The 127,188-nt window shown below is 38.4% G+C and overlaps 5 protein-coding genes and 1 long non-coding RNA gene across 12 annotated transcripts; 4 read left to right on the top strand and 2 right to left on the bottom strand.

Annotated features, from left to right (window-relative positions):
• Positions 1 to 11,714: 11,714 nt before the first annotated feature.
• ube2kb (ubiquitin-conjugating enzyme E2Kb (UBC1 homolog, yeast)) lies at positions 11,715 to 24,552 on the top strand. 2 transcript variants are annotated; one of them, XM_034301015.2, is made up of 7 exons: positions 11,715 to 12,179; positions 12,933 to 13,026; positions 13,101 to 13,159; positions 14,793 to 14,875; positions 20,164 to 20,263; positions 20,522 to 20,650; positions 21,624 to 22,618. In XM_034301015.2, the coding sequence occupies exons 1-7, from the start codon at positions 12,117 to 12,119 to the stop codon at positions 21,711 to 21,713; spliced, it is 618 nt and encodes a 205-aa protein (XP_034156906.1). In that variant the 5' UTR covers positions 11,715 to 12,116; the 3' UTR covers positions 21,714 to 22,618. The 2 variants fall into 2 exon arrangements, with proteins under 2 accessions (XP_034156906.1, XP_026799056.1); XM_026943255.3 differs by lacking the exon at positions 21,624 to 22,618 and adding an exon at positions 22,627 to 24,552 and having other exon boundaries at positions 11,730 to 12,179.
• LOC113544427 (uncharacterized) lies at positions 19,130 to 20,236 on the bottom strand. The gene is made up of 3 exons (XR_003404505.3): positions 20,147 to 20,236; positions 19,764 to 19,810; positions 19,130 to 19,526 (listed from the first exon to the last, which is right to left on the bottom strand). It is a non-coding gene; the product is annotated as an uncharacterized LOC113544427 (long non-coding RNA).
• On the bottom strand, positions 24,044 to 58,027 carry pds5a (PDS5 cohesin associated factor A). 5 transcript variants are annotated; one of them, XM_034301013.2, is made up of 34 exons: positions 57,890 to 58,027; positions 56,876 to 57,037; positions 43,785 to 43,988; positions 43,304 to 43,390; positions 43,088 to 43,185; positions 41,814 to 41,940; positions 41,413 to 41,493; positions 41,165 to 41,305; positions 40,242 to 40,357; positions 40,069 to 40,163; positions 39,805 to 39,950; positions 38,782 to 38,933; positions 38,482 to 38,595; positions 38,264 to 38,345; positions 38,087 to 38,135; positions 37,722 to 37,861; positions 37,096 to 37,211; positions 36,162 to 36,267; positions 35,569 to 35,729; positions 35,263 to 35,386; positions 34,614 to 34,772; positions 34,464 to 34,532; positions 34,242 to 34,378; positions 33,682 to 33,805; positions 33,343 to 33,547; positions 29,413 to 29,527; positions 29,100 to 29,232; positions 28,856 to 28,975; positions 28,359 to 28,427; positions 27,892 to 28,046; positions 27,656 to 27,740; positions 26,288 to 26,634; positions 25,873 to 26,113; positions 24,044 to 25,652 (listed from the first exon to the last, which is right to left on the bottom strand). In XM_034301013.2, exons 2-34 carry the CDS (start codon positions 56,987 to 56,989, stop codon positions 25,524 to 25,526), a joined length of 4,341 nt encoding a protein of 1,446 aa, XP_034156904.1. In that variant the 5' UTR covers positions 56,990 to 57,037; positions 57,890 to 58,027; the 3' UTR covers positions 24,044 to 25,523. The 5 variants fall into 5 exon arrangements, with proteins under 5 accessions (XP_034156904.1, XP_034156905.1, XP_026799051.2 ...); XM_034301014.2 differs by having other exon boundaries at positions 57,895 to 58,010; XM_026943250.3 differs by lacking the exon at positions 57,890 to 58,027 and adding an exon at positions 57,672 to 57,826.
• A 3,859-nt stretch (positions 58,028 to 61,886) lies between these two features.
• On the top strand, positions 61,887 to 86,583 carry n4bp2 (NEDD4 binding protein 2). 2 transcript variants are annotated; one of them, XM_026943068.3, is made up of 16 exons: positions 61,887 to 62,670; positions 64,541 to 65,486; positions 68,781 to 68,905; positions 71,574 to 71,662; positions 72,772 to 72,848; positions 73,966 to 74,112; positions 75,734 to 78,045; positions 81,047 to 81,132; positions 81,327 to 81,372; positions 81,484 to 81,701; positions 81,832 to 81,956; positions 83,818 to 83,944; positions 84,267 to 84,437; positions 84,789 to 84,957; positions 85,175 to 85,298; positions 85,399 to 86,583. In XM_026943068.3, exons 1-16 carry the CDS (start codon positions 62,430 to 62,432, stop codon positions 85,454 to 85,456), a joined length of 5,061 nt encoding a protein of 1,686 aa, XP_026798869.3. In that variant the 5' UTR covers positions 61,887 to 62,429; the 3' UTR covers positions 85,457 to 86,583. The 2 variants fall into 2 exon arrangements, with proteins under 2 accessions (XP_026798869.3, XP_026798866.3); XM_026943065.3 differs by having other exon boundaries at positions 61,888 to 62,670; positions 84,264 to 84,437.
• A 3,013-nt stretch (positions 86,584 to 89,596) lies between these two features.
• On the top strand, positions 89,597 to 93,782 carry rhoh (ras homolog family member H). The gene is made up of 2 exons (XM_026943276.3): positions 89,597 to 89,831; positions 91,106 to 93,782. Exon 2 carries the CDS (start codon positions 91,503 to 91,505, stop codon positions 92,091 to 92,093), a length of 591 nt encoding a protein of 196 aa, XP_026799077.1. The 5' UTR covers positions 89,597 to 89,831; positions 91,106 to 91,502; the 3' UTR covers positions 92,094 to 93,782.
• Positions 93,783 to 100,053: 6,271 nt separating this feature from the next.
• chrna9a (cholinergic receptor, nicotinic, alpha 9a) lies at positions 100,054 to 115,907 on the top strand. Its single transcript, XM_034301329.2, has 6 exons — positions 100,054 to 100,306; positions 102,583 to 102,728; positions 108,855 to 109,009; positions 111,042 to 111,225; positions 111,995 to 112,349; positions 114,530 to 115,907. Exons 1-6 carry the CDS (start codon positions 100,261 to 100,263, stop codon positions 115,357 to 115,359), a joined length of 1,716 nt encoding a protein of 571 aa, XP_034157220.1. The 5' UTR covers positions 100,054 to 100,260; the 3' UTR covers positions 115,360 to 115,907.
• Positions 115,908 to 127,188: the final 11,281 nt, after the last annotated feature.

The raw sequence follows: 127,188 nt of genomic DNA, 5'->3' as shown, positions 1-127,188 counted from the left end.
TGGATGGTAAGATATCCAAATGCCACCTTGTTAGTAGGAGGGGATTTTAACATTATCATAAATAATATATATTATTTATGATAATGGATAAATGGCTGCCAGGTCAACGTAGTGTTAAAAACAGTAAGCTCAAAACTTTTATGGCTAAATTTAGTCCTACAGACATTTGGAGAACCAAATTCCCATTTCAAAAACTTTTACTTGGAGCAACACAACAGGCTTTAACCTGTTTAATCTAGAATTGATTTTTGGTTATTGTCAGAGAATTTTAACAAAGACAATGTAGAAGTGGATATTGTATCTACTCCACTTACAGATCACAAGGCTATAAGTATTAATATTAAGCTGTCTAATACAAGTTGTAATATTAATAGAACATATTGGAAACCTAATTAATTATTGCTATATAATGACATGAAAAAAGAAATCATAGGGTTGATAACCAGTTTTTGAGATAAAGCCAAGAAGAACATTAAATACGGTATAAATTGGGAGCTCTTTAAATTTGAGGTTGCAAAATACTTGGAAATTGGACAGCCAACTGGCCAAATCTAGAAAAGCTGAAGAAACAAACATCGTTAGAGGAATAGCCAACTTATCAGTAAAAAGTCCAGGCAATTTACTGGAAGAAGAAATAGTTCTATTAGCTGATCTACAAATTAAACTGGATGAGATATATAGAAGAAGAGCCAAAGGTGCAGTTGTTCGATCAAGGAGGAAATGGCTCGAAGAGGGTGAACAGAATTCATAGTATTTTTTTTAACTTAGAGAGATGCTATCGTAATAATAACTAAAAGTTAATGGGGTGGTAACACATGATGATAAATTAATATCCAGCCACTGTTGTGAATGCTATAAGAAGTTATATACCTCGAATTATTCTCAAGCTGCATCTGATGCCTTTATGAATTCATTAGAAATTAAATCTATTGATGAGAATGATTAAAAAAAGTTTGTGAAATGCCTAAGGGATACCTGCAATTAGTCAACTCAAAAATAATAAATCGCCAGGCACTGACGGATTGATGGGAGAATTCTATAAAAAAAAATTTTAAGGAACTTGGCCCTTTTCTGTTTGAGGTTTTCTGTTTTCTGTTGAGGTCAATGTCTTCTGCCCACCTTGGATTAATCATGTTAATTCCAAAACCAAAAAAGATACACTGCTTCTTGATAACTGGCATCCAATTAACTTACTGAATAATGATTACAAGGTATTTGCCCTGATATTAGCTAATTAGATTCAATTAGATTGTATTGTATTAGATTCAATTATTGAAGAAACACAATGGGATTTATGAGAAATAGGCATATAACAAATAACATAAGACTTGTTTTATATATTTTGGATTATCTAGAATTCATTAAAGACAAAGGATTTATCCTTTTTGTAGGTTTCTGTAAGGCTTTTGATTCTGTGGCACATCAGTTTATTTTTGAATCATGCAAAAATTAAATTTTTGGAAATTTATTTTCTAATGCAGTTAAAACTCTTTATAATAACTACAGCTCAGTTAAATTATCAGGAGGTATTTCTTCTAGATTTCATCCGTCTAGAGGAATTAGACAGGGTTGCCCTGTCTCCTCATATCTCTTCCTAAATATAAGTCAACTTCTTGCTAACCATGTTAAAGCTAGTGAAATTAAAGGTCTCTTATTGGTAGAGAATTAGTTATAACCCAGTTGGCAGATGATACCACACTCTTTCTTCAAAATGATAAGCAGATCCCTACTGCAATTTAAACTTGAATAAATGTGAACTCTTGGCTCTCAGAGACTGCTTATTACAATATTCCTGTAAAATCAGAAGTGTATTACTTGGGAATTATGATATAGGATATAAGGATCAACAAAACATATGTTTTCTAAACTTTAATGCTATTATCTGAAAGATGTTAAAAAATATAATTGATAGCTCTTAATTAAGGGGAAGAGTTTTACTCACAAAAGCAGAGGGAATCTCTCAATTAACGTATGCAGCTTTGGCTCTTCATCTGGATGATAAATTATCTAAAGAGATTGATAAAATGCTCTTTAATGTTGTTTGGAGGCATAAGATGCATTATATTAAGAAAACAGTTATAATGAGCTGATACGAAAATGGTGGCTTCAACTTTTTAGACTTTGCTACATTAACTAATAAATTCAAAATTAACTGGATTAGACAACTTGTTAGATATCCTAACTCCATTTGGAATGTTATCCCCCTCCATATCTTATCTAACTTGGGTGGCATTTTTTTCTTGTTTGTAACTCTGACATCAACAAAATACCTATAAAACGGTCAATTTTCACCGTCAATCTTTTTTTTTTTTTTTTGGTATAGAGGCTAATCTACAAACACAATTTTCACCTCACAAATATTTCATATGGAACAATAAGGACATTTTATATAAACAAAAGACTCTTTTCTTTGAAATAATATTGTACTGGTTGACCAGTTGTTTAACACAGATGGTTTTCTCTTTATGTATGATGAGTTTTAGAAGTGTTATAACATCCCTGTACCACCAGGGGAATTTGCAAAGGTCTTTGGTACAATCCCTGTGGGAGTACGCATGCTGTTTAAACAGCAATAGAGATTGGCTTGTCAGCAACTCACCCCTTACAACCACACACTCTGGTGTAGATGAAATATGTTTTTGTTCTCACTGCTGCAAAAATAACCAATCAATAAGGGCTCTGTCCCAAAAAGACATTGTTACATGACCGAATGTAATTCCATACTGGAGTCAACTGGATGATGTCAACTGGAAAAAAGTTTGGCTTTTGCCTAATTGTAATTTTATAAGAAACAAGATTAAAGAAGTATCATTTAGACTTATTAATAGAATATACCCTGCTAAACATCTTGTTAAATTTAAAAAATGTTTGTTGAATTATGTTGAATTAATCTTGCCCTCAAAAAAATTTACTTTTACATTTACATTTACTTTTTTTCATGTCTGGTTTCATGCATGGTCGAGCGCCGGTTGGTGAATGGAGGTTGGAGCCAGGAAGAATGAGTGGTAAGGACCTACACCTGTGGGGGATTTTGCCAAAGAGTGTTCTGTGTTTCAGTAAAAAAAGAGGGAGAGTCAAGAGCCATGAGAGAGAGAGCTGAGCAGCACAGAACAGTGTATGTGTACATGTGTGTCTAGTGAGATAAAATCACTGAAAAGTGAAGGAAAAGAAAAATAAAGTGCCCCTTTTGAGTTGTCCCAAGCCTGCCTCCCATCTCCTCATTTCCGGTGAAACCTTTAAGAGTGTAACACAGATGTTGAAACCTGGGAGATTGAGGAAGATCTTCCGTCATGGAGTCACTCAAGGAGATCATCCTCAAGACCCTCACCGGCATCCACCAGATGCAACATCAGACCCTCCTCAAGCTGCGCACAGAGCAGGAGCAGAGATTCCAGGCCCTTCTCCAATCCCAGACAGAGGATCGGCAAGTGCTACGGAGGTCCAGTCAGCGAGTGCTGCTCCAGTCGGCGAGTGCTCCAGCAGTAGCTGGAGTAACTATTTTACAATGGGTTGGCCACACCCCTGAACAGCACCATCAATGCTTCCACTCACTGATGGTCAGTGAGGCTACCCGTTCCCATTCACCCAACAGCTCTGAGACACCTGTTAAAGGTGGATGCTGGCAGAGAGGTGTGGCGCTGAAGACGTAGTTGACCTAGTGGTGCTGCTGGAGCAGTTTGTCACCCAGCTACTGGAAGGGACAGTGGAATGTGTCCAGTGCCACCGTCTGGAGTCACTAGAAGGGGCAGTCCAACTGGTGGAAGACCACTTGACAGTGTATCTGGGGGGAGACGAGCCCCCCTTCTCTCTCTCTCTCTCTCTCTCTCATTCCTCCCTGTTTTCTCCTTGCCCCGCCACCACAGAAATGGGGGCCATTTCCCCCAAAAACAGTTTCCTGAACCTGGGTTTTCCTTTCCCCTCCCTCTCCTCCTGTTTCTGTCTCTTCAGGATGGTGACTCTGGGGCCACAGATATGGGAGTAAGGCGTGGGCCAGTGTGCTGGCATTGCAGGGAATCCGGGCATTTCCAGGACTAACGCCACGTGATGGAGGTGGGGGCATTGGTCTGGGTCCCTGATGTGCCACAGGCCTCCCCCGATCAACCTGGGACATACAGTATACCAGTGAGTATTCAATGGGGTACATACCATGCATTGGTGGTTTTGGGCTGTAACCAAACTTCAATTCACAATAGTCTGGTTTGGTGAGGCATTGGGTACAGCACTCTGGGTGAAGGTGAGGTGTGTGCATGGGGGTGTGCATGAATATCCCCTAGTGGCCATCACTAACCAATTCCAGGGAAAAAAAACCATAAAATAGAGGCAATAGTTGGTCCTCGCCACACCCATCCACTGATTTTGGGAGCAAATTGGCCAGCATTTTAGATGCTGTTAAGGGGAATGTGAGTGGATGGACCCCGCTACAGTATAGCACAGTGTGGGATGTGCACAGAATTGGCTGGGGAGGCATTGCCTGGGCAGTCAACGTCAGCTCCATGTCAGGAAGACATGGAAGGTGGGCAAATTCCCCTCGGGGGTTTCCTCTTGGAGCAGACACGAGACAAATCTCTCAAGCGCACCTTTGATCAAGTGAAAGTAATTGATGGTCAGCGGGTTCATCGCAATGTTGCACTCTCTTTCCCCTATTTTATGGTTATTTATGATTATGTTATATAACATAATTATATGTTATATAACATAATCTTAAATAATAGTTAATACCGAGTGACGCAGGACACTCAGACAAAAGAAGAAATGACCCAGTTAACCATTGGGAAATGTTATTCCAGGCTGCTCATCATAATCCTATGGTGGAGCAGTTAGGTCAGGACAAAACACTGAACCATCTCATGGCTGTGCCTCTTCACAACATCTCAGCATGCAGTGTTGTGGAAGCACTCTTCAAAATTACCTCCCTGGTTGAGATACCGAAAGAGATCCTGACTGATCAGGGCACCACTTTTATATCATGCACCCTTCACAAGCTATACAAACTCTTAGGGATTAAATCGTCAGAGAAAATTGGGAGGATGGACCTTCGGAGAGCAAGACCAAGAGTGAAATCCAGTATGTTCATGACCTGAGAGCAAAACTCCACACACTGGGGCAATTAACATAGGAGAATTTGCTACAGGTGCAAGAATGTCAATCCCGGCTGTATAATAGGGGCACTCAGCTACGTGAGTTTTCACAGGGAGATAAAGTGCTCATATTATTACCCACATCAAGTGTAAAATTGCTTGCCAGGTGGTGAGGGCCCTTCAAGGTTACATGGCAAGTTGGTGACATCATCTATGAGGTAAAGCGAACAGAAAGAGGTGGGGTGCGGCAGATATACCAACTCAATCTCCTTAAACCATGGAGACAGGTGGCCCCCATGGCTTTGGCGACAGTCGTTCAGGAGAGGGAGGAGCTAGGACCAGAGGTGAATCTAAAAGGGGTGGCTTAATCCACCCTGGTCCCTTGTGGAGACCACCTCTCACTGTCCCAAATCACTGAGGTTGCCAAGTTGCAAATGGAATTTTCAGATGTGTTTTTGCCTCTACTTGGTCGCACTAATCTCATAGAACACCACACTGAATCGCCCCGAGGGGTGGTGGTACACAGCCGCCTCTCTCATTTGGCCAAACACAAAAAACAAGTGGTGGGGGAGGAGCTCATGGTCATGCTTGATATGGGGGTAATTGAGGAGTCCCACAGTGACTAGTCCAGTCCGGTGGTCTTGTTTACCAAGATAGATGGTTTGGTCTGGTTCTGTGTGAACTGGAGAAAAGTCAATGCGGTGTCTAAATATGACGCATATCCAATGCCCCGACCACAAACTGCTCAATCAGGACTCAGTTAGGTGCGGCTCGCTTTTATTCGACACTGGATTTGATAAAGGTATATTGGCAGATCCCCTTAACTCCCATATCTCGTCATAAAATGGCCTTTTCCAGTCGGTTTGGTTACAACAATTCGTGACCCTTTCTTTTGGGTTGTTTGAAGCCCCAGTGACGTTCCAGCAACTCATGGACAGAATCCTCCATCTGCACACTCCCTATGCCGCTCCCTATCTGGAAGATATTATTATTTGTAGTAATGACTGGCAGTGACACATTCAGCCTCTGAGAGCTGTCCTGAGATTGTTGAGATGGGAGGGACTCACAGCAACTCCAAAAAAGTGTGCAGTTAAATGGGTGCAAGTGGGCCATGAGCAAGTGCGTCCCCAAATTGATAAGACACGTTGGTATCTGGCATTTCTGCCATTTAAGTTCAAGATGGTCCACAGGCCAGGGGCGCAGATGGCTGTGGTGGATTTCCCTGGCATGAGGAGGGGCAGGGTTTTTTTTTAGTTGGCGGCAGGCTGGATGGCTTCCCGGCCTGAGTCGGATGGTGGGGGTATGTGGAGGCAGGTGGGGGTGGTCGAGCGCCTGTTTGTGAGTGGAGGGTAGACCCAGGAAGAGTGAGTGGTAAGGACCTACACCTGTGGGAGATTTTGCTTACGAGTATTCTGTGTTTCAGTAAGTAGCGGAAAGGATAAAACGAGGAGTAACAAGAGCCATGGGAGAGAGAGCTGAGCAGCACAGAACCATGTGTGCGTGTGCATGTATGTCGAGTAAGATAATATCGCTGAAAAGTGAAGGAAAAGAAAAGGAAAGTATTTAGCCCCTTTTGAGTTGTCCCAAGCCTGTCTCCTGTCTCCTCATTTCCGGTGAAACCTATAAGATTGTCACAGTCACCATCATGAATATAAGGGGTAAAGGTCACAAGAAACATATATATAAACATACATATATATATATATATATATATATATATATATATATATATATATATACAGAGAGAGAGAGAGAGAGAGTACTGTGCAAAAGTTTTAGGTACCCTATTTTTTAGTACAAGCTTTCGAGTCAGTCAAATCGAGTCAGTGCAAAGATATTTTAGATTTCCAAACATTAGTTTTCCAGCACAAAATTAAATGTTACAGAAAAATGCTTGTATGTCAGTAAAGAAAGCATATTATGTAAGAGAACATTTCTCAGACAAAAATACATAATGAAGGGTGCTGAGATTTGCATGCAAAAATAAGAAACAAGTGTGACAGTCAAAATCTCCGGAAGAACTGTGGCAGATTCTGCAAGATGCTCAGTAAAACTAATTTCCCTATAAAACAATTTTTTAATATATATTTTTGCACAAATTCTACCTGAGACTACAATTTTTTTTTTTAAACCAAAGGGTCATCACACCAAAGACCGGCTTCATTTATTACTGTTTACTGCTCTTCATAGTATTTTTTAATGAAGAAACATTTAATTAAATAATTTTTGAAGGCATCTTTGCCCTTCAGCATTTCTTTGCATGTGCCTAAGACTTTTGCACAGTGTATATAGTATATATATACTATATACACAGACGAGTCCATAAGTATTTGGACAGTGAAACAATTTCTGTAATTTTGCCTCTGTACACCACCACAATGGATTTGAAATGAAACAATCAAGATGTGACTGAAGTGTAGACTTTCAGCTTCAAGGAGTTTAACAAAAATACTGCATTAACCATTTAGGAATTACAGCCATTTTTTACAGAGTCCCTCCATTTTCACCGGCTCAAACTTGATAAGCAGTTTGGATAAGCTGATAAGCTGATAGCTAATTGGACTGATAAGCAGTTTCATGGCCAGGTGTGTGTTCATGGCCTGTTTCCTCGTTATTTCATTACAAAGTAATTAGATAAAAGATCTGGAATTGATTCCAGTGTTGAATTTGCATTTGGTGGCTGTTTATGGAAACTATATGCAGTCCAAAGAGGTGTCGATGCAAGTGAAGGAGGCCTTCATTAGGCTAAAAAAACCAAAACAGACTTATCAGAGAGATAGCAGAAACATTATGAGTGGCCAAAACAACAATTTGATATATTCTTAAAAAGAAGGAATGCACTGGCGAGCTCAGCAACACCAAAAGGCCTGGAAGACCATGGAAGACAACGAAAGTAGATGATTGCAGAATTCCCTCCTTGGTGAAGAAAAACCCCTTCACAACATCTAGCCAAGTCAAGAACACTCATGAGGAAGTAGGCGTATCATTGTCAAAGTCTACAATCAAGAGACGCCTTCATGAATATAAATACATACGGTTTGCCTCAAGATGCAAACCACTGGTAACACTCAAGAACAGAAAGGCCAGAAAAAAAAAACCTGCCCAGTTCTGGAACAAGATTCTTTGGTCAGATGAAACCAAGTTTAACTTGTACCAGAATGATGGGAAGAGTATGGAGAAGGAAAGGAAGGGATCATGATCCGTAGCATACCACATCATCTGTCAAACATGGTGGAGGCAGTGTTATGGCATAGGTATATGGGTCACTGGTGTTTATCGATGATGTGACTGCTGATAGAAGTAGCAGGATGAATTCTGAAGTGTATAGAGCTATACATTCTGCTCAGATTCAGTCAAATGCTACAAAACTAATAGGACGGTGCTTCATAGTACAGATATATACTGACCCAAAACATACCGCGAAAGCAACCCAAGGGCTTCTTAAGGCAAAGAAATGGAATGTTTTTGAATGGCTGAGTCAGTCACTGACCTCAACCCAATAGAGCATGCTTTTCACTGATTGAAGACAAAACTGAAGGCAGAAAGACCCACAAACGAATAGCAACTGAAGGCAGCTGTAGTAAAGGCCTGGCAAATCATCTCAAGAGAGAAAACTCAGCATTTGGTGATGCCCGTGGGTTCCAGACTTCAGGCAGTCATTGACTGCAAATGATTTGCACCCAGATATTAAAAATAATCTTTATATTTATAATTATGTTAGTGTCCAATTACTTTTGATCCTGTGAAAATGGAGGGACTATTTAAAAAATGGCTGTAATTCCTAAATGGTTAATGCAATATTTTTGTTAAACTCATTGAATTAAAGCTGAAACTCTACACTTCAATCACATATTGATTGCTTCATTTCAAATCCATTGAACAAGAACTAGAATCAGAGGCTATCATGGGCACAGACTCACCGAAGCCAGACAGTTGAAGACTGGAAAAAGACCAGGTTTTTTTCTAATCTTCAGTTGTCCAGTTTGGGTGAGCCTGTGCCCATGATAGCCCATGATAGCCTCAAATTCCTGTTCTTGGCTGACAGGAGTGGAACCCGATGTGGTCTTCTGATGTTGTAGCCCATCCACAAACAAGGTCTGATGTTTTGTACCTGCTGAGTACAAAATGTTTTGTACCATGCTTTTCTGCTCACCATGGTTGTAAAGAGTTACTATATACTTCCTGGAAGCTCAAACCAAACTGGCCATTTTCCTCTGACCTCTCTTATCAACAAGGCATTTCCACCCACAGAATTGTTGCTCACTCAGTGTTCTTTGTTTTTCACACCATTCTGTGTAAACTCTAGAAACTGTTGTGTGTGAAAATCCCAGGAGATCAGCAGTTTGTGAAATACTCAAACCAGTCCACCTGGTACCAACTGCCACAATCAAAGTCACAGAAATCACACTTTTTTTCATTCTGATGTTTGATGTGAACGTTACCTGAAGCTCTTGACCTGTATCTGAATGATTTTTGCATTGCACTGCTGCCACATGACTGGCTGATTAGATAACAGCATGAATGTGCAGGTGTACAGGTGTTCCTAATAAAGTGGACAGTGAGTGTATGCATAGAACATTGTTAGCTAGCTAACTGTTGCCATCTAAACATGGCAGCATAATTTTCAGGCTGTTAAAATGGTGCGGTCAAATTCACACACACTCCACCCTACTGAAAAATCCAGCTTAGTCTGACCAGCTACCAGCTGCCAAAACACAGGCCAAGTTGGCCAAAGTGGTAAAACGTCTTTGCCAGCTGGTAAATTATTTTCCAGCTTAATTTATAACTTGATCATTAGTAGCGATAATTCATAAAAGGTTTTCATTTACCTGTACTGACAATGATTCTCTACCATTATCTGAAGACACTTATGACACCCAGCTCTGCACCATGATCCCTTTAAGCCTTTAGCACAGCTTGACTGGACCAGCTATACATCAAGATACACTACATGGCAACCTGACCATCACATCCATATGTGGTTCTTCCCCAAACTATTGCCACAAAGTTGAAAGCACACAACTGCTGATAATACTTCCAACAGAAGAAAACATATTGATCGTTACAGTAAGTATGCTCTGACACTATTTAACACATAAGTGTTAAATAAACATGCACTGATCAGCCATAACATTAAAACCACCTGCCTAATATTGTGTAGGTCCCCCTTATGCCGGTAAAACAGCTTTGACCCGTTGAGGCATGGACTCCACAAGACCTCTGAAGGTGTGCTGTGGTATCTGTCCTGTAAGTTGCGAGTTGGGCCTCCATGGATTGGACTTGTTTGTCCAGCACATCCCACAGATGCTTGATCCGATTGAGATCTGGGGAATTTGGTGGCCAAGTCAACACCTTTGTACTCTTTGTCATGTTCCTCAAACCATGCCTGAACAATTTTTGCAGTGTGGCAGAGAGCATTATCCTGCTGAAAGAGACCTCTGCCATTAGGGAATACCGTTGCCATGAAGGGGTGTACTTGGTGTGCAACAATGTTTAGGTAGGTGGTACGTGTCAAAGTAACATCCACATGAATGCCAGAACCCGAGGTTTCCCAGCAGAACATTGCCCATAGTATCACACTGCCTCCGCCAGCTTGCCTTCTTCCCATAGTGCATCCTGGTGCCATCTCTTCCCCAGGTAAGCGATGCACACACACCATGATTCATCAGACCAGGCCACCTTCTTCCATTGCTCCATGGTCCAGTTCTGATGCCCATTGTAAGTGCTTTCGGCAGTGGACATGGGTCAGCATGGGCACTTTGACCAGTCTGCACCTACGCAGCCTCATACGCAGGAACTTTATCAGCAATTTGTGCTACAGTAGCTCATCTGTGGGATCGAACCAGACAGGCTAGCCTTCACTCCCCATGTGCATCAATAAGCCTTGAGCGCCCATGACCCTGTTGCCGGTTCAACGGTTGTCCTTCCTTGGACCACTTTTGGTAGGTACTAACCACTGCATACCAGGAACACCACACAAGACTTGCCTTTTTGGAGATGCTCTGACCCAGTCATCTAACCATTACAATTTGGACCTTGTCAAAGTCGGTCAAATCCTTACGCTTTGCCCAATTTTTCCTGCTTCCAACACATCAACTTCGAGAACTGACTGTTTACTTGCTGCCTAATGCCTTATGACAGGTGCCACTCTAACGAGACAACCGATGTTATTCCCTTCACCTGTCAGTGGTTTTAATGTTATGGCTGATCGGTGTATACTTACAGAATATTTTGCCATATCAATGCTTATACGTTTTTCTTTACTAGGCTCAGTTTATGTAGATTGTCCACCATACAAATATACACTATATCACCAAATGTTTTGTGGACACCTGACCATCACATGCATATGTGCTTGTTGAACATCCCGTTCCAGACTTGTCATGCCGGAACAGGGTTGGGCCTCTTAGTTCTAGTGAAGGGAAACTGTAATGCTACAGCACACAAAGACATTCTATACAAAGGTTTGGGGAAATCCCACATATGGGTTTTCATGAACTGTTACTATAGAAACGAAGGAGAGCATTAATACAACCGTGTGATTTGCCTTGCAGCCGGAACTACTCTCAGAGCTGCTCTTATAGAAAATTAACCACATAAACACCTTCTGACCAATCACAACTGAGAATTCAGCAGCTGTATAAATACTATATTTTTTACACTTCAGTTATAAGCAGTTCAACCACACTAGGCTGCTAGTGAGACTAAGTAATCCGCTGTAGCCCTGGATAACTGTAGATCACACCACATGATATAACTGTGGCGTTATTAGAAGCGTGTACATGTGGGAGAGGGAAAGCGTGTTCATATCGCCACCTGAAAACGCAAATATTCTCCACTCTGCGCTCGTTTTCCAGACTCTCACTGTGCATTGTGTGGGCCTCGCTGTTTGTTTGGAAACAAGCGGTATTGCAGCTTTTAGTGAAAAGGGAAAAGAAGTGAAGAGAGTGAGAGAAAGAGAGAGTGTTAGTGCAGGCTTTGCGGACTGCAGGCCCGAGTGAACACTGCTGCGAAACCCGGCGCTGCAAACACACAGACATGGCCAACATCGCCGTGCAGAGAATCAAACGGGAGTTTAAAGAAGTTCTCAAAAGCGAAGAGGTTTGACATCCGCATTTATTCTTTAATTATCGTGGAAAAATACACTGGGACACAGCTAACGGTCAGCTGCTCTGGCTAACTCGGCTTACTCCTGAAACCTCAGCAAAAAGCTAGTTAGCTAGTTAGCGTTCCAAATGTCAGGAACGTGTTAAGCAAATTCCATAGCTGTGTATGCCAAATAATTGGTGTTTTTACAAACATATTGCCATAATGTTGAATAAATTGACAAAAACTTAAATTACTTTATGTAGCTCTGAGTATCAGCTAGCTATGACAGACCTGCTAATTTGACAAGGGCGCGCGCATCCATTAGCCAGTTAGCCGTCTGTCAAAACATTAGCAACCGTGCTATCACCTGCCCCAGGAGGACCGACATTCTTATCTGTTTCACTTTAACATAATTTAAATACAGAACATTTAAAACAGTAAGAGAGAACTAGATAACTGCTCTAACTTGTCAGCTAGCTAGCTTGTTAGGTTAGCTGCTGTTTAAGTACAGGAGACATCTGTGCACAGACAGGCCAGAGTCTTTGTCCTGGTTCTGTTACACAGCTACCTGTAAATATGGCCTTTAAAGAGTCATAAGTATATCATTAAAATGAGTAAGTATATCATTAAAAATGATGATTTACTATTCTGATGATCAGCCTAAGAATCATATCAGTTTAAATAACTTCTCAACAGAAGGGACACTGATTGTCTTCATTTAGTTTCACTTCTGCCTTATTCAGTGCTCTCCCTTCTTCTTAACAGACGAGTAAAAATCAGATTAAGGTGGACCTGGTGGATGAAAATTTCACAGAGTTAAAAGGGGAGATTGCAGGACCTCCGGACACGCCATATGAAGGTGAGGACTATTTTCTATTTTCCTGAATACCTTGCATGAGTATATAAACACCTCACAGTGAATTTGTGTTTTAGGTGGCAGGTATCAGCTTGAAATCAAGATCCCAGAGACGTATCCGTTCAATCCGCCGAAGGTAACAGTCATGTTAACAGCCTTACTGCTCACAGTCATTGTACACCTCAAGAAAGAAAGGTTCCTGGTCCTAGCTTTCTAAAGGGGTTGTTTATCAAAGGGTACTACATAGAACATTTAAAGGAAACCGCCATCATGAAACACGTTAAATACGTTTGTATAGAAATATTTGTGATGTGTTGGTTGGTGCTGTATTTTTTTTTCCATGAGAAGTCAGCGATTGTCTGCCACGCTGTTGTCACAGGAGGATTTAATAGGAGAAGAAATTTCAGTGATCTGAGATCCAACGATGTGGTCCATTGATTTGATTGGTCATGTGACGTTCCAAGAGCGCTGATTTTTAGTATAACGGCCCTGAGACATTTCTTTGTTTGTATCACTCCACTTGTCTGTGTCCGTTACATAAAATTCCAGTTCTAGCAACAGTTCGTTACGCTGAAACGGTTACCACACTTACTGCGGGCTGTTGGTCAGACTGCGTTTTATGGCAACATGCAACGCTCTATCCAGCTGTGGCTTCTTTGGGAACTATTTCCGTTGACAGAGCAAAAATAAACAAAATATTTGGTAATATTGTGTATAAAATGTCAGTTATGTGATACTAAATTCTTGTTTATAGAACTGTTGTATGAAAAGCAGTATCACACTCACAATTGTGCTGTTGTATTGAATTTCAGCACGGCATTCAGTATGACCACACTCTTGCTTGTGCGATATCGCTTAAATATGACGCAGTTGTGTCGAATTATGGCAGAGGCTCGGCTCGGCTAGTTAGGTGTCTATGAGATGCCGAGCATGATGGTGTTGTTGGTGGTATTAGCATAAAAGTTGCAGTTTTGGAAGCTGATCTGTTTGAGCAGTGTGTACAGATGAGGACGTGAGAGAGCTGGACAGGCTAAAGGACTAAAGCTCCGCTGCATCGCTCTCTAGGTAGCGGTGAAGCGAGGGCTAAATCCCACTGGTGCCACATTCAGTAGATAGTAGAACAGCATTGTCTGTTATGTAGGAAACTGTTAACTAAAGTGAAAGTAGACCAACATGTCAAGAGGTTTAAAAGTCACCTCAGAATTTTATTGATTATAATTAACGTGATCTTCAACACAGTGCAAAGATTAGTATGCAAGTCATTCAGGGTGGATTTTTCCTTTAAGGGCTTCCATAGACAAACCAAATAACCATTTTGTGGAAGAGTGTACCAGTTTCATTAAATAAGATAATAAGGAAATAAATTTACCGGTCATGCGATTGGTAGATCAGTATATCAGCCTTAGTAATTGCAACACATTAAACACATCCCTTATATATATATATATGGTAAGATTTTTAAACCCAGGAAGCCAGCATTGTAATAAACACACACATCAGGCAAATATCAGAGAAACTGGTTTCTCTACATTGTTCTCATAAAGTACTGAAGGCTAAGAGTAATCCTTTTAACAAGTTTGTTTTAAAATATTTTGATATTTGCAGTCTGTAGGCCATCTCACACCTTCTGTAGAAATGCACCATAGAAAGCAGTCTCTTTAAATTGTGTTATTGGATTGCATGGTCATAAGTTTTTCCCTTATTGCTAGATATTGTTATGGAATTTGCTGCATCAGAGTAACAATTCATTCTTGTCATTTTACTTTCAGGTGCGGTTTATTACAAAGATTTGGCATCCCAATATAAGCTCGGTTACTGGGGCAATATGTTTGGACATTCTGAAAGACCAGTGGTGAGTTGTAGCTGATCATATGTGCTTGTATGCACCTTGTATGCACGGTCACAATAATATCACAGTATCACAGTTTTAATGGAACCTTTAAAAACACACTTGAGAGGAAAAAGTCTCTTTGCACATCGTCGTTTATTTAAAAAAAAGAAAAAATAATAATGGAGACAAAAAGATCAAATCCTCTAATTGTTCTTTCTGTAATGCTGCCGGTAGGATGTCTGTAGTTTGATTGATTGATTTGCATGAGAGATAAACAACCTCTGTACCATAAACACAGATGGGAGTGTCATCACGATGTATGCATGAATCAGGTTATTCTGGTTAAATTTGACTATCAGAATGACTTCCTGCAGTCTAGCTACACAAAAATGAGCAGATAATCAACGTTAGCTATGAGACAAGTGAAGCGGTCTGGGTGAGAGGTCTGGGAGTTGCGTGTGTTGAATGATCTAGGGTAGGGGTGAGCCATCTGTCAAAAATACACCACCATGATTTTTTTTTTTTTCAAGCTGGTTCACGATCCACGCTATCATCACAATTATTTTTCAAGGGGGTTTATTAAGACTCTGTTCACACCTGGTATTAATATCTAGCTCAAGTGATCAACCACAAGTGGACAGCCGAAACGCAGAGCTGTTCACACCTGGCATTATGACCACGTGTGATCACATTTCATCTGATTTCCGCTGGAGGCAGAGTGTTGCACATATTTACTATCAGTCTTCCGCTGCATTTGTTTTCAGTTAGAAATGCTCTGTAAATCCTATGTCACGTACCTGTGTGGGCAAACGTTTTGTTTGCGTGGTCTAATAACATATTTATAAATCGATGGGAAATGAAATGACAAATGAAGCTACAAAAAGCTGTTATAGCATCGCCTTTATCCATTAGCCTAGCGGTGGAGAACAAAATGTAAAGGATTACAGGAAAACAGGCATGGGTAGTACTTTTTTTTTTGTTTTTTAAAGAAACATATCACCTCGATAAGTCGTAATGAGGATGAAGTCACTTAAAACCCTCATTTTTGATTTAATGGGTATTATATCCCTGGCCAGGTGAACTGTCACGGCATCAGTGATGTCTTCCCAGCCCTTACTGCTTTTCTCATAAACAAATGGATTTGTTTGCTGTAGCTGTTTCTGGCTGTGCTTCCGTTCACGTGTGCTTCCGTTCACGTGTGCTTCCGTGTTATGTTGATTTTGTGACACTTTTTGGAGTGTGTTCTTGGTGATTGAGCAAACTCATTTCCTCGACTTGCCTCGACTAGTCTTGCCTTTGCATATTTTGCAAAGAACCATTATCTGTTGTGTAAAATCTACAATTTTGTCCTTCACTTGAATCGACACCTCTTTGGACCACATGTCGAGAGTTCCTATGAACAGACAACTCCAGACCTTTTATCTCTTTAATCTGTCATGAGATAAGGAGGAAACCAGCCACAACTCGCCATGAAACTGCTTATCAGTCAATTGTCCGATTACTTTTGAGCCTGTGAGAATGGAGGGACTAAAAAAAATGGCTGTAATTCCTAAATGGTTAATGCAATATTTTTGTTAAACCCCTTGAATTAAAGCTGAAAGTCTACACTTCAATCACATCTTGACTGCTTCATTTCAAACCCTTTGTGGTGGTGAACAGAGGCAAAATTACGAATATTGTGTCACTGTCTGAATACTTATGGACCTGACTGTATACAGTTTCATATAAGCACTGTTGAATTTGTTATCCTCCTCAATCCTCCTCAATCCTCCATGTTGTCAGACATGATGCCAAAAAGAAAACAAGGTTATTATTGGTTTGTTTGTTAGGGAGAGCACGAGCTGGACTGGCGAAGAGAGTCTGGTGCATAAAACAACTTGTGATATCGGAGCATTTACAGCCCAAATTACAGAAGGTGTTTAGTATCTACATGTAATCCAGCTACACAATATTCTTTGCTTACGAAGGCCCGGATAAACAAACAGTGACAGCAGCTTTTAATGTGTAACTACTAATGAGTTTATGGCTATAAACCTGGCGAAGTTTGAAGTTATCCATTTTGGCTAGTGCCACAGACTCTGAACAGATGAGATGTCTGTTTTGAATTTAAAGTGGAGAATAAACGCCTACTTCTCTATTCAATTGTTGTTCAACATTCTGTTTTAATTGTACAGAAGCTGCAACGGTTCATGTTCAGAGTCAATAAACTATGATCCCCTTATGTATGCTGTGCTATCTTTGAATATGGCCAAAATAAGCTTCATATAAGACACATTCTTATGATACAACTGCCTGCTGAGTGGCACATGGGTGTAGCGTTTATGGTAACAAAGTCACAGGTTATTGCATAGCCACACCTGATTGTGTGTAACTGGGAGACATAAGAGTGTGTGAAGACTGCACAATACAACGTGGCACACATATCTGCCCCTTGATAGCCTGTTTTCATAAGCTACCTTGTGCTCAGTTGTGCTCTTTGTAATCCCAAAACAGTAGAAACGCGATCAGAAGGAACTAGTGTATAGTGTACGATACATTATCTCTGTGGCTTTTTCGGTTTCTGATCCTCTTTTAATTCCTTTTTTTTCCCCCTCCCCATTACCGATATTCTACTAACTATGCCACATTAACAGTACATTTCACTTTTTCTTTGCACTTTGGCCAAAGCCATGGAGTCTTTAATGGTGAGGAAAAACTAAAAAAGGAATATATTTAGAAATATTACAAACAAGAATTACCACTGTGTGAAAGCAGGCGTGAGACAGGACAGAGTAAGGTGTGTTGGATATGCTCTGTCAATTTGTACCAAATCTATCAGAAGCCATTCATTTCCAGCATCACTAGCTACTCAGTTTAGTTCCTGTTCAACTCAGTGGAGTCTGTTACCTCTGAAAACCAGGGTAAAGTTTTATTTCAAAAAATATCCTGCGGTTGTAACTGTAACAAACTCTTTGTTTGCCTGTAAAACTAATTAGTGAATTAACATGCACATAACGACTCTGACCATAAGAAACTGAAGTCCTGTGCTGGTGATTGTTATCTGGTATTTGTTGAATTTTGTGAAATCATTTAAAATTAGTAAATTATTTATTTGACTTAAATCTGTTTGATTGGTTCAACCACTCGCTTTACTTGGTTTTGATGAGGTAAAGTTGCAGCTAGACTGCTATAAATAATATTAGTGTCTTTCTCTTGTGCTACCGATTGTGCTTACCGATGATGTATACAAGAGGATAAAGCTAAAAAGCAAATAAAGGAAAATGTCGAAAAACATATTTCAAAGTGAAACGCAAAGTGTTTGATTTTATGTGTAATGTCTTCATATTTTTCAACACAATAAGGCCCTATGTGTATTTTTTTTTCTCTTCACCGTTAAAGACGTCAGTTTGACTAAATACATAGAGTTTAAACCAACTGCAGCAGCTTATGGTTGTTTCTCCTCGCTTAAAGAAGAAATCCACCCTGAATGACTTGCATATTTATGCAGGCTTGGGGAGTAACGGAATACACGTAACGACGTAACGTAATCAAGATACAAAAAACTGGTAACTGTAATCCATCAAAAAACAAAGTAATCCAATTACAGGTACATTTTGTAAAAAATGAGAATACTATCAGGATTACAATCTTTCTATCTTCATTTAAAACCAAAGAAATGAATCTTTTGACATAACGAAATATGGACAGCTGCTTGATTATAGTTCTGCTTCTCTCTTGCCAGTCATGACTCACGTGAGCCACCTCCTGGTGCATGTGCGAGTAACATCTGTCTGTAATCATTCTGCTATAGAGGCACATTGAAACAGCTGTTTATCATGATGATGCCCGCTGGGAAAAATTCATTACTGTCATAAAAATTTTGAAATTATTTTGTCTATAATGGAGAAAATGGAAACAACACCACCACAGTACAGCACAAACTATGCCTTCCAGCTGTGAAGACGCTGTCTTTATGGAATGACTCGACATCTAATTTAAAGAAGCATTTAAGCACGGAAATCATGATAGCTAGGTTAGCTAAAATTATGTAGTGTTAGTTAATGCTTTGAAATTCCCAGCCTTACGCAAATGAAATCGGGTAAGGTTGCCAGCTGGGCTGAATTAGCTGGGAGCGTCCTGTATTTTGGTAGAAATGAACACGATTCCCCCCACGATCACCCCATTCCATCCATTCCCGGCACACAGGATGCCTACTGTCAAAGCCAGTAAGCTGAACTCCCCCAACCCCTCAATCTCGATCAGTGAAATGAAGAAAAATCACATCTTTAATCAGTATGTGTTTTAGACTTTTTTAATGTTGTGTGTGATGGTAATGACATTTTTTCCTTGTACTTGTTAACATTAGTTAATGAAACTTGAATGTATAAGAACAAAATGTACAAAGAATGTACAAGAACTGGATTTTTTGCTGACTCAAACCTTTAACAAATAATAAAGTGTTTAGTAAGGACATACTGTATAACAAAGCTTCTAAGATCATGTTGCAAAATTATGAAAATGAATCATATTTTCGGGCTTCAGATTTCCGATTGGTCACTTCCCTTGCAGATATGCGCTCCACTGTCACTTCTCATTTCCATCATAACTTCAGTTGAAACTCTAAAGTTGAAACGAAATGCTTCTGTGATGTTGCTGATGTTGTTCGTGTCGCTTTTCTCTTGACTTTATTTACCTTGAAGTAATCCAAAAGTAATCAGATTTACATTACTTTCATATTGCGATACTAGGATTGCGCTACTGATTACATTTTTTGTGAAGTAATTTGTAACTGTAAGGGAATACATTTTTAAAGTAACCCTCCTAACCCTGTTAATCTTCAGCGGTGTCCAAAATTTCTTTCTTCGACATGTTGGTCTATTTTCACTTTAGTTAACAGTTTCCTACATTACACACAATGCTGTTCTTCTACCTGCTGATAGTGGTGTCAGTGGGATTTGGCCCTCGCTTCATCTCGACCTGAAGAGAGCAATGCAGCAGCACTTTAGATCAACATTACCTCAACATTAATGCTAACACTGCTGCCAACACCATTGTGCTAAAGTCTTTGTAGCCAAGCTGAGTCTCTGCCATAACATAACACAACTGTGTTATATAGCTACACTGGATTCTGTATCTTTGAGTCCAGCATTTGCTGTCTCCAATACTTCTGTTCTTCCAAATTAGCATTAGAATTGCTAAGCACATCACAAATATTTCAATATAAACATGTTTAATGTGTTCCAGGGTGGAGTTTTGCTTTACTCTTTGAGTGATTCCTAAACCAAAAAAAGTGATGAACTGAAAGATACATACCTCTTCACTCTCTGCAGGGCTGCAGCGATGACTCTGCGCACAGTTTTGCTCTCACTACAGGCTTTACTAGCTGCAGCCGAGCCCGATGACCCTCAGGACGCTGTAGTAGCCAATCAGGTAGGTGTGTGTGAGGGATAATTTGATAATGTACTGGGTGGATCTGTTAGCCAGTTAAGCATCTTTGTGGTGGAGTGAAAATGAGTCTTACAATAAGCTTATGTGTAGACGTTGTTTAGTCTCAGGTGTCTGTCAGTCCTGGCTATTAATTTACACTGTGTGCTAATAAGAAACAAGAGAAAAAAAAATCTATGCACAATTATTTGCTGTGATAAACTCTGTGGTGTTTACATTACATTCTGTACTTTGGTTTTTCAGTATAAACAGAATCCTGAGATGTTCAAACAGACCGCTCGGCTGTGGTCTCATGTTTACGCTGGCGCTCCCGTCTCTAGTCCTGAATACACACGCAAAATAGACAAACTCTGTGCCATGGGCTTTGACAAAGTAAGTACTCCAACTAACTACAAAACTGTTCATGATGGGATTTTACAGTGATCAGTTATGTGAAAAATTAGCAAGTCACCCCATGTTTTTCATTATGATTTCTTTGAGGGGATTGATTAGAGTGTGCAAAATATACTGAATTTTAAAATAATCACTGTAGCGGTTTTGCAGTTTTTTTTTTTATTATTATTTAAGAAATGCAAATATGTGAATATCTAATTGAGAAATCTGTTAAAATGTTAGATTTTGATGGACCAGGATGACATTAATAACGACATAGCCTCTCGACTTTAATTTTGCTTGAGGCTATCACACTTGATTTCTGCTATTAGGCTATTATGTAGTGAATTTTTAGAGCAATAGGCTAATAGAGTAATAGACAGTTGAGAATTGACAACATAGTCATCAGCACACAGTCTAGCAGCTTGTTTTGAGTGGTTTTAGACAAACCTTTGTTCAGCTATGTTTGATACAGTAGGTGTTTCCCATCACCAGTGAGGCACACCCAGATGATGTAATATTGTTAACCAGGGTTGCCAGGTTTCAGCAAAATTTCCAGCCCAACTACATCTCAAAAACCACAAAAAACCAAAAAGACCTGAAAATAGCCCAAAGCCCAAAATTCAGGTGTTGGAAAAGGGAGACTTTTTCTCAGCCTTTGCATGTGAAGCAAGGTCACTGTGGTGCATATGCATTTCTGATGTAGGGACATTATCCACTCCATAATCCCCCTTTACCTTTCACAATCTTTGCAATAAATCTTATTAGAGAAATGGCTCTGTGCACCATAGATGCACTTGTCTGTGCTTACACTACACACTTAGATCTAATTCTGATTATTTGCTGTAAATAAGATCTTGGTGACCACAGTGTATTTCTAAACTAGCCCAGTTTGGTGTAATATAGAGACCCTGGCAACCCTGTAATAAAAAACCTGTCCTTTCTGCTTTACACCATTCTGTGTAAACTTTAGAGACTGCTGGGTGTGAAAATCCCAGGAGAGCAGCGGTTTCTGAAATACTCCAACCAGCCCATCGGGCGTCAGCAACAATGCCACGGTTAAAGTCACAGAGATCACACTTTTTCCCCATTCTAATGTTTGATGTGTACATTAAGTGTATCTGCGTGATGTTATGCATTGTGCTGCTGCCACATGATTGGCTGATTTGATAAATGCATAAATGAGCAGGCATAAGGTGTTCCTATTAAAGTGGAAGGTGATTGTATATAATATAGAATGGAATTATATATCAGTGTTATCGGAACTAGACAGGTATAAACTATTATGGTATGGTGTCCATAATAGTTTTCTGTGAGGAGAAGTTTTAGATTTATGGAAGGAGTCTCCAGTGTCAGAGCTTTGTAACAGTCCAAGGTAAAGCTGTGCCTTAGTTTTTCACTAGGATGTTTCTCTTAACATGCTGCTTTTGTGTGCTTAAGTTCAAGAGAAGCTAAGGGAATTACTGTTCATAGCTGCTATAATGCAAGTGATAACAGGAACTATCAGAATTCCACCACATTAAATTATTATTAAGTAACTATAAATGGATAACAGCATGTCGTCATATTTGTAATTTTAAAAAAAAATCAAATTGCTGTGGTATAAGAGGAATAAAACACTGTGGGACATGCTGTTGCTTTTTTAAAATTAACTTAGGGGTAGTAACAGGTTGCATCACACCACCCTATTATTGATACAGTATATTTCCTATAACTGCATACCACTAAGTGTTTTATTCCTTATATCTTGTCTAGCCCTGTTAAAATATCCATAGGAAGAATTATATTGAGAAAAAAAAAACAGAATATAGAACAAGAATTTAAGTCTGTACAGAAAACTTAACACCTCCCCCTGACCAATCATAATTGAGGATTGTGGTATGAAGACAACAAATACACTGCAGTTTGTTTCAGCAATGCCTGAGGTACATGAAGATTATATAATTTTTAATCTCTCTCTCTCTCTTTAATTGCAGAACGCAGTAATAGTAGCTTTGTCTTCGAAGTCATGGGATGTGGAGACGGCAACAGAACTTTTGCTTAGCAACTAAAACTTCACTCATCATCTTTAGGCCACAATTTCACAATCCACTTTTTTTTCCCCATCCAAGCATGTATTGAGATCAGCTCACTGTAACAGAATAAGATTGGCCTGGTTTTATCCAGGTTTTAAAATCTACTCCAAAAACAATGTGTCTGTCATGGGGGATCACAGTAACGGAAGTGTTACGTTCCCAGTGCTAATGCAAATCATTCAAATTACTCACTAGCTTGAGCCAAATTAAGTGATGAAGCATGAAACTGCCTCATCATGAACTGATTTTGACCCTGCTGCCGTATGACTGTGCAGTTATTGCTGTTTAAATGGTCTTTTTAAAAGCCATACAATGGCCTCCTCCACCTTTCTTCTCACCTTTCTTCTCACCTTTCTCTCACGCTTGTGGTCCATTTCCAAAAAGAACCAAATGAAGGGAAGCCTGTTTGACTGCCACTTTAGACGCTCCACAAGAAAGACAGCTGCTTGCATGGGTGAAACAAAGATTGATGGTGTAAATAGGTATATTAAAGGTTTGTGTACATTCAGGATAAAGAAGAGTGGGAAAGAAATGTTAGTTTTTCTGACTGCACATTGTAAAAACGTATGTTTCATGGAGTTGCTAGGGAGGAAGAATCAGGTCAAGACCCTTCAAGATTAAACAGCCTTCACTGTTTTCATAAAACTAAAACATTTACACATAAGCATAAAAAGATTGGCCAGATGACATGGTGTGATGTTACTGCTTAATATCTAACATCTGATTTCTGAATTTTTAGTAGTTGGTTGAACAATATTCAAGTCCTGGAAGTGGGGGAATGAAAGGATGGGGTATGATTGGTTTTTAATTTATTTAGCCATATATAATTAACTTTCTCTCAATGTTCTTCACCTTTTGGGTGAGTCTACACTAATGTTGCCTTTTCTGATTTTCCCTTTTTGGTTGTAGCTCTAAATTATCTTGGAGCCGTTGAAACGCATTTCCCTTATGAAATTAATCATCTTTTCTTTTGCACCAATGTCAAAATTTCTAGCATCAGCATCTGTTTAACCAGTAATGCCAAGAAATGCAGGTGAGGTATCAGTGAGGGACTTTCTCTGACTGGAACCCATTCATGTTGCTGAATGGTTCTGAAGCCAGATTACTGTCTCATTTCAGTAAATTTTGTTTACAGATAACTTTTTTTTGGAGGCTGTATCAATTACTTCCAAGTATCCAAGACCCATAATTATCTAATGTTATGTAATCAGACACAGACTGGTCTAGGGAATAAACATTGCTCACATTTGATTTTTGGGTTAGAAATATCAGCACTCTGTGGGCTTAGACTGACTGTCAGTACATATATTAAATACCATTGTTACCATTATCAGATTTTTTTTTTTTTGCCTTTTAGTCTTCGAAGAAAAGATTAGCTACACACTGAATGTGCTGGAGCGGAATGTTGAATTCTCAACCCATCTTTGAATCCTTAAATTAGCAGCATCCACCCACCTTCCCATGCTTGGAAAAAACAAACAAACAAAAAAAACCAGCTGAACCATTCTCACTCTTGCACACACACACGCACAAAACTTCCCTTCACTTGTACATAATGCCAAGTCCCTTTCTTTAAGTATTGGCCATCCTCTCAGTGCACCATTGATGGCTTGGTTTCTGTTTTGTACGAAAACAAACAAAAACAAAAAAAGTCTGTCTTCCTGTAGTAATGACCATGTTCAATATTGCACGAAGAAACAGCTAAAGGGGGGCATCTCTTCTCTGTTAGGAAGTGGAAAAAAGTCAAAATTTAAGCAATCTGTACAAGCATGGTTATTTATTGTGAAACTATCATTTCTTTGAATAAAAAATGCTTGAAAAATGAAAGGTGTGTGTTTGTAATTCATTGTTTTTAACGGACAAAGAATTTAAGTAAAACTAAGGATAAAACAGACCCATCCTAAAATAATGAAAAACAGTAAAAAAGAAAACAAAACAAACCATTAACAATTTCAAATCATTAGTTTTTTTTGAATGCAGTACAATAGCTGCTGCATCTGAACATTTCTCAGTTCAAAATTAACTGTATAAAAATTCTACAGCATCACTCACTCCTCTAAACTGAGAAGAGAGAGTACGAGAAGCCCAATTCTTGCATTTTTATGCTTTGTACAAAACAGGATAAAAAAGGCAAATATTTTCTCTGCCAGGTTTGATTAAATCAAGGTACTTAACTACAAGTTCTGAACTTGCATACAATGCAGTCGAAGAAACATTAAAGACTTGTCTACTGCTTTGAACCTAAAACCACGTACACAAGTATAGAAATGCCACATCTGCAACAAGAGAGCAGGATTTCATAGATTCAACTTCATATACAGATTTGGGATTTCAAAAGACAATGGGACATCTGCTGATCTCAGACCAGGTCTGTTTCTTTCCCGGTGGTAATATAGGGGATGCAGATCTAAAAACGTGTTATTACAGTAACCATTACACATGTTCCCCATCACTGAACACATCTGTGTTGCACAGACAGGACTTATTCTGACAGGCCGGACAGACTGGAAAAGTCCAGCAGAGCAGGAGAGAATGCACAGGAAGCAACAAATCTTTCCAGGCATTTAATAAGCAATGGTATAGTAGATTAAAACTGTCTTTTACTTCCAAATACTCATTTTTAAAAATGGCTCCAGACAGTGTTAAAGAAGAAATTAAACATAAGAGGGAACAGTGTTGTGTCTATGTATTGTAACGCTCAACAGAATCGAAACATCTCAATCCTCATTTGTCTAAAGTTGAGGGTTGCAGAACAGTTCAGGTGGTGTGTGAATGTGTGTACTCACACACTTCTGTTTTCAAGTATGTGTGTGTAGAATTGTGTGTGTGCAGTTCACATCAGAAGCAAAAGAGCGTTTGAGTGTGTAACGGGGCATCTGTTGGGCAGTAAGGCTATACAGCCGGACCTTTGTAGACCGTCGCTTTACCTATGGAGGGAGGGAGGGAGAGAGAGAGAGAGAGAGAGAGAGAGATGTTCATGAGCATCTTCACATACACAACACATTTTACTCTCATGACAGAAGCAATGCTAATGCATCAACAGTAATGCTAATTAAAGACTTTACTGAATGCTAATTGTTAAGCAACTTTGGGTGACTGACTGTTCATCATTTTGCTTCTGTATCTTGTAACCTGTCTGAAACTCACTGCCAGCTGCCCCTGTCCTGCTCCATGGACGGTTTCTCCTTGTCTGTGGCTTGGGTGTTCAGAGCTGCTGGGTTTACCCTGATCCTCTACTAACTGAGTGAGAGAAAGAAAGCAGTCTGGGCTCGATTCCAGATCTCTCTCCGTTTCTCCTTCACTTCCATATGCTAGCTGATGCTGGGGTTTGTGCCTGAACACACTTTCATCTGGTTTAGCTAGCCTTGCTGCTTTTGGGAAAAGGTACCTGCAGCCACAGTCACAGTTAGTCATATTTACTTTCAAAGGCCAACTTAAAATGTCATCAAGGACTGGTTTAAAAATTAATTTAAATGAACAGTAAAACTAAACCTAATCAATAAGTAAACCTGAAACTGCCCTAGAAATATAATCAAAATGGCTATGAAGCTAATGTTTTTACCTTTGCAGGTCAATCTGCCTCTGTTGTCCTGCCCGCTTGGAATCTGTTTCTTTCTGTTGTTTTGGTATCTTGCCACTGACTGGCTCAGCTGAGGCTGTTGAGGTGGGATCCTGAGAGGGTGTTGCCCTCTTTCTGCCCCGCCCGGCTCCACTCCCAGGTGTAGTCGCGACCTCTTTCTCTTTATTGGCTGCTGCTGCTGGGTTTTTTGGGGGTCTGCCTCGGCGAGGTTTGTTAGGGGGAGGCTGTGATGCCGCAACAGGGTTCGAGGCCACGCTGTTCTCTGTTCCATCAGACGCTGGAGCATTCCGCTTTCTCCCGCTTGCCTGAGCCGGTGTTGTTGCTTCCTCCTGAGAGATCGAGAGAGAGAGAAAAATATAAAAACAGAAGACATCAATAAATCAGCTGAATCAGCGTGAAACACACATATACACACACCCTGATTAATGAGTACAAACAGGGATATGAGGGAAATGTAGTGTTTCAGTCGATATTCAGCGAAGAAGATTCCACATCAATTAGCTTTACTGACTCAAATGCTTTATACAGCTGTATTACAGGGCGTCCGCACATATCAAATTAAGCTGAAAATGTTCACTCGACTCAACACCTTCCCCTGACAGCAAGCACAGTGAGCGAGCAGCGATGACGAGTGCGGCACCATTTCTGATGGATGCACTGCTTCTATTTCGCGTGTATACTGTCGCTCCTTAAAAATAGAAGGACTCCTCCAGAGAAAAGCAGAAGAGCTATATAACTGTTAGTGATCCCATATACAAAATCTAAATTTAGATGGATCATGGAACTGATGTCACATGTAGTACTTACAAGATAAGTATGAAAATATGCAGGGTACAACTAGCATGTATTTTTCATACAAAAATTACTCTAGTTCATTAACCGTGTGGTAAGGAGCACAGCGTTGTTAAATTCTCAAATCTGATTGGTCAGGTGCTGTTGATTAATCTTCTAGAACAAGCGCTGATAGTACTGCCAGCAAGCACTTGCATGGCAGACACACTATATAATTTCAGATGTTAGCCAGATGTTTTATAGGGGTGAAAAGCTTCAGCTAAACCACTGGATATTGTGGATATTGATTACATTATTTTTTCAAAGGGCAAACACACCTCTGTCAAAGGCAGTTTTTTTTTTTTTTAAACTATTATCTCAATCTCTCAAGCCCTGAAAATGTCACATGCACATCCTTTTATCAACAATTTAACTAAATTTAATGTGGAAAAAAGGGGTCAAAACATTTCATAGTATTCGCACTGTCAGCCTATTTCAAGGATAGAAGAGAGAAAATATTCCAAATAATGTATGCATTTCGTGACTCCTTGTCCTTCTGCACTTTCTGAATAAGCTCACCTTCTTTCCACTGTCCGCTTTGACAATCTGCGGATTCTCTTCATTCTCTCTTGCTCCTGCTTCTGATGCATTAGAACTCACGTCCCTTAATCAGGAAGAAATACACAGATTTTTTTTTTTTCATGCAAATGGCTCAATGAAATTACACAGCTCAACATGTTAATCGCTAAAATGTGTTAAACATATGTTAGCATGTTATGCTTCAATATAGCTGAAAATAAATTACAGTCCCATACTTGTTCTTAGGAGTTGCTGGAGAAATGGGCTGGGAGTTGGTGCTGGTATTGCTTCCGGTGTTGGAAACCGTGGTTTTAGTATATGGTCTGCGTACTGTTGTAACCACTAAAGGCTTGTTCACTGCTCCCAACACGCCTGTCTGCTTTGGCTGTTGCTGTAGATCACATAAATCAGTACATTCATTAGTAAAATCAATAAATAATAGCAAGCCAACATAGATTCTACTTTTTTGACGTAATCACTTATGTCTTATTTTATAGAACACATAATAATGTGAAACTGCAAAATAATACAAATAAAAGTGAAAAACGATCAGAAACTTTGTTTTGGTGTAAAACTTCACATATATTCAGTAGCATGTAAATAACATATCTACCAAAAACGTCAGCTAGAACCTTATAATTATAAGCTTATAAAGGTCTCAACGTGTTGTACAGGACAGGACTGTTCCACCTCTGGAGCTCACCTGAATTTTTCCAGTGAGCAGGACATTTCTGGCCTCCGCAGAGAGATAGTCCTTATCATTGATGAAGTCCTATAGGGAGAAGGGCAAAAAGTGTTATTGTGCTTTTACCCCAATTTGGTCATATACAGTGCACTGAACTACTTCTCATGCTGCATCACAGGGCAGCTGAACACAACCAGATCTAGCTGCCCTCTTCCTCACAAACTCACTGATGTCCACAATTGGCTAGTGCTGCTCTGAGAGTATGCCATCGTTCCCACCCAGAAAGAATGGCCAATTTTTCTCTCTTGGACTCCCAGTCACAGATGACTATGGCATTGTCAGAATTTGAATTTGTGATCTCCCTGTGATGTCTCAATGCAATACATTTTTGCTGTGTGTATATATATATATATATATATATATATATATATATATATATATATATATATATATATATAAAAACTTACTTCAAGGGTTTGAAATGCATTGCTGTTGAATTACGAAGAAACCAATACCTTATCAGGTGGAGTGAAGAACTTAATGGGCAGCACAGGGTCTTTGGGTGAGTCCAAGTGACAGGAAGTACTCTTATTTGTGATGACGAACAGTGCCACATCACAAACGATGTACAGTTTCTATTGACGATAAGAGAAACAAAATTAAACAATTTCAAACAACTCCCAGCAACAATTTCAAAACAAAATTGAGGTGAACATTTTAACATGAAATATTTAGGTGTATAAAAGAAAGCTCACTGACCTCATTGGCCTTTGGATCATCAGGTGCTTGAGCATCTTTTGTCTGTTTGATGTTCTCCACCATCTTCCTTAGGAACGAATGACTGTTATTCTCATTCTTCGTCATCAGCACCTCCAACATGAACCACAGACACCTGGTAAAAGTCAGATAGAGTCAGAAAGAGTCAGAAAGCGAGAGAGAATAAGGTTAAAACAACACACCAGACCTCTGCAACTAAGAAGGGGCAGAATGAGTTAGACCACAAAATCTACCCAACATAGCAAATACACATCTCTGTAATCTCTGTACATGGAAGCGTGTGGGAAACACTCACTCTTTGATGTCTCTGAGCTGTTCAAAGTCCTGTGGTTTTGTGAAGTCTGGGTCATGTGCCAGCAAGTGGATCATATACGGCACCACATACTCCGGCAAAAGGGACAGAAGCTTCTCTGGAGAAGAAGAGGGAGAATGAGAGGTATGTTTACTTTTTCCCCAGTGTATTCAAAAGAAGTTGTAATATATAATTTATTGGTATATACTAGTGAAAATATATGCAACAATGGCCTGCAACAATGGCCCCATTTACAACTAGCATAAATATGCATCCTGGGTGATCTGATCCTAAGTGGACAGCGCTTTTTGACCCCACTGTGATCCGATCACTCTGCAAACCACATTTGGAGGTAGTCTGGGACACATATAGCCACAACACATTTGTAGAGTGAACGCAAATGCATCTTGAGTCCCGGACGGTAACAAAGGACCACCTGAACGACCTAAAACACATGATCATTGTGATACTATTTGGAAATCGCACTCTGCTGCTGGGTCACGGATAAAGGCAATGCTATAACAGCAGAGGTGAAAGCAGCTGCTTTTAAAAGCTTTGTTTGTCTTCTCATCTCTCATTCATTTGTAAGTTTTGTTTGCTGACCATATGATTAAAATGTTTGAAACAGTCCATGTTATAGGAATTGCAGGACATTTCTGCCTGAAAATAAGCGCAGTCGAAGACTGACAATAATTGTGTGCGACAGCCTTTCTCCAGCGGAAACGATGTATGAAATCTGATCACAAGTGGTCACTGGAGAAGCACTAATAATGCCAGGTGTGAACGGCTGTGCGTCTCAGCTGTCCGCGTGTGATCCGATCACCCAGGATGCATGTCAGTGTGAATGGGGCCAATAAGATGCTCTAAGACACTGAACTCTTTTGCAGTCCACAAGAGGACAACTGAACACTATTGTTGGTCAGGAAAAAGGGCGTACATAATCTTTCCATAACAAAATCACTATTTGGATAATTATAGAGAGTAGTTATGAATGTGTCCATAAGAGCATGCACCATAGATGTTCACAAGTAATAAAATGCAAGTCCAAGTCAAGTCTCGAGTCTTTAAGTCAAGTCTTAAGTCAACAGAATCTACATAAGGAGTATATTGGAACTTCAACTGTATGGCAACAATAAAGAACAGTAAAGAACATAAAATTTCATAGTAAAAGAGAGAAACCACAATGGATCAACAGTTGTGTGCAAGTTGCAACTATAGTTTTAGAAATATTTTTAATAACACTTCTTTTCATAGAAGAAAAGGCTGAAAATATTTTTAAAATGCCACTCGAGACATTAACAAGTCCTTTGCTTTGATACTACACGTTTCTACACACAAAGAAACATTAAGGCCCAACATGACGATCCCTATTTGGCCTTGACATCTTTTAAAACTTTTTTGTCCTCAAACAAAAAAATAACAATGAACAATAAAACAATGAAACTCAGAAGACCACATTGGATTCCACTCCTGTCAATCAAAAACAGGTATCTGAAGCTACAGATGTGACGTTGCAGGGGAGGCTGTAGCCCAAAATAAATAAACAAAATAAAGCAACTACACATGCGCAAATAAAAATACTTTTTCTGTAACTTTCAGACACACCGTGTCCGGGTAGTCATGAAAAGACTTATTGTTCACAAGTTACTACTGCCAAGTCCAAGTCAAGTTGAGAATCATAAAGGATGACTTGCAAGTCAAGTCTGCAGTCTATTTTTATGCGACTTGAATGCGAAACTTGAGTCACAAACTCGCGTGCCCATCTCTGGTGTGTACAGAGCAGGATTCTGTTTAATGATAGAGCATGCATGTGTGATATTTTTTTTCTCCTGGGACTCACCATGTTATGCTAAAGCTCATAACTCTAAAAGAAATATTCCCTTATATTTATCACAAATCTGAGTTAGGGAAATATTTTTCCGTCGAACAACGCCTGCACCAACACACCTTCTCAAAGCTGTACAGAGATAATCTTCCCTTGCTACTGGAAACAATAAATATAACATCAGCCTTACTTAATTCACAATGCATGTCACGACTCGTTACCAATTTATCACCAACATGCACAAATCTCCCATTTCCACTTACTGCCAAGCCACAGAAATTAATAAATAAATCTAAGCAGCAGAATTTAATACTTAAATCAGAGCCGTGTCTTTAGTATAGTTAGCAGCACTAGTGTTATTAATTTCCTTTGTCAAGTGTTTTCAAGCAGCATACTGCTTTAACTTGCTTTTAAAAAACACATATCAGGCCTTTCTGCAAAAGCATATTTTATGACCTCCACATTCTTTATATACTTGTATCCTTTTATACCAGTTATAGTTGAATACAGTCATAGGAAAAAGAAAGTACACTCTCCTTGAAGTCTTCTATTTATCAGGGCCTAAATAACAATTGTGTGGTCCTCATAGACTTCTTTAAACAAACAAATAACCTCGGGTGACAACAAAAAAAGCACAAAAGATTCCAATAGGTAGTAATTTTTTCCCAAAAAGTAAACCAACATTTATAAACCAGGTGGGGAAAAAAATGAGTACACCCTTCCTACTTTTACAATGATTAGGAGTGTAATTAGCAGCCAAGTTTTACTAATGATATGCACAAGTTAATCATTAAGAAGCGTGACTGCCTCTATTAAAGCAGAACGTTTGGTGGTTTGGGGTTCTGGAGCACTCAGGTGAATGTCTGCATCATGCCAAGAAGAAAGCAATTGTTGCTGCTCATCAATCTGGGAAGGGATATAAGGTCATCTCCAAGCAATTTGAAATTCACCATTCTACAGTGAGAAGGGTTGTTTACGAATGGAGAGCGTTCAGAACAGGAGAAGGCTTCCCAGGAGTGGGCATCACAGCAAATTCAGTCCAAGACTGTTTCATGCTCAGTGATATAAAGAAAAACCTAAGAGCTACATCTTGTGACCTACAGCCCTCCGTAAGCACTTTAAATATTTATGTTCATGATAGCACAATCAGAAAAAACTGAACAAGTATGGCTTTCATGAATTGGTTAAAATTAGAAAAAAGCCCCTTCGTTCCAAAAAGAATATAGCAGCATGACGTAGGTTTGCAAAATTGCATCTGAACAAACCACAAAAGTTCTGGAACAATATACTTTGGACTGACGAGATGTTTGGGCATCATGCACAATGCCATTTTTGGAAAGCCAAACACAGCGCATCACCATAAATATCTCATACAAATTCCACTTTATACCAGAATATTCTTGAGACAAATGTGAGGCCATCTACCCAGCAGTTTCAGCTGGGCCAAAATTGGGTCATGCAATAGGACAATGATCCAAAGCACACCTGCAAATCAACATCTCGATAGCCCAACAGCTAAAGAAGGAAAAAAAACAGAAGTCAAAAGTCCAGACTTCAACCCCATTAAGATGCTGTGATGGGATTTTGAGAGAGTTGTGTATAAACAAATGCCCTCAAACATCAATGAACTGGAGCAATGTTGTAAAGAAGAGTGGGCCAAAATTACTCCAGAACGAAGTGAGAGAAACTACTACTGAATACGTTTACGTCAAGTAATTGGTGCTAACAGTGATTCTACATGTTACTGAATTATAAGGTGTAATTATTTTTTCCCACTTGGTTTGTGAATGTTGGCTTACTTTTTGGGGGAAAATGTCCACGTATTAAAATCTGTTGCCTTTTTTTTGTCTCCTGAGATTTTTTGTTTGTTTAAAGAAGCTGATGACCACACAACTGAAGGAGGGTGTACTTTCTTTTTCCCATGACTGTACTTGTTCAATCTTAGCTTGCACTTATGCATTTATTTTAACTGAATAAATGCATTGTGCTGCTCCCACATGATTGACTGACTGGATAACTGCATAAAAGTGCATAAAAGTGCATAAATGAGCTGGTCACTTTCATGTTCCTATTAAAGTGAGCGGGTAGTGTATTATATGTATGCTTACCCTGTGCCATGGGATTCTGTTTGATGTATTCCCTACGGACACTGATGTTTTTCAGTAGGCACTGTCTGGCGTGGGCACGTCTCTCTTTAACCGGGTCTTTAGCGCACAGAGCAAACACGGCCATATACTCCAGGGGCAACAGCAACTTCACCAATGCCATGTGTAGCTTCTGAGCAAATATCTGACGAACTTGGTAACACTCATCCTGTGAGAAAAGAGATTTTACCATTTTAAAGTGTGGACATACATATGCACTGCACATGTGTGTGTGTGTGTGTGTGTGTGTGTGTGTGTGTGTGTGTGTGTGTGTGTGTGTGTAGGCTCATGTGTAAAACTCACATTAATGACAAGTCCACAGAGCTGGAACTGTTCTGGTGTGATGATGTCATGGTAGCAGGGTTCCTGTGCCAGTTTCAAAATGGCGCTGCCTGCTGCCAGCCTTAGCCGAGACATATCTGACTTGCTGCGTAGACAGAGATCCGGGGAATTTTAAACCACAGAGGTCGAGGCAAATTTTATTTTTTTTTTTTACCCCATTTTCTAAACAGATTGGTAATTCACCAATTCCCACCCACCAGCCAGCTCGCCACCATCACACAACGGCTTGCAGAAAGGGAGGGTGAAGGCTAACAAGGGCTTCCGCGAAACATGTGAAGTCAACCAAACACATCCAACAATCTAATATATATCTAATATATAATGATCTAATATACCTGGTTCTGATCAGGTGCAAAAAGCCTTTGAAGCATTTAAATGCAATTTATTTTGAATTGTATTTTATTTTTTGAATCTTTGCCTTCTTTAGTATCACAAAGAATCCGACACTGAAACCATGAACAGAAAATAAGAGTATATTTTGTCAAGCCTGTGCACAGCAGTGACCCCTGAACTTTGCCTACCAGATCTTTTTCTGTTCTGTTAGGTCTCCCTCGCTGACCAGCATGGCAGAGAGCAGTCTGAGAGTGGAGTTAGCTGATTTAGACTGGTTATTCTTCATCCCTAACAACCACCGCACCAACAGCTTAATGGCTTGAACCTGGAACAGACAGTCAGCTTTAGACATGACAAGCATTACAACTGAAAGGTTTTAATGGTTCGCATCCTTTAAATGCTAAACGCACCTTTGCCAACACTTCAGGGGAAACTTCATCATCGGTTGTCCACAGTCTACCGTTCTTACTGCCCACAGACTAAAAGAAAATGAGAGAGAGAAAAATTAAGCACCATTTAGAAACATGGTTAAGGCGAAAATGAAACCCTTAGGCACTCACTCTGTCATTCATCAGCAGATCTTTTACGATGAAGTTGGCTACAATGGACTTCATGGGTGAGGCAAACTGATCTGGAGCAAGCATGGAGATATGACCCAAAGAGACGAGAGGAGTGATCAGCTGCTCCGGGACATCGGCGTTCAGACTACGAGACAGCGGCTACAGAGACATGGTGGAACAGGGAAAGAGAGAGATCGTAACATTAATATGCTGGTGATTAGTACATCAGAAAATACACTCACCACCCACTTTAACAGGAACACCTGTCGTATCTTTCTGTGACTTTAACTGTGGCATGGATGTTGGTGCCAGACTGGTTTGAGTATTTCAGAAACTGCTGATCTCCTGGGAAAGTCACAGAGATCACACTTTCCCTACCATTCTAATGTTTGATGTGAACATTAACTGAAGCTCCTGTATCTTCAGTTAATGTTGACCTGTATGTAAGTCTGCATGATTTTATGCACTGTGCTGCTGCCACATGATTGGCTGATCGGATAACTGCACTAATTAGCAGGTGTACAGATGTTCCTATTAGTGGACGATGAGTGTACATTTCACATTCAAGCCTAGCGGTACAGACATATTCTTCCCATCTATTTTTTAAAGAGGAATTCTAAAGTTTCAAGAGAGACTATTTTAAATCTACCTCAAATATCTGAGCCAGCTGGACTTCTTTGTTGTGGAAGATTGCGTGGATGCAGTGCACCGCCTGTTTGGCTTGGTGTGGGGTCCCTCTCTTGGCTTTCTGGTGAAGTATGGGAATAAGAGTCCTAAAGATAGACAAGGGGGAGTTAATATTAAAAATTCAACACTACAAAAGTGACGGAACAAGACTAATCTTATAAACCTTGTATGATTAATCATATAAAACAATGTTTACTACAAAGGGTAGCAAAAAGTGTAAGTTATGTCTACAAATACATAAGTGCACTCATGCAAAGTGTTTCCATACGATCTGATCTGTGGCAGCTCGCTCTCAATCTTCTGGCCTGTGTTTCTGAAGATTTGAATGGCAGCCTCTGCCACCTTATCATCCTCCATTTTGAGACACTGCAGAAGAGACTCGTATGTCTCCGCGGAGTGGAATGATGTGGGGTGGGTGAAAGACAAAACCTGAGAGCGAGAGACAATTTACATGTACAGAATGTTGTTAAACATGTCTTAATGTATTTAATTTTACAAAATTTTGAGGGCTAAAACACATATTTGTAAAATCTGTACTTCCCACTGCTCTAACTACTTTGAAGCTCAAAATGCCAGAAGTGGTCAGGCATCTCAGATGATAAGTACAATTTAAACCAGCACCAGAAAAAGCAGCTAATTTTACTTTCTGAGTTGCCAAAGCAGTGCCCTGAACAACTTCTTTAATAAAATAATAAAATAAAACAATAAACACAATAATACAAATATTTCTTAATTAAAAAAAAAGCTTTAGAATATTTTTACTAAGCACTCTATAGTCATTTATGTGCCAAATGAGTTGTAAACTGTAACAGGGCTGACTATGCTAAGCAATTAGTTACATGATTAAGTGTGTTTGCTCACCTTGAGTAATTCCAGTCCAGCACGGATGGCAGTGTCAGGAGTAACGCCCTCATCTTCATCATCAGCAGTGCCTTCAATTGACTTATTTAAAAGCTTCACCAGGGCACTACATGCATAAAACAATGCCTGTTACTACAATAGCCAGGAGGAGGTTATACTATTTGTAGTTAGATTTTGTCACCAGTAGGTGTCTCATGGCCAAAAAAAACAACCACTTAGTCCATTAGGGCTCTCAAATTCAGCCTGGAAGCAAACTGCGCTGCACAATCTCAAGTTTACCCGTTCCCAAAACGCCGATCCATTTGAACAGTTAACTGGACCCAACAGTTGGATTGAGTGTGCTGGGAGTATGGAAAAATTTCAGCTATGCAGGACTGTGGGTCCCTGAGAGTTCAGAACTGGTGAATTACAAAACAGCTGAGCACATGCGGCCAATTTATGTGATTCCTATCTTGCTCCTGCACAATGTCTCCTTATTTTCTTTTAACTCTGCTTGCTCAGAAAACCATGCAGACATTCTAATGCTATCATGGGCTATAATGAATGGCATTTGGAACAGCTAGGCTGCTAAACCTCTAAATGTGGTTTGCTTTCCACTTCCAGTCTGCTCTGAAGAGTCTAGCCCTGAATGAATAGTCACTGTGTAAATGGATGTTATTTTATAAAAGAACAAAAAAGAGGTCATTGACCAATGTTTTTTACCCCAGCAACATTCTTCTTCTAATATAAACTAATAAATACAAATATAAATGATACACTGTTTTGGCCATACAGATTACCACTTAACTCACAATTTAAAGCAGAACCATGTATTATATACTACGTATTTGTTTAAAAACATTGTACTTTATCTTGGCATAAAAAGGGGTTAACTAGTTGCGCTCTCCAAAGAGCTAGCAGAGTGTAAAACTGACATCCGACCATGCAGATGTACCTGATGGCCTCGGAGTCAATGTGCACTGGTGCAATTCTCTCCAGCAGAAACTTAACCATCTCCAGGAAGGGGTTTGTGGGTTGCTTGGGATATGTCAGCTTGCGTGTTATTTCTCTCTGTAAAGAAGAAGGAGAAAAAAAAAAACCAAAAAAAAACATGTGTATACAGAAAAAATGTCAGTAAAATTATGCACATAGAAAGACAGAAAGACAGTATTCAAATGTAGTTCAGTTAAATATGCTGATGTACTTAACAATTAAACATGACCTAATTTGCACCTTCTAATAGGCTCATATGGGTTTTCATTAATCTTTAGAGATTTATAGGATTAAATATTAATTTAAATTGCATTAAAGTTTGTGCTACAAATTTCTATAAAAACTCTTAAATGTTAACAGAGGGCCAAATCATCTTTAAATGAAGCATTATTTATTTACAGAGAATGCATTAGAGTATTGCTTGGTACAATAAAAAAAACCTTGCACTTTTTAATATGAGGACACTGAATCAAATGAAATGAAAATCCAGTTCAGCAGTTTTCTATACTTTGTATGAGATGGACATGTGTAGTTGGTCTCTAGGTTGCTGGTTTCTTCTCTGATTGTGGGGACTGGTGTTGTACTCACCACACACTGCTCAGCCTGTTTGCAAGAGCAGGTTGGGCTGATAAGCTGCTCCAGCTGCAGGCGCAGCTTCTCATCTTCACCCAAAACCTGATTAAACTTCTTCATGAAGTCCTGAGCTTTCCCTGGGTCAGGCAGATTCTCTGAGAGGGGGGAGAGAGAGGGAGAGAGAGAGAGAGAGAGCTCAATCATTTCCATTACTTAGTACCAGGGCACTATTCTGAAAATCTACAGGAATTTGCAAGTTTTCAGAGCTTTGCCTCACTACTGCATTAAGCATACAATTATGTCAAGTACTGCATGCAGATTTATTGAAAATCTCTCAAGTTTATTGACTTTGTGGTGCGTGTGCATATCTGTTTACTTACTGGCAATGGTCATGAGCTTTCCAAACATGGCTGTTGTATTCGCTTCAGACTGCAGACACAGAACAAATAAATGTACATGTTTACACTGTCACTAACATGCACAACAATTTAAACGTTTGAAAGTCCTAACAGCATTTCAACAGTCCAGGAAACATATATAGGAAATAACTTTCACACCGTGGGCAGTTTATGCAGGTCCAGAAGTTCCCTCACAAGCCCTCTCAGCATGTTCTGACACTTCCACATCTCATTTAGAGCTCTAAAATACACACAGACAGAATGATTGTAAGTTATGATAAACATTTAACACATAAGCAACAGTTTCCCCAGCAGGGAAACTGCTAATATCAGATGAAAGGAGTAATATGGGTTTGATCGTCTTGTCTCTGACTCACTTGACGGCATTGGCGTCCAGGCAGGCATAAAGGTAATATAAACACTTCATCTTCTCCTCAGTCTCCAAACTGTGAGGAACCATAAACTGTGCAAAGATCTTTTCCACCAGCAACCTCAACACACACACAAACAACATTAAACATTAATATGGCAGTTGATGGATTAGTTAGGCTGGTAAATGTAGATATGTTCACTATTAATGTATCAAAAACAACCGAACCACTGAAAAAAAGAAGCGACTTTAATATATGATTTTATTCTTCACAGAACACGTCTGTGTGCATTCAATAGCAACTTACTTGTCATCAATGCTGTTCTGGTAGTATATATGCAGCAGTTTGTCTTTGATCCAACTTATTTTCTGAGCTGATTCTTTGCCGGCCTCGTGGTGCAGGCAGTACTTCTTATACAGCTGCGCCAAACCCATCATCGCCTCCTTACGAACACGCCACTGCAAACACACAAGCCAATCATCAAATATGTAAAAGATAAAACAACTTACGTCCTTGATATACCAAATTACGTTTCTCCCTCCTGCAGTGGAAGGTAACGGATCTTTATTTAAACCATTGGTTAAGCAGGGGAATACGAGTCCGAGTTTTATTCGTTTATAGTGTTTTGTTACGCTGTTAAAGGCTCTAATTACAAGGATTTGAAAGGAATTTGGGAACAAGATTTAGGCATACAAATTACTAAGAAGAATGACTAGACTTGGTGGTGGCAGAGGCATCCCTGTCAATGCCACTGCCATCAAGTTCTACTTGTTTATACTCTTATTTTGACTGCTTTTTTCCCCAAGTAATTACGGAGCTGCACTCCTTCTTTGTTTGTGACACTGTGTGAGATCCATTGCTATTGTTCTTTAATTCTAAATTAAGTGCAATAAAAAATAAAAAAAATTTAAATCCTATGTTTTATTCTAAAAATAAATAATAAACTAAAAATAATTCTGTCTTCCATTGCTAAAAGAAGTAGAAAAACGCCAACAGAATCAATGGGGATGCTGCCAAGTCTAGTCCTTGTTGTTACTTATTTGTATACCTTCCAGAAATACCCTTAAAATATCCATCAAACAGGAAAGAAGCTACTGAAGAAAGACTATTTCAGACATTCGACCTTGCTGTGAACTTGCTACAAACATTCAACCACTCATTCTTGAGATATCGCTCTAAAAAAAAACCTCAGATGGATACATGGATGGACAAACTGGAAGCACCACTTAGTAGCGGAAACAACCACGTTCCAACCTGGTGATACTAGACAGCATTAACACAACTGCTGACCTGATAATGATCTAACTGTCATGCAGAAATAAGCCTCACCCTCTTGTCCAACATTCTCTCTCGGACAAAGCCCAGCAGCTGGTCGTTAACCAGGTTCAGGTCCTTCTTCCCAGCGTTGATGATAGTCACAATGACATCGTGCCGGATTGCCTCTTCAGGGTCATGTGACCTTACCTTCAAGTACTCTGGTGATGAGAAAAAGTAAAATCATAGTGAGTTCTAGAAAAAAGTGTGGTAAAAAAAAAGCAATATCATGCAATAACACACGAACACACATGCTCATGAGAACACACTGATACACACCTGTAAGGTCCTTAGCCAAGTCTGGATGGTTCATGAGGCAGTGGCTGGCAAACTTCACACACTCCAGTCTCACAGGCACATGGATATCATTAAACCTTAGAGAGAAACATAATCAGTACATGGAAAACTTGCAAACAAAAGTAAAATATAATCAAAATACGTTCTGAGCTTACCTTCCAAGAAAGCATTGCCAGAGTGGGCGATTTTGGGTGGCCAGTTCTGAATCTTTTGCACCAAAGAGCTTAGCCAACAGTTTTACTACAGCTAATCGCTCTTCGCCATCATTGCTCTAGGTAGATACAAATACTTAAATTGGTCTTTTGAGGAAAGATGTAAATAAAACAGTATGTAAACTAGAGGTATAACACAATGCCATTATCTGCAAAGGGCGATTTATCACAATACCCATATATAACAAATTAACACGAGACTGTCTTATAATAACGATGAGAATGATAATTTAAGAATGATGAAAATGTGTAATGAATGTACGCTTTACAATATTAATAAAAGTGTTTAAATGATTATTTTTTGGAGAGCTAGAGAGATATTCTGCCCTGTGCATAGTGAATGGTCTGTGTGATACATGTCTTTTGCGTGTACACAAATATGGTATGTATGTATGTATGTATGTATGTATAAATAAATAAATAAATGGTTTTATTATGGCGCTCGGTAATTCACTGTTTAGGTAAAATCCTGTTTAGGTCAAATTCAGTGTTTAGGTTATCTCCCATTACCATCACCAACTTCTATGTCATTCTATACATTTCATATATATTGCAGATATATATTGCAATTCAGAAATGCGCACAACTCTTAACTTGTTTTCCCCAAAAAGGCTGAAAAAAAGAACAATGTGCCCAACTTTTTCTGTGCCTGGTTTTGGAGCTGTATCTGTGGTGGGAATTTTGTTGAAACACTCTCCTCAGGGTTCCACTAGTTGTTCTTTAAAGCTTGCTCTACAAAGTAAAAACCCTGTGTGCCTTTTGTTTCAACTTTTTAGGTTTCTTCCTCTATGACTTGGGTCTTCTTGATATATGGGATTTTAGTGTGTTCTTGAATGTGTGCACGTGTGTGTGTGTATGTCCCTCACCTTCAACTTAAACTCAAGTTGTGGCATGACAGACACAAGCAACAGTGGGTCGATGGCAAACAGCTCTTGTATGAGGTCAAACACATGCTCCGACAGATCACTCACAGAGGACTTACCCATCACCAACACCTGATTAAAGAACTGATAGATACAACAGCACAGGGTAAACAAACCACATCAGGAAATAAGATGGGTGCTACAAATAAGAAAATGAATGAAACACACACCCACACAGACAAAACACTTACTGAGGCAATGCATGTTTCAATGGTCTGCACAGTCCTCTTTAGCAACATCTTGGCCAAGTCATATGCTTGTTTATTCAGGTTCTACACCAACAGAGAGATTCCATTATAACCCGAATGTCTATACACATTTATTAGCTTAGCAGACATGTGACTGATCATCAGGCCTTTTATTACTCGATCGAAAAACAGCAGGCAAGTGACAGAGCAGAAAAGCATGGTGCATGTCACTCTGACCGTAAAAAAAAAAACGCAAGCAGCACTCACAGAAGCAACAAAATAACGGATGTAGCACTTAATTCTTGCAATATACATAAATTCAGCACATGACTGATGGTGAGCTGTTTAACGTAGTGCTAAAATTGGTTAACTGCTGTGATGTTAGTTGATGAGCAAATCCATACCTTGTGTGCAGGGATGAGGTTAATGAGAATGGTGTCCAGCAGCTCTTGGGTCACTCCATCACCCTCCATTATGATGGAGCTCATCAGGTCAAGCATGTGCATTTGCACCTTCTGATTATGGCTGTTACTGAGGGGAAAAAAAAAACAAACAGAAACAGCACCATCAGAAAATGAGCTCAATATGAAAACATCACTGGAATGTACTTCATTCCTATTTAGTGTTTTACTATTTGATTTTAGTCCCATTACACATTAAAATAATTTTTATTATAATATTCTTCCTTCAGAATTAATACTAAGGAGCATGTTGGTCAAACTGTTTTGCTGCATTTTTTCAATGGAGAAACTGAAAATTGCAGGCCATGGAACTTGCATGAGATTAAAAAAAAAAAAAAAAAAAAAAAAAAAAAAAGATTACAACAGGCCATCTTGAGCCTTCTCGAGTCATTTTGGCTGTATGTTTAGGGTTGTTGCCTTGTTGAAACATCCATCTTCTCCCCAGATTCAGTTTCTTGGCTGAAGAAATTAAATTCTATGAGACCTATGCTATGAAACTTCAGGACGCTCCTTCACCTTCAGCAGGACTGCTACTTGTTGCATAATGGTTCAATCAGCACTAAAACATTTGTTCACAATGTTCAAATATAAATAAATAGTCTTTGCTCATATTCTATTATACCATCACACAGTCTATTGTATGAATGCTGTGTTTTTTAGGTTGCTCCTTTATAAAATTTTCTTCTGAACAGTTGGCCCACGTTGAATACATTACATATCTGTATTACTACTGCATGTAAATTTACACACATGCACTATACTCCTACAGCAAAGATTTTCCTGCCTTCCTGTATAACCTGTATACCAAAAAGGATATTTTCTGTGTATATGCAGAATAAAGGCAGAGCATGAGAACGAGAAGGAGAAGAAAACCAGAGAACTCCATTTCCATTTGCAGCAAGCACCTCTAGGCTGCCTCACAGTGATGCCATAATCATCACACCACTGAACATAACCACTACAGTGAGCATTGTCCCCTGCTAAATCATAACAAATCAGCAAAATATCAACACAGCAGTACTTACCCAGGTTCTGAAACAAATATATCCAACAAAATATAGAACAATATGCAGCGGTGGGCAAAAAGCCCACATGTCAGATTTTGTGTCCTGGCTTAATTAACTCAATTATTCACTTAAAAAAAAAATTTTTTTTTTTAAGAAATTAGCCTCCACTGATATATGAATGCATATTAAAATGGGATAAACTGGACGTACTTGATGACGGAGAAGAGAGTTTTGAAGAGCTGAATGAAGATCTCATTACAGTCCTCCAGCTCAAAGCATATATTATACGACTTCACCCATGCCAGATTCTGCAAACATTTCAAAAATTTCATTAAACATCAGAGATATGTCTGTTGATGAACACGAGTAAAACTGACTTGCAATAAAATAAGACACATGAACGGGTTCAAGCAATAAAATCCTCACCTCCAGTAGGTAGAAATATCTGTTGAACTGGGGACTCTTTGTGTCCTCCAAACCCTTCAGCTGACGTGTGATGAACAAAAAAATTTCCTACACACAGATAAATGGCTATATAAACAACTAACCAAAAGACAGCATGCTTCATTCAGCAAATATGTGTATATCTGCAGTGTAAAGAGTACGCTGTGTTCGGGTATGCGTGTGTCAACATTTAACCTTCAAAAAATAACTAGCACCAAATCCAAATATGAAACCATACAAGACAGTCATTTGTCCTTTGGCTGCACTAAAGGTGACCGTCTCCTTATAAAGGTAAACATGTTGCCCAAAACACTAAACAGGCTGAATGAACATCGGGCCGGTGATTATATTTCATGGCTTCTCCCGTGTGCAATATTGAAATATATTGTATAAATGATATGGTATCACATGACCATGTTTTGAAATACCGAGTGATTTCACTGATACAAGTGTGTATGGGCACCTTGAGTTTATCATGAGAGGTGTATGGGGCTTCAGGGGCATAGATCCTGAAGATATCTGCAAGGCAGCAGGCCACAAGCAGCCGAACATCTTTGTTGGGGTTTCGCAGGAAGAACTCTGAGGCCAGGTGTAGTGCAAGAGCCAGGTACTGCTGCTTCTCCTCCTCAGAGTCCTGATCCATATCCATGTACGTTTTCACCACCAACTGAGAGAGAGAACATGATGAAGGGATTAATACAGGCCCATAGCGAGGAACGTAAAGCCAAAGTATCAAAACCAGTCTCTGCGTAACGTGATGAACGCTTGTTCAAAAGTTACATAATAGTTGGACATTTATTGCACAAATAACAGCTGAGTCAACAATGACTATTTATTACATAGACATATACAGTGTTTTAAATCTATATCAGGGGTACTCAGTAGGAGGACGGTTCAATCCGGACCGAGATCTAAATATGTGTGTTAGTTATCTGACACCTGGCTAAGTGAGTGTGTAAGCATACGTATATAAAAGTTTACACTAGCATGTTAAATGTCTGCAATAGAATTATACGAACAAGCAAAACGATAGCCAGTACTTTAGTACTTTCACTCCCCTTCTGTTCTTAACTGTTGGCATGTGACAATGTCCAATCAGAGCAGCGTAACGGCAACAGTATGACAACACTTTATTTCCACACACACACCTGTTCTAACGTAACGTTTGACGTTTGTCAGGTAGCTAATTTGTTTTGGTGAGTGCCATTAGCAAATAAGTAAATGTCAGAAGAGCTATGAAAATGGCTTGTAAATGGTCAGATCTGAAGGAAAGGAAGGTCGACAGTGAAAACTGTGTGTTATGGCTGGACAGATAAATGGCTCTCCAATACAGTGTTAAAATAAAAAAAAAAAGAAGATATTTCTAGTAAGAAGCCTATTAAAAATCAGTTAACTAGGTTTCAATTTTATAATTTAGATAAAACCTTTGCTGTCATGAATTTTAACAGAAACATTCACTTTATGTTACTGTAATATCGTCCTGGTCCTTCATTTATGAGAACAAAGCTTCTTTCACAATTAGTACAACATTTATACATTTACTGGCCACTTCATTAGGAACACCTGTACAGCTGCTCATTTATGCAATTATCCAATCAGCCAATCATGTGGCAGCAGTGCAATGCATAAAATCATGTAGATACTGGTCAAACACTTCAGTTAATGTTCACATCAAACATCAGCATGGAGAAAAATGTGAATCTTAGCTACTTTGACTGTGGTATGACAGGCTGGTTTGAGTATTTCAGAAATAGTCTCTAGAGTTTATGCAGAACAATGCAAAACAAAATATACAAAAAAATTAAATAAATAAATTTTAAAAATATTAAAAAAAAAAAAATTCCAGTGAGCAGCAGTTCTGCCAGGAGAAATGCCTTGTTGTTGACAGAGGTGAGAAGAGACTTGCCAGACTGGCTGGAGTCTTTACAAACACACTATGACGAGCAGAAAAGCATCTTGGAGCGCATATCAAACCTTGAGGCTGGCGGGCTACAACAGCAGAAGTCCACATCAGGCTCTACTCCCAATCAGCCAAGAACAATAGTTCAGGCTGGTGGTTGTGCTGTAATGGTATGGAGTAGGCTTGGGACTTCTGACGATCGTATGGGGAATTGCTGACAGATTCCATCTACCGCGACGGCTATCAAGTTGGATAATTTATCCAATTATAATTAATCCGTTAGAAAACACGATGATGTCGGCAGCTTTAAGGTCAACTTAAACAAACTGTGCTGTTTCTCCAAAAATGTGTAATCCTTTTCGCCTAGTATGTAGTCCTATATGAACTTTAATAGCCTGCTGTCTGACTTCAGAGCAGAAACAAAACATCTTTCTCTGATGCATCTTAGGGTCCCTTGTCTATGTTCACAAAACATGAATGGGGGTTTAAATAAAGAACATGAAACAACGTGTTGTCTATCGACATTACTTCAGTATATAAGGATTCAGTAAGCATTCTCCGCTGCTTTTAACCACAGAGCACATGAACTCAGTTCATATAATTTTATTTAAATTGTATAATGAGCTTAGATACAACTAATAACTTTTTAGGTCATTAGTTAGGCTCAGCTTCAACTTTGCAAGCACTCCTGACCTTGTTAACAGATAATTAACAATAATGCCATAATGAGTATGCGGTATGTCTGGCCACGCCCCCTTTTTTCCTTCCCCGGGGTTTCTTCAGCCTACACCCTACTGCAAGCCCCAGACAGTACTATCATCAACAGATGATAGTTTAGGGGGCACAATAGTGGCATGTAGTGCACATGAGCTCACAAGTCTACATCACAATGAGTTCAGTGTACATCAGTGGCCTCCTCAGTCACCAGACCTGAATCCAAGACAGCGTCTTTGCGATATGCTAGAATGAGAGATTTGCATGGTGAATGTGCAGCTGACCGATCTGTAGCATGACAACATGGACCAGAAGTGCAAGAGAATATTTCCAACACCTTGTGGAATCCATACACTGACAAACTGAAGTGCTTAATAATTGTTCCTAATAAAGTGGCTTGTGAGTGTATATCCTTCATATTCAAAACCCATCTAGCTTTAGGACCATGGAGTACTGCTGTTTCTCTCTGTGTGTGTGTGTGTGTGTGTGTGTGTGTGTGTGTGTGTGTGTGAGAGAGAGAGAGAGAGACAGTGGTGGGGGATTGTGCAGTCAGTGCTACAGAAGAAATGTGAGAGCCAGAATATTCTCTCTGGCTATGTTCAGACTTGGTATCAATAACGGTCTCAGTGATCGGCTCACAAATGGACAGTGCTGAGTAAGTACAAGTCAGGGTCAAATAATCCACGTCACAAAATTAGTGTGAATGGCAATGAATAATCAAGCTAGTTTTGAACAGTCAAGCCATGTTGGTGATGTACATATTTCTAGATACCTGCATGTTCCTAATTTGGAAAAGACTAGCTGCTATCTGTGCACAATAATTAATCTACCTAGTAAAAATCAGCCACAAAAAGTCAATAACGAGTAGGGTTTTAGTTTCTTTTTTCCATTATGTAATAAGACTTATGATATTAATCCACAGTCAGGTCCATAAGTATTTGAACAGTTACAATTTTCATAATTTTGCCTCAGTATACCACGACAATGGATTTGAAATGAATCAAGAAGTGAAAGAAGATGTGATGGAAGTGTAGACTTCTAGCTTTAATTCAAAGGGTTTAACAAATTCATTGTATTAACCATTTAGGAATTACAGCCATTTTTGTGTCTCTCCATTTTCTCTGACTCAAAAGTAATTAGACAAACCAACAATCATAGATATTAGTATTATTTTTAATACTTGGACACAAATCCTCTGCAGTCAATGACTGCCTGAAATCTGGAAGCCATGGACATCACCAAATGCCGAGTTTCCTCCCTTGAGATGCTTTGCCAGGCCTTTACTGCAGCTGCCTTCAGGTGCTGCTTGTTTGTGGGTCTTTCTGCCTTCAGTTTTGTCTTCAGTAAGTGAAAAGCATGCTCTATTGGGTTGAGATCATCGGACATTTAATTTCTTTGCCTTAAGAAGCCCTTGGGTTGCTTTCACAGTATATTTTCACTCATTATCCATCTGTACTGTGAAGCGCCGTCCTATCAGTTTTGCAGCATTTGACTGAATGCTGAGCAGAAAGTATAGCTCTGTACACTTCAGAATTCATCCTGCTACTTCTGTCAGCAGTCGCATCATCAATAAGCGCCAGTGACCCAGCCATACATGCCCATGCCACAACACTGCCTCCACCATGTTTGACAGATGATATGGTGTGCAAGTTAATTTTGTTCCAGAACTGGGCAGGCTTTTTTAGAGGGTTTTTTTTTTTTTTTTTTTTTTTTTTTAAGCAAATCTAATCTGGCCTTTCTGTTCTTGAGTGTTACCAGTGGTTTGCATCTTGATGTAAACCATCTTTATTTACATTCATGAAAGCGTCTCTTGATTGTAGACTTTGACAATGGTACGCCTACAACCTTGAGAGTGTTGTTGACGTGGCTTCATGTTGTGAAGGGGTTAACCACTCTGTACAATTGTGATAAGCAGAAAACCATCTCAGTATGCACATCCTGTCAAACATTGAGGTGGGTGGGCTACAACAGCAGAGGACCCCGTCAGGTTCCTCTTCTATCAGTCAAGAACAGAAAGCTGAGGCTGCAGTGGGCACAGGCTCACCAAATCTGCACAGCTGAATACTGCAAAAATGTAGCCTGGTCTGATGAATCTCAATTTCTGCTAAAGCACACAGATGGTGGAGTCAGAATTTGGCACCAACAGCACCCAACAGTCAACAGTCCAGGCTGGTGGAGGTAGTGTAATGGTGTGGGGAATGTTTTCTTGGCACATTTTGGGCCTGTTAATACCAATCAATCATCGCTTGAATATCTCAGCCTATTTGAGTATTGTCGCTGACCGTGTGCATCTCTTCATTGCCACAATTTACCCATCTTCTAATGGCCACTTCCTGCATGATAATGCACCACGTCACAAAGGAAAAGTCATCTCAGAGTCATCTCATCTGGTTTCATGAACATGACAATGAGTTCAGTGTTCCTAAGTGGCCTTTCCAGTGACCGAATCTGAATCCAACAGAACACCTTTAGGATGTGGTAGAAGGGGAGATTCGGAGAACGAAAGTACAGCTGAAAAATCTGCAGGAATTGCATGACACAATCACATCAATATGGACCAGAATCTCAAAGGAATGTTTCCAACATCTTGTGGAATCCATGCCACAAAGAATTGAGGCTGTTTTGAGAGCCAGTATTAGTATAGTGTTCCTAATAAAGTGGTCAATGAGAGTCTGCATGATTTATACCATTGCAGGCAAATATTCTGAAAATATAAACATTTATAATATATTATAAAATTGGCACCTACTCCCTCCACATCCCTGTGGGAAAAAATAATAATCAAATATACATCTTTCAAATCTGATCTCTCTAAGATATGATCAAAATCAGTCATAAAAATATGATCAAATATGATCAAAATCAGTCATAGTGATAGAGGACTTTTTTCATAACTTGCTGCTATGGCTGATTTTTTCCCCCGAAAAAAATATTACCTTTTGTAATTTCTTAAAAAAAAAAAAAGGCTGAAATCATGAGTATTCATGGACATTACGCATGGCTGAATGAAAGAATCAACCGAATGATCTCCATAACAGCCAATACTGTTTAAAATACGCCACACTTCCCGGCAAGGTTAAACAGGCTCAACAGTGGCTAAGTTCAGTAGAATTTTTCACTTTCAATTTGACTATTGCAACCTGGTCATGTTCAGTACCCTAGAATGCTACAGTACCAGTCTGCAGCAGTTTTTTTTTTTCCTTTCTAATGCAGCAGTGAGGATATTATGCTCCACTTGAAGGGAAAAAGCTGTTTAACACAAAGCAGTAAAATAAAACCGTACATGATAAATAAACTTTCGGGACAACACACATACACACTAACACACCTCAATAAAATGCTTGCTTGCTTGTTGTGTCATGCTTTCACATTAGCTGCATGTATACTAACTGCACTTTGCAGCACATGGACCATCACGGTTTTTGAAGTGAAACTGTAAATTCTGAAAGAGGAATGAGTGCAGACACAAACTCCAACAATCCTTTTCTGTGCAAACTTTAGAGACTGCTGTGTGTGAAAATCCCAGGAGATCAGCAGTTTCTGAAATATTCAAACCAGCCCATCTGGCACCATCAGCCATGCCACAGTTAAAGTCATAGAGATCACACTTTTCCCCCATTCTGAGGTTTGATGTGAACATTATGCACTGTGCTGCCGCCACATGATTGGCTGACTGGATAACTGCATAAATGAGCAGATGTACAGGTGTTCCTATTAAAGTGGACAGTAAGTGTATATTGTGTATGCTACGAAAATCAAACAATGTAGCATTTATCAGAGCTACTGGGTGGAAAAAAATAGCTTAACTACTAACAAGCTAACCGATTAAGTGAGAAAAAGTTCGTCTCATAAACTAATCATTCATTTGAGATAACGTTCATTTACAACCCACAGAGTCATACAAAAACTATTGACTTTTTGGCCGAAACAGCACAAGATAATGCTTTATGAAAGGGCAGGAGAGACAAATATGACCATAAACGTGTGATACAGCGAGAAAACCAGATAAGCTAACTCACTAAACAGCAGTCAATAAGCATGATTAACTTGTTTCATATCGCAACACCACTGTTTCTCACAATGACTGCAAATGAACGATTACAAATCAAAATATAACTCTCATGAAAACACAAGTTATGTCATGAGGCCAAAAGTGTAACGTAACGTAAAGCATTCCCATACTACAGAGGAGGTCGTTCCTCGTGGTAACGTGCTCCGCCATGTCAAATATGTTTCTGTCTAACTGACATGACGTAACACACAATGAAATTCACTGCCAACTAGCCTATTTTATTAATTAGTTGTTGCAGCTCTAATTTACTCAGATTATATTAAACTGCCAGAACTGCCAAGCTTTACGTGTTTAGTGTAGGAGCTCCACAATTTAACATCGACGTATATAGATACATAACACGTATATAACACGAGATATGTATATAGTTAACAAGAATTAACTATATTTATTAGGGATGCTGCCAGGAAAATCTGCCTGAAAATGGTAAAAACCTTATTTTAGATTTTCAAAGGACAAAAATTCTGACCTAAAAATGTTAAATAGGCTTAGAACAGTGTCAGATCGAACACTTTACATATGATGTTAATGGTTATGATAATTAGAAAGTGATTAAATATGCTTTTCCTTTGTTCTCCTGTGCCCATCAGTGCTCAGATGCATTTAAACACATTGAGCAGATCAACAGTGAAAAATGTTGGCCATGTAGAAATTAGACAGTCGTTTGGTAACAGGATTATACTGAAAATGTACTGTTTTTTTTTTTTTTTTTTTTAAACTGCACTTTACTGCAGAATCATCTAAAAATCCCCCATCCAGCACATCTAGAGGTTTTGTAATTGCTGCTGAAGGCAAGTATCTCCCAACTGCACAGCTGGTAATATTACACCTTATCATCACACCTTCCTCTACTTCCCTTCTACCCGGAATGTTAGAAATGCTCAGTTTCTTGTCTTCTTTTACGCTATCTGAACAATTAAATCATTAATCACAATTAGTTTTGGTAAAATGTGAGCAATATCACCTAGTCATATGCCTGAATTAAACTCTTAGTTAAAATGTCTATCCACCTCACTAGCAAAATCTAATAAATGCTTTTTAATACCTATTTAAGACTCAGGCAAATAGGAAAATAGGAAAAGTAATACTGTGTCAACACTGGAACACACACAAATAAATTCAAATCTGTGCCGGCCTGCAAAAACTCTTCACGTGATCACATGATATTTTCTTCTTTATATATTCCTGAAGATTACAAGATTTCCTGAACTGAAACATGTTTCTCTTTTGCACTTTTCTGAACCAAAAGTTACAGATCATTCCAATTCCACTTAAAAATGCCTACTTCTACATTTATAACCTGACGTACTTATAGAAAAACTGACTGACAAATGTGAAGAATTAGAATGTGAAGAATGAAGTTTACAGCAGGAAATACTGATTATCACTGTGTCTATCTCTTCACGCGAGGTGTCACATGGCATTTGACTGATGGTTATCTCAGCTCCATTTCTTCACTCAACACTTACATTTGTCCCGATTTCTTAATCTAATCAAAAGACACTAATAATAACGTTTTCATCTTTTGTTTGCTATTATCTGTACAGAGTGTGTACAACCCCTAGCAAAAATTATGGAACCACCCAGCTTTTTCACTTCATAGCAAATGAATAAATCATACGACACAAAACAATTTTTCTTTAATAGCTGAACATTCTGGCTTCGTGAAATATACCTCAAACTAATTAAATTAAATTATTTTAATTAACAGCCTTTTTTCCCCCCCAATCAAGTAGAGGAAATAATGAGGGAACTATGTTGAGGAAAAAATTATGGAATCAACTTGTAATTTGCATTTCTAAAACAAACACTGGCACAAGTCTAAAAACCCATATTAGTCTGCAGTTAAAAGAGAGTGCTTACAGACCTTAACAAAGTGTTGCACTTGGCTAATGAAAGGAAAGGAAACATTGCCCCAACAAGAGTTGTCAACTGAAACAATGGAAAGGATTATAAAACTCCTTCAAGAAGGAAATTCAGCATGGAGTGTGGCCAAAGATGTTGGTTGCTCCCAGTCAGCTGTGTCTAAAATTTGGTGCAAGTATAAACAAAATGGGAAGGTTATAAAAGGAAAACATACGGGTAGACCAAGGAAGACGTCAAAGTGTCAGGATAGAAAACTCAAAGCACTATGCCTTGAAAATAGAAAATGCACAACAAAACAAATGAAAAACAAATGGGCGGAAACAGGAGTCAATGTTTGTGTCAGAACTGTGAGAAATCAGCTGAATGAAATGGGATTTACATATAAAAAGCCAAAAGAAAACCAGCACTAACACCGAAAAAGAAGAAAACAGGGTTACAGTGGGCTAAGGAGAAGCAATCATGGAGTGTGGAAGATTGGATGAAAGTGATATTCAGTGATGAATCATGAATCTGTACTGGCCCTGGAGATGATGCTGAGAAATTTAGTCTGATGCCGTTCTAATGAAACATATAAAGATGACTGCTGGAAGAAAACAATCCAATTTCCTCACTCATCTATGATACGGGGTTGTATGTCATGTGAAGGACCGGCGAGATGGCAGTCATTACCTCAGCAGTCAATGCACAGGTGTACACTGAAATTTTGGACACTTTTCTCATCCCAATGATAGAAAATAGGTTTGATGATGAAGTCATTTTTCAGTATGATGATGCATCTCGTCACAGAGCAAAGTGTGTTAAAGCTTTTCTTCAGGAAAGGCGTATCAACTCAATGACATGGCCAGCAAACAGTCCGGAAGTCAAACCGATTGAAAATTGATGGAGATTATTGTTTTTCATTAGTGAAGTCCAGACCTCAAAGAATTCACACCGTCATAAAAGCGCAAGGAGGAACAACAAAGTACTAACTGAGATTTTTTTGGTTGATGATTCCATAATTTTTTCCTCTTCTTTATCAGAAAAAAAAATGCCATTAATTAAAATTATTTAATTTAATTTGAAGTATGTTTCATGAAGCCAGAATGTTTAGCTATTAAACAAAAAATGTTTTGTGTCATATATGTGATGTGTTTATTTGCTATGAAATGAAAAAAGCTGGATGAACATCCTCCATGTGTGGTGATTCCATAAGTTTTGCCAGGGATTATAAGCGTTTCTCTGTTTTGATGACGTGACAGTGAAGGAGCATCGCTGACATTTTGACAGCCAAAACTCAAACTGAATTAATTAGCCATACGTCCGTCTTTACTATGGCAGGTAACTCTCCAAAAACTTTATCAAAGTGTGAAGAAATCCCACATAGCTAATGAGGTTTTAGGAAGACTGACTGACTGACTTTATTGTTAAATACACTCCTTACCTGATGTGATTTTTTCAGATAGGTGTCAAGGCAAAGATTGAAAATACCTTAAATAAAAAATTTCAATGTAGTTTTGATTTATATTCAAATTTATATTCATTTATATTTTCTTCAAGTAGAGATGTCAAAGTATATAACTGTCTGACAAACTCAGTTTTGGTATTAAAAAAAAAAAAAAATAAACCCACATATGACACAGCATTTCTTTTATACATGCTGAACAAGAATATCATGAAAAAGTGCCTTTAAAACATAGGACATTTCTTAATGCTTATCTACTTTGACTGCTAGCATAACTCTGATGCTTCTCAGATCTTGTTCTTCAGAAAGATTGAGCATTTGTGTAGGAACGACGTATAAAAATGGGTTTATGGGTGAATATACCCACGTAACGTTTCCACGAAATTGACTGTGCGTGAATCAGTTTCAGTTTCTGCTCCACCCATTCTTTAAACAGTTTGCAGATTGGTATTTCGGTAACAGACACTGATGAAAAAGGAAATGCAGAAATATGTAGCCAGAAACCCCAAGGTAGACAGCACAGGTATAGCACGGTTACAGTGTGTTCTCCTTTCCAGACTTGCCACCAGCTGGTTACGCAGACAATACTACTAATAGAGGTCTACATGAAGGCGGCATTGGCTCATGAGCCATTCAACATCGTGAGCTAGAAAATCAGCATGGTTACACAGGCTTGCGTGTAGAATGTATCATTTCACAGTTAAAAGCCAAAATCTAATCTGCACTTAGTTACCATATCATCAATCGAGAAGAAAAGAGCTTTAATGCAGTATCATGGCTCCAGTCATGAATGTGTATAGCATGCAAAATAATATATATAGTTATAAATAATATAGTACAATATAGAAATAAAATGTGCCTGCATTTCTTAACTAATTTACAATTAATTTACCCAATTAACAGGTTCTTGTTTACACGCCACACTTCCATGCAGTTTTCTACATGTTGTAGGAAGAACAAGAGAAGCTAATACGAACCAGGTAAGTAATTTTACCTGTTATTTTCAGACTATAAACTAATCACAGCGTGAAAACAAAACACTGTTAGAACTTTGTAAAAATCATGTTAGCAGCAAGCTATCTAACCAGTATAATACAAACCTTACTGGCTAGCCAAGTAAAATTTCCTTCTTGCTTGTATGTCATCCTTTGATTAGACTAAATTAGACACTAGACTACTTTAGTGTTAAATTATCTTAAGCTGCATTACTTTTTGGCTCGTCTATTCAAGTCTGTGTTATGAAACACCACTGTGTTTTCACGTCTGTTTAAAAGTATAGAGGAAAATGATCAACAACAAGGTGGTGTGTTGTGTCCTGTTACAAAGCACAGCCAAATGTTTTCTATTCCTCTTACACCACAGCAATTAGCCAATGATGATCATTTTTATTTATTAAAAAGAAACATCATACTGTAGAGGTAAATTTAAAGCTGTGTAACATCCACGCAAAAAGTTAGTCTCTGTTATAACTTAAAAAAACAATGCAGACAAAAGCAATGTAGCCAAGAAAGGTTAGCGAAGAAACCACGAAGTGTGGTGAGAAAACTTGAAAAGGAACAGCTTTATCTCTGACTGTTAAATATGTTAAATAAGTGTCACAGAAAGCACCATAAATAATTATACTCTATTATATAAGCTAAAAAAATCAACAGCTTCCACTTAATTGATTGGATAAGCGGCGTTCCGAGAGAGCTGATATTTAGTATAACAGCACTGGTACATTTCACTGTTTGTATCACTGCGCTTGTTCCAGCAATAGCTCTTTACACTGAAACCATGACTACACTTACTACGGCTGTCAGTCCGACTGTGCGTTACCATGGCAACCCGCCGTGGCTTCTTTGGGAACTATTTTTGTTGATGGAACAAAGAAACAAAACAAAACTTATACCACAGTGATTTGCCAACGATTACAAATTTTTATTTATTCATGTACGAAACATCGCACATTGTAACGGTTTATAGTTAGATTTAATGTTGTGGTACATCCGAGAAACAAATGTCCTTCCATAAATGTTAAATAAATGTCTCCTAACAAAAAAGGTTATGATTATACATTTTACTTCATTAAACAACACTTTTTTTTTTTTTTAAATTCTGTTTATTAGGTTTAGATTACGTGGACTGTCCGTTGTACAAGCCCCTGTAATTGAGCTGTTACTATAGAAACAATAACGTATGAGAACGAGCGCGTAAATATCAACCTATCATTCACTATCTGAGCCACGCTGCTGTACGAAATAATGCACACTTTCTGACCAATCAGATTCGAACGTTCATCTGCGCTGTGGTATAATCAGTATTAATTTCTTGTTTAAACAGTTGTATAAAAGCAATATCACACTCACAATCGTGCTGCTGTACTGAACATCAGCACGGCTGTGACTACCTGCAGACTCGTGCCTAAAAGCCAAACCACAGCTGAGCGGATACGCAGAACAACTGCACTGTCGCTCGTGAGATTCTGCTTTGCTACATCACTGATGAGTTCTGCTCGGTCAAGATTGGGATGTTGATCATTTTTCTGTACAGTCAGACAATAGCTCCAACTCTAATGGTTTCTATTAAAGCTCCTGTTCTAATAGGTTAACGTTTCTATAGTAACAGTTTACACAGGGATTTCTATAATGGATGCTGCACAAAAGTACTCCACATATTCTAAGACTAATAAATGAATTTCACAAAGATTATTTAACAGGGAAAAACTTAAACATGTGACATTTGTATGGTGAGGTTTTCTGTTGGTAGATGTTTATGGAACATTCATGGAAGGAGTCTCCAGTGCCAGCGCTTTTTAAAAGTCGGTAAATTTTCCGCAAATCTGCAGTAAATCTGCTATAACGTAAGTTACAGGAAAATAATCCACATGGAACTAACTTCTCTCTGTTCCACAACATTAAAAAAAAAGGATGAAGTTTCATTCATTACGAAATACAAATATTGTAATATCATGAAAAGTACTTTGGTATAAGAGGAATAAGCCAATAAACCCAGTTAGGGTGTACTGTTATACTGTTATATAAAAATAATTAACTTTGGGGTAGTGACAGTTCTCCGCTTCACAGCTTGCCGTTGTGGATTATTTTCCTATTATAGTACACCGTGAAGTGTGTTTTATTCTTTATTTGGCACATGCAGTTTGACTTATTTATGTGAATAATTCAACAGTGACAATGTGCTAGCTTTTTTTGAATAAAGATTGTAATGTGTTGAATGTTAGACTTAACACATAGTACTAAAAAAAAGTACTGAACATCTGATGGCTGTTTCCTAAGTGCTGACAGGAGGAGCAAACACACAGCAGTCAGCAGATCTAACTGATCTGGAGCAGTCTTCCTAATGTATAAGACTTTACTGTCAGAGTGGCCAGATGTCTGTTTAAAGCTTAAAGCCATTTGCTTGGACTGGATTCAGCCTCAGCTGCAAATCCCTTCAGATAAACAGGTTCGTGTAAATACGGTCAGTTTGTCAGCTGTATATGAGCAGATGCACAGAGTTGTACTGTACTCTAGTCTAACACATTGAGATAGTACAAGAAGAGGATGATCGTAACGTTTTTACCTTTAACCGTTTGACCACTTCATCGTTGCTGATTTTGTCCGTGATCTCCTTCACTCCGAGCGGGTAGATGATCTTGCCGTCCGCCGGCGGCTTCTGGTGTTGCGGGAACTCCATGCCGCTGGAACCTTAACGCTAATTTTCCACACAGTCCTCTACTGGCCTCTATGGGTGGGAAAACAAAAGTTCAGCGAGCGAACGACCCGTACTTTTGCAAAAACACGTTTTAAACACAGTATACGTTTCCAAAATAAAACATTGACCCTATACCGCTAGAATAAACCATCGACAAACCCCATCTACCTGGAACACATTTAGGGTCGAGTCAAACAGTTCAAAACACAGCCGCGAAGCTAAAGGGCTAGCGCTGAAACTAGCCCGAGAGCTAGCTAGCAGGGTACGTTAAGGCACCGCATTTTATACACTATTTTAATTTGTTCTACTCGTTTAAGACCACTTTTAATAAAAGTTCACACTAAAATCCACAGGTCCACAATACAGCATCTAAACAAATTCCTCAGAAACGTAGCTCGCTAATTCATAACACGCCCGACAAAGCTTTAAGTTCATGCTAACGTTAGCTGCCTAGCTTTCTATAGACACTGTGGCCTAGCTATTACCGCGCTAGGCCTCAAACTATTAGCTTCGGTTTCACACAACACTGACATTCGCAAAGCGCTGAACATGAAAACCTTCCAGTTCTCGTCTAGAAAATGATATCTCCATTCACAATAATAATTCAAAACCGCGGTTCAAAAGTACCTCAACTTTATGAAGCAGAAAACGAACAACTATTTACTTGTTTGCCTTTACAACTCCAACTCGCCTGGCATCCTCGCTTCCTAAATACCGACAACTAAAAAAAAAAAAAAAAAAAAAAGCCGCCGTCCCTCACGAAGCAACTTAGCGACACGGCGAAGATCCGAACATCCCAAACTACCACCCACAACTACCCCCAACTACCCCAACACCACGAGTCCCTGCCCAGCTCAATTAAAACCTCGCGCCGCTATTTACCTCACCAATAAGTTGCTTTTTAATTCATTGGTCAGTTTCGGGTTTTGGGGAGCTTTTAGTTTCGCCACAAAAAAAAGCGGCTTCTCTTTTCACACAACGCTCTTTCAAAAAAAAAAAAAAAAAAAAAAAAAAAAAAAAAGTGGAGCCGCGGCGCCCCCCGTCGGGCTGAACAGAGCTCTCAGAGAGGGCGGGAGAAAGAGCATGCAGCCAACACACACACACACACACACACACACGCACACACACACACTCTCTCTCTCACACACACACACACTCTCTCTCACATACACACACAAACACACATACACACACAAACACACACAGACTCTCTCACACACACATACACACACTCTCACACTCTCACTCTCTCACACACACACACACACACACACACACACTCTCTCTCTCTCTCTCTCTCTCTCTCTCTCTCTCTCACACACACACACTCAGGCCCTCTGCCACAACTTCATACCATTGTGGAGAAATAAACACACACACAACTCAAAATTACTCAGGTTGCCAGGTCCATGTCACAGAAGCATTATACACAAAGCCATCATGAAATTGCAAAATGTATTGTAATATTATAAAGTATACACAAAAATATATATATACACACACATACAGATCAGCCATAACATTAAAACCACCCGCCTAATATTATGTAGGTTCCCCTTCTGCCACCAAAACAGCTCTGACCTGTCGAGGCATGGACTCCACAAGACCTCTGAAGGTGTGCTGTGGTATCTGGCACATAGACATAAGCAGCAGATCCTTTAAGTTCTGTAAGTTGCGTGTTGGGCCTCCATGGATCGAATTTGTTTGTCCAGCACATCCCACAGATGCTCGATCAGATTGATATCTGGGGAATGTGGAGGCCAAGTCAACACCTTGAACCCTCTGTCATGTTCCTCAAACTATTCCTGCACAATTTTTGCAGTGTGGCAGGGAGCATTATCCTGCTGAAAGAGGCCACTGCTGTTAGGGCCATGCCATGCCATGAAGGGCTGTACTTGGTCTGAAACAATGTTTAGGTAGGTGGTACACGTCAAAGTAACATCCACATGAATGCCAGGACTCAAGGTTACCTTCTTCACATGGTGCGTCCTGGTGCCATCTCTTCCCCAGGTAAGTGACACACACATATGATGTAAAAGAAAACATGATTCATTAGACCAGGCCACCTTTTTCCATTGCTCCATGGTCCAGTTCTGATGCTCAAGTGTCCATTATAGGTGCTTTCAGCAGTGGACAGGGGTCAGCATGCAGCCCCAATACGCAGCAGGCTGCGATGCACTGTGTATTCCTTTACCTTTCTATCACAGCCAGCATGAAATTTTTCAGCAATTTGTGCTACAGTAGCTCTTCTATGAGATCAGACCAGACAGGCTAGCCTTCACTCCCCATGTGCATCAATAAGCCTTGGGGGCCCATGACCCTGTCTCAGGTTCACCGGTTGTCCTTCCTTGGACCACTTTTGGTAGGTACTAACCACTGCATACCAGGAACACTCCACAAGACCCGCCTTTATGGAAATGCTCTGACCCAGTCATCTAGCCGTCACAATTTGGCCTTTGTCAGAGTCACTCAGATCCTTACACTTGCCCATTTTTCCTGCTTCCAACACATCAACTTTGAGAACTGACTGTTTACTTGCTGCCTAATATATCCCACCTCTTGACAGGTGCCATTGTAATGAGATAATCAATGTTATTCACTTCACCTCTCAGTGGTTTAAAGTTATGGCTGATCGGTGTGTGTGTGTGTGTGTGTGTGTGTATACAGTATATATATATATATATATAATATTTTTGCACTTTTGAAGCATTCTGTTTCCTTAAAATATTTAAAGTGGAGTTATTGTTGCCACCCTGAATTTCCTATAACAGCACATCTGGTAGTATTTTATTCTTCTTATACCATAGTGATTTGCTAACAATGACTTTTTAAAAATTACAATTTTTTTACTGTTTATAGTTACATTTAATATTACAATATTATTATATTACATTTAGTATTATGATATAAGACTAATAATAAAAAACAGATGAAAAAAATGTGTTGTTTAACAAAATAAAATGTATAATCAGAGAGAGAGAGAGAGAGAGAGAGGGAGAGAGAGAAAGGCTGGGGAGGGAATGACTGTTTATCATGGTTATAGTGAGAACAGGAACTAACTTGTCTCTTGGATGTTCCACAATGTTAAATCTAACTATAAACCATTAAACAGCATGACGCATCCACACTCCACACTGTGCAGTTACATGTAATAATGCACTTCATAGGGGGGTAGTGGCTGTGGTTGTGTATCGTGCTGCATCAACCACCCAAACCAAACCCCGTTACCAAACACCACCACCCACCCCCCCACCCCCCCACCGGTGCATTATTTCCAAACTGCACAGTCTGTTGTGTGTTATTCCTTACTTGTTTTTAGCCTTTGATTACATCCAGTATCCACCCTACAAGTCCCTGTGCATGAGCTGCTACTACAGAAAGAAAGAGAACACTAGAGCTGTGCTGTTATAGAAATGTAATCTACACCTTCAGATTCGAGAAATCAACTGCGCTGTGGTATAATTTTGTATAATAGCAGCTCTGAAAGTAGTCCCAGCTGCAATGCAAATAACAGGTTTATATGAATGTGCTCATTCTAATCTGCCGTTTCTGTAGTCACATACAGACTTACAAAGCATGGACACTCCACAGTAATCTAAGGCTAATAATAAACAGATTATAAAAAATGTTATTAACAAAGACAATAACAAAGACAAAAAAGGTTTCTCCATAAAATGATAAGCTGTGTTTTTGTCTTATTAACTTCAAGACAAATTTAAAAAAAAAGATGAGAGACTGGCTGTTTATATAAGTATGCGATTCTTTTATTTAAAAAAAAGTCATCATTGGTAAATAGCTGTGGTATAACAGGGATAAAACACTTCCAGATGTGTTGTTATTGGAAATTAATACATCTCAGGGTTGTAACAGTAACTCTGCTACACACTGAGCTGCATCACACCACCCTGTTGTTGATTATTTTCCCATAACAGCACATCCCTAACTCACTTACTTTCAGTAACCGCTTTATCCAGGTCAAGGGAGTCTATCCTGGGAACTTTGGGCTGAAACCCAGCTGGCTTATTGGCTAAAACTCCTACCATACAAAATGTACAGAAACCACAAACCAAGTCTGGGAAGTTTAACAAGATTTAATCACTCAAAATCAAGGTGTTTGGAATATGATATGTGTATTCCTACAGTAATATACACTTAGGGCAGTAGCTCAGCATCAGTAATTTGAGCGTGTAACAGGAAAGTCATAGTTCACAGTTCAAGTGGCTTATTTTCCCCTCAGACAATGAGTCAATTCTAAAATGAATCGATTCTAAAATGAGTCGATTCTCCAATTCTAGCCAATCGAGAGTCGATTAGTGAACTGGACTAATGCTGCCTTCAAGTGCTATCGGAATTCTCCTACTTCTGAAGCGGTAATTAGGAGCATGTCGCGTTCACATGCTTCGTTCTCGGAAGGAACATGAAACATGACCGACCCCAGGTTCATTCATACATATTTCTTTTTTCTTTTTTTTTCTTTTACTTTTATTTTGACACCATAACCCATTACTGATTTACCTAGTTTGCTAACGATAAAGGAATTTTGGTCCAATACAAGCTATTTTCACGGTGTAAAGATGTACAACATGCATAGTATACTTGCTGATATACATAAATGAATATGACCAAAAACGGCAAGCTCTTATTCAGAAAAATGAACAAAACCTGTCATTCAGTACAGAAACTGTCCTCTCCTCCACCATACTGAAAGTTTAGGAAACTCAGTTATCAAAATTATCTCCGAGTTTCCCACTTTGAATTACGCCTTGAGGAGTCATTCATGTTCAACTTCCAAGTGGAAAACTCGTATTTACGATGATTCCGATAGCACGTGAAGGCAGCATACACGCCTGCTTGCTTAGGGCTAGTGTTAGTGTTCATGCACTCTAGTACTCAAAACGTGTTAAGATTCGTGTACTTAATTAAGTACTTAATTAATACTACACTTTGTATTTTATATAGTCTGTGGTTGAGTTGCTGGATTTGAGACTGGAGGAGTTTATTGTGTGGAATCGACTCCCACCTGGACTGGACACCTGTAGTGGGAGTGGTGTGGGTTTGAGTAGGGGAATGGCGCAGGGCTCTAGTCACTACACTGCTGCTGAGAAGTCAGACACAGACTGGGACCGAAACCACACACTGCACTAAACAGCATGTCACACTAATACACCCCTAATGTTTTAATATACTGAGTAGTGCGGTGGTTTATCACCTCAGTAATTTGAAACGGACGGGTTCAAGCTTTACACCTCAGGCTTTTCACACTCCAGAGATGCAGTTCACATTCTGACCGCTAGTCGTGCTGTCACATTTCCTTCCCGTAAAAGCTTGTTTCGTGTTTTTGTCACTTGGTCCAAATGCTAATGTTTGGTTGCTCCGTGTGGCTACAAACTTGTAAAGCGTGGATCAGGGCCGATCTGGCAGAATGCCTAAGAAAAAGAAGAACGGACCCAGTGCAGGAGCAGGCCAGGCAGGAGAACATGGCAGTGCTGTTTCCAATCCCGGGCCGGACGGAGCAGCCGCGCTACCACGCGCCCTCTCGGGATCCGCGCTGTCCGAGCCGAGTTTACAGAACAAGCACGAGATCGTCAAGAGCATGCACGACATGTTTTCTCACTTGGACCCTGATGTCATTTACATAGTGCTTTCCGAGGCTGATTTTAAAGGTAGGTGAAGACCTGGTGTGTGGAGTGGAGTGGAGTTAGCGAGCTCAGCCTGAGTAACTTTTCAGCAGCAACACAGTGATGGCGCTGTACAGCAGCCTGGATTTCAGCCTGCCGCCTCTGGCTCGGGCTGTGGCGCAGATCCGAGGACTGCTTGGAGATTTAAAACTGAAAGTAACCCTGGATACACGTGAAAAATGAAGTGATTTAGCAGTCGAGCAGATATTTCGGCGTCGTAGTCAGTACATAGCCCGCATGTTTGCCCGACTGCGTCACGTGACACTGCCCAGCTTAGTATAATTGGAATAGTAATGTCAACATCTTTATAATGGCTTGGACAAAGTTTTGGTTATTTTTTTTAAAGTAGATTATTTTTATTCTAGTATAGGAATTACTCCACTTTTTATGTGTCCCGTCCCCCCAAACCCTTTATGGGACCAAAAGTATTTGGACAGTTGACTGGCTGCTCAGATGTTCCAGGGACCCAGACCTCAGAGTCCAGGGAGTCAGACCACAGGGACACCCAAAGTCCAGGGAGTCAGACCACAGGGACACCCAAAGTCCAGGGAGTCAGGGCTCAGGGACACCCAAAGTCCAGGGAGTCAGGGCTCAGGGACACCCAAAGTCCAGGGAGTCAGAGCTCAGGGACACCCAAAGTCCGGGGAGTCAGAGCTCAGGGACACCCAAAGTCCGGGGAGTCAGACCACAGGGACACCCAAAGTCCGGGGAGTCAGAGCTCAGGGACACCCAAAGTCCGGGGAGTCAGAGCTCAGGGACACTCAAAGTCCGGGGAGTCAGAGCTCAGGGACACCCAAAGTCCGGGGAGTCAGACCACAGGGACACCCAAAGTCCAGGGAGTCAGAGCTCCGGGAGTCAGAGCTCGGGGAGTCAGAGCTCCGGGACACCCAAAGTCCAGGGAGTCAGACCACAGGGACACCCAAAGTCCAGGGAGTCAGAGCTCCGGGACACCCAAAGTCCAGGGAGTCAGAGCTCCGGGACACCCAAAGTCCAGGGAGTCAGAGCTCAGGGACACCCAAAGTCCAGGGAGTCAGAGCTCAGGGACACCCAAAGTCCAGGGAGTCAGAGCTCAGGGACACCCAAAGTCCAGGGAGTCAGAGCTCAGGGACACCCAAAGTCCAGGGAGTCAGAGCTCAGGGACACCCAAAGTCCAGGGAGTCAGAGCTCAGGGACACCCAAAGTCCTGAAGACCACAGAAAACATATATACATTATTTAATTTCAACTCCAGAGTACGCTGTGGTAGACAGCTATCTAACTAGTCAAGTCAACCTTTATTTATAGAGCACATTTAAAAACAACAGAAGTTGACCCAAAGTGCTTTACAAATTGATCAAACAAATAAGAGTTACATTTAAAAAAATAGTAATAATAACGATTAACAAATAGATACCTTCAAATACGGCATCAAGTATTTACCCATTTCACCCTATTAAAGGACCCATTCAAAAGCTAAAGAATAAAAATACGTTTTAAACGATGAAGACTTAAAAGTGGCTATTGAAGAAGCCGGCCTCTCATGGAAAGGGAGACTATTCCAGAGTTTAGGACCTAACACAGAAAAGACATGATCGCCTTTGGTTTTATTGCGACAACAAGGAACTCTCAAAAGAAGCTGATCAGAAGACCTGAGTGCTCTAGTGGAGGAGTAAACTAGCTAAATAGCAATACATTTGACAATGTACAAATATTTATGGACCTGACTGTATGTCTCTCAGTTGTCTAGTTATTGGCATGACTAAATCAGGATACAGTGTTACTAAAACAGCTCTATCTCAATAACAAATAAGTGATGACATATCCAAATGTGTAAATTATACATACCAAAACAGACCATCTCTCTCTGTGTCTTTCAGTGGAAAATGCCATGGATGCTCTTCTAGAGTTGTCTTGTGCTGCTGAAGGGAAGACCACAAGCTCTCCTTCACTTTCAGGCTTTGAGATGGCTGCTGCTCTGCTGGAACCACGTCCATCTCACACTAAATCATCCACAATAAGAGCAGACGTATCAGCAGCGTCCAATTATGAAAAATCACATCAGGAGCTCAACCCAGAAACAACTCACCTAACTGAAGAGTTTGATTCTCTTATTGACCAGGAACTGGAATCTTTAGCAATGCTCCAGCCTCTACCATCCTCTCTTACTCCTTCTATCTTGCCTCTACCCTCTGAGTCAGTTCTCCTTTCCTCTGGTGCTCCACCGAGTCCCCTTCTAGCTCAAGAAGCTTTGCTGGAGCTTGATCAGCTAGATGTTGAAAATGACTTCAAATCAGGGTCTTTAAGTGATCAGAGTTCCTACTCCAATGCCAAGATTGGTGGTGCTCAAAGAAATGCTTCACCAATAAATGAGCTCAGTTTGGGGGGTGGATCTTTGCCCCAGGAGAGTGGCATCTCTCTTGATTTTAGTCACTTGACGCATGATTCTACCTGTGCTGCCCCAAGACCTTCAGCTTTTAAGGCCTACCGCAGACCTGACCATTTTCCGAAGCAAATATCAGCACCGGTCCCACATTCTCAAAATCTGCACATGTTCTGGAATATTCAAGCTCCAGATTTCAAGCCCTGCATGGATGAACCAACTTTTATCACACCTGTTGTGCGAGCCCCTAACCCCTGGACAACGAATACCACTTCACTGACTCAATGGATGCCTTCCAGGCCTGTCAGTCAAGCTCCTCTGAAGCCCTCGGCTACTGTTCCCAAGTCATGGATGCTTTCTCCTCAGATTCGACTCAAATTGGAGGGGCAGGTACTGGTGCTGCTTAGAGGGGCTCCAGGATCGGGCAAAAGTACACTTGCCAGGTATTCATTTATTCCTGATATCAGACCATAGCACCACACATAACCATACATCCAAATATCATGGTTTGTGGTATTTTGCAGTATCCGCTTACAACTTTTAACTTTCTGAGAGGACAGCATTGAACAGCAATTCTTCAATTATGTTTGAGGTATTCAGTTATTGTTAACACCAATGGCTAAAACAAATTAGTTTGACTTTTCACCTGTTGTGTTTCCTCTTTAAAAATAGGCATGTCTGTTTACAAACCTTGTAGTATATTTTAAGATGTCTTTTACGACTCCATGGGGTTGGGATATTTTTCATATAATTGGATTATGTGGGCCAGTGGAACTGTTGTTCAGCACTCAGTTGAACACTGCCTATATTGTACAGTTTTCTTGTTTGCTATTTCACTGAAGTACACTGATAACATTGTCATTATAGGTACTCAAAAACATCTTGTAATGCTTTAAGAACTATATATATGTATAATGATGCACCCTGGTGAGCACAAATACGTGAAAGATGTGGAAAAAGATATCTTTGCCATCTAGACTTCTGCTGGAGTGAATAATCCAAAAGATGTAGAAAAGACGATTATTGTGGTCATGTAGTAGTAGTAGTAGTAGTAGTAGTAGTAACCTTTATTTAACCAGGATAAAAACTCATTGAGATAAAATCTCTTTTACAAGAGTGACCTGGTGAAAAAGGCAGCGAAAGACACAACAACAATTAAACACAACAACAATTAAATAAACAACAAAATAATAATAAATAAATAAAAAACACCAGATGGGAAGAATTAGTGGAAAAATAAAAATCAGTCAAAAGAAATAGAAAAATACATAATAAAACAGTCAAGTATCGCAGAAGCAACTTCCAATATGGCTATACTCTAACCTATTTAAGTTTAAGTGTCATAAATTCATATACATGCTCTCACAATTAATATAGATGAAAATGACGAAGTAAAGGCAGAGCAGGACTAACGAAAAAATTAACCATTATGACTGTCAAGGCCATAGCATATGATTTATATAATTTCATACTCATCAAAGCATTCAGTGCTAGTACTAGAAAAGTGTGTAGGCTAGGCAGAGTGGCACTTCCACAGAACGTTTGTTTTTACACGTGAGTCATGAACTTTGCTTGTATTTCAAGTTTAATGGTGCTGGTGGAGAGTTTCTAAATAAGGTAAGGTTACATTTTGTGTGGGCTCCACTGCAACTTCCTCCTAACTAGTTTAAAAAAGCTGGCACTCCTTTCATTTACCTGCCTGCTATGATGCAGAGGCGAGTGGCTTATTAAACATTTAGGAACGTGAGTTTTACTGGTGAAACTTGGTGAGCTCTGATTAACTTTATCATATTTTTCAGTTTATAAAATCATTTTACTATACAAACTTGAAAAACATTGCTAGAAATAGCAGTTTTGGATTTGTATCATGGCCATGTGTAAGTAATGAGTATTATAAAAATGTGTTAATTAAAAAAAAAAAAAAAACAGCTTAGTGAACCTTTTACAGCACTAACTATAGCTCATGATTATCTCAGTCATAGTGCATCAAGTCTACTAATTCTCGTTCCTTTGACTGTTAAGAGAAACGTGAAATATAACTATGCACCATTACCACTCATAAACTGCTACACTAAAACAGTGTAAATGGATAGAAATGCAGTTTTGCTCAGGCTTAAAGAGGCTGAGCAAGCAGGAAAGAAGTCACTTTTTGTGTTTGCCGTAAAAGGGGAACTGATTTAAGCAGATGTGATTGGTGTTTACGGAGCCTAAATGTCACCACTACTAAATATATATTCCAACTCGAATCGGCCAGAAGAAAATGGCAGAAGTAATTGCAGAAATGGCAGAAAGACATAATTTCTTTCTTTTGCATTCACTGGTAAATTCACCACAGAGGCCATAGATAACAGTAAAAAGTTTAAACCAACACCTAGTGGTGGAGGCATAATGTATTGACATGAGCTTGTATATCACAGTCATTTACAAGCAGTAAACAAATAAATAGCAAGCACGGGTGAAATTTTACGTTAAAAAATAAAGCATGTGAGTCTGCCGTGTCCTAATTAAGTCACACTGAATTGTCAGTAACGGATAAAAGTGAATGAAATGGACTGGTTACAGGTTTTGATTTCAGGTGATCCTTTGAAAGACAACCAGGAACAGCACAATGTCTGTTCTTTCTTCCCCAACTTCCTCTGTTCTAATAGCTCTGCTACAGATTTTCATATGAAAATGTGTTCACAGTAATGACATCACAGCCGTAAGGAAATAAAAATGGAGACTCATATAAAGTGCAAAGGTGCAAACGTATGATTAGCCGTAGAATTTATGAATTTTGACTCCTTGCTATGATGATATGGGAGAGACCCTTATCTGAAAACTAGGCTTTTCTGTGTTATTTGTTTCTGGCAGTGGTTGCTTTTGCTTTGCACAGACATTATCTAGGTGAACTCTGACGACTGAATGACCCCTACATTTGCTCCAAAACTGTATGGTTGTAGACAGTTTATTATTGTATGCACTATAATATGGACATGGACTGGACTACAGATTGGACATGCACTTGTATTAATTTGTAACAGCACTATACATTAAGCTCACATAATCAGCTGGCTGTTTAAAAATCCACACATTTGCAGTTAATTATCAGTTCAAACAAATACATTTATTATAAATTTATGTGTTCGCATGAAGCCAATGACATGCACAAGGGGTTTTTGTGTGTTAACGTTATTTTTTTCACTCTGTCTGCTAGGATTGTATTGTTGCATGTTTGGCACCTCTGAAAGTATAAGAGAAAATAAATAAAATAATGCATGCATGGCTGCTTGACAGCATGTCCAATATGAATGACAGGTGATAAAGACTGTCTGGTCTGGTGTTAGAGCAAACTGGATCTTATAGAACTGGTTTTTATATCTTGGCGGGGACCAAATGTTCTCACACGAACAGGAATATCTGACAGGTTTGACCTCGGGAGCACACTAATCCCTATAAGAAAAACCATGTTTAAAAAGTTTTCTTTTTTTCTTATTTTATTTTATCTTTTTTTTTATTACAAAAAGTAGCTTTTAAAAAAATTAAAAGTGTTTTCTTTTGGTTACTGACATTAAGGTTGGGGTTAGGTTTAGCATTGCATTAATGAACTGTTTAGTAATTAATGTCAGTGGAAGCTATAGCAGGATAGTAAGACAAACGTACGTGTGTGTGTGTGTGTGTGTGTGTGTGTGTGTGTGTGTGTGTGTGTGTGTGTGTGTGTGTGACCATAACGCTGTGGTCTTTCTTGTCCGGTGCAGTGCAATGTTGGAACAAAACCCGGGTGGAGTAGTCTTAAGTACCGATGAGTACTTCCTCCAGAATGGAGTGTACCATTTTGAGCCAGACTTACTTGGAGAGGCCCATGCGTGGAACCATCGGAGAGGTAAGCATTACATTATCATTTCCAGGCATTTGTTGTTTTTATTTATTTGTCTTATAAATAAGGCAGGTCAAAGTGCTTTACAGCAGAAGAATGATGCAATATAGCAAAAGAATATTTTACAAAAAAAATTTACATGTGCATTGATTAAAAGTAAAAGAAAAAACAAGTTAACATAACTAAATAAACATAAATTACATACATACATACATACATAAATGAATGAGCAAGAAACAAGAAAGTTTGTAAAATAAGAGGTAGGAATAAACAGGAAAATAATCTAACAATGGTTAATTAACTAAAGCAAATAAATAAGTATTAAGCTGCTTTTTAAATGAGGGTGTCTGACTTTAGCAGGAAATAAAAATCTTGGAGAAATAGTAAAGAAGCACTGTTCAGAGTGTCAGGAAAATAGGTTTTTTTGAAATTACCAAAGAACTGTGAGAGAGTACTACAAAAGCTAACATTTAAGATAGATACAAGAAAAGCTGTTGTCACTGGGTCTAAATCTCAGGTAGATTTGAGACATGTTTTTGTACTTAAAAAAATTATCACAAAAGGAGATCATAAAAGAATGTGGTCATCTGGACTATATACAGTCTCCTCCGAAAGTATTGGAACGGCAAGGCCAATTCTTTTTATTTAGCTATATGCCGAAGACATTTAGGTTTGCGGTCAACAGGTGAACATGAGACGATTGATCAGAATTTCAGCTTTCATTTCTTGATATTTACATCTAGTTGTGTTAAACAACTTAGAACATGGCACCTTTGGAGCCAGATCACCCAGAGCAAAAGTATAGGAACAGATATTAAAGTAAAAAAAAAAACACTTAATATTTGGTTGCATGTCCATTGTTTGCAATAACTGCATAAAGCTGGTGACCCACTGACATCACCAAACCTCTTCTTTGTGATGCTTTTCCAGGCTTGTACCAAAGCTTGTTTCAGTTGTTGTTTGTTTTGGGGGTTTCTCCCTTCAGTCTCCTCTTCAAGAGGTGAAATGCTGTTCAATTGGGTTAAGGTCTGGTGATTGAATTGGCGAGTCAAAAACCTTCCACTGTTGAAGTCCTTTCTTGTGTTGGCAGTATGCTGGGTCATTGTCTTGACAAAATGTTTCTGTAGACTTCTGAATTCATTCTGCTGCTAACATCCTGAGTTACATCATCAGTAAAGATTAGTGAGCCCGTTCAGGATGAAGCCATGCAAGCCCACGCCATGGCACTACCTCCACCATGCTTGACCAGTGATCTCATATGTTTTGGATCATTAGCAAATTCTTTCCTTCTTCACACTTTAGCCTTTCCATCATTTTCTTAGAGGTTAATCTTGGTTCCAGAGCTTTTGTAGCTCATTTCTGTATTTCTTTGTGAATTCTAATCTGGCCTTCTGATTCTTACTGCTGATGAGTGGTTTGCATCTTGTGGTATGGCCTGTATATTTCTTTGTATATTTCTTTCTGTGTAGTCTTCTTTGGCATTGTCATACCTTCAGCCCTGCCCTGTGGAGGTTGTTGGTGATATCACTGCCTGTTGTTTTTTGGGTTTTCCGTCACAGCTCTAACAATGATTCTGTCATCAGCTGCTGTTGTTTTCCTTGCCCGACCTGTTCTGGTTGTTAGTGCACCAGTAGTTTCTTTCTTGAAATATAAAAAAAAAAAAAAAAAATGAAAGCTGAAATTCCAATCCATCTTCTTATATTTATCTTTTGATCTCAAACCCAAATGTCTTTGTGTATAGCAAAAACAAAAGAACTGGCCTTGAAGTTCCAATACTTTTGGAGGTGGGTGGGTGTGGGTGTGTGTGTGTGTGTGTGTGTGTGTGTGTGTGTGTGTGTGTGTGTGTGTGTGTGTGTGTGTGTATATATATGTGTGTGCATGTATACGTAAGTGTGTGTTATATATATTTCTCTGAGGGGAAAAAAGTCCCCTTCGAAAGTATTGGAACGGCAAGGCCAATTCTTTTGATTTTGCTATATGTTGAAGACATTTGGGTTTGAGATCAGGAGATGAATATGGGATGACGGATCAAAATTTCAGCTTTCATTCCCTGATATTTACATCTAGATGTGTTAAACATGTTAGAACATAACATCTTTTGTTTGAACCCACACATTTTTCAAGTGATCAAAAATATTGGAACATCTGACTGACAGATGTTTCTTGTTGCCTAGCTGTGCCCTGTAAGATTGACTTTTTTTAAACAATTAATAGCTCTGAATGTCTGCTCTTGGTTTGAGCCCTGAGTGCCTGTGAAGGCTGCATTTGTTGTTAAAAATGATAAACTAACATGAAGACCAAAGAGTTGTAAGTTGTTTAACAAATCTAGCTGTAAATATCAGGAAATGAAAGCTGAAAATCTGATCTGTCATCTCGTATTCATCATATTCATATTCTTTCATTGGGCTCAAACCCAGATGTCTTCAGTGTATACCAAAAACAAAGGAATTGGCCTTACTGTTCCAATACTTTTGGAGGGATTGAGATTTATATACTGTAATAATAATAATATATGATTTTTTTTTTACACTATTAGCACATCACATTTAAGTCACAGCTAAGTCTCAACATTACCTGGTGTTTATAAATAACGGGTCATCAAAAAACATTAAAAATACATACAACTGATACATTTTCATAGTCATGAAACATTAATTTTCACTCTTATTTTCAGCAAAAGAAGCTTTTGAGAAAGGTCATACCCCTATAGTTATAGACAACACCAATTTGCAGTGCTGGGAGATGAAGCCCTATGTTGCATTGGTAAGCTATAAATATGAGTCATTTTACTGTACATAACTTACAAAATAATGTGCTTATAACACGTTTGAGCTGCAGGACTTGCCTTAATATGTCAGAATGTAATTCCTAGTTAATTCTTATACTATTGATGTATGTAATAAGAAGATACAGGTGCTTTAAACTACCATTATTTTAATCTGTACATTAGAATAAGTTATTAGAACATTTTACGTGCTGTACATAATTCTTTATAATTCATAGTTTGCCCCTATAGAACTACATGGATTTTGGCTCTGACTCCAAATTTCTAATCGGTTTATAATGCCTTACAGAGCTCTGTTAATACTATTTGGAGGCTACAGCATATAATACCGCAAAAGCATTGCCTAAATATGTGCCTTAGGTTTCCATTTTCAGTTAAACCATTCAACATTATTAAAGTACAATAAATTAAAACCTTTGAAACTGTTTGTGTGATCCATTCAGACTCTTAGTAGCATGCGTCAAAACAAAAGCTGTACATTATAATTTAACAAATTTAAAATGGCTAAACTTTCACTAGTGTGATTCTGGATGGTGTGTCTGAAGAACAGTGCTTTTCACATTCTGCTGTTAGATAGTCACGCTATCAGTCACATAGCTCTCTTTCATCCTAGATGTGTTTTTGAACAACCTGTACCTGGCAGTACTGCCTATAAAGCGTAGAGCAAGCGAGCAAAGCACTGATTTTGCTAGTTGATTAAACTTTAGTACACTGAACAGAATATGTAATCACAAGTCTCTAAAAATCTTATATACACATCATGTTAGTTTTTCATAATAATAGTTTCATCACTTCATGATGTCTACCCCTGCTCTGAAATAACAGGATTGTCACGTTAAACTTCAAGAACAAACAAAAACTTAAGAACAAAGACATAAAAATGTGTTCAATAAATTAGCAATTTCTATTTTCTTTTCATTTTCCATTGCCTAATGTTTCTGTAGTGACTCATTTAATTAGCATTTGTTCAAAATGTCAATTGGATGACAGATAAGTCACAGTCACAGCATTCCTGATGCAAACACAGGACTGGGGATGTACCTTTGACCTTTGTTTCACATGTTTTTTTTCTTTTTTTTTCCTTCAGGCACAGAAGCACAAATACAGAGTGCTGTTCCGTGAGCCCAACACCTGGTGGAAAACCAAACCCAGAGAGTTGGAAAAGTATAGCAAAAGCAAACACAGAATAAGAAAAATCTTAAACACAGCACATAACACTACATCATAAACACTGAAATATACAGTAACTAGACAAAACTAGAGAAACAAGGACAACTACACAAGAAGGTCTTAGCTAAGTCAGTGTATATACACGCACTGTCCACTTTATTTAGGAGCACCTGTACACCTGCACATTCATGTAGTTATCTAATCAGTCAATCATGTGGCTGCAGTGCAATGCAAAAAGCCATGTAGATACTGTGGGTGAACAGTTCTGTGGGTGGAAACGCCTTGTTGATAGGAGGGGTAAGAGGAAAATGGTCAGATTGATTCAAGCTTCCAGGAAGGATATAGTAACTCATATAATCACTCTTTACAATCGTGATGAGCAGAAAAGCATTTCAGCATGCACAGAACATCGAATCTTGAGGTGGATGGGCTTTAACAGCAGAAGACAACATTGGGCTAAACTCCTGTCAGCCAAGAACAGGAATCTGAGGCTATCGTGGACACGGTCTCATCTAGATTGGACAGTTGAAGATTGGGGGGAAAAAAAAAATCACAAAAATTGTATTTCACATTCAGAGACTAGCCATTCAAATATAGCCTTGCTCTTGGCATCCGTGTTTTTCTAAGCAGAAGCACTGAAAAGCGTTTAGATTGGAACTCGGGAAAATCGACTTGGAACTTTCCGAGTTCTACTTTCAGAGTACAATGGATTGCAGCTAAATTTCTACAAAATGAACCCAAAGAAACAAACTTAGCTAGCTAAACCATAGGCCTGCTGGCTACAAGTTAGCTAATGGGATCAATGGTATTAAATACCTCAAATTGGTATCCTACAATGATATTGACTACTCAGCTAGATGTATCCTATAATATTGGGTTGTACATTTATCATACTGTAAAGTTTTCTGATCTTTAATCATAACCTAGTTAATGTCAAAGAGCATTAGAGCAGCCAAAAAGTCAAGGTTTTATTTTTCAGTTTCCAAAGACTTTGTGGTGTCAATATAGGAGTTTTTGAAGGAATTAAATATTAGTGAAGTAATAGTGGTCAATCAACTTGATTGTGGAATATTCAAAGTATTCCTGTTCAACTGTTCTTCTCTTTTTATAGACGTACGAAACATGGAGTAACGAAGGAAAAGATTCGACGCATGTTGGAGAACCAAGATCGTTACGTATCTGTCCAGAATATAATGGCTTCACAGCCCAAATCCACAGCCATCTATGGTGTGGATGTGTGCCAAACACACCCAACAGAGTGAGTTTGTGTACCATTAAGGAATTAATTATCTAGTAAAGGACCTAAACATAGCAGTATCGATAGATGATTGGACGATTTTTTTTTATCTCTGTACTCCAGCACATGTGTAGAATTTCAGCTTTAATTACTGGGCCCTCTCTACAAGATAATGTTAAGAGCGAAACAGTGTCAAGGCCACTGTTAGGGGGGGGAAAAAAAACAAAACTGTCAAACCAATGTTGGCATAAGTGTCTCAAAGCCTACAATTAAGAGGAGTGAAAATCATAACTCGGTGGGATACATAGCCTGAATGTGTGTCAAAATGAACAGATTTGGCCATTAAGAATCAAAAATACTCTATGGAATGTAGCAATAGAAAACATTATAAATGAAACTGTTGAACATATCAAGAACACACAAGCATGACCACACAGGCTTTACCCATGATGCAAGCTATTGATAATCCTCTAAAATAGATTCTCAGACCCAATGGTGACAGAGCATTAACAGTGTATAGATACCAGCTTCTGGTGATGTCAACATGTCACAGACTAGAGAGTGTTGTAAATTTGTCCAATTATATATGGTCTACTATCATAACAAGCTATATGTAAAAGAACTGTGATGCTATATGATTGGCCTAAATTAGATATGAGTAGAGTGTAGCTGAAAAGTTCTGGACTTTACCTTCATTGTTAGATTTAGGGATAAATCTGTACCATTTTTCAGACAGAGTATGAGCATGGTACATGTTCCTGGGCACTCCTTGCTATCGATATCAATACTAATACTAAAATTAATAACCTACTTAGTATTAAGCAATCAAGCATATCAGGAAACATTTTATTTAGCTCTGTTTCTGTTCCTCTTTTTACATACTGGGCATGAAAGGTGCTATCCATTTAGGCTACTAGGCTCTTTATAACGTTAGCCAGTTGACTTTAAATGAAGTGCACTAGCTAGCTACATTAGTTCCCTTGAACTGAGTACAGTTGCAGTGGAGAAGAGAGGGTTTTTTCAATTTGGAAAAGCACTTCTATACAGCTGTGTTGGAATCCCTTGTTGTCAGTGACTGAACCTGACTGATCGTCAAGAACAATATTGTGTCTAAGAGCTATTGATTGTTATTCACCTAGCATTGTGTGTAGACATTTTTCTCGTCTAGCTAGTTTTTGCTGACTGTGTGCAGTTAACTCCTTATCTGGAGTTAGATAGTTGATTGCTGTTGTGTGCAGTTAACTCCTTATCTGGAGTTTTAGGTTTGATATTTTATCAAGTTACTTGTATTGTAGGAAGGTGCTGTAGAACCTTGGTATTTTTTCACAGAGCACAGTTTGCAGTCTGCTGTGCTTTGATTGCCATCATGAACTGTGAAATATGATTGCAAGGTTTATCTCAAATTCATATAGTATTGGTTATTGATATCATAACATTTTTAAAGTGACAAGTATGAGTAAATGAGCAATGTGTCAGATAAATACCCATATTGATACATACCCAGTCGGATCTATTTTAAATTCTGTGATTTCCATGAAGTGACTAAACCATGAACAGTGTGCCATTGTGTACAATTACTTGATTGCATATGTGCCCCTTTTTATCTCTTAGTTATTAGTTCTTTTCTAATTTTTTCTTACAGGCAGCCTTTAACAAGCCGTCCTGACTTAGTGGGTCACTCTGGGTTTGGTAAACCTGGTAGCTATCTCTCCTCTTCTCTGCCTGATGTTTCATCAGTTGATTGTAAGTGTAGTTCTACTTCAGCAAACATGGGTGCAGCAGAAAGCAACATTGGATCACATGGTTCCAAGGAATACATGTCCTCCCAGGAAAATGTAACAGAACTGATTGAAGCACCACAGGCTGAGCTGCTAGATGGAGCAGACTTAGACTGGGAACTGGATGCCTGTATGGTAGTTTCTGGACAGAATGACTGCAGCATAAATGAAGATCTTGGCCAATTGGAAACGAGGATCTTGGAACAGCCTGTGATGTTTGCAGAGTCGATTGGTCAGCGGGTAAAGAGAGTGAGGGAGGAGACCAGAACTGCAGATGGAGACGCTGGCACTCTGAACTATGACTTTAGTGACTCTGTAAGGAAAGCAAGCCAGAATGATTCTGAGGATGATTACACTGGGGATGCTGTTAGATTGAATACAGAACAGCTCGATTTTGTGGGTGATTGGCCCTCTGAAATCCTTGAACAGCGCAGGCAACGGAGTCGGAAGTCAGCATCTCAGACAGTGAAAAACCAAAATGAGGAAATGTCAAACTTTGAAGAAGACACAACTAAATCTGACAGTAAATTTGTAGGACACCCTAATTCTGAGTTCCAGAAGCTTCTAGATCTTCTTCAGGGAGACAATATCCAAATTACCCAAGAAACATCTCAGGACTTTCTACTCTTAGGTGATGATGGGCATCAATCAAGTTTGGCAGCTAAGGCTCAGCCGGTACTCCCTGACTGTGTCCTTGACTGGAAGTCTGAAAGATCCAGTGATCCAGGAAAAAGCAGTTCTCATACTCCTAGCCCCATAAAAGAACTTGGAGCCAGTCAGGATGAGTCTTCCAAAAGGGGTACAAAAGAGGCATGTACAGATGTACATACTCCAGCAAATGGGGTAATGGGTCTGGAGACAGGTTCAGAGCAGAAAGATAAACCAAACTGTAATGCTTACCTGTCCCTAAACTCAGGAGGTGAGGTGGAGTATAGTCCTGAATCCAGCCAGGAGAGACGGAAAGTTCCCAGTCGGAGGGGAGGAAAATCCTGCAAACTGGCACTTACATTCACGCAGCAAAGCCCTTCGTCTTGTCCTAATGCTGGGTCTCCAGTCACCTCACTGCAGCAGACAGAGCTGAATCCTGTACCAGAACTGCTTTTCACAACATGCCCCAGTGCCTTTGCCCAAACAGAACCTCAGGACTTTGCCCTCCTGTGGCGAATTGACCAGCAAAAATGTTCTGAGCAAGAGTCAGACAGCCGTACCATGGGAATAGTTATTTTGGAGGGAAACCCTTTGCGTTTTGTTCCAAAAATAAATAAAGAAAAATCTTCTGAGCAGCAGGTGATACCATACCGTGTGTGTCACGAGAAAGGCTCACAGGTAGAGGAGAATGACTTGAGAGAATTACCATTCAAACAGCACAGCCTGGAAATACTTAGCCGCCATTTTAAACATGTTCCCAAGGAGACTCTGGAGGACTTGTATGAAAAGTGTCACCAGGATATGGAGTGGACCACCAACTTGCTACTTGATTCAGGCGAACATCTTTGTAGGGATGATGAGGAAAATGTTTCTGATCATCAAAATGCAGAAGGATATGATTTAGTTCAGAGTACTAAGGAAGAAACTTGTGATTGTGAGGTGGCAGGGGAGTTGCTTGAGCCAAAAATAAACTGCACAAGAGACACAGTAGTAGAAGAGACTGGCAGCAATTGCTGTGAAAACCCAGCTATTATAGTACCATGTAACACCAGCTCTACTATGAATATTGTTGATCGGGAACCTGAGGACAGTAATGACCAGGTGATCAAACTTTTAGAGCATCAACCTGAAGAGCCAGATCAAAATGAAACACTTGAGTGTGTGCCTGGACCTTCCATTGTAATACATCCTAATGAACCTGTTGGAGAGAGTAAAGCTCTAAAGGATTCTTTACATCCAGAGTTAGAAAATGAAGTCTCACAAACTGAGGTATTTGAGAAGTATCTTGATGGAGGATTTAAGGATGAGGTAGAAGACAGAGAGACAAAAGAAGAAGTAAATGCCATAATGCTGTCACAGCTTGAAGAGATGGAGCGCAAGAAGGAGGAACAAAGAAAGGAAAGAGAAAAAGAGAGAAGGGGTCAGAGGAATAATGGGCCAATGAACATTCAGGCACTGGAGCTAAAACTAACCACAGAACTTGCCCTGCAGCTCACTGAGTTGTTTGGGCCTGTAGGTATCTCCCCAGGTAATTAGCCCATACTGTCAGTGCTTTAAATTATCCATATCCTATATGGGAGAATTTCAGACTTCTGTGAAATTCAAAGAAACTAAATAGACAACAAAGTATTGGAGTATTGGAATGACGTGGCCCATTCTTTTGTTTTTGCTGTACATTGAAAACATTTGGGTTTGAGATCAAAAGTTGAATATGAGAAATTAGAACAGAAATTCAGCTTTCATTACCTGGTATTTACTTCTTGATGTGTTAAGTAACTTGGAATGTGAGCAAAAGTATTGGAGCAGATAGTCTTAAGTAAATAACACTTAATATTTGGTTGCATGCCCCTTGCTTGCAATAACTGCATCAAACTGTTGCATTCTTCTTTTGTGATGGTTTTCTAGGCTTTTGCTGCAGCTTCTTTCAGTTGTTGGGTGTTTTGGGGGTATCTCCTTTCAGTGGATTTTCTGAATAAGCTGTTTACGTGCAACAAATTTCTGATTAAAACGGGCATATTCCAAGGGTGGAATTTGGGGACTCAGGTTATTGTCATAATCTGAATTGGGCAGTTGGATTGCGGCGTTTACATGACTCAATTCTAATTAGAACATTGCCAAATTCAGGTTAATATCGGAATATTGATGTGCACGTAGCTATTGTCTTGCTACATGATGAAGTTCTTCCCAATTTGCTTGGATGCATTTCTCTGTAAATTGGCAGACAGAATGTTCCTGTAAATTTATGAATTCATTCTGCTACTACCGCCATGAGTTACGTCAATAAAGATTAATGAGCCCGTTCCAGAAGCAGCCATGGAAGCCCAAGCCCTGACACTATTTCCACCATGCCAGTGAGCTCATATGTTTTGGATTATAAGCAAATCTTTTCTTTCTCCACACTTTGGCCTTTCTATCACTTTGGTAAAGATTAATATTGGAACTTTTCTAGAACTTTTGTGGCTCATCATCTGGCCTTCCGATTCTTACTGCTGATGAATGGTTTGCATCTTGTGGTATTGCCTCTATATTTCTGCTCTCAAAATCGTATCTCGAATGAAGATTGTGATACCTTCACCCCTGCCCTGTGGAGGTTGTTGATGATGTCACTAACTATTGTTTTTGGGTTTTTCTTCACAGCTCTCACAATGTTTCTGTCATCAACTGCTGTTGTCTTCCTTGGCTGGCCTGTTTAATGTTTGATTGTTAGCATAGGTACCAATGGTATCTTTCTTTTTCATTCTAAATTGTTATATTGGGCATGCCCAATGCTTGTGCATTTCTTTGTAAATTGTTCTGATCATTTTTCCCTCTTTTCTCAGCTTTAAAACAGCTTGCTTTTTTCCCATAGACTGCTCTCTTGTCTTCATGCTGTTTTATCCTTTTTAACAATAAATATAGTCTTGACAGGCAAAACCCAGGGCTCAAACCAAGAGAAGATATTCAGGGCTATTAATTGTTTAAAAATCAATCTAACAGGGCACAGCTGGGCAACAAGAAACACCTGTCGGTCACATGTTCCACTAATTTTGATCATGTGAAAAATGGGTGGATTCAAACAAAAGCTTTAAGTTGTTTAACACATCTAGATGTAAATATCAGAAATGAAAGCTGAAATATTATGAATCTTGTATTCATCTTTTGATCAAAGACCTTGCTGTTCCAGTACTTTTGAAGGGGACGGTATATGAGCAAAAGTCTGTGGACACCTGACCATCACACCCATATGTGCTTGTTGAACATCCCATTCCAGATTTAGTCCCCCCTTTGCTGTTATAATAACCTCCACTCTTCTAGGAAGGCTTGGGGATTTGCCCATTCAGCCACCAAAGCATTAATGAAGTCAGGCACTGATGTTGGGTGAGGAGGCCTGGGGTCCAGTTGGCAATCCAGTCCAAAATGCTGTGAATGTAAACATAACAACTAGGCCATAGTATTCAGCAGATAAGCTTATAACATAAGCTTATACAGTATACAAAGACATCCTATACAGTTGTGTGCTTTCAACTTTGTGGCAAACAGTTTGGGGAAGTCTCAAATATGGGTGTGATGGTCAGGTGTCCACATACTTTTGTCAGTGTAGTGCATATACTGTACCTTATTTTCCCTTCTAAAGATATAACATATTTGTGGCATCAGAAAACCAGCTGAGCAGCCCACTGTTGTATTACATTTGGTCTTTTAAAATGAGAAGGCTTTAATTCCAACCTAGTTCTCCTGAAAGTGGCATACCACTGTTAAATTAAAGGTGACAGTGTACTTACTAACTTCATTGATATGCATATGGGTGACAAAGGACAAAACAGTGGCTTTATTAAGCTCTACATGGTTTATTTACATGGTTTGGCTCCACTTGTTCCCTTTGAGTGAAGCATCTCAGTCCAGTACAGTTTACACCCCTACAGTACAGAGTAGGGGTGTAATGCAATGACACTATCATTATCTGTATCTATTTAGTTTGCCAAATATCCGTATCTGCATCTGTGTTCGGACTTAAACCTGAAGTCATTGTGGCCTAGACTGTATGTTTTTTGTTTTGTTTTGTACATCATTTAGTTTCATTATTGGTCAACTAGCGATGTGTGCAGGACTGTTTATATAATCCAGCTCACGTAGGCATTATTTTGATTGTATCTGAACACAATGTTTTCTAATTAATTTAGTTAATTTCCTAAAATATAAACAAACTAGTAGCCTAATTTAAACCACCATGGCCCTGACTAGGGAGTTACTAAGGATGCTGTGTATGCATCGCATGGTCCTTCTTTGCCCTGCGAGCTTCATATTTGACCGCTTACCTGCGTGAAAGTAAAAAAAACTTCTTGCTCAGTTCACTTCCAGTCCCGATGCACACCTCCAGTCTCAACCAGATGCCCTCTGAGTCTTTCTAGCAAGCTTTTTAAAAATGAAAGAAAGGAAATGAATAGTGCATCTCCTATTTGTATCTGCACTTATGTCAAAGAAAAATATGTCAAATAAGAATACAAAGCAGCATGTTTAAATGTTTGTATGTCTGCTATACATGACTATAGGTGAGTTTTCCCCAGAAAACTGCTCAGTGCTGATGGACCTAAACTTAGCCAAACTCCTGCATCAGAAATGGAAAGAAACTATCCAGGTAAATTATATAGCAATCGATCTATTAAATATAAAATCTGCTGATTTGTAATGTACACTTGCACTTGATAAAGTAACAACATTGGTACAAACACTGTGGTGGCACAGAAGAGTCAAATAAATAAAGGTTTCATAAAAGATTAAATGGAGCAGGCAAAAATTACTTCAAGAATGTGTTCTGTTGTTTTTTGATAGGAGAAGCACAGACAAGCAGCTCTCTCATATCATCTACTGCAAGAGAGTAAGATATTTAGATAGATATTCTAGATATTTCTGGACATACATGCTTGTGTAGAATTGTCTCTAGCTCCCACTGTTCTCTCACTGTTTTTTTTTTTCTGCACTCACCCAGGTTCTGTACACTGGGGTGAGTCACAGTCAGCGGCGGCTGGGCTGAGGGACTCAGCTGCTCATTTTCTCATTGCCACAGATGGCTATTCATCACTCAGCAACCAATCAGGTGTCCAAGAAGGCTTTCCATTCATGGACCATTGGAATGTGTCCCGCCCTCCAGTTTCTCTCAGGGACATCATGCTTGAAGAACAAGTGTTGCAGGACAGTTTAGAGAAGGTAAAAACAATCACACAAACTCACAAGTACTCATTTCTTTTGAAACATGTAAGCCACTGTTGTATAATCTAAAATATAGACAGCTTTTCACATACATCAACACCATCTTGTCTATGGTTTCTGTATGTAGTCTAGGTTAAGTCGCTGGGATCTGGAAAAGAAAGATGGAGCAGCCATAGTCAAGGAGAAACAGCTCTTTGCTCTCTTCCCCACCATTGACAGGCACTTCCTCAGGGACATCTTCAGAGACCACAAGTATGAGAAGAAAAAAAAATTATTATTTGAGACATTATTTCAGTACCAAGCACCTCATACCTGGTTTTTAATTATTGATTTACCACAGTGAATTACCACAAATTTACCTTTGAATTCTTGATTTTGTCAGAATTCGTTGACTAATTTTCTGTAACAGCAGCTCTGACAGTAGTTCCAGCTACAAGATTTATGTTAATGCACTCTTTGTAATACGTTATTGTTTCTATAGTAACAGATTACATAGAGGCTTGTATGGTGGATGCTTCAGAAAAACAGATAAAAAAGTGAGATTTTCTGTAAGGAGACATTTAATTACCATTTTTGGAAGGAGTCTCCAGTGCTAGCACTTTGTAACAGTCGTACAACAGTCGTGTAACAGAGGTAATTAAGTTTTCCTACACAGGAAAGTTTACAGGTGACTAACATTTAGTCAGAAATGAGTCTACAATGTTCACAGGAATTTACTTACATTGGGCCTCATTTATCAAGCTGTATATGAATGGAGATATTCATAAATTGTTCACATGAGCATTTACACAAGAAATTTTTGTAGCCATGAAAATCCTAAATTTGGAAAAGCCATCGTATTCCTACTTGTGATCCTAAGTGTGTGTAAATTTACACAGAAGAAGACTAATGTAATCCTTGATTGATCACCTTCAAATCATATAATTTGCGAAGGAGTTACTGCATTTTATTTGCTTATTTTCTAAACCTGTCATTTCATATTAATGACTTTAAAGAAATATTAAATATAAAAAATAAAGCCAGCAAGCCAGCCCAAATCCATTTTAAGACAAATAAGACTAGTCGTTGAATTAAGAAGAAACTCCGCCATATACTGTAAAAAGGGGATGGGCTGGTCTGTACACATGGTAGCCATAAGCCAAGGGTGTGCAAATGGCACAATTGATATTACTTGGAAGAGTTAGCAAATGCTGCACATAGGAGGGAACAGATCTTTAAAGATCGGTATGATTTTTTTTTTTCCAGAGGATGTATGCTGGCTTATAAGTTGGTTCCATTTGCCATGGCATCTTCTTTTAATGCCATGCAACACTTTAGAGCCAACACTAATTCAGCTGACTAAAAGATCCTGTGTCATTCCTGTACGTGTCCAGATTTTGTATATCCTTGGACTTCTTGCTACTGGCACATTTTAAAGAGAGATAAGTGACCGATCTGGTATGCTTCAACGTACAATTATCCAGCTTCTTTCCAAATACATCAGACTACATTCCTCCAGTGGTTACTGCACATTAGCACCTCATGATGCATCTGTAAAACAAACGTTTCTGGCATAAAGAGGAGAAATCTTTATTTTCATCTTTTCACATTTACTTTAAACTGGAACTCATGTCTCTTAGAGTTGCTGTAGTGTCCTCCTCTCAGTTTCTCAGTTTCTCTCCATATTTAGGCCTTTTCAGGTGCTGTTTCTTTGCTGGTCACACTACTAAATAATATGTTTTATTCTTGTAGACACGAGTCAAAAGTACTCCCACTTCTGTGTCTGAGAAATTGTTCTTTTTTGGCTGTTTAGTAGTCATTTTGTCGTTTCCGCTCTGTGAGCTTTCCACTCTGTGAGTTTTATTGGGCATCACTAAATGCAAATCAGCTGTGCCATGCATATGTCGGGTAATTTACAGGTGATTGCAATATATCAACATTTATTAACATACACGTACAAAAAATACAAAGAAAATGAGCATAAATCTGAAATATGTAGTTTGGTTTGGTACTAAAAATTACATTGGTACTTAGGCAAACATTTACACACAACTTTACTAAAAGATTGATAAATAAGGCCCAGTGTCAGGAATGTGTGTCAACATATCTCTAACATTAACGTATTTAAATGCAGTTACTCTCTGGAGCAGACAGAGCAGTTTCTACACACTCTATTGGACGATGAACCTGTGAGAACTGTAGTAGCATCTGAACCTGTCACGGAAAATAATGAAAAGTGTAGAGCACCTAGCAAAGAGAGGGTAAGGACACATGCAGTATTTTGATAAAGGGTTTTCTATTTCAATGTATGCAAGACAGTTTTTTTTCATCCTCTATTACACTAATAAAAGGTTTGATAATATTGTTGATTGATTATATTGTTAGTTGCATTGATACATGTTTCTTATTCATGTTGAACCCTATTTTAACTTGATACTTTTTTAATTTATTGTACTTGTCCCTTCTCTTATATCTCTTTATATTATTATTACCATCATCATCATCTAGTGCTTTACTGATACAGGCTTTATTCAACAGAAATTAATTACTGCGTGTTTTATGTTCCATGCTGGTTGCCAGAAGCAGAAGATCGAGATAGACGCAGCACAGTTCCAGGACATAGAAGACCCAGAATACAAGGACTTTCGTACAGAAGCTACGCTTCAAAGACAACGCCAGCAGGAGTGTTTTGATAAAGCTGCCGAAGCCTACAGACAAGGGCGCAAGGACGTGGCCAGTTTCTACGCTCAACAGGTCTTATACACACTCTAGTGGAGGAACTATATGACATGTTTGTTATGCCACTACAATGCTACATTTATAACACTGCTTTGGAAGTGCAGTTATTACACTGGTAAAACTGGTAGCCTATCTTTTTTTCTTGTAATATACTTATATATCTTATATCTTATTTTATTGTAATATAATAATATACAGTGTAGTTTTTCCTGTTCCTCGTTTAAAAATTCTTTACCATTTTTTGCGTAACATTAACAGCAAAACTGTACATCACTAGATCACTAATGCATACACTGTTCTACTGACACACATATGATTCGAGGTATCTCACATTTTGTTTGTGTGTGTGTGTGCATGCGTGTGCAGGGTCACTTACACGGGCAGAAGATGAAGGAGGCGAATCATCGAGCAGCAGTGCAAATATTTGAACGTGTTAACGCTACACTTCTGCCTCAGAATGTTCTGGATCTGCATGGGCTGCATGTCGGTGAGGCTCTGCATCACTTGCAGCAGGTTCTTGCTAATAAAACCTCAGGTGAGTGAAACGCACATGCTGACGCTCAGATCTTATGCATGTACTATCAGACCAAGTAGGTTTACAATTAACTATGAAAAGTTGGAAAGTTAGTATTTAATTGTTTATTCTTTAGTTTCTTCTTTAGTTTTTTAGTAGGGTTGAGTGTGCACCTGTGTTGATTTTATCACAGTTTCGAGCTTTGCGCTTGTGTAATAGACTTCCTGTTTCCTGTTAGAATGGCAGCAGGGCTTGTGCCGTCCCCAGCTGTCAGTCATCACAGGGCGAGGCAACCATAGCCAAGGTGGTGTGGCTCGCATCAGGCCTGCTGTTCTCGACTACCTCAAGAGCCAACATTACAAGTACAGACACACACACACACTCTCACAATAAATATAGTGTGGCTTTCAGGCACAAGTCTGAAATAGAATCTCATTCACTGATCTTCTGTCTTTCTCTCAGGTATACAGAGCCTAAACTGGGTTTGGTGATCGTCCTGTTGCATTGTGCTGATTATTAGCTGCTGCTATGAAATGACAGGAGCTTTCTTTCTTCCTGCACATTTAAATACTGCATACACTTTTTTTCTTTCTCTCTCTGTCTCTCACACTTGACCTTATTTTCATACATTTTCTTTTGTTGCACTAACTCTCTTTGTCACTCTCTCTTGCTCTTTCTCTCTCTCTCTCTCTCTCTCTGCTTCTCTTCACCTGTCTGTCTGTCTGTCTGTCTGTCTCTCTCTCTCTTGCTCTGTCATGTATGTATATATCGTACTGTAAACTCTTCGTTTACAGTTTACAAAATATTGTAAATATTGTAAAAAAAACAAGATTGGTTCTTATATCTGTGTAGAAAATGTGCGTAAGCTTTGAATACATATTTGATTTGATCAGTGAATTAATGTTAATGCCCTCTTTGAGCAATAATTATCTGTCCAGTGGTTACTGGTATTAAGCAGGTAATACTTTTTTAGTGATGCTTTTGTAAGTCACTTATTTTGAACAATAAGACAAGCCTGTCATGACAAATTTTACTTTTCCTGTTTAAACAAAACAGAGTAATATCATAGTTGTTTAATATCAGTCAAATACTTGTGGACCAAGTCTGTAAAATCAAGCTGCTTGATTTAAATTTTATTGAAGTCTTTTCTAGAGTTCACACTTTAGAAGGATTGGATTTTTTTTTTGCGTGCGTGCGCATGTATTTTTTATTTTAGTCAAACTGACACCTTCTATCATACTAATTTTAGTGTGTAATCTTAATGCAGTGTTGTTTAGTGCCAGTTTTAGTTCTTCACATATTTTTTTCCTGTTAAAAGACATTAAATATTTCCTCAAAGAGATAATTTAGTGGAATCTGATTGGACAGCGAACTTGAACACAAGTATACTGACAAACAGAAGCTGATTGCAGATCACCTCTCTAAAGCTGCCTGATATGTGCTGAGAAAAACACACGTTGTTGTGAAAAACAAAGTTGAAGTTTTTGGATGTTTTATGAATGTGGTCTTGTTAAACACTACTTTGCAGCAGTCGTGGTTTTATTATATGTCTAATTTTATATTTTGTAATGATGCTGTTCTTAATGATACTTGTGTCATTACTTTTCAGATTTGTATATTTTGAAGAATAAAATCTGTTTTTTTGTATTTAGTTGTGATGGTCATTTCATTAACAGACGTTATTAAGATTGAAGAAAATCTTTTTTTTTTTTAATAATGAACTGTGCTTATCAACACAATATTCAGTCCTGCATTCATCTTTTCTAAATTCTGCTCTCTGCAATTTCTGCAGAAATCGTTGGTGGGGGAAAATATAACTCAGCAGCTTTTTTCTGACGTTTATTTGTATCTGCAAAGGTTAAGTTTTTCCATGAGGTAATTTTCACATGGCTGCAAATTAAAGGGAAGATCTTTTGCTCCACCAGGGGACGATATATGAGCATTTCTAAATCACGTGTCCTCGTTATAGGGCCACATCCAATGTTTTTAGCATTTAGCTTGCTTTCATCACCTCTTGTACATTTCCTGTTCTGGAAATTCCTGAGATTACTGTTCCAAAACTTTTTTTTAACATGATTATAGACAGCAGCAACAACTGATTATGGTCTGATGCAATATCCATTTGTAAAAGAAAAAATGGAAATACAAACAATAAAATATAACACATTTTTAACACTGAATCTAAGAAAACATGCACTTAACCACTCAAAACAGAAAATATGTTAACCCATCGCAAAAGTCTCATTTTTACAAAGTTTCTTTGCTGACAGGCTGTTAATGACATGAGGGCAACAAGGCCATTGCTTTACTAAAATTATTTTTAATTAATCTTCTACATTTGCAATGGCAATGCATTCATAACACATAAAACAGGGAAATACTGAAAAACAAATGCTGGGCAAAATGTTTTCCAAAAGCTAAAATCTAGATTAGTATTCAGTTTAAATTTGTGAAGGTCCAGCTACATAAAATTCCTTACTTACAAAGGTCCTGAATAATGACTGAACAGTGACAACAGTTACCTTTTAACACTTAACTGTTAGTGATCAGTTTATGGCTACAAATGAGACCTCAGTCTCAACTGGTTATGTTTTGTTTCATAGAGATGGTTCACGTTATCACTATTAACTAGCGCCACAGACTCTGAACAGAGGATACATTTGTTTTGAATTTGGAGCAGAAATAGACCCCTACTTCTTTATCCAATTGTAAAAGTTTTTTAAACAAGCCATGTCTTTGCTTCACTAAACAGACCTGAGGGGAAAATTTAAAAGAAAAATCTATGAAACCCTAAGAAACTATTTTCTAAGCTAATGTCTTTAGCCCTGTAGCAAGTTTCTGGTCCAATGAGCTGCATTAAGCTAAATATGTTACATAAAGTAAGTGCATGTTGTGGGATAGTCCACAAAAGAGGATCTGATACAGAAGCTGAGCTGGTACATGCTTAGAAGACGAAACAGCTAGTTAAAAACTATGGTCTTTTTTCAGTATGTTTATGACCTCTGCTGCAATTCTTTTTAAGTGCTCAAGTTGGTCCACTGAAATACTTTACTGAGTCTGTATCTGGACTGCAATCCTCCAGTTGACGACTGATAGATAGAATATAGTGAACAAGAAGGACTCAAACAGGGTGAAAGTTCAAGGAGTTTAATAAAGTCCAAAATCCAAAAAATGCAAACATAGAAAAAGTCAAAAACAAGAAACAAAGGTTATACACAAAGTTCAGTAAGAAAATCCAAAGAAATAATCCAGTGTAAAAAGGCAACGCAAAATATCTCCTCAAAGGAGTAGTCCTACATAAATAGTCTCTCAAGAGGAAAAAAAAGAAAAAAATCATAAAAAGGTTTTACTAGAACAACAAGCAAGAAATCCAGGGTAAGTTACACAAGGCACAAAGAACTGGCCTTAACATAACTAAACACCAAGCAAGGAAACTAAGGAACAAGTCAACTTAAATACAGACAGGGAAATGAGATACAGGTGGCAGCAATGACACAATTAACAGATAGTGGGAAGACAACATGGGGAAAAAATGGGGCCTCTATTGGCCAAAACACAACATGACAAGTCTAGAATCCTGACATGTAAATCATGGTGTCTCTCAATCAGCTTGCTCGCTCCCTAGGTGGTGAATCAATATATCGTGTACACGAGTCAGGACACTGGTAAAGACCCTGGCTCACTACACACTGCGACACTGATGACTCAATTTCAGGCGACATGGCTGTGTACTCGTGTTGTAAAATGTCACCAAAATTAAAAACGTAAAAAAATTTACGTTTTATATGTCATATAAATTTGTTAGCTTAATCACACGCATTTCTGTCACAGTACGTCAAGCAGGATCGTAAGCTAGCTAGTGGATTTTTAAAAAAATCATTAAACACTTGAAAGTCTTTAGAGTCAAACAAACAATATATATAGAACGTCAAATAAAGTTAAAATCCTTAGTGTATGTAATCATTTGAGAGCTACAACAATGATAACAAGCTACTTACATTTGTAGACAGAAGTTGGCTGAGAATTCAGCCACCGTTTTTCTCGAGCTGAGACACTTTAGAAAATATGATGTCATTTCCAGTAATAGAACACAGTGAGCATTTTTCACACAGTGAGTGGGATTTTTTTTTTCCAGTGCAATGGGAGGATTTTGTGATTGAGACAGCCCTTAAAATGGCCGACTGCCTGATCAGTGCCCTGACTACTGAACTAGGGAGCTGACTGAGACACACCGTCAGTCTCATTCTAAGATTACACGCTACAGGAAATGCTTGGTTTCCAGTCATTATAAGATTTTGTGCCTCTGACACATAAAAACATTTTTAAACAACTGCTAACTAAATCTCTTACAAGAGATTAGGAAGAGTATCAAGCTTAAGCCAAAAGATTTGTTTCTTTAATAGGTGACAAGAAAATGGGGCAGTTATAGACATTGGGCCCTTCAATAAGGCCTAGTTTATATGCTGCTTCACTTGTAATGTATTTTAGATACATATTTACATACAATGAGCACATTTCTCTTTTTGTCAAAAAGCCTACTGGAGCAGACAGTGAAAAAGCACACAAAATAAAGCTTGCAGATAAGATTTGTCACGCACCACACAGCGGATGCAAGGCGGTGTCATGCACAATTTGACACACGCACACACAAAAAAAACCCTTCGCCCCTTATATCACTTCCCCTTAATTCTGCGCAGAGGAGGCCACATCTGTTCTTCGAGCTTTGTTTAGAAACTCATAAATAATTTCTAGTAAATATTCTAAAAATTTTTAAGAATACCACTCATATTTGAATTTAACATTAGAGATGAATTTCTTTATAGAACTTTTTTTTTGAGAAGGCTAAGAATGTTAGAGGCAACTTCGATCTGGCAAAATCGAAAGACTGAAAACCGGTGAGAAACTTTGTTAACTTTGATTACTTCATAATAGAAATTGTAATATAGTAATAGTGAATGTAATATTTAGTTTAGTATTAAATTGGATTTTACAAAACTACAAAATTTGTTTCCGGGTTTTTGGTATTAGTTTTGGTTTTTGTTTTTAGGTGAGGATGAACAGAGGCCTGTTATGAATGTGACTTAAAATGTCTGGTGATTACGTATATACTTCTCAATTTACAAATACAGTTTATTCTGTTTTTAAGAATATAAACACAAAGAATACAAACACAGTAACAAGAAATACTTTTTAATTAACTTTTTTAATTTCTTTAAATTTAAAAGAATACATTTTTTTTTACCTATTTATGAAAAAAAAAGATTTCAGGAGGACTTCACAAGGAAAATTACTCTTCTTCTATATTATCTTGTCTATTATCTTGTTGAAGACCTGAGAAACTCCTATGCCAAGTTAATTCAGCACATAAAATAAACAGAACAGGTTTTGACAGGACAGTAAGATGTTACGTGGAGGAATATTAACACATTCCTACCTGTTTATGTATTTCTGCCATTATAGTTGAAGAGCTTATGAAACACTGACTTCATTAGTTTAATTTGCTAATTTATAATCTCGCACAGTTCATTCATCACTACATGTAATGTAGTAATGCATATGACTTAAATGTGTTACTTAAATATATTTTGGTTAAGTAGCTTTAAGTAATTTCAAATACACAGGTAATTTAGTGCTGCCAATAATGACCCAGCACAAAATAAATTTTTGATGCATCTTATATTGGGAGAAGTGGACTGAAACGGTCCGATTACTAGAATTGCTAATTTGATCTACTGTTTAGCCCTATCATATATTTACATGCATCATATTTTCTTATATTCACACGTATACTTGCATATATTACATACATTACATATATTATTTGGGAGGACAATTTCAATACACTATTTTAAATTTTTCAAGAAATTGTAAGACATGAGATTAATTACATTAATGTAAGACATTAGACCTATATGAGGTTTTGAGAAAAATCATGATTGATTTTTGAAAGTGCACTTTGTATCACCGCACAGTAGAAAATACACATCAGGATTATCGAATCGATTTGTTGGTGTTAGAATTTATTACCTACATAAACGAGTGACCCTGAAAGCACTTTTTCCTCAGTCAGGGTTTGAAAGATGTCTTTTCTGAAAGATATTTTGTCTTTGGAAGGCCATGAATATAATGATGCAATCATTTATGTCATGTTTTTTCTTCTTTAATCTAGAAAATAAGAGCAATTAGCAGGTGTTTTGGATGCAGGCCAAAGAAAAGTGAAATTACGAGAGACCTACACTGTGCCGTCACAGCACTTCTCCATTGCTTATGCTGTTTCTGAGAAAACCGCTTTGACGCAACGATCTTCATCCTATGACCGAAACAAACACATCCTCCTGATTGGACACAATAATGGCCTGCTTTGAAAGTTACGCTGACGCAAAAGAAAAGCAAACCTCTTGATCTTTACGTGAACTACAATTTGTGAATTAAGGTACCACTGATATTCATTGTGTGGCACAATTCTCACCCCACAATGAAAACTTTTGCACCGCTTCTTCTGCCTTGAGGACTTCTAACCTGCACTCCAATCAGAAAAAAGAAGCACAACTTCTCACAGCTGCAGAATGATGAATGGGATGACCGGGACTTCTGTGAAGTGCGTACTTGTCGGCGACTGTGCTGTGGGCAAAACAGCATTGCTGGTGCGCTTCACCTCTGAGACATTCCCTGACAGCTACAGGCCCACCGTCTACGAAAACACTGGTGTAGATGTCTTCATGGATGGCATCCAGATCAGCTTGGGTTTATGGGACACAGCGGGGAATGACACATTCCGGCAGATCCGCCCCATGTCCTACCAGCAAGCTGATGTAGTCCTGCTGTGCTACTCAGTGGCAAACCCCACCACACTGGCCAGCATCCAACAGAAGTGGATAGCAGAGGTGCGAGAATATCTGCCTCGTGTGCCTGTCCTGGTGGTTGGCACTCAGACAGACCACCGGGAGATGGGGCCATATCGTGACCGCTGCACCACAGCATCAGAAGGCAAGAGGGTGGCTCATGAAATTCGAGCTAAAGGGTACCTGGAATGCTCTGCACTCATTAATCGTGGCATTCAGCAAGTGTTCGAATGTGCTGTCCGCACGGCTGTCAACCAGGCGCGCAAGCGAACACGGCGGAGACTCTTTGATCTGAATCTGTGCCACTTGTCTTGAGGACCAACTAAAATCTGCATCAACTAAGAGTTACTCAAACCCTTTAAGAAAGCATCTTATATCACACACTCAATTCAGCCATTTTATTGGTACACAGTCATATTTACTCCATGTGATTTTACAATAGTAGTTAGTAGGGCTAGCCAACCCTTTAACCAAGCATCTTAGATCCAACATTCTCAAAGTGGACTCTGGGGTCCCCCAGGGGGCTGTGAAGCATAGGCAGGGAGTCCATCCCTGTGGTGGTGCAAATCAAAAACCGTCATTATCCAATTTATTGCATTTATTATTATGTTTTTATAGTTACTAGCTTTCTTGACTGGTCACATGAATCGAATGAGTTTAATCCAAACCTACAAATCTCTAAATCAAGTAGGCCTGTTAATAGTTTCGACTTGAATCTATCAATAAAAGTTTAAAAGTGAAATAAAACAAAAAATGTTTTTTATTAAAATGTCTTTGGATGTTTTAGGAATAATAGGCTTTTTTGACTCCAATATTTATATAAAATATTATTGTCCCCAATTAAAATAATGTTCGTGAGAAAAATCCATACTGAGGGAGTTTTTCACTGTTAAAAAATATTTTCACTGAATATTTTGACAGCCCCTTTCTTAGATCTCACCTTCAATCAAGACATTTTAGTTGATACAACTCTATAAAGGTAGTTAAAATGAATGCGCCAAAAACTCTTTAACGTCAGTCCGTAGCAAATCTCTCTGTCTCTACCTGGTACTCAGACCTACTGGAAAACCTTTTACCAAGAGTCTTTGGGCGAGGCTTTTAATACATAAACAATAGTATTTATTTTATATGATTTCACAGTAGAAATCCAGTAGAAAGCCAGTAGGGAGATGACTATACAAAACCTATTTTATTTTGTTCTAATGTTTAATGTACTGTTCTTCCTAAACATGGTGTCCTAAGTTTTTAATTCTCTTCGCCAGCAAAGAATATTGATTTGTTCTATCTCTCCTAGAAAGAACAGAAAAAAACTTTTTACCACCAAAACATACAACATGTTATATAGTATATATATATTATATAATATAGCTTTAATATATAAAATCTAAAAGCTAGAAAGGACTTTTACCAGACACTTGTGCAGACACTAGTAATGTGTAGTATATCTGCAGAGCGTAGAAATGCGTTCGACAGTATGCCAGTGAACGCTTTGTGAGTGTACTGACATATGTATGCTGGACAAAACAGTTAATTGTATCATGAGGCATGAGGATTTACATTTTTGGATTAATAGATGTTAAGCTATGTAACGATGCAGGCTTTCGTATATTTGCAAGTTTTGTTGTAAATTGTGCTTTACTTTTCACACTTTTATTTGGAATCACCCAAATTACAGATGTAAAATGGTCAGTATATTTTCACTCCTATGACTCATTTCTGTAATTACAATCTCAATACTAAAATGGAGTGATATGATGGTACTAAAAAATGATATGTTTATCATTGACCTCACCCTTCTTTTGTCACATTTAAATCATTAATTATCATTTTACCACAATTTCATAAACAAGTGTTTATGTAAGTCAATCTCATTTGTTCTTCATTTCATTTTAATATGCTGTTATTAGCAGAACAACTGCAAACATCATGTTAACTTATTAGTAAAATGAGCCATGCAATTAGTAAATCTAGAATTTTTATGTGTGTGTATATATATATATATATATATATATATATATATATATATATATATATATATATATATATATATATATATATATATATACATACATATATATGCATGTATAACATCTTTAGATTTATCAGAAATAGCATGTGAACATTCTGATGACTATTAAGGTGCAACAAATAAACAGTGACACAAAAACTGCATTATATTTGCCTTTTTCTTATCGGACATTGGAAAATATAATAAGAGCTGCAACTTTTAGGTGTAATTTATAATACACTTGACAATTTCTCATAGTGATTGTGCCATGTATTGAACAGAAAAACTCGCTCATTTGAAGTTGCCATTTTTTTTTACTATTTAAACAAACTATAAAACATAATACATATCAAATATAATAACTTAATTCACGTCTAGGATGTGCTAAGAGATAATTTGGCTCAGTCCATGCTTGACCCTCCTGTGCTTAATATATAATACATACACTTCAGACGTGATAGATAAGATTCTGTGTTAGGAGCTGTGCTAAATGTGTACAAGTGTGACTTCTTTTAACTTCACTAACATTCCGATAACCATTTTCAATCTGTAAATATTTTCTTTTTTTAAATGAGGTTGCCCAATTTTACTGACATGTAACTCTATAATGTGTCTCTGCATATATATAGACATATATATAGACAGCTCACAATTTCTGCAAAAGTGCAAACTGGTGTGCAAACTGGTGTGTAAAATAATGTGTCTATGTACATAAGTGTGTATTCAGAGGAAAGATATTATGAAACAACCAATGTGTGCATACTTGAAATCTCTCATGAGTGAAGTGTAGGCACCTGACCATTTATCCTGTTTTTCATGTGTGTATTGATGCATGTGTGTGAAAGTTTCACAAAAACACACACAAAAAAAATATCTTCCTTAACTATGTCTCCAAACATGTATTCACTACCATAACTATATCAATCATCTTTCTCCATTTTAAATCTTTCGTTATAGTTGGTTTCAAGGTAAAGCACATACTTCTGTTTGTGTCAAATTTATAGCAAGCTTTATTTTAAGTTAGCTTGACAATATTGTCTAAACAAAAAAATGTATATCTATACTGTATAGAGATGATTAAAAATTATAACATCAATTTGTATTTACTAAGAAACTTTTAAATATGTGATGCTAATAGCCACTTTTGAATATTCTAATTCTATATTTTAGACCCTTATTATGCACTTTTGCTTGAAAATTGATCATTTTAGCTTTTTGTTACATTCAGGTAGTCTTTAAACTGTATGGATGTACACATTGTAGGAAGAATTGTTTGATGAAAAACAACTATACGTGAGTGTACTGCATAAATGATGTGGTCTAGGGAGATGGTGGCTTAAAGTAGATGCTTTTAGAGAACTATAGAGGGTACAAACCCCAAAACCACTTCCCAGCAGGAGCTCTCAGCTCTCTCACCACCTTCTGAATCCTACACTGCCTTCACTGAGATGGTCTGATCCTTTGTGCTTCACGCATAAACACAGCAGTGAGAAAAAGGTAACATGAATGCAGTTGCCACAGTGTCATGAATCTATCTCACTTACAGACTATAGTTAACAGGCATTAGTTACATGGCAATCTTGAGAACATTTTAAGTTATTTGGTAAAAACGCATATGATAAATATATCACTTCTTGCACCGTTCGGCCAGTGAAAATATACAAGCTAGCAATGGCTAGTGATCATTGCAGAAATAAACTACTGCTAAATGATCCCCTTTTTAGATGTCACTTATTTTTAGCCTTATTCTTTTTTTTGGCTGTTTTGATATGAAAAAATGGGATTTTTTTTTATATGGGAAAGGTTTTGCATTTATTTTTAATATTAGCATGATGGCAATTGATTTGTTTACATATTACATTACTTATTTATTATTTATAGTATACTATAATATAAATATATATAATTACTATTCTTTTATACTTACTAATTATTTTTCCTTTATACCTTATGCATTTGTACTCCTTATTTCTTCTTTCCAGTCACTGTGAAGACCAGAGTTATACAACAGTCTGGCTTCTTCAAGATTGAACCCATAAGGTTGGACCCATAATTATATTGTCTTTCTTTAGTCTGTATTGTATGTCTGAGGTTACTGCAGTGTGGTGTATAGAATTATTACACCAAAGCCTAAGTAATTCCTCTTCCACTCCTGGTTTATTAATAAAGATTTTCTCATCCCATATCCCCAATTCAGTCCAATCATAAGTTGTTTTAGAACTTAGCAGCAATGTGTGTATGTGTGTGTGTGCGTGAAAGATAGCTGGAGGTTTAAGACACGACTTGAACATTGAATACGTCAGTTCAGCCTTCTGCCTTGTGAACACCAGGGTCGGTGAAACACACACAACCAACCACAAGCTTCTCTGTCTCTCTTTCTGTCTGTCTGTCTGTCTCTCTCTCCAACAGGAAACACCTGCAGTGAGCTCTTACCACACAACGTGCTCGCTCACACACACTACTAATCACAAACTCTGTCACAAACATGCACACTTGTAATTGTGACAGTTGAGCAGTTGTGTCAGAGATTATGCATTATCAGTTCATTATCAGTTCTACTTCATGCATCCATACAGATGTACAACATGCAGGTATATAGTGTAATCAAAGTGCTGTCATAACATTGACACCTGCCAACATGGAGTAAAAGCAAGAGGCTTGACTCTATGTAACTGTTAACGTTAGTTTGAGTCATGTTGCTGTGTATCTGTGCAAAGAGACCAGTCTATACCAGTCTAAATGTGGTGCATTTAGTGTATTATGTTAGGCTTTATTTCACTACCCCCTAATTCTTCTTTACGGTCTCTCTGAAGCCTTTGAAGACCATGTGGCCTAACCCACAATCATCCTTTTTTTTTGTGTCATGTGTCAGAAGTGACAGCAGTGGTGTGTCTTTAAATATTACACAAAGGTTTGAATAATTCTTTGTCTGCTTCTGGCTTCACAAAGACACTTCCGGTTTTCCATCTCCCCACCATCGATCCTTCTTGCATGTATTCAGGATTTTTCCACGTTTTGTAGGGATACAGCGTGGAACTGAAATGGACCTAATTGGGATCTTTAACCAAAGATCTACAATTTTTGTCTTCCCCAGTTCCGTAGGTATTAGAACCACTTTTGGTTGCAATTACAGCTGCAAGTCTTCTGAGCTATGTCTCTATCAGCTTTGCACATCTGAATTTTCACATTTTGCACATTTTGCACATTTTCACCAGTTCTTCTTAGCAGAATTGCTCAAGCTCTGTCAGATTGAATGAAGAGATTGAAATCTTGCCAAAGATTCTCAGTCAGATTGAGGGGCTTAGACTGGGCCACTGTAACAAATTTTGGTTTTTGGTTTTGAATCAGTGTGACTTTGGCAGTATTCTTAGGGTCATTGTCCTGTTGGAAGGTGTTAAGTCTCTAGGAGTGGCAATGCTTGTATTTGTACCTTTGATTGAATGACTGGCTACTCTCCCCACTTATAGGTGTGTTTGGGTGTGTTCTCTTAATTACATGCCAACGTGATGATTGGCTACCAGCAGGGGGAGCTGTCAATATAACGAAGACCGTGATGGGAAGTAGGAGGTGCTTTTGCTTGGTGTGGGTTTTTGGCACCTTCCTTGTTCCCAAACTTCCCTTGAGTAGAACTGGCCAGGCCTGACCTGGTCGCTCGCACTTCGGCTGGTAGATTGTGTTGTCTACCTCGCAGCTGACTGGTGTGTGTAGGCAATAGCCTGGATGGTATTTTCAGGGTGATGAGCTGTATTTGGCTTCCTCCAAATTTGGTGCTTTGTGTCAAGGCCACAAAGTTTAATTTTGTCTCATCAGACCAGAGAGCCTTTTTCCAAATATTTTCTGAGTCTCCAACATTCTTTCTTTTTCTTTTCTCATGCCCAACTTGGTGTAGTGTAGACGCTATGGTTGTCCTCTGAACAGCCTCTCCCATCTAAGTTGTGGATCTTTCAAGCTATTTCAGAGATACCCTTGGCCTCTTGGTTGCTTCTCTGACTAATGCCCTTCTTACCCCGTCACTGACTTTAGGTGGATGGCCTCCTTTAGGCTGAGTTGTGCCATATTCTTTACATTTTTCGATAATGGATTTAATGTGCTCTTTGGGTTGTTCAAAGTTTGGCATCTTTTTTATTACCAAACCCTGACTGATACTTTTCACCAACTTTGTTGTTGTTTAGGTTTACTGACAAACTCTGAAATCCTTCCAGTAACTGGTATAGTTATACTGAGATCATGTGACATTTTCATTGCACACAGCTGGACTACGTTCAGCTAATTATGTGACTTCTGATGACAGTTGGTTAGACAGGAACTAATTTAGGGGTTTCATAGCAACAGGGATAAATACTTATACAATCAAAATTTTACCTTTTTTAATTTGTAAATAAATCTGTCCTATTGAATGATATAATCGAGTATAATAAGTCCTGTTGATTGATATAAGTCATATCATATAATAAGTCATACTGAATGATATATTTGAATGTTAACAGTGAGGCTGTCCATACATCTTCATTGGTGATTTTGAATTAAATGTTAACATTTAATTTAATGTTTTATTTCTTGTTTTATTTATTTATTTATTTCAGGATTTATGCAGAGTATGAAAAATCTTCAGTGAATCAGCTGTGAGGAAATACTTCTAAGCAGCACTTTAATCAGCTTGTGGACAAACCAGTGAATGAAACCACATCCTCACCATGCTCACACACTGCTCATATAGTGGCTGCACTATAACCTTGTATGTTATACAATATTCTAGTATTTGGTTGAAAAAAATGTGTGATTATGAAACATCATTCTCATTTCTAAATAGTTTATGTCTAAGGTCATGGTGTTTACACAATCAGCAATTATAAACGAATAGAAATTTATAGCAATCCTGTAAACAATTTACTTCTGTGGAGAAATTGAAAAAAAAAAAACAGCCTACAAGCTCTCCTCATTATGATAACTGAAAGGCTTTTAGAGCATCTTGGGAAATGTAGTTCACAAAAGCATCTTGCATAAGGGGGGGAGGGGCGGGGGTAGCAGTGAGTGAGCGAGAGATTGTGAGTGAATGAGGTAGAAGAGCATGATGACTTGAGAAGAACCACTTCCTGTCTCACTTGTCTGATCTCTCATCTCAGAGCCTGCCATACTGTGCATGTGTGTGTGTGTGTGTTTGACTAAGATGTAGGCAGTTGAGGGGGTTGTGAAATATGAGTGGGTTGAAGTTTAAGCAATTTCATCAAAGAGACCTCAAAATAACTGACACAAACTAAGCAGTTCAGCAATTCATACACACCATAAATAAAACAAAGAAGATCTCTGTAGTTGAATTTGATGGGTTAAGAGATGTGTTACTGCTTGCATTTGAATGGGACTGTGCCCTCTAACTTTCGGTTATATTTCTAGTGACTTGGCATTTAAAAAATTGGAGAAATAATTAAATTGTTCCCTTACATTTTACAAGATATATGAATTGGAATCAGTGATGTGATTTAAGATGAATTGTATCACTGTGCTGGTGTGGAACTTAGGTCCACAAAAATCCCAAATAATCCAGTTTAAGACATTTTTATACATCAGTGTATATGCCAACAATGAAACCTTTTATTGGTGTCTTTTTAGATTTGAAAGACGGGGAGGCTTAGCTCCGTTAACCCATTTATACCAGCCGCCCCAGTCTGCAGTGTCTTGACATGAAAACCTAACACTATTATTAACACTATTACTGTTATTATATTTGTCCTGTGTTGCCTGCTGTCTGTATATTGCTCCCCTCATGTTCATAGTTTAAGTTTTGTATCCATAGCTCATGCTTAGACTCCTGGTTTTTGTAGTGTTTATATTTGTTTGTGTTTCACCTGCAAACAAACCACTTTCACTTGCATCTCACTTTCGAATCCATGACAGTATTTAAGTATGATTATGTCACATGACATGAAGAACCAGTGCAGGTGTTACTGTATGTTGCCCTGTGAACACTATCCGTAAGTAAAGTGTTACCAGATATTGTAAGATGAGATAAAATCCTTTTTGCTGGAGGCTGTGACTTAAACAAATACTGTACATTCAATTTTACATTGTTCTGAATACTGTAAAATGTGGTGGCATTTTTGTTCAAATGTAACCCTGAGTTTGCGGTACATAATTTCACCTGGTTTCCTTAGTTACTCAGTGAAAAAGTGTATGTGTGTGTGTGTGTGTGTGTGTGTGTGTGCGTATGTGCTATGTGATACTCCAGGTCTTGTTTCACAGACACAAGGAGAGTGACATTCAGGCCTTGGGCTCTGTTTGTAGTGTGCTGTAAAATCAGCCTCAACCTGAGCACTGTGCAGGTAGCGCACTCCTAAACCTGTCTCAGTCTTTAAGAGGCCTGTTTGGCATTTAAAAAAAAAATCCTGTCAGTACAACGTGTAGCCCCTACTGAGGCACCAAATAAACAGCATCTACTTGTTTTGGTCTTTTCAGCCTTATTTAAGTATTAAAAGGAAGATGAAGGTCTATGTTCTTGGGCTTCTTATTAGTATGCGATTCCCTGGTGAGTAGTGATTATCATTCTTATTTTATGTATGCATGAACGTGAATGATGTATTTTACTGTGATTATTGTGCACTCCTGAACAATGTAATGTAACAATGCAATAACAATGTTATGAAGTTGTCATGCTTACACATCCTCTTTCACTATCAATTAGTGTGTAAAAAAACTTGTGTTTATGTGCAATTAGCTTCATAAAAAGGTACTATTTAGGACACTTTTCTGTGGTGCTACATTTACATATAGTCCACAAGAGAAAATGATAGTTGAATTGATAAAAATGACCCCGTTCAAAAGTTTACATCCCCTTGATTCTTAATACTGTGTTGTTACCTGAATGATCCACAGCTGTGTTTTTTCGTTTACTGATAGTTGTTCAAGAGTCCCTCGTTTGTCCTGAACTGTTAAACTTTTGAACAGAATGGAGATGTGTACATTTTTCTTATTTTGCCTAAATATCATATTTTTTCATTTAGTACTGCCCTTCAGAGGCTACAGAAGATAGTTACATGTATCCCAGAAGACAAAATAAGTTAAATTTACCCTGATCTTCAAATTCAAAAAGTTTTCACCCCCCGGCTCTTAATGCATGGTTTTTCCTTCTGGAGAAACCAACTTTTGACCTCAACTGTATTTAGTTCACAGTCAGACTGTTTGCCTTCCTCCCTTCAATGTGCTTAAAATGTTATCATGAAATTAATGTGTTTATATCACAGCACTGTTGAATTAATCGGTCAACAGGTATCAATTAATTTTCTATAAAAACTGCTCTGCCAGTAGTTCTGGCAACAAGGCATATCATAGGCTTATATTAATGTGCTCATTCTAATATGTTATCATTTGTACAGTAACAACTTACAGAGTGACTTGCATGGCTGACACTCTACATAAACAGCTTAAAAATGCATGTGCACTTCTTGAAATAGTGAAGTTATCTGTGAAGAGATGCTTAATTTCTGAGAAGAGTAACAGTAACAGCACTTTGCCACAGCCATCCATGACCGGGTGTCCAAGAGAGCAAAACTGGCCATGCTCTCTGGGTGGGAGGAATACCATTACGCTCTCTCTCGTAAATCAGAATGACACTAACCATTTGTGGGTGTCTGTAATATATGTGGACGAGGGCAGTTAGCACTTAGATCTGGGTTTGTTCAGCTGCCCTGTGACAGCATGAACAGCAGTTCAAAAACAGGCAGTGGCTGGCTTCACATGTCTCGGAGGAAGCTCATGCTAGCTTTCACCCTCCTAGGTTTGAAGCTATCCTGTGATAGGGGAGAGGTAACTAGTGGGTGGGATATATCAAATGACCAAAATGGGAGAAAATTAGGTAAAAAAATTGTCATGTTATTCTTTGAGGAATTAAAAATAATCTTTGGCAAATTGCTGTGTTATAAGAGGAATAAAACAGTTCAGGAAGTGCTGTTATCAGATAATAATAATAGTAATACTACTACTACTACTACTACTACTACTACTAATAATTTCATGTGAATAATAGCTTTCATGTGAAAACTGTAATCAATTTCCTGGTTACACAATTGCACTATTTGTCCATGTAGTACACAGTTATAGAAGGGATTTATTTATAATTGCACTATCCGTTGTCACCCAAATGAGGATGGGTTCCCTTTTGAGTCTGGTTCCTCTCAAGGTTTCTTCCTCATATCGTCTCAGGGAGAGTTTCCTTGCCACCTTTGCCTCTGGCTTGCTCATTAGGGATAAATTCATACTTTTACTATTTATATCTTGAATGTATTTATTTCTGTAAAGCTGCATTGTGACAATGTCCGTTGTTAAAAGCTCTATGCAAATAAAATTGAATAATAATAATAATAATAATAATAATAATAATAAACTTTGGGGTGGTAAGAATATCTTAGCTTTGCTTCAGGCTGCATCACACCACCCTGTCATTGATTATTTTCCTATGACAGTACACCCTGTTATGTTTTACTCCTTACTTAACTTCTTAAAGTCTTTATCTTGGCTATTGCTTAGCTGGCTTTCAGGATGTTTTTTTTTTCATGGATAAAACCAATTTAGTCTTCATTTGAAAATAAATTGTGCCTTCACAACAATCAAAACAGTTAACTTGTAATTCCTCAAGTGTGTAATTTTTTTTTCTCATTGCATGTACACTGTCAGGAGGATCCTAATTTCTTTGTTTCTCATTTTTTGCATGTCACCTCTTATACTCTATTCAATATGAAACCAAGTGTAAAATCCTCCTGCCCTACCTCTCTTTCATTCTCCATCACTCCCTCCCTTTTATTGCAGTGGTGCTATCTGCTCAAGGCCGCTACGCTCAGAAGCTTCTGAACAATCTGATGGAGAATTATTCTAAGGCTCTGAGGCCTGTGGAGGACACTGACAAGGCTCTCAATGTTACATTGCAGATTACACTCTCGCAGATCAAAGATATGGTGAGGTCACCCCCACCCCTACACACATACACACACATGCACACATCATAAACAATAACTGCACAGAGCTGGCTTGGCGAGATAGTGAGAAGCCTCTCAAACCATTTTCTCTGATATTGAGGTCAACAATGATAAACACAAAACACACCACCTACAACATCCCTCTGGCCTTCTTGTGGTCGATGTACAGTATTTGTGCATGTGCTATGCCCTTCTGCCTGAAGTGATGAAACCACAGACTGTATATAACAGATTTTAAGTCATAATTCTATCACAAACCTTTAATTCACTGCTTAGGTTACAGGTTCATTGAATGGCCAACTCAAAGAATTCATCGGTTGTTCCTCTGAGGGGAACTTGAAAGGTTGTATTTACAGCCTTATAACAGAGTTTCCTAATCAATAAAAGTTCCAAGTAGAACTCTATCTCAGTCAATCTCTTATTTTGAGACTATGTGCCTATGCAGCCTTTACACATGCCGTCCACTTTATTAGGAACACCTGTACACCTGCTCTTTCATACAATTAACCAATCATTCAATCATATGGCAGCAGTGCAATGCATAAACTCATGCAGATACTTTTCAACAGCTTCAGTTTATGTTCACACCAAACATGAAGAATGGAGAAAAAAAATGTGATCTCAGTGACTTTGGTTTTTGGTTTGAGTTGGTTTGAGTATTTCAGAAACTGCTGGTCTCCTGGGATCTCCTGGGATCTCCTGGGCACAACAGTCTCTAGACTTTACACAAAATATGTGCAAAAAACAAACAAATAAACAAAAAAATCCAGTGAGCGGCAGTTCTACAGGCAGAAATGCCTTGTTGATAAGAGAGGTCAGAGGAGAATGGCTGTGACTGGTTTGAGCTGACATGAAGGCTACATTAAAATAAACACTCTTTATGACCACGGTGAGAAGAAAAGCATCACTGGACAGTTTAACACATTGCCTGGACTTTTTCTTAAACTGTCCGTTTTCATTCAGCCTCATCATTGCTGCCTCACAGCTCCAGGATACCCTTTTCAATCCTGGGCTTGTGTTATTGTCTGTGTGGGGTTTCACATGTTCTTCCCATGTCTGCATGGGTTTCCTCTGGGTTCTACTGGTTTACTACCCCCCAATGTGAATGTGTGTACATGGTACCTTGCAATGGACTGGCATGCCAAGCAGGGTGTATCACCACCTCATGCACAGTGTTCACGGATCCACTGCAACTCTGCTCAGGATAAACTGGTTAAGTGGTGAAGATGAATGAATTAATGAATGTATTTGAATTTTATGTTTTCATAAATAAAGCAGATTCACCAGTCCTCAGCAGTCATTATACCTACTAAACCCTTTTCACTTATGGTTCATTTTCACTGGAATGGATTGACAGGATTCATTTTCATTGCACATTCCTTTACAGCCTTCAAGAAATACCTGAAGACTCAGATCGTCTGAGAACACTTGACTGTTAATTCTTGATCCTTGATTCTTGAGCACTCTCCCTGCGAGTGTGTGAATGTTTATCTAGATGTGTTTTTATTAACTGTACTGTTATCTGCTGAGGTGATAGAGGCTGCTTGTGGTTTGGGTTGTTACTTGACACATCAGTGCAAAATATTCTTCTTTACCTTGTGCGATTTTATCATTCATAGTTTATCACATGGCTATGTGACCAGAAACTGTAGAGTCACTCCAATTTACTTTCAATTTTAATTATATCTCTGTTGGTAGAAGATTAATTCTACAATACCTGTACCATTTTTGCCTTGTTTAAGCTATCTTTGAATTGCAAAAAGGCTTATATCTTTGGATAAATTAGTCTAGCTTGTGAATGAATGGAAATGCTCAAATTTTTTTTTTTTTTGCAACGGTCTTATTGGCAACAAAGATTGTAAAAGAGATTACACCATGACATATGACTGTGTAATTTGACTTGCTATTTAATATTCATTAAGTGAATTCCAGCCATATCAAACTCAATCAAATATTAATCTACTGATCTAACCAAGAACTCTCCACCAGCTGCATTTGGTTTCTTAAAAACTCTGATTAGGACAATGCTTCCACTGTTCTCCACTGAATTTCCCAAAAGCACTGTAGCTTGTCTGTTTGGTTTTGTCGTGAGAGTAGCAAGTTGAAAATAAAGTGTCTGAAGAGTAAATATAATTTAACTGGCAGCAATCATGCACTTTATGGTCTTACACATCAGCCACAGTCTAACTTTCTTGTCATGTCAATGATTTGTCTGACAGATGGAACAATATCATTGTTAAATAATCATGCTATCTTTTTCAGAACAATGAACAAACTGTCTAGTACTAGGAGTACTATGTTTCATGTAGAAGAGACAGCTACAGTTGTAGGTAATGCTTTAATTAAAGATGGCAGACAGCAAACAAATGCAAAAACACTTAGCTTAATCATTCTCAAAGACAGGCAGAAGGTCAGGTGATTCACTAACAGGATATCCAAGGCAAAGGCAAAATCACAAAAGCCTGGGAAACGATCTAGATCAAAAACCATGAACACAGATCACAGGCTTGGTATGTCAGATGCATAACAGCTCTGAGTGGATACTTCAGAATGAATGAGAGATTTGTGTGATTATACAGTGGTGAGTGGTGAATGTGTCCAGGTGTGTATAATCAGTAATCAGATGACTGTGAATGTGACAATGAGTGAGAGGGCTGGGTGTTGTAGTCCTTGGTGGCCATACTTATAGACCGGCCTATTCCCCAAGAACTCAATCCAGGAGCAGGGTTCTTCTTAGGCCTACCTCGTGGCCAGGGCCCAGGTCTCTCTGGGTGTCGGGCATGGAAATCCTTGCAGAGAAGGGTATCAAGGATGTCACATGCTGTGATCCAGCATGCTGGGGGGAACCCCTTCTGCTAGGGGACCTGAAATGATGGGCTTGAGGTGTGATATGTGGAAGGAGGTGAGGCAGCAATGACGTGGTAGGGCTAGCTTATATGTGACTTCATTGATGCACTGGAGGAATTTGTATGGCCCAATCTAGTGGTGAGTTAGCTTTCTGCAAGATGTGTGATCTTGACATCCATGGTGGAGAGCCAAAATCTATCACCAGGCTGATACTGTGGAGTGTCACCATGATGTCAGTCAGCAAACTCTTTGTTACTCTAGGCCACATGCTCTAAACATTGACGAGTTCTCTCCGACACTTGTTCACGCCACCTGAACCCCTCATCCACTGCCGAAGAATCAGGGGGTTAGCGTTCCAGGGAAATAAAGGATGTTGGTAACCGAGGACACATTGGAAGGGAGTGATCTGGGTGGCTGAATGTCTCAGTGAATTTTTGCATGCTTGGCCCATGGAAGGAAAAAGACTAATCCTCTTGACTGTCTGCGGAGAATGACCTCAAAAACCTGCCAACTTCCTGATTAAGCCTGTTCAGCTTGGCCATTGGCTTGGGGGTCATATCCAGAGGTGAGGCTGAGGGCCACTCCTTACATTTCCATAAATTTCTTCCAGACCCTGGATGTGAAATAGGCTCCTCGGTCACTAACAATGTCCTCAGGTATGACAAAATATCTAAACACGTGTCCAAAAAGTAGTCCTGCAGTTTCAAAGGCTGGATCAGGTAGAGTGATTTTTGCAAAGTCTAGAGTAAGGTGTGACCAAGGACATTGTGAGGTTGGCAATGGTACTAATTTTCCAGCGGGCAGAGTTCATGGGACCTTGGCTTGGGCACACTTGGAACAGGAGAAGAATATTTTGTGAATGTCTGTGATCATATGTGGTCACCAGTACTTATGGTGGAGCAGTTGGTAAGTTTTATGAATGCCCAGCTGACCTGTGGGCCCAGGTGATGAGTCTTATCCTTAGTCCTGGAGGTTGGGACAGGTGACAGGGCTGTGAAGACATTTGGCAAGTGCAATTTCCTGATGAATGTCCCAGATAAGAGCACCCATGAAACATGACTCTGGAAGGATACTTTCTTTACACTGTTGTCTGGGAGGGGCAGGATCAATACATGAGAGTGAGTGTCAGCTTTGACATCCTTGGAGCCAGGTCAAAATGAAATGCTGAAATTACCTGGTGAAGAAGAATGCCTGTCTCGCTTGGAGAGAGTTAAGCCTTTTAGCTGTCTTCAAATTGTCAAGATTCTTGTGGCCTATGAAAATTAGGAATGGCTGTAGTATGCCTTCTACTTCTGTCTCCACTCCTCCAGGGGCAGCTTTATGCCCAGCAGTTCTCTATTGCTAATACCATAGTTTTGTTCGGTGGTAGTGAGCTTCTTGGAGAAGTAGGCAACTAGGTACAGCTGGGGTTTTTCTCAGATTCTCCGAGGCAGGATGGTGCCCACTCCTGTTTCAGAGGCATCCACCTCCACTATAAAGATTTTTTAATGGGCAAGGTTGTTTCAGGATGGATGCCATAATGAGGGCTTCTTTAAGGTGTTGCAAGGCTTGGTCGGCTGCTGTGTTCTACTTCAGTTTCTTTGGGTCCTTTTTCAAAAGCACTGTTAGGGGGCTGGAAATGCAGCTGAACCCTTTGATAAACCTTCTACAGAAATTGGATAAGGTGAGGAATTTTTGTAGCTCTTTGACATAGGTGGGACCTCGCCATTCTGTAACTGGCCATTCTGCCACCTTGCCTTGGTCCATGAATACACCTTTGGCACTGATGATGTAACCCAGAAATGACACTCTAGGTACATGGAATTCACATTTTTCACCCTTGATGTTCAAGTGATTTCTGTGGAGAGGAGATAACACTTGTTTGAAATGGTCTACATGGGCTTTCCAGAATGGTGAGTAAATTAGGATGCCATCAATGTACACTATGATGAACTTTCCGAACATGTCTCTGAGCACATCATTTATTAGGCACAGGAGAGCCTGTATGGCAGTGCACAGTACTCATAGTGACCAGAGGTGGTGCTAATCGCCATTTTCCAGTCATCCTCTACAGATGAGGTTGATACGGATGAAGTTGTAAGCATTGTGCAAGTCTTATTTGGTGAATATTTAGGCTTGTCTGAGTTGTTCCAGGGCAGATGGGAATAGTGGTAGAGGATAACTATATTTAATAGTGATCTGGTTTAACCCTCTATAGCCAATACAAGCTCTGAGACTTCCTCCATTTTTCTCAAAAAAGAATCCAGCTGATGCTGTTGAAGTGGAGGGTTGAATGTAGCCTGGTGTGCATTGGTGTACTCCTACATAGCTTGATTTTCTGTGGTTGAAAGTGGGCAGATGCGGCTTCTGGGAGGCAGGGTTCCAGGCATTAGGTCAATAGCACAGTCACAGGAATGATGTGGAGGTAAACCACTGGCTTTGGTTTTGCTAAACACCTCTAAATTTTCTGGATATTCAGGTGGGATTTCCATTTGCAGGGGGAGTTGGGACTGTCAGTGGAGGTTGAGGCCTTCAGAACTGAGTGTAATTGGAGACAAGTTAAATTTTGGTGACCATCTGATGATCTCGCTCTCTTGGCTCAGGAGATATGGGGATTGTGTGTCTGCATCCTGAGGAAGTTGAGGACTATTGGGTATTTGGATGTGAGGGTTATGAGAAATGAAATGGTCTTGTGATGCAAGGTGCCGACTTGGAATTGGAAGGGCCTGGTACAAGGGTTAGGCACCCTCGTCCTATGGGGCCTCCATCCAGGGCTTGGATGTGAAGAGGGTTTTGCAAAGGTTGGACACTGAGGTTGAGCTTCTCGACAATGGTTTGATATACCAGCTGAATATCTTTTTTGTCTTTGCACAAGTACAACGAAACAGGGTTTGCAACTTCTTTACTAGATGCTATATAAGAAATAATAAATAAACAATACAATAAAAAAGAGTATGTATATCCTATGTGTGCAACTGTAGCAATGAAGTAACATTACAAGCACTATAAACAGTATGAAGAATGTTTGGCCATAATAGTGCAACAGCTCATGCAGATGGCTGCAGTTGCTGGTAGTGCTATTATTAAAGATGGCAGACAGCAGAAAAATCCAAAAACCAGGGAAAAAATAAAAAAAAACAGGGATACAATCCAGTTCAAAATTGTTTGTCATTATTATTTCTGGCACAAATCAGAAATCACCAAAATTTGATTGGTTCGGGGGATTCATTTTCTGTTGATAGTAAATTTCTGAATTTTTCTTTCTCTCTTTGTTGATAGGATGAGAGAAATCAGGTGCTGACCACATACTTATGGGTGCGGCAGGTCTGGCATGATGCGTACTTACGCTGGGATAAAGATGAGTATGATGGCCTGGAGGTCATCCGCATTCCTAGTGATCTGGTCTGGAGACCTGACATTGTCCTTTACAACAAGTAACACAGTTTTATAATCCTTACACAAGATATAAAGTAGCTTCTATCAAAGGAACATACATACTGTCTATAAGATATTTTTGGCAGCAATAATTCAACAACTTAGAATAAAACAATGCAACAGATAAAGTAGCAACACAGATAATCAGGATTCTGCATAATAAAATTATGTTTCAGAGTTAGACAACCTACACGAAGCGAAATTTCAGAAATATAGATAGTAGATCTCATTCAGGATATTTCCTTTATATGAGAATCCCTAAACATGCTATAATAATATGTAAGGCATTACTGTAGCAATAAAGCACAAAATCACTCTTAGACATCAGTAGTAACAATGCAAAAGAAAAAAAGCATAAAAGAAAAAAAAAGTAAATATCTTGTAGCATATTTGTGCTATATCACTCACATACTGGTAGAGCATAAAAGGTGATTCCATGATAGGGATGAGGTTTGTGTCCACCTGATATTACATTTACAAATATATTTAAAATAAAGGTAAAGACATGTAGCCACAGGGAAAGTGTCCTTCACAACAACATATATGTATATTTCATAACTTAAAATGTTAATGTGCATGTTACATAACTTAAAACATTAATGAAACCACTACAGTACTGAGAAGGCACGTGTATTACACCACTACAACTACACTCTACCTTAGAAAAAATAATCAGTAAAATTAAAAAAAAAGATTTTTGCATTACTATTTATTATTATTATTTTGCCTCATCCATTTAACTTCTCATACTTGAAACATCTTTCTAACCCTTTTACTTGAACATATTCACCCCTATGAAATATTCGTAATATTCTACGTCACATGTTCAAAAGGAAGGTGCATCAGCAAAAAAAGTTTTTTTTTTTTTTTTGTTTCTTTTCATTGATATTGTGATATTGACTGATGAGATCACTTTGAAAATATAACATTGTTCCCAAATTATAGAGGCAAAGTAAATTATCAATTAAAAAATAATTTTTTATTTCACATTGTATTTGCTTATGGTATGCTAAAAAAACTCAACCCTACTTTTGCATTTAATTGTCATTTATCAAGCTGGATACGAACATATTTATTCGTAAATCATTTTTATGTGCATTTATACAGGAAATGTGGTATTCCTTGACTATCTAATGTAAACCTCGACTTGATCGACTTCAAATCATACAATTTGCATAGATTACTGCACTTTTATATATGGATTATACTGTCACGGTTAAATTGCTTATTTTTTTATTACATTTACAGCATTTAGCTGATGCCCTTATCCAGAGCAACTTATAGAAGTGCTTTGTAATCTCTAAAAAAAAATATCCTCATGCTAGTTCTATAGGTCAAGGACTAAGAATTCCATTGAGAAAGTTTTGTGAACCCCAGACATATTATGTTATTAGCATTAATTAAAGAATATGAAATATAAAGAAAGCAAGCCAACACAAAACCATAAATTAAGACAAATAAAACTAATCATTCAATTATTACAAAAGAAATGTCACTGGCTGGACAGGCCGGTCTGTCTGCTCATAGCCTTAAGGTGTAAACAAATGCCTGAGCTGATTAAAGATTATGTACTTACTTATTTTTATCAATATTATACGTATATTAATAAATATTTTATTAACATAGAAGTGAGTCAAAATAACTTCCATTTCAGCCTTTACCCTCATCATTCATTTCAAGTCAAAATAACTTCCACTTCTGTCTGTCAGCCTTTGCCCTAATCTTTCAAAAAAATTAGATTAATCATTTTAGAATGGTTAAATGCATGTTTTCTTTGATTCAATGTTAAAAATGATTATAAATTTTCATTTTCATTAAGAGTTTCAGGGGATAAATTCACAATCCTGGAATCACCCACATAACAGTAAACCATTATATGAGATTTTCTCATCATGCATACATGTTGCAGTAGCATTATAATCACATAAGAAGCATTCTGTAGAATTAAGTTACCATATTTAAAAAAAAAATACAACTGGGAACATATACATGCAAAATATCTGCCTTGCTTGCTTTCTCTCTCTTTTTTAGTGCTGATGAGGAAGACTCATCAGGCCCTCCTGACACTAATGTAGTGTTACGGTACACTGGTGAGATCACATGGGATGCTCCTGCAATCACAAAGAGCACGTGTGTGGTGGATGTCTCCTACTTCCCCTTCGACAGCCAGCAGTGCAACCTTACTTTTGGCTCCTGGACCTACAATGGCAACCAGGTAATATGTAACAGAAAACACACCAACAAATCTCTGCATAAATACACACTACAAACAAAGACTATGATGTTGACAATGTGAAAAACTACTTTGACAGCAAAAAATTACTCGGCTTTGTAAATATGAAACAAGAGATTTTTAGTGACTGTTAGGAAGACTACGTATAGCAGTGTTCAGTATGTCTGCCTCCATACATAGCATCTGAATTCCTAATAATGAACATGAAAAAGCTATATTGGAAGCACTTACATATATATCTCACCATTGGTTTAGTGAATACTCTAATGTGGATACTGTAGATTTGTATTTAAAAACTGCTGCTGTAATCCTAAAGACTATCTTGTGCTCATGATAGGACTCTTATTCACAATATGCTCATACTGAACATCTTTTCAACACACTTAATTCTTAAGACTTTATTCTTCTACACCTGGATACTGTAATGATTTATCATCCGCTATCCATGGATGGGATCTTTTTAAGTCTGGTTCCTTTCAAGGTTTCTTCCTTATGTTATCTCAGGGAGGTTTTTTTTTGCCAAGGAGTTGCCTCTACCTTGTTTATCTAAATCTCCTTCCGGATTTATGTAAAGCTGCTTTGTGACAATATCTGTTATTAAAACTGCTATACAAATAAAATTGAAATGAATGGAAAATGGAAATGGCTGCACACCTGTGTGCACATGTATACCCAGAATTTCTGTGTGTTACCACAATCTGCATATTTCATATCACATATGTCATTATTCTTCTGCCTCTAATCACTCTAGGTGGACATCAACATGGGTGGTATGGAGAGTGGCGACCTCTCAGATTTTGTGGAGAATGTGGAATGGGAATGTCATGGCATGCCAGCTGTCAGGAATGTAATCATGTATGGCTGCTGCTCAGACCCATACCCAGACATCACCTACACGGTGCTGCTGAAACGTCGCTCCTCATTCTATATCTACAACCTGCTCCTCCCCTGTTTTCTAATCTCCTTCCTGGCTCCACTTGGCTTCTACCTCCCAGCTGATTCTGGAGAGAAGGTCTCACTTGGAGTCACAGTGCTTCTAGCCCTCACTGTCTTCCAGATGATGGTGGCTGAAAGCATGCCACCATCTGAGAGTGTGCCACTCATTGGTGAGTTTGGGGTGGAGTGTTAAATATTTTCTTAGTAACACTTACTAGAAGTTTTTGTTTCAAATGGTGGAGAAATATTACATCATATAAATTTGGCCAACATTGATCTTATCAACAGGGGAGAGAGAAATGTCCTCCTTTCTACCCTGAGAGTAGGGCCAGTTATGCTCTCTTTGACTTCTAGTCATGGATGATGGTGAAATGTTTTCACTATAAGGCAAACATTTAGTTGTGCCAGTTTTCTACGTTAAGCTACATTAGCCAAACATTACAGTAGCCAAAAACTACATTTTATTTTAAATTCACAGTTGATAAGATGTTAATCACTTAATACTTTTGAGTCTACTTATTACTTTTGAGCTGGCATAACTGATAGAAGTCCAGTGAGTGAACTACTGTAATCTCAGAATCAGTGTCTGGGGCCAGGGTTTTGTAGGTAACACCTCATCCTCAAACTTACAACACTGCTTGCTCAAAAGGATTATCAAAAAGTGAAAAAGCCTTCAGTTCTATGGTCTATGTTGATTAGGATTGGATTTGGATTGATAGGATTTAATTTGTCCATGAATGTTGTATAATTTCTGCAAAGATGTGCAGACTTATGTCTTCAGCAGTGGACCTGATTTTCAATATCACCCATAACCATTAGCAGCCATAAGTCCTTGTTACTGGGAAGAGCAAGAATGGCTTTAAGGTGCATATGAGGCATATGAATAATTATATGATAGTGATACGCAATATAACCTTGAGGCACACCTGCTTTAACTGTGGTTAACGGCCAGGCATAATTAAAATTTTGAAACTTATGTTTCCAATAAAATAGCAAAGGAGAGATATTTGAAAGTGAATGAGTGAAAATCCTTGTATATTTCTCAGGACTTATTATGATTTAAGATGGAGGCTAGCCACAGAACCCATGGCTGAGAGGTAACAACTAGTAGGCATTAACATACAAATAGGTGACAAAGGAAAAAACAATACAATACTATAGTATACTATACTATACTATAAAAACAATCCAGTCCTTGTCTTAGTACGGTCCTGGGCCACATTGAGCCACCAGAAGAGCTTTAGTGCTCCTTGGCACAGATTCTACAAGCCTCAAACTGTACTGGAGGGATGAACACCATTCTTCCCACATACATGCCCTCAATTGATGTTTGGCTTTACATCATTATCCTCATCATACCTTCATTGAGTCCTCATGTCCTATGGATGGGGGTGGAGTCATCCTGGAAGTGTCTACTCCCTTCAGCACAGAAATGTTTCTTCATAGGATAAAGGAGTAACTTTGATTTGTAGTGACACTTAGGGGACATGTGGACCTGAAGCATGCCGGAAAAATACCCTCCTGAAGCATACAGAGCCACTGGACCCATTTAGTGTAGGCATCAAGCAATCAGGCCTGTACCACTGTTTTAGTGCTCTTCAATCTACTATGTCTATATTCTGTTCCCCTGCCTTCTCATCTCCTTCATAGTTCAACTTGGCTTCTACCTCCCAGTGCATTTGGTTTGAGTGTTTATTAGTATTATTAATACTTATTAGAAGGATTTTTGTTTGATATCTCTGTTCTATATCTCCAGTACAGTAATATACCTATCCATTTACAGCTATGTTTTCCATATATCTAAATCCATGTATTTTCCATAGATCAAAGATCACGTTATTCAGTATTGCTATTGAACATTTGAATATCCCATTGAGCCAGTTGAGCAGTTTTTATGACTGAAGCTCCAAAAATATTTTCTTCTTGCCTTCTTGATCCAAAATCAAGGTCAACTGGGCCTGCTTAGCATTCTTATATATGCCACAGAGCATGGTAGAATATTAATCACTTAAAATAGTGTCTTGGAGAACATTTGTCTGGAAAGAGCTGTAATCATTGTTTCTCCACTAATTTATTGAGGTTTTTCCTTTAAGTTGTCACCCATATATAGATGAAACATGTAAGATGGTTTTAGGATTTAAGATTTAAGTACTTAAAATACATGACCCTGGAATGTAAAATATTTAATGTCTAAAATGTTTAGACATTACAATACTGGAGATTTCTATAAATGGTGTAAAGTATAAGAGCACAAAGTAGTAAGAACCAAAAACTGGAGCCTGCATCATCTCATTACGTTAATGTGTACATGCACTGATGTGCTTATTTGTTGCATGGTCTTATGTCACAGGTAAATACTACATAGCAACAATGACAATGATTACAGCCTCCACCTCATTGACGATCTTCATCATGAACATTCACTTTTGTGGTGCAGAAGCCAAACCGGTGCCCCACTGGGCCAAAGTCCTAATTATTGACTACATGGCGAAGATTTTCTTTGTGTATGAGGTAGGGGAGAACTGCACTACTCCTCAAAGTGAACATGGCCTACCTTTTGTTGAGGACCCACTGGCTAGTCTGGAGAGCTACGACTATTTCTCCAGCAGTTTTTACAGCAATCACCTACATGATGGGCCTATTAATCAGTATAACAGGTGTAATAACTGTGGCAGAGATTGTCACCATGCCAGAAATCACCAGTCAAATGGCTACCATTTCAACGCCCTGCACATGGCACATATGCCACCACAGTTCTCATCAAGACAGAAAACACACCAGCCCAATTACATACACCACATTGGGCGAGATGGTAATGCAGTTAACCTGAGGGAGGAGAAACTGAGACAAAGTGATCTCTCTATTCCCGAAAAACTCAGCGGGTTCACTTATGAACATAGCACCAGCTATCAGCACAATAATGAATACACCAAACCATACACAATGGAAGACTACAGTAAAAAGACCGCCACAGAAGAGTGCACATATGTATGTGCTCAGCACCAGAAAGTGGTGCAGAACATTGAGTACATCGCCAATTGCTTCCGGGAGCAAAGGTCAAACCAGGCCAAAGGAGCAGAGTGGAAGAAGGTTGCTAAGGTAATGGACAGGTTTTTCATGTGGGTGTTCTTCATCATGGTCTTTCTCATGAGCATCCTCATCATGGCCAAGGCATCCTGAGATCATGTGATACTAGTTGTGTTCAGATATTGAAGACAGGAGTAATGTGGAAATACACAATCCATTCCGAAGCAGCTTAAAACAAACAAAACAAAAGGTAGAAAGTGATGAAAACTGATCCTTACTGTTACATATGTTCTTAAAGCATTACTAGTAGAACACTACTAACTAGTGCTACAGTAAAATTTGTATTTTTCTAATCACAGAGAATGTAAGATGGATCATGCAAAATTATTAATGGAATAGAATATCCTGTAGAACGGGTGAGAAATGAGTGATGGATGATTGGTGTAAACTGAATTAAAATTTGCCACCTGACAGCTCTAGGTTCCCCAGTTCAATTCTGAGCTCAGGTTAATGTCTATGTGGAGTTTCTGTTATGTTCTTCTAGTGTATACAGTATGTGGGTTTCCTTCGGGCTCTCTGCTTTCCTCCCAAATGTCATGCTGCTAGGTGGAATGGCTACTCTGTATTGCCCCTAAGTGTGAATGAGTGTGTCCCTTTGGATCCACCACGACCGTGATCAAGATAAAGCGCTTACTAAAGACAAATGAATGAATGAATGAAAGTATGAAAAATCATACCGTGCTCTGTATATTTTAAAGACATTATGTTAAAAAATTATTAAAATGTATACATTACATTGTTTCTTGCTTTTCTCTGGATGTACATATAAACATATTTCACATTCACAGACCTATAGCTTTATATTACTAAAGGTAAGCATATTACACTGACGTGCACCAGATATTAAGACAAATGCACTTTTTCTTTTGTCTGTTCTGTTCTTTCATTCTGTAAATCCACTCAAAAATAATGTGCACATTTAAATCTTAATTTAATGCATTATTAGTAAAGTGAAGACATGTTTCTATGTGCTTGTGAGGAGTAAGACAATCTGTTGGCATGGACACATAAATAATATATAATTAACCTCAATTGTACACACTCATCAATAATTTATAAACTAATTAACTGATGGAAGTATATTTACAGTCCTTTAATGTTAAGATGAAAAAACACTGTACATACACAAACACTCAAAGACTAACATTTAAAATACTAAGACTAAAATCACTATGCACTACTCACTTCTTCCTCTGACAGAGAAGCATTAAGCAGAAGTGGCTGTTCTACTTACTAGTGCCCAGATCTGCTGACAGTGAGCACTCTAACATTCACACAACTGTCTGTCTCCTGAACACTTAAACCTACTGCTGTCACCACCATGCTTCACTGCGGGTGTGGTGTTCATTTATTAATGTGCTTTTTTTTTGCACCAAACATACCTTTTGGAATTATGGAATTATTACACCATTTGGAATTGGTCTCATCAGAGTATAACATATTTTGACCAGTGGTTTGGGGTGATTATTTGGGCTTGGATGTTTTTTGTGAGAAAGGGTTTCCGTCTAGCCATCCTACCCCATAGCCCGGACATGTGAAGAATCTGAGAGGTTGTTGTCACATGTGTAATCAGTACTTGTCAGATATTCCTGCAGCTCCTGTAATGTTGCTGTTGGTCTCTTGCAGCCTCCCTGTAAGTTTTTGTCTTGTCCTTTTGTAAATTTTCTAGAGACGTCCTGTTCTTGGTAATGTCACTATGGTGCTCCATTTTCTCCACTTGTTGATGATGGCCTTCATGGTGTTCTGTGGTACATTTAATGTTTTGAAAATTTTGTACCCCTCTCCTGATCGATTCCTTTCAACAGTGAGATACAGTACAGGCTTTGTCAGTTCTTTGCAGACTATGACTTCAGCAGTCAGATGAAACCAAGAAGATGTCAAGAAAATCCTACAGAAACAGCTGGTCTTTATTTGGGGTTAATCAGAATCATTTAATTGATGACAGCTGTATGAAAATTACTTTTGAACATGAGATTGAATGTGATTGGTTCATTCTGAACACAGCCACATCTCCAATTTAGCCCTTGTCAATGTTGCTCAGATCCTTACACTTGCCCACTTTACCTGCTTCCAAACACATCAACTTCCAGAACTGACAGTTCACTTGCTGCCTAATATATCCCACTCACTGACAGGTGCCACTGTAATGAGATAATCAATGTTATTCACTTCACCTGTCAGTGGTTTTACTGTTATGGCTGATCGGTGTATATACCTTGCACATTTGTACATTTATTGCACTGATTCATTTAACTGTTTAGCTTAAAAAGCACTGAAGATCGAAAGTGAAGTAATGTTTCATATGGTCTTTGCAGCTGTTTATCAACATTTAATTGCACTAACATAATAACGTAAAACAGACATGTCCTGAATCAGTTTTTGCTTTAAATTTTTCAAATTACTGGTTGACTAGTACAAATGAATAGTTATGTTTTGAATAGTTTTAGAACAGAATAGTTTTGCTTTTCTTTCATCCTGGGCATTCCTTTGTAATCCTTAGCTTCATCAATTTAACTATGATTTTTTTTCTATTGTTAATTTAACATTTAATAGGGTTTTGGGGAAAGCCATAGTGTTTGTGCGCCTGGTGAATATCCATCTCTCCTTGAACTTTCAGACCCCTGTCACTACTACCTTTACATGCTGCTCTCAGACACTCATGTTTCAATAGACCTTTCACTTCAACCCACCCTGTGTTTGCATGACACTTGATTGAGTGAGTGTAAGGTAACACATGACACATAAGATTGGAATTCCTGTTGTCCCTAAACCCTTAAAAAATAGCATGACAATATATTACAGATTACAGTCAAATACACTACATGATTGGTAATATATGTGTATATATGTATATGTGTGTGTGTATGTATGTATACATACATATATAATTGCATGAATGAGTAGGTGTGCAGGTGTTCCTAATAAAGTGCTCAGTGAGTCTATACTATATACACTGGACATTTGTGTTTGAAATCAAAAGACGAATATGAGAAGATAGATCAGAATTTCATTTCAAGCTTTCATTTCCTGATATTTACATCTAGATGTATTAAACAACTTAGAACATGGCTCCTTTAGTTTAAACTCACCCATTTTTTCAATTGATCAAAAATATTGGAACATGTGACTGACAGGTTCAATTCAATTTTATTTGTAGAGCGCTTTTACAATGGACATTGTCACAAAGCAGCTTTACAAATATATATATATATATATATATATATATATATATATATATATATATATTCCAATTATAAATTTTAAATTTTAAATTTCTCCCTATATTTCTTCCCTTATCTCCATCAACATTTTCCAACCTATCAAGGAGAATAGTATGATCAAAAGCTGGACTAAGGTCAAACAACACAAGCAAGGAGACACAACCCTGATTAGAGGCCAGTAGTAGGTCTTTTACCACTTTAACCAGCGCTGTCTCTGTGCTATGATGAGGCCTAAATCCTGATACAATCCATGAATGCTATTCCTATGTAGGTATGAGCATAGCTGCTGTGCTACAACCTTTTCTAGGATCTTGGATGTAAACGGGAGATTTAAATTGTTGATTTTGAAGTTGAAGTTGATTTTGATGAGGAAATTAGTGAAATTAGTTCGGTCTCTCGAATGGGAGTAAAACATTCTAATCACTCATCTAATATAGTTATATTGTTATCTACAGGGTTAGTTATCGAACTGCCTGGCTTTAAATTTATTGTCTGAATTTTTTGCCTGATATTTTCAGTTTTGCCATTTTTGCCAATTTTGCCAACTACATATTGATGGTGTGCATGTATCTGTGGTGGTCTTATTCCTAGTTAATTTTGCTACAGTATTAAATAGGAATCTAGGGTTATTTTTGTTATCTTCTGTTAGGGTGGAAAGATATGTTGATCTAGCAGCACTAAAAGATTTTCTATAGCTCAGGAGGCTCTTCTTCCATGCTGTTTGAAATGCTACCAATTAAGTTTGACGCCAATTTTCGAGTGTTCTGTTTTAAGGTGCATGTGTGATTGTTATATCAGGGTGCTAGTTTTTTTCTCTCCAATTATTTTTCTTTTTAGTGGAGCTATATTATCTGTAGTGTAGTGGAACATTGACTCTAAGTATTCAGTTGCCTGATCAAGTTCTGTGGGGTCAGACAGTGATCCAATCATAGTTGATAACTCTGGGAGTTTATTGCCAAAACTCTGTGCAGTAGCTGACGGGAATATATGTTTATGTTTGGTAGCGTGGCAAGGTGAATATTTTATGACTAAGACACATTTTAAATGAGATGAGATAATGATCTGAGATAGCTTCAGACTGTGAATGTCACTATATTTTCTATATTTAATCCGAATGTTAGTATTAGATCAATCAGGGTCCTATTACGTTCTGATTAACCCCTACTGAATCGAGAACTGACACAACTGCTGTTCTTAAAGGATCTTCCAGATTATCAAAATGAATATTAAAGTCTCCAACAATTAATGCTTTGTCTAAAGAAACAAACAGGTTTGAGATGAAATCCGTAAATTCACAAAGGAATTCAGAATATGACCCTGGGGGTCTTTGTGGCTACATATGTTATGTTAGTATAAAGAATTTCAAACGCATTGAATTTATGTCTAGGTTTTGGCGTGGTGCCTAGATTATGAGTATAAATAATGGCAACACCTCTTCCTCTGCCAGTTAGACGAGGCTGATGTCTATAACTGTATCAGGAAAGAATAGCTTAATTTAATGTTACATACTCATTTGGTTTAATCCACATTTCTGTTAAATACAGTATATTAAACTCCTGATCAGTAATAGTTTCATTAACAATAAGTGCTTTAGAAGCAAGGGATCTAATATTTAACAGTCAATTATCTATAAAGCCAACATTGTTTTCAGAGCAAAACCTGGACATCCAGCAGTTCAGTGACCATAACCTGCCAAAGCATACTACTGCACACCTCTACAATGTTACTCTTAGTAACCTCTGACTGATGAAGGCGTATATCATTAGCTCCTGTGTGAAAAACCACCTTTAAAAACCTATGCTTGCCTAAGACCCTAAGATTACCTGCTATGTCGGACGCCCTTAGTTAACTTCATGTGCTTAAGATAGAGTCTCCTATAACCAGGTCTCTCAGCGGGTGCCTCACTGAGGAGAGCAAACCTGTTAGGCAGGTGAAGCAGAGAGGAGTGGTGCTCCCGTGGGTGAGCCTTAGCATTAGCTGTGGCTTTGCAGTTATGCTGCTGAGTCGTCACCCTTTTGCCCCACTGTGAGGGCTCTAATGCTGAAGTTGCTAACTCCACCTAAGGCATCTAGAAAGTTCCCTACAGAAACTACACTCCTCTCACTCTCGCTAACCCTCTCTAGCGTCTGGATGGCACCTCTAATGCTGGAATCTTCTCTGTCAGAAAGCTAACTAATATACACTTATCACAAATAAAGCTATTACAAATGACGGAGGACATCTGACATTATCACAAAGCAGCTTTACAGAAATCTGGATATAAAACTTTAATTTAAACTTATCCCTAATGAAAAAGCCAGAGGTGACTGTGGCAAGGAAAAACTCTCTAAGGTAACAACAGGAAGAAACCTTGAGAGAAACCAGACTCAAAATGGAACCCATCCTCATCTGGGTGACAATAGATAGTGTGATTATACAGTAGGTCATTCCACTTTTATAATATACTGTAATGTCAATGACTAATGTCAGTGCTAAGTCTGTTAAAAGGAAGTTGAGTATGCACATCATTGGAGATGTATATTTAAGTTTCTTGTATCATACTGAACCTCAACTGTCTCAGTACTGTGATAAGGCCTAAATCCTGACTGATAGATTTCATGAATGTTATTCCTATGCAATTATGAGCATAACTGCCGTGTTTCAACTTTTCTAGGATCTTGGACAAAAAAGAGAGGTTTGATATTGGCCTATAGTTAGACAGCTATTATCTACAGGGTTAGTTATCAAATTATCTGGCTTTAAATTTATAGTCTGAAAAGGGATCTAGTGCACAAGTTGATCTTGATGAGAAAATGAGTGAAATTAGCTCGAAAAGGGGAGTAAAGCAATCTAATTGCTGATCTGATGTGGAATTCACAAAGAAATACAGAGATGAGCCACAAAAGTTTTGGAACCAAGATTAATCTCTTCCAAAACAATGGAAAGGCCAAACTGTGGAGAAAGAAATGATCTACTCATGATCCAAAACATCTTCTGACATATTCTGACCAAACTCTGTGGATAACTGAAGGACCTCACCCCAAGGCACTCTAAGAAGTTTAGTCTAAATTCATCTCTGGGTGGAGCTATAATTCACAAATTCATAAAAATGCTCATAACTTTTGAACCACTCAACATCAAATCATGATTCTCGGTTCCCTTGATTCTTATTAAGGTGCTGAGCGTTCCTGATGTAACAAACAGGAAGTTGGCCATTTTGAATTTGAACAAAAATAGTTTTTTTCACTGCTTCACACACAAACCCTAACCCTCCCTCTAGAAGGAGCTATAAATAACTAGTAAAACTGCTCATAACTTCTGAATCACTCAACCTGCAATCACGATTTTTCTTTCTCTTGATTTTCTGAAAGGTACTGAGAATTCATCATGTAACAAATTTTTGATTTGCCAAACAGGAAGTTGGCCATTTTGAAATTTAATAAAAACTGTTTTGCTTCTCCTACAATTTATTTTCCAGTCATCATGAAATATGAATCACAGCATTTGGAGCATTTGGAGCACAGATTTTTGATATGTGTGACATTACATAACCTGCAAAGAAATATGAAGGCTGAGTCACAAAACAGGAAGTGAGGGCATATCACAGCAATGCTTTTATGTATTTATATCAAACTTACATATATCACATATATTTAGCAACACGGACTGAAGTTAAGAAACAAGACTTGCAACTTGGGAAAGGTGATTATCTCAGCAGTAGCTTGACATTTTGCTCTCAAAGTTAGTAAATCTCCTTGGGAGCAAGCGCCGATGGTCCCAATAGCTTTTTGTCTTCCTCCATCGCTAAGGGGTAGGGACAGAAAGTACTTGGCCACCTTAATCACTGCTTGCAGCTATATTTGAAATTGGTTTCTAAGACAAATGTAAATTGTGAGGTTAATGCAAATGCAGAAATTTATTTCTGAATCAAAATGCAGAAGTTTTCATTTATTAGTTAGGAGAAGCAGGCAGGAGCTCAGTCTATTTAGGAATTTTAAGAAAAGCCTCCTGGGTGAAGCTAGTTGAGAAGATGGCAAGAGTGTGAAAAAGATTCATCATGAATATTGTTAAGAAATAAAAATACAAAATAGTTTGGATTTAATGTGTTAATGCTTTCATTATTATTGTAAAACAGAAAATAGTAAAAATTATGAAAACCGTTCCATGAACAACTGTGTCCAAAACTGGTAGTGTATGGTGACAGAAAAACTATAACACCATGTCACTGGTGTTAACAGGACAGCAAAATATACAATTATGTTTTTATAATACTTATATTAAAATATACTGTATAATATATTTACCAGAGGGGGGTACATTTTAATTTGAATTTCTACGTTGGAACTTTAATGACACTGTTATTCATTTCAAATGCATATCAGATGCACAGTTCCCTGTAGGACAATTCCCTGTAGGACAAGGCTACAGAAAATAATCATTGTAACTTATATGAATCAATTCAACAATTAACAGGCCCAGGTGGAATTATACTTTCAAACATTTTGCCACAGATATGGAAAAAATTTTAACATTAGCCATCTATCCCAAAAAAATCTGTAACATCTACAGTAGATCCAGCTTGGTTAAGGACATCTCGCATGCAGCCTTCACCAGTAGGCCTAACCTAGGCTGCAAGGCCTAGAAAAAAAGATCTGGAACAAAAGTTAAAATAAAAATCAGTTTTGGTCTGGTGAAAGAGGCAATGATCATGTGCTGTGCTGACTTGATAAATATTACCTAATATTGAGGATGAGAATAACAAAAACATACACTCCGACGACTGGTCACTTATTTATCCAATCACTTAACGTTCCTTACACCAAGTGCACAATACTCAAGAGAAATTGTTGAGAAAATGTTGTTTGGGGAGACACGGGCAGCACAGATGATCTGTTCTGCAGAGTACAGCGCAAAAAAGCAGCTATTTTTATAGTGTGCACCACCAAGAATTATGCCATATTTGTTTTCTTTTTAGCTGTTCGTAACAACCATTTGGATAGGACATCCCACATAATTTCTTATAAAAGAATCATCATTGTTCTTATAGTTTACCCTCACTCTCCCACACAAATAAATGGATGATGAACTGGTTTCAGAGATCTGTGGCACATGACAACGGATTAAATTTCTTCTTGGGCTATCATTGCCTGTGTCTCAATGCTGTGCAAAAAGTAGATCCCCAACAGAGTGTTCTAAACCACGCGCTCAACAAGAGCAGAAGCATGTAGCAAGTAGTTGCAGAGGTGAATGGTGTAGTTGTCAAGCCCTAAAATTACTTAGAGACTGGGAAGGCTAAAATTAGTAGTGTGCATTAGGTTTAAATTGCACCATCTACTGTCAAGCATAGGAAATGCATTTATTTTAATTCAGTCTGATGAAAAAGGGATAAAACAATCAAAATTAATTACCAGATAAAGGGATATGAAAAGCAGAGAGAGGGAAATCGCCCCCCCCCCCCCCCCCCCAACAATTTGCATACATATGTATCTCATGTATCATGTCAGTATCATATGTAGTGCTCAGCATATACATCACATATATTATTGGTTTATATGGATAACCGTATTGACCATATAATATACATAAAATATAAAACTACAGAGCATATGAGGTACATGAGTTTAATTTAATCATATAAATATGTAGGAAATTGGTGAGGTGGTGAGGATAAACTGGGGATAGACTAGCTGAGCTGCACAGAACTGTGTGTATGTGTTTATTCTGGTGTGAGCCTTGAGCATGCATGATTCTAAAAGCACTGGAAAGCAAGAAAAATAAAAAAAGAGAGATAAAAGGGGGAGAGAAAAGAGCCATGGGAGAGAGAGAGAGAGATGAGCTGCACAGAACTGTGTGTATGTGTTTATGTTGGCATGAGCCTTGAGTGTGTGTGATTTTAAAATAATTTAAAAAAAAATTAAAACGATTGAAATAAAGAGCACCTAAGCCTGCCTCCCATTTCCTCTTTTCCCGCTGAACACGAGGGAGTGTCACAATGTTTTTCTCTGAAGCCAGAGAAAAAAAAGAAAAAAATTGTGAGGTATGTAAATTACATAGCATGTAGTTTCCACATGTATTTTACAGTAAACTGTTTACAGTTTCTTACTATATTACCTCCTCAACAGAGTTTTTCGATTGATGGTATTTTTAGTTCATGACCAAGTGAACCAGTATCAGGATGTATTTATTGCTAGAGACTTCAAAGCACTACTGTAGATAAGTCACTCTAGATAAGGGTGTCTGCCAAATGCCATAAATGTAAATGTAAATGTAAACCACAGTAGAAGCAAAATATCAGCCAAAAAGAAAACAGACTGAGGATAAATTTAATCTGACTCCCTACTACCTACATGTGCACTACACCAGTGTAATGAAAATAGTTGATGTGAAAAGCTGACATAAGATTCTCTTATATATAAATCTGTAAACATTAAAAGTTGACATTGTATATCCTTGATGTAGTACGGCTGATTGTGTCTTGATATTTGAATTTCAATTTCAAATAACTACTAGCAATCTTTTCAAATTAACTAGATTATGATTAGTTTAAATGTTTCAAGTAAGACGTTGGCCTTGTGGCCTCTTTTGTTCTGATATTATTTGCTATTTTACCACAGCGCTGTTGAATTCTCAAATCTGATTGGTCAGAAGGTGTTGATTATTTTTTTTAACAGCACAACTTGGCAGCAAAGTTTATATGAGCTCTTTCTAAAATGCTACTGTTACTCTAGTAACAACCTGTATAGGGATGACTCCACATAAATAGATTAAAAACATATGGTGAAGTTTATTTAAGACGTTTATTTAACATTTTTTGGAAGAAGTATCCAGTGTCAGCACTTTGTAACAGTTAGAGGTAAAAATTTTATTCCCTTTTTAAGGAAATAAAAAGGTTATTTTTCTTGATTATTTTCCTGTAACAGCACACCCCTTCATGTTTTAGTCCCTTTTTAATAGAAGAGGTCAAATCAATCTTAGCAGCTTCAATGTAGTAATGCATTTCAAGAACTAAATCATACTTTCTCATTATCTTTATTTTTACTCATATTTATTTTGTCCTTTTAAAATCACTGTGATTGGAGTTCAGAAAGTTATAGACTGCAACTAAAGAATTAAGATGTCAGGTCTTATTTTAAAGTTTATGACAGTGTGTTAGGGCTGCTGTGTAAAAAAAATAAAACTACAAGAATTTCAATAATAACACTGTAATATTTTGAGAAAAAGGTCATAACATATCAAGAAAAAAGTCTGATATGAGAAAAAAAATTGCAAAAAGTCATAACAGTATGACAAAATTGTACAATATCAGAGCAACGTTGTGCTAAAATGAGGGATGTTGACGATTTGGTGGTTATATTTTAGCACTGATTTTACAAATAATAAAATACAGATCGCAAAGACCAACATGCATTACAGGTTTTTTGGTTACACAAGCACATTATTACAGTTAAAAATGAGATTTTTGTTAGCTTTCAAATAACACCAGCCCTGAAGCCTCTGTGATCTATACTGCTTGAGAAAGAGGCCATGGAAACCGGGCATTTTATCTGACTTTGGAGCTTTATTCTCAGTTTATATGACACCTCACATGCTGCTATTGAGCTCATTATGTTTCAATCAGTCATTTTCCCAAGGTCAGAGACATAGTCAATTTTTTGGGAGAATTTATAAATTATTTATATTTATACTTATATTATAATACATTTATTTATTTATTTATTTATTTTTAAGATATTTGTTTACAATATTAAATTTCTCTTCATAGCAATTTTTGATTCATTTAAGTTTATACAGACAAAAATGCACATTGTTTTGCATTGTTTATTATTCAGAAATAAAAAAGGAGTCTTTTCAGTCATAATTTTTCTTCATTCAAATTTGGTTCAAAATATTTTGAGAATCGAATCGAATAGAAATTGTGAAGCCAATATCGTGTATCAAATCGAATTGTGACGGGAGTGTATTGTTACACCCCTAGTAGGCACCCTATTGGAATATTTGGAATGGAATGTTTTCTTCTTATTCTTAGTCTGCTTTCATGAAATTTGACACAGTGATAGAGGACACACTCAGCTACCTTCACAGCAGTTTTGGTGTATACCACTTAGGCCCTCCAGCTCCACCAATACAGCAAATTTGGACATACGTTCACAATAATAACTCCTTAATGTCACAGAAACACAATTCCACTTTTCCACTCATTCTTTGGGTCAAGTCAGGTTCAGTGGACTCCATGATGTTAATTTCCACAATATTGGAATTTCTGCCACTTCTTCTTGTAATCGTCTCCAAATTTGGAACACATCATTGTGTTCATTGATGTAATGAATTTCTGATTTGTCAAACAGGAAGTTGGTCACTTTGTATTTTAACAAAGACAGTTTTTTCACTTCTTCTCCTACAAATTTTATCCAATAACCATGAAATTTGGAAGATAGCATCACGAAACCATTGGGAATACAACTTGTTTCTCAGACTTTTGACATGGTGGACATTTTCTCATGAGAAATTTGACAGCGAATTCACAAAACAGGAAATGAGGGCATATCTGAGTTTGCTGTCAATGCTTTTACACATTGACAGCAAACTTGTCACAGATCTATAGCAACATGTCCTAAGGTTAACAAACAAGATTTGAGTTAATTTGCAACTAGGGAGGGCTACTAAAAACAGGAAGTGAGGCAATATTTCAGCTTCACCTTTAGTACATCTCCTTGGGAACACG

This window comes from Pangasianodon hypophthalmus, chromosome 28 (assembly GCF_027358585.1).
Source record: "Pangasianodon hypophthalmus isolate fPanHyp1 chromosome 28, fPanHyp1.pri, whole genome shotgun sequence".
Classification (NCBI taxonomy): Eukaryota; Metazoa; Chordata; class Actinopteri; order Siluriformes; family Pangasiidae; genus Pangasianodon; species Pangasianodon hypophthalmus.
This window is presented reverse-complemented; position numbering and strand designations above follow the sequence as displayed.

Bases quoted from the DNA above. Each gene is read 5' to 3' on its own strand.
- chrna9a (XM_034301329.2), top strand. From the start codon at position 100,261: ATGAAGGTCTATGTTCTTGGGCTTCTTATTAGTATGCGATTCCCTG. The intron at 109,010-111,041 runs GTAACACAGTTT...TCTCTTTTTTAG, and splicing joins GACATTGTCCTTTACAACAA to TGCTGATGAGGAAGACTCAT. The intron at 112,350-114,529 runs GTGAGTTTGGGG...CTTATGTCACAG, and splicing joins TGAGAGTGTGCCACTCATTG to GTAAATACTACATAGCAACA.
- n4bp2 (XM_026943065.3), top strand. From the start codon at position 62,430: ATGCCTAAGAAAAAGAAGAACGGACCCAGTGCAGGAGCAGGCCAGGCA. The intron at 65,487-68,780 runs GTATTCATTTAT...TGTCCGGTGCAG, and splicing joins GGCAAAAGTACACTTGCCAG to TGCAATGTTGGAACAAAACC. The intron at 68,906-71,573 runs GTAAGCATTACA...TCTTATTTTCAG, and splicing joins TGCGTGGAACCATCGGAGAG to CAAAAGAAGCTTTTGAGAAA.
- pds5a (XM_034301013.2), bottom strand. From the start codon at position 56,989: ATGGAGTTCCCGCAACACCAGAAGCCGCCGGCGGACGGCAAGATCATC. The intron at 43,989-56,875 runs GTAAAAACGTTA...TCTCTCTCTCAG, and splicing joins AAGTGGTCAAACGGTTAAAG to TTGGTGGTGAAAACGTACAT. The intron at 40,358-41,164 runs GTGAGGGACATA...GTATCTACCTAG, and splicing joins AACTTGAGTTTAAGTTGAAG to AGCAATGATGGCGAAGAGCG.
- rhoh (XM_026943276.3), top strand. From the start codon at position 91,503: ATGATGAATGGGATGACCGGGACTTCTGTGAAGTGCGTACTTGTCGGC.
- ube2kb (XM_034301015.2), top strand. From the start codon at position 12,117: ATGGCCAACATCGCCGTGCAGAGAATCAAACGGGAGTTTAAAGAAGTT. The intron at 12,180-12,932 runs GTTTGACATCCG...TCTTCTTAACAG, and splicing joins AAGTTCTCAAAAGCGAAGAG to ACGAGTAAAAATCAGATTAA. The intron at 14,876-20,163 runs GTGAGTTGTAGC...CACTCTCTGCAG, and splicing joins GACATTCTGAAAGACCAGTG to GGCTGCAGCGATGACTCTGC.